Source organism: Petromyzon marinus, chromosome 39, assembly GCF_048934315.1.
Source record: "Petromyzon marinus isolate PM22_M1 ecotype Great Lakes invasive population chromosome 39, UKy_Petmar_22M1.pri1.0, whole genome shotgun sequence".
In the NCBI taxonomy this organism is placed as follows: Eukaryota; Metazoa; Chordata; class Hyperoartia; order Petromyzontiformes; family Petromyzontidae; genus Petromyzon; species Petromyzon marinus.
The window spans coordinates 1,108,313-1,252,491 of NC_133705.1; the positions used below are offsets into that span (position 1 = coordinate 1,108,313).

General features: G+C 45.8%; 3 protein-coding genes across 3 annotated transcripts in view; all 3 read right to left on the minus strand.

Annotated features, from left to right (window-relative positions):
- Positions 1 to 60,073: 60,073 nt before the first annotated feature.
- LOC142930436 (fructosamine-3-kinase-like) lies at positions 60,074 to 85,724 on the minus strand. The gene is made up of 6 exons (XM_076072784.1): positions 85,701 to 85,724; positions 76,667 to 76,814; positions 66,218 to 66,309; positions 62,986 to 63,108; positions 61,970 to 62,127; positions 60,074 to 61,218 (listed from the first exon to the last, which is right to left on the minus strand). Exons 1-6 carry the CDS (start codon positions 85,722 to 85,724, stop codon positions 61,200 to 61,202), a joined length of 564 nt encoding a protein of 187 aa, XP_075928899.1. The 3' UTR covers positions 60,074 to 61,199.
- Positions 85,725 to 99,594: 13,870 nt separating this feature from the next.
- Positions 99,595 to 115,865, minus strand: LOC142930448 (fructosamine-3-kinase-like). Its single transcript, XM_076072805.1, has 4 exons — positions 115,727 to 115,865; positions 102,031 to 102,153; positions 101,020 to 101,177; positions 99,595 to 100,266 (listed from the first exon to the last, which is right to left on the minus strand). The coding sequence occupies exons 1-4, from the start codon at positions 115,802 to 115,804 to the stop codon at positions 100,248 to 100,250; spliced, it is 378 nt and encodes a 125-aa protein (XP_075928920.1). The 5' UTR covers positions 115,805 to 115,865; the 3' UTR covers positions 99,595 to 100,247.
- A 22,840-nt stretch (positions 115,866 to 138,705) lies between these two features.
- The window catches only part of LOC142930449 (fructosamine-3-kinase-like), a 16,415-nt gene continuing 10,941 nt past the window's right edge, over positions 138,706 to 144,179 (minus strand). Inside the window, exons 2-4 of the mRNA XM_076072806.1 lie at positions 141,142 to 141,264; positions 140,131 to 140,288; positions 138,706 to 139,377 (exon numbers count right to left, since the gene is read on the minus strand). Coding sequence (XP_075928921.1) covers positions 139,359 to 139,377; positions 140,131 to 140,288; positions 141,142 to 141,264 — 300 coding nt within the window. The 3' untranslated portion in view covers positions 138,706 to 139,358. The remainder of the gene's footprint in view (positions 139,378 to 140,130; positions 140,289 to 141,141; positions 141,265 to 144,179) is intronic.

Consider the following 144,179-nt stretch of genomic DNA (forward strand, 5'->3'; position numbering starts at 1 on the left):
ATATGTGAATGGTTAAGCTATGGGATATGAAATGGACGAGCGACCAATAAAACAGCATGTATTATGGGGTTGAATGCTTTTTGCTATTCACAAAATAAAACAACAGCAGTCATGCAAATATCTGAATTTTCACAGCACAGCAAAATCAGTTGCACAATTCAATTCCGCTCGTCCAGACGGGGACAATTCAATCACATTCATTCGATGCGACGTTTCTTATGGGATTTAATGAGCGATAACATTTTGACCCCAAACCGAGAGGATTCTGGGATGTTTGTGTTTTTTTGGTAATAATTCTGGAAGGAAACGTCGCAGACCCATCAAGGTGGTAATCGTACTGCTCGCCTCGTCGAGAGGAATCCAAATATGTGAATGGTTAAGCTATGGGATATGAAATGGACGAGCGACCAATAAAACAGCATGTATTATGGGGTTGAATGCTTTTTGCTATTCACAAAATAAAACAACAGCAGTCATGCAAATATCTGAATTTTCACAGCACAGCAAAATCAGTTGCACCATTCAATTCCGCTTGTCCAGACGGGGACAATTCAATCACATTCATTCGATGCGACGTTTCTTATGGGATTTAATGAGCGACAACATTTTGACCAAAAACCGAGAGGATTCTGGGATGTTTGTGGTTTTTTGGTAATAACTCTGGAAGGAAACGTCGCAGACCCATCAAGGTGGTACTCGTACTGCTCGCCTCGTCGAGAAGAATCCAAATATATGATTTCTTACGGGATTTAATAAGCGACAACATTAGACCCCAAACCGAGAGGATTCTGGGATGTTTGTGTTTTTTTGGTAATAACTCTGGAAGGAAACGTCGCAGACCCATCAAGGTGGTAATCGTACTGCTCGCCTCGTCGAGAGGAATCCAAATATGTGAATGGTTAAGCTATGGGATATGAAATGGACGAGCGACCAATAAAACAGCATGTATTATGGGGTTGAATGCTTTTTGCTATTCACAAAATAAAACAACAGCAGTCATGCAAATATCTGAATTTTCACAGCACAGCAAAATCAGTTGCACAATTCAATTCCGATCGTCCAGACGGGGACAATTCAATCACATACATTCGATGCGACGTTTCTTATGGGATTTAATGAGCGACAACATTTTGACCCCAAACCGAGAGGATTCTGGGATGTTTGTGTTTTTTTGGTAATAATTCTGGAAGGAAACGTCGCAGACCCAACAAGGTGGTAATCGTACTGCTCGCCTCGTCGAGAGGAATCCAAATATGTGAATGGTTAAGCTATGGGATATGAAATGGACGAGCGACCAATAAAACAGCATGTATTATGGGGTTGAATGCTTTTTGCTATTCACAAAATAAAACAACAGCAGTCATGCAAATATCTGAATTTTCACAGCACAGCAAAATCAGTTGCACCATTCAATTCCGCTCGTCCAGACGGGGACAATTTAATCACATTCATTCGATGCGACGTTTCTTATGGGATTTAATGAGCGACAACATTTTGACGCCAAACCTAGAGGATTCTGGGATGTTTGTGTTTTTTTGGTAATAACTCTGGAAGGAAACGTCGCAGACCCATCAAGGTGGTACTCGTACTGCTCGCCTCGTCGAGAGGAATCCAAATATATGAATGGTTAAGCTATGGGATATGAAATGGACGAGCGACGAATAAAACAGCATGTATTATGGGGTTGAATGCTTTTTGCTATTCACAAAATAAAACAAAAGCAGTCATGCAAATATCTGAATTTTCACAGCACAGCAAAATCAGTTGCACCATTCAATTCCGCTCGTCCAGACGGGGAGAATTCAATCACATTCATTTGATGCGACGTTTCTTATGGGATTTAATGAGCGACAACATTTTGACCCCAAACCGAGAGGATTCTGGGATGTTTGTGTTTTTTTGGTAATAACTCTGGAAGGAAACGTCGCAGACCCATCAAGGTGGTAATCGTACTGCTCGCCTCGTCGAGAGGAATCCAAATATGTGAATGGTTAAGCTATGGGATATGAAATGGACGAGCGATCAATAAAACAGCATGTATTATGGGGTTGAATGCTTTTTGCTATTCACAAAATAAAACAACAGCAGTCATGCAAATATCTGAATTTTCACAGCACAGCAAAATCAGTTGCACAATTCAATTCCGCTCGTCCAGACGGGGACAATTCAATCACATTCATTCGATGCGACGTTTCTTATGGGATTTAATGAGCGACAACATTTTGACCCCAAACCGAGAGGATTCTGGGATGTTTGTGTTTTTTTGGTAATAATTCTGGAAGGAAACGTCGCAGACCCATCAAGGTGGTAATCGTACTGCTCGCCTCGTCGAGAGGAATCCAAATATGTGAATGGTTAAGCTATCGGATATGAAATGGACGAGCGACCAATAAAACAGCATGTATTATGGGGTTGAATGCTTTTTGCTATTCACAAAATAAAACAACAGCAGTCATGCAAATATCTGAATTTTCACATCACAGCAAAATCAGTTGCACTATTCAATTCCGCTCGTCCAGACGGGGACAATTCAATCACATTCATTCGATGCAACGTTTCTTATGGGATTTAATGAGCGACAACATTTTGACCCCAAACCTAGAGGATTCTGGGATGTTTGTGTCTTTTTGGTAATAACTCTGGAAGGAAACGTCGCAGACCCATCAAGGTGGTACTCGTACTGCTCGCCTCGTGGAGAGGAATCCAAATATATGAATGATTAAGCGATGGGATATGAAATGGACGAGCGACGAATAAAACAGCATGTATTATGGGGTTGAATGCTTTTTGCTATTCACAAAATAAAACAAAAGCAGTCATGCAAATATCTGAATTTTCACAGCACAGCAAAATCAGTTGCACCATTCAATTACGCTCGTCCAGACGGGGAGAATTCAATCACATTCATTTGATGCGACGTTTCTTATGGGATTTAATGAGCGACAACATTTTGACCAAAAACCGAGAGGATTCTGGGATGTTTGTGTTTTTTTGGTAATAACTCATGAAGGAAACGTCGCAGACCCATCAAGGTGGTACTCGTACTGGTCGCCTCGTCGAGAAGAATCCAAATATATGATTTCTTATGGGATTTAATAAGCGACAACATTAGACCCCAAACCGAGAGGATTCTGGGATGTTTGTGGTTTTGTGTTAATAACTCTGGAAGGAAACGTCGCAGACCCATCAAGGTGGTAATCGTACTGCTCGCCTCGTCGAGAGGAATCCAAATATGTGAATGGTTAAGCTATGGGATATGAAATGGACGAGCGACCAATAAAACAGCATGTATTATGGGGTTGAATGCGTTTTGCTATTCACAAAATTAAACAACAGCAGTCATGCAAATATCTGAATTTTCACAGCACAGCAAAATCAGTTGCACCATTCAATTCCGCTCGTCCAGACGGGGACAATTCAATCACATTCATTCGATGCGACGTTTCTTATGGGATTTAATGAGCGACAACATTTTGACCCCAAACCTAGAGGATTCTGGGATGTTTGTGTTTTTTTGGTAATAACTCTGGAAGGAAACGTCGCAGACCCATTAAGGTGGTACTCGTACTGCTCGCCTCGTCGAGAGGAATCCAAATATATGAATGGTTAAGCTATGGGATATGAAATGGACGAGCGACGAATAAAACAGCATGTATTATGGGGTTGAATGCTTTTTGCTATTCACAAAATAAAACAAAAGCAGTCATGCAAATATCTGAATTTTCACAGCACAGCAAAATCAGTTGCACCATTCAATTCCGCTCGTCCAGACGGGGAGAATTCAATCACATTCATTTGATGCGACGTTTCTTATGGGATTTAATGAGCGACAACATTTTGACCCCAAACCGAGAGGATTCTGGGATGTTTGTGGTTTTTTGGTAATAACTCTGGAAGAAAACGTCGCAGACCCATCAAGGTGGTACTCGTACTGCTCGCCTCGTCGAGAAGAATCCAAATATATGATTTCTTATGGGATTTAATGAGCGACAACATTTTGACCCCAAACCGAGAGGATTCTGGGATGTTTGTGTTTTTTTTGGTAATAACTCTGGAAGGAAACGTCGCAGACCCATCAAGGTGGTAATCGTACTGCTCGACTCGTCGAGAGGAATCCAAATATGTGAATGGTTAAGCTATGGGATATGAAATGGACGAGCGACCAATAAAACAGCATGTATTATGGGGTTGAATGCTTTTTGCCATTCACAAAATAAAACAACAGCAGTCATGCAAATATCTGAATTTTCACAGCACAGCAAAATCAGTTGCACAATTCAATTCCACTCGTCCAGACGGGGACAATTCAATCACATTCATTCGATGCGACGTTTCTTATGGGATTTAATGAGCGACAACATTTTGACCCCAAACCGAGAGGATTCTGGGATGTTTGTGTTTTTTTGGTAATAATTCTGGAAGGAAACGTCGCAGACCCATCAAGGTGGTAATCGTACTGCTCGCCTCGTCGAGAGGAATCCAAATATGTGAATGGTTAAGCTATGGGATATGAAATGGACGAGCGACCAACAAACAGCATGTATTATGGGGTTGAATGCTTTTTGCTATTCACAAAATAAAACAACAGCAGTCATGCAAATATCTGAATTTTCACAGCACAGCAAAATCAGTTGCACCATTCAATTCCGCTCGTCAAGACGGGGAGAATTCAATCACATTCATTCGATGCGACGTTTCTTATGGGATTTAATGAGCGACAACATTTTGACCCCAAACCGAGAGGATTCTGTGATGTTTGTGGTTTTTTGGTAATAACTCTGGAAGGAAACGTCGAAGACCCATCAAGGTGGTACTCGTACTGCTCGCCTCGTCGGGAGGAATCCAAATATATGAATGGTTAAGCTATGGGATATGAAATGGACGAGCGACCAATAAAACAACATGTATTATGGGGTTGAATGCTTTTTGCTATTCACAAAATAAAACAACAGCAGTCATGCAAATATCTGAATTTTCACAGTACAGCAAAATCAGTTGCACCATTCAATTCCGCTCGTCCAGACGAAGACAATTCAATCACATTCATTCGATGCGACGTTTCTTATGGGATTTAATGAGCGACAACATTTTGACCCCAAACCGAGAGGATTCTGGGATGTTTGTGTTTTTTTGGTAATAACTCTGGAAGGAAACGTCGCAGACCCATCAAGGTGGTAATCGTACTGCTCGCCTCGTCGAGAGGAATCCAAATATGTGAATGGTTAAGCTATGGGATATGAAATGGACGAGCGACCAATAAAACAGCATGTATTATGGGGTTGAATGCTTTTTGCTATTCACAAAATAAAACAACAGCAGTCATGCAAATATCTGAATTTTCACAGCACAGCAAAATCAGTTGCACAATTCAATTCCGCTCGTCCAGACGGAGACAATTCAATCACATTCATTCGATGCGACGTTTCTTATGGGATTTAATGAGCGACAACATTTTGACCCCAAACCGAGAGGATTCTGGGATGTTTGTGTTTTTTTGGTAATAATTCTGGAAGCAAACGTCGCAGACCCAACAAGGTGGTAATCGTACTGCTCGCCTCGTCGAGAGGAATCCAAATATGTGAATGGTTAAGCTATGGGATATGAAATGGACGAGCGACCAATAAAACAGCATGTATTATGGGGTTGAATGCTTTTTGCTATTCACAAAATAAAACAACAGCAGTCATGCAAATATCTGAATTTTCACAGCACAGCAAAATCAGTTGCACCATTCAATTCCGCTCGTCCAGACGGGGACAATTCAATCACATTCATTCGATGCGACGTTTCTTATGGGATTTAATGAGCGACAACATTTTGACCCCAAACCTAGAGGATTCTGGGATGTTTGTGTTTTTTTGGTAATAACTCTGGAAGGAAACGTCGCAGACCCATCAAGGTGGTACTCGTAATGCTCGCCTCGTCGAGAAGAATCCAAATATATGATTTCTTATGGGATTTAATGAGCGACAACATTTTGACCCCAAACCGAGAGGATTCTGGGATGTTTGTGTTTTTTTGGTAATAATTCTGGAAGGAAACGTCGCAGACCCATCAAGGTGGTAATCGTACTGCTCGCCTCGTCGAGAGGAATCCAAATATGTGAATGGTTAAGCTATGGGATATGAAATGGACGAGCGACCAATAAAACAGCATGTATTATGGGGTTGAATGCTTTTTGCTATTCACAAAATAAAACAACAGCAGTCATGCAAATATCTGAATTTTCACAGCACAGCAAAATCAGTTGCACAATTCAATTCCGCTCGTCCAGACGGGGACAATTCAATCACATTCATTCGATGCGACGTTTCTTATGGGATTTAATGAGCGACAACATTTTGACCCCAAACCGAGAGGATTCTGGGATGTTTGTGTTTTTTTGGTAATAATTCTGGAAGGAAACGTCGCAGACCCATCAAGGTGGTAATCGTACTCCTCGCCTCGTCGAGAGGAATCCAAATATGTGATTGGTTAAGCTATGGGATATGAAATGGACGAGCGACCAATAAAACAGCATGTATTATGGGGTTGAATGCTTTTTGCTATTCACAAAATAAAACAACAGCAGTCATGCAAATATCTGAATTTTCACAGCACAGCAAAATCAGTTGCACCATTCAATTCCGCTCGTCCAGACGGGGACAATTCAATCACATTCATTCGATGCAACGTTTCTTATGGGATTTAATGAGCGACAACATTTTGACCCCAAACCTAGAGGATTCTGGGATGTTTGTGTTTTTTTGGTAATAACTCTGGAAGGAAACGTCGCAGACCAATCAAGGTGGTACTCGTACTGCTCGCCTCGTCGAGGGGAATCCAAATATATGAATGGTTAAGCTATGGGATATGAAATGGACGAGCGACCAATAAAACACAATGCATTATGGGGTTGAATGCTTTTTGCTATTCACAAAATAAAACAAAAGCAGTCATGCAAATACCTGAATTTTCACAGCACAGCAAAATCAGTTGCACCATTCAATTCCGCTCGTCCAGACGGGGAGAATTCAATCACATTCATTTGATGCGACGTTTCTTATGGGATTTAATGAGCGACAACATTTTGACCAAAAACCGAGAGGATTCTGGGATGTTTGTGGTTTTTTGGTAATAACTCTGGAAGGAAACGTCGCAGACCCATCAAGGTGGTACTCGAACTGCTCGCCTCGTCGAGAAGAATCCAAATATATGATTTCTTATGGGATTTAATAAGCGACAACATTAGACCCCAAACCGAGAGGATTCTGGGATGTTTGTGGTTTTTTGTTAATAACTCTGGAAGGAAACGTCGCAGACCCATCAAGGTGGTAATCGTACTGCTCGCCTCGTCGAGAGGAATCCAAATATGTGAATGGTTAAGCTATGGGATATGAAATGGACGAGCGACCAATAAAACAGCATGTATTATGGGGTTGAATGCTTTTTGCTATTCACAAAATAAAACAACAGCAGTCATGCAAATATCTGAATTTTCACAGCACAGCAAAATCAGTTGCACAATTCAATTCCGCTCGTCCAGACGGGGACAATTCAATCACATTCATTCGATGCGACGTTTCTTATGGGATTTAATGAGCGACAACATTTTGACCCCAAACCGAGAGGATTCTGGGATGTTTGTGTTTTTTTGGTAATAACTCTGGAAGGAAACGTCGCAGACCCATCAAGGTGGTAATCGTACTGCTCGCCTCGTCGAGAGGAATCCAAATATGTGAATGGTTAAGCTATGGGATATGAAATGGACGAGCGACCAATAAAACAGCATGTATTATGGGGTTGAATGCTTTTTGCTATTCACAAAATAAAACAACAGCAGTCATGCAAATATCTGAATTTTCACAGCACAGCAAAATCAGTTGCACAATTCAATTCCGCTCGTCCAGACGGGGACAATTCAATCACATTCATTCGATGCGACGTTTCTTATGGGATTTAATGAGCGACAACATTTTGACCCCAAACCGAGAGGATTCTGGGATGTTTGTGTTTTTTTGGTAATAATTCTGGAAGGAAACGTCGCAGACCCATCAAGGTGGTAATCGTACTGCTCGCCTCGTCAAGAGGAATCCAAATATGTGAATGGTTAAGCTATGCGATATGAAATGGACGAGCGACCAATAAAACAGCATGTATTATGGGGTTGAATGCTTTTTGCTATTCACAAAATAAAACAACAGCAGTCATGCAAATATCTGAATTTTCACAGCACAGCAAAATCAGTTGCACCATTCAATTCCGCTCGTCCAGACGGGGACAATTCAATCACATTCATTCGATGCGACGTTTCTTATGGGATTTAATGAGCGACAACACTTTGACCCCAAACCTAGAGGATTCTGGGATGTTTGTGTTTTTTTGGTAATAACTCTGGAAGGAAACGTCGCAGACCCATCAAGTTGGTACTCGTACTGCTCGCCTCGTCGAGGGGAATCCAAATATATGAATGGTTAAGCTATGGGATATGAAATGGACGAGCGACCAATAAAACAGCATGTATTATGGGGTTGAATGCTTTTTGCTATTCACAAAATAAAACAAAAGCAGTCATGCAAATATCTGAATTTTCACAGCACAGTAAAATCAGTTGCACCATTCAATTCCGCTCGTCCAGACGGGGAGAATTCAATCACATTCATTTGATGCGACGTTTCTTATGGGATTTAATGAGCGACAACATTTTGACCAAAAACCGAGAGGATTCTGGGATGTTTGTGGTTTTTTGGTAATAACTCTGGAAGGAAACGTCGCAGACCCAACAAGGTGGTACTCGTACTGCTCGCCTCGTCGAGAAGAATCCAAATATATGATTTCTTATGGGATTTAATAAGCGACAACATTAGACCCCAAACCGAGAGGATTCTGGGATGTTTGTGGGTTTTTGTTAATAACTCTGGAAGGAAATGTCGCAGACCCATCAAGGTGGTACTCGTACTGCTCGCCTCGTCGAGAGGAATCCAAATATGTGAATAGTTAAGCTATGGGATATGAAATGGACGAGCGACCAATAAAACAGCATGTATTATGGGGTTGAATGCGTTTTGCTATTCACAAAATAAAACAACAGCAGTCATGCAAATATCTGAATTTTCACAGCACAGCAAAATCAGTTGCACCATTCAATTCCGCTCGTCAAGACGGGGAGAATTCAATCACATTCATTCGATGCGACGTTTCCTATGGGATTTAATGAGCGACAACATTTTGACCCCAAACCAAGAGGATTCTGTGATGTTTGTGGTTTTTTGGTAATAACTCTGGAAGGAAACGTCGAAGACCCATCAAGGTGGTACTCGTACTGCTCGCCTCGTCGAGAGGAATCCAAATATATGAATGGTTAAGCTATGGGATATGAAATGGACGAGCGACCAATAAAACAACATGTATTATGGGGTTGAATGCTTTTTGCTATTCACAAAATAAAACAACAGCAGTCATGCAAATATCTGAATTTTCACAGTACATCAAAATCAGTTGCACCATTCAATTCCGCTCGTCCAGACGGGGACAATTCAATCACATTCATTCGATGCGACGTTTCTTATGGGATTTGATGAGCGACAACATTTTGACCCCAAACCGAGAGGATTCTGGGATGTTTGTGTTTTTTTGGTAATAACTCTGGAAGGAAACGTCGCAGACCCATCAAGGTGGTAATCCTACTGCTCGCCTCGTCGAGAGGAATCCAAATATGTGAATGGTTAAGCTATGGGATATGAAATGGACGAGCGACCAATAAAACAGCATGTATTATGGGGTTGAATGCTTTTTGCTATTCACAAAATAAAACAACAGCAGTCATGCAAATATCTGAATTTTCACAGCACAGCAAAATCAGTTGCACAATTCAATTCCGCTCGTCCAGACGGGGACAATTCAATCACATTCATTCGATGCGACGTTTCTTATGGGATTTAATGATCGACAACACTTTGACCCCAAACCGAGAGGATTCTGGGATGTTTGTGTTTTTTTGGTAATAATTCTGGAAGGAAACGTCGCAGACCCATCAAGGTGGTAATCGTACTGCTCGCCTCGTCGAGAGGAATCCAAATATGTGAATGGTTAAGCTATGGGATATGAAATGGACGAGCGACCAATAAAACAGCATGTATTATGGGGTTGAATGCTTTTTGCTATTCACAAAATAAAACAACAGCAGTCATTCAAATATCTGAATTTTCACAGCACAGCAAAATCAGTTGCACAATTCAATTCCGCTCGTCCAGACGGGGACAATTCAATCACATTCATTCCATGCGACGTTTCTTATGGGATTTAATGAGCGACAACATTTTGACCCCAAACCGAGAGGATTCTGGGATGTTTGTGTTTTTTTGGTAATAACTCTGGAAGGAAACGTCGCAGACCCATCAAGGTGGTACTCGTACTGCTCGCCTCGTCGAGAGGAATCCAAACATATGAATGGTTAAGCTATGGGATATGAAATGGACGAGCGACCAATAAAACAGCATGTATTATGGGGTTGAATGCGTTTTGCTATTCACAAAATTAAACAACAGCAGTAATGCAAATATCTGAATTTTCACAGCACAGCAAAATCAGTTGCACCATTCAATTCCGCTCGTCAAGACGGGGAGAATTCAATCACATTCATTCGATGCGACGTTTCTTATGGGATTTAATGAGCGACAACATTTTGACCCCAAACCGAGAGGATTCTGTGATGTTTGTGGTTTTTTGGTAATAACTCTGGAAGGAAACGTCGAAGACCCATCAAGGTGGTACTCGTACTGCTCGCCTCGTCGAGAGGAATCCAAATATGTGAATGGTTAAGCTATGGGATATGAAATGGACGAGCGACCAATAAAACAGCATGTATTATGGGGTTGAATGCTTTTTGCTATTCACAAAATAAAACAACAGCAGTCATGCAAATATCTGAATTTTCACAGCACAGCAAAATCAGTTGCACAATTCAATTCCGCTCGTCCAGACGGGGAGAATTCAATCACATTCATTTGATGCGACGTTTCTTATGGGATTTAATGAGCGACAACATTTTGACCAAAAACCGAAAGGATTCTGGGATGTTTGTGGTTTTTTGGTAATAACTCTGGAAGGAAACGTCGCAGACCCAACAAGGTGGTACTCGTACTGCTCGCCTCGTCGAGAAGAATCCAAATATATGATTTCTTATGGGATTTAATAAGCGACAACATTAGACCCCAAACCGAGAGGATTCTGGGATGTTTGTGGGTTTTTGTTAATAACTCTGGAAGGAAATGTCGCAGACCCATCAAGGTGGTACTCGTACTGCTCGCCTCGTCGAGAGGAATCCAAATATGTGAATAGTTAAGCTATGGGATATGAAATGGACGAGCGACCAATAAAACAGCATGTATTATGGGGTTGAATGCGTTTTGCTATTCACAAAATAAAACAACAGCAGTCATGCAAATATCTGAATTTTCACAGCACAGCAAAATCAGTTGCACCATTCAATTCCGCTCGTCAAGACGGGGAGAATTCAATCACATTCATTCCATGCGACGTTTCTTATGGGATTTAATGAGCGACAACATTTTGACCCCAAACCGAGAGGATTCTGGGATGTTTGTGTTTTTTTGGTAATAACTCTGGAAGGAAACGTCGCAGACCCATCAAGGTGGTACTCGTACTGCTCGCCTCGTCGAGAGGAATCCAAACATATGAATGGTTAAGCTATGGGATATGAAATGGACGAGCGACCAATAAAACAGCATGTATTATGGGGTTGAATGCGTTTTGCTATTCACAAAATTAAACAACAGCAGTAATGCAAATATCTGAATTTTCACAGCACAGCAAAATCAGTTGCACCATTCAATTCCGCTCGTCAAGACGGGGAGAATTCAATCACATTCATTTGATGCGACGTTTCTTATGGGATTTAATGAGCGACAACATTTTGACCAAAAACCGAGAGGATTCTGGGATGTTTGTGGTTTTTTGGTAATAACTCTGGAAGGAAACGTCGCAGACCCATCAAGGTGGTACTCGAACTGCTCGCCTCGTCGAGAAGAATCCAAATATATGATTTCTTATGGGATTTAATAAGCGACAACATTAGACCCCAAACCGAGAGGATTCTGGGATGTTTGTGGTTTTTTGTTAATAACTCTGGAAGGAAACGTCGCAGACCCATCAAGGTGGTAATCGTACTGCTCGCCTCGTCGAGAGGAATCCAAATATGTGAATGGTTAAGCTATGGGATATGAAATGGACGAGCGACCAATAAAACAGCATGTATTATGGGGTTGAATGCTTTTTGCTATTCACAAAATAAAACAACAGCAGTCATGCAAATATCTGAATTTTCACAGCACAGCAAAATCAGTTGCACAATTCAATTCCGCTCGTCCAGACGGGGACAATTCAATCACATTCATTCGATGCGACGTTTCTTATGGGATTTAATGAGCGACAACATTTTGACCAAAAACCGAAAGGATTCTGGGATGTTTGTGGTTTTTTGGTAATAACTCTGGAAGGAAACGTCGCAGACCCAACAAGGTGGTACTCGTACTGCTCGCCTCGTCGAGAAGAATCCAAATATATGATTTCTTATGGGATTTAATAAGCGACAACATTAGACCCCAAACCGAGAGGATTCTGGGATGTTTGTGGGTTTTTGTTAATAACTCTGGAAGGAAATGTCGCAGACCCATCAAGGTGGTACTCGTACTGCTCGCCTCGTCGAGAGGAATCCAAATATGTGAATAGTTAAGCTATGGGATATGAAATGGACGAGCGACCAATAAAACAGCATGTATTATGGGGTTGAATGCGTTTTGCTATTCACAAAATAAAACAACAGCAGTCATGCAAATATCTGAATTTTCACAGCACAGCAAAATCAGTTGCACCATTCAATTCCGCTCGTCAAGACGGGGAGAATTCAATCACATTCATTCCATGCGACGTTTCTTATGGGATTTAATGAGCGACAACATTTTGACCCCAAACCGAGAGGATTCTGGGATGTTTGTGTTTTTTTGGTAATAACTCTGGAAGGAAACGTCGCAGACCCATCAAGGTGGTACTCGTACTGCTCGCCTCGTCGAGAGGAATCCAAACATATGAATGGTTAAGCTATGGGATATGAAATGGACGAGCGACCAATAAAACAGCATGTATTATGGGGTTGAATGCGTTTTGCTATTCACAAAATTAAACAACAGCAGTAATGCAAATATCTGAATTTTCACAGCACAGCAAAATCAGTTGCACCATTCAATTCCGCTCGTCAAGACGGGGAGAATTCAATCACATTCATTTGATGCGACGTTTCTTATGGGATTTAATGAGCGACAACATTTTGACCAAAAACCGAGAGGATTCTGGGATGTTTGTGGTTTTTTGGTAATAACTCTGGAAGGAAACGTCGCAGACCCATCAAGGTGGTACTCGAACTGCTCGCCTCGTCGAGAAGAATCCAAATATATGATTTCTTATGGGATTTAATAAGCGACAACATTAGACCCCAAACCGAGAGGATTCTGGGATGTTTGTGGTTTTTTGTTAATAACTCTGGAAGGAAACGTCGCAGACCCATCAAGGTGGTAATCGTACTGCTCGCCTCGTCGAGAGGAATCCAAATATGTGAATGGTTAAGCTATGGGATATGAAATGGACGAGCGACCAATAAAACAGCATGTATTATGGGGTTGAATGCTTTTTGCTATTCACAAAATAAAACAACAGCAGTCATGCAAATATCTGAATTTTCACAGCACAGCAAAATCAGTTGCACAATTCAATTCCGCTCGTCCAGACGGGGACAATTCAATCACATTCATTCGATGCGACGTTTCTTATGGGATTTAATGAGCGACAACATTTTGACCCCAAACCGAGAGGATTCTGGGATGTTTGTGTTTTTTTGGTAATAACTCTGGAAGGAAACGTCGCAGACCCATCAAGGTGGTAATCGTACTGCTCGCCTCGTCGAGAGGAATCCAAATATGTGAATGGTTAAGCTATGGGATATGAAATGGACGAGCGACCAATAAAACAGCATGTATTATGGGGTTGAATGCTTTTTGCTATTCACAAAATAAAACAACAGCAGTCATGCAAATATCTGAATTTTCACAGCACAGCAAAATCAGTTGCACAATTCAATTCCGCTCGTCCAGACGGGGACAATTCAATCACATTCATTCGATGCGACGTTTCTTATGGGATTTAATGAGCGACAACATTTTGACCCCAAACCGAGAGGATTCTGGGATGTTTGTGTTTTTTTGGTAATAATTCTGGAAGGAAACGTCGCAGACCCATCAAGGTGGTAATCGTACTGCTCGCCTCGTCAAGAGGAATCCAAATATGTGAATGGTTAAGCTATGCGATATGAAATGGACGAGCGACCAATAAAACAGCATGTATTATGGGGTTGAATGCTTTTTGCTATTCACAAAATAAAACAACAGCAGTCATGCAAATATCTGAATTTTCACAGCACAGCAAAATCAGTTGCACCATTCAATTCCGCTCGTCCAGACGGGGACAATTCAATCACATTCATTCGATGCGACGTTTCTTATGGGATTTAATGAGCGACAACACTTTGACCCCAAACCTAGAGGATTCTGGGATGTTTGTGTTTTTTTGGTAATAACTCTGGAAGGAAACGTCGCAGACCCATCAAGTTGGTACTCGTACTGCTCGCCTCGTCGAGGGGAATCCAAATATATGAATGGTTAAGCTATGGGATATGAAATGGACGAGCGACCAATAAAACAGCATGTATTATGGGGTTGAATGCTTTTTGCTATTCACAAAATAAAACAAAAGCAGTCATGCAAATATCTGAATTTTCACAGCACAGTAAAATCAGTTGCACCATTCAATTCCGCTCGTCCAGACGGGGAGAATTCAATCACATTCATTTGATGCGACGTTTCTTATGGGATTTAATGAGCGACAACATTTTGACCAAAAACCGAGAGGATTCTGGGATGTTTGTGGTTTTTTGGTAATAACTCTGGAAGGAAACGTCGCAGACCCAACAAGGTGGTACTCGTACTGCTCGCCTCGTCGAGAAGAATCCAAATATATGATTTCTTATGGGATTTAATAAGCGACAACATTAGACCCCAAACCGAGAGGATTCTGGGATGTTTGTGGGTTTTTGTTAATAACTCTGGAAGGAAATGTCGCAGACCCATCAAGGTGGTACTCGTACTGCTCGCCTCGTCGAGAGGAATCCAAATATGTGAATAGTTAAGCTATGGGATATGAAATGGACGAGCGACCAATAAAACAGCATGTATTATGGGGTTGAATGCGTTTTGCTATTCACAAAATAAAACAACAGCAGTCATGCAAATATCTGAATTTTCACAGCACAGCAAAATCAGTTGCACCATTCAATTCCGCTCGTCAAGACGGGGAGAATTCAATCACATTCATTCGATGCGACGTTTCCTATGGGATTTAATGAGCGACAACATTTTGACCCCAAACCAAGAGGATTCTGTGATGTTTGTGGTTTTTTGGTAATAACTCTGGAAGGAAACGTCGAAGACCCATCAAGGTGGTACTCGTACTGCTCGCCTCGTCGAGAGGAATCCAAATATATGAATGGTTAAGCTATGGGATATGAAATGGACGAGCGACCAATAAAACAACATGTATTATGGGGTTGAATGCTTTTTGCTATTCACAAAATAAAACAACAGCAGTCATGCAAATATCTGAATTTTCACAGTACATCAAAATCAGTTGCACCATTCAATTCCGCTCGTCCAGACGGGGACAATTCAATCACATTCATTCGATGCGACGTTTCTTATGGGATTTGATGAGCGACAACATTTTGACCCCAAACCGAGAGGATTCTGGGATGTTTGTGTTTTTTTGGTAATAACTCTGGAAGGAAACGTCGCAGACCCATCAAGGTGGTAATCCTACTGCTCGCCTCGTCGAGAGGAATCCAAATATGTGAATGGTTAAGCTATGGGATATGAAATGGACGAGCGACCAATAAAACAGCATGTATTATGGGGTTGAATGCTTTTTGCTATTCACAAAATAAAACAACAGCAGTCATGCAAATATCTGAATTTTCACAGCACAGCAAAATCAGTTGCACAATTCAATTCCGCTCGTCCAGACGGGGACAATTCAATCACATTCATTCGATGCGACGTTTCTTATGGGATTTAATGATCGACAACACTTTGACCCCAAACCGAGAGGATTCTGGGATGTTTGTGTTTTTTTGGTAATAATTCTGGAAGGAAACGTCGCAGACCCATCAAGGTGGTAATCGTACTGCTCGCCTCGTCGAGAGGAATCCAAATATGTGAATGGTTAAGCTATGGGATATGAAATGGACGAGCGACCAATAAAACAGCATGTATTATGGGGTTGAATGCTTTTTGCTATTCACAAAATAAAACAACAGCAGTCATTCAAATATCTGAATTTTCACAGCACAGCAAAATCAGTTGCACAATTCAATTCCGCTCGTCCAGACGGGGACAATTCAATCACATTCATTCCATGCGACGTTTCTTATGGGATTTAATGAGCGACAACATTTTGACCCCAAACCGAGAGGATTCTGGGATGTTTGTGTTTTTTTGGTAATAACTCTGGAAGGAAACGTCGCAGACCCATCAAGGTGGTACTCGTACTGCTCGCCTCGTCGAGAGGAATCCAAACATATGAATGGTTAAGCTATGGGATATGAAATGGACGAGCGACCAATAAAACAGCATGTATTATGGGGTTGAATGCGTTTTGCTATTCACAAAATTAAACAACAGCAGTAATGCAAATATCTGAATTTTCACAGCACAGCAAAATCAGTTGCACCATTCAATTCCGCTCGTCAAGACGGGGAGAATTCAATCACATTCATTCGATGCGACGTTTCTTATGGGATTTAATGAGCGACAACATTTTGACCCCAAACCGAGAGGATTCTGTGATGTTTGTGGTTTTTTGGTAATAACTCTGGAAGGAAACGTCGAAGACCCATCAAGGTGGTACTCGTACTGCTCGCCTCGTCGAGAGGAATCCAAATATGTGAATGGTTAAGCTATGGGATATGAAATGGACGAGCGACCAATAAAACAGCATGTATTATGGGGTTGAATGCTTTTTGCTATTCACAAAATAAAACAACAGCAGTCATGCAAATATCTGAATTTTCACAGCACAGCAAAATCAGTTGCACAATTCAATTCCGCTCGTCCAGACGGGGAGAATTCAATCACATTCATTTGATGCGACGTTTCTTATGGGATTTAATGAGCGACAACATTTTGACCAAAAACCGAAAGGATTCTGGGATGTTTGTGGTTTTTTGGTAATAACTCTGGAAGGAAACGTCGCAGACCCAACAAGGTGGTACTCGTACTGCTCGCCTCGTCGAGAAGAATCCAAATATATGATTTCTTATGGGATTTAATAAGCGACAACATTAGACCCCAAACCGAGAGGATTCTGGGATGTTTGTGGGTTTTTGTTAATAACTCTGGAAGGAAATGTCGCAGACCCATCAAGGTGGTACTCGTACTGCTCGCCTCGTCGAGAGGAATCCAAATATGTGAATAGTTAAGCTATGGGATATGAAATGGACGAGCGACCAATAAAACAGCATGTATTATGGGGTTGAATGCGTTTTGCTATTCACAAAATAAAACAACAGCAGTCATGCAAATATCTGAATTTTCACAGCACAGCAAAATCAGTTGCACCATTCAATTCCGCTCGTCAAGACGGGGAGAATTCAATCACATTCATTCCATGCGACGTTTCTTATGGGATTTAATGAGCGACAACATTTTGACCCCAAACCGAGAGGATTCTGGGATGTTTGTGTTTTTTTGGTAATAACTCTGGAAGGAAACGTCGCAGACCCATCAAGGTGGTACTCGTACTGCTCGCCTCGTCGAGAGGAATCCAAACATATGAATGGTTAAGCTATGGGATATGAAATGGACGAGCGACCAATAAAACAGCATGTATTATGGGGTTGAATGCGTTTTGCTATTCACAAAATTAAACAACAGCAGTAATGCAAATATCTGAATTTTCACAGCACAGCAAAATCAGTTGCACCATTCAATTCCGCTCGTCAAGACGGGGAGAATTCAATCACATTCATTCGATGCGACGTTTCTTATGGGATTTAATGAGCGACAACATTTTGACCCCAAACCGAGAGGATTCTGTGATGTTTGTGGTTTTTTGGTAATAACTCTGGAAGGAAACGTCGAAGACCCATCAAGGTGGTACTCGTACTACTCGCCTCGTCGAGAGGAATCCAAATATGTGAATGGTTAAGCTATGGGATATGAAATGGACGAGCGACCAATAAAACAGCATGTATTATGGGGTTGAATGCTTTTTGCTATTCACAAAATAAAACAACAGCAGTCATGCAAATATCTGAATTTTCACAGCACAGCAAAATCAGTTGCACAATTCAATTCCGCTCGTCCAGACGGGGAGAATTCAATCACATTCATTTGATGCGACGTTTCTTTTGGGATTTAATGAGCGACAACATTTTGACCAAAAACCGAGAGGATTCTGGGATGTTTGTGGTTTTTTGGTAATAACTCTGGAAGGAAACGTCGCAGACCCAACAAGGTGGTACTCGTACTGCTCGCCTCGTCGAGAAGAATCCAAATATATGATTTCTTATGGGATTTAATAAGCGACAACATTAGACCCCAAACCGAGAGGATTCTGGGATGTTTGTGGGTTTTTGTTAATAACTCTGGAAGGAAATGTCGCAGACCCATCAAGGTGGTACTCGTACTGTTCGCCTCGTCGAGAGGAATCCAAATATGTGAATAGTTAAGCTATGGGATATGAAATGGACGAGCGACCAATAAAACACCATGTATTATGGGGTTGAATGCGTTTTGCTATTCACAAAATAAAACAACAGCAGTCATGCAAATATCTGAATTTTCACAGCACAGCAAAATCAGTTGCACCATTCAATTCCGCTCGTCAAGACGGGGAGAATTCAATCACATTCAGTCGATGCGACGTTTCTTATGGGATTTAATGAGCGACAACATTTTGACCCCAAACCGAGAGGATTCTGGGATGTTTGTGGTTTTTTGTTAATAACTCTGGAAGGAAATGTCGCAGACCCATCAAGGTGGTACTCGTACTGCTCGCCTCGTCGAGAGGAATCCAAATATGTGAATGGTTAAGCTATGGGATATGAAATGGACGAGCGACCAATAAAACAGCATGTATTATGGGGTTGAATGCTTTTTGCTATTCACAAAATAAAACAACAGCAGTCATGCAAATATCTGAATTTTCACAGCACAGCAAAATCAGTTGCACAATTCAATTCCGCTCGTCCAGACGGGGACAATTCAATCACATTCATTCGATGCGACGTTTCTTATGGGATTTAATGAGCGACAACATTTTGACCCCAAACCGAGAGGATTCTGGGATGTTTGTGTTTTTTTGGTAATAATTCTGGAAGGAAACGTCGCAGACCCATCAAGGTGGTAATCGTACTGCTCGCCTCGTCGAGAGGAATCCAAACATATGAATGGTTAAGCTATGGGATATGAAATGGACGAGCGACCAATAAAACAGCATGTATTATGGGGTTGAATGCGTTTTGCTATTCACAAAATTAAACAACAGCAGTAATGCAAATATCTGAATTTTCACAGCACAGCAAAATCAGTTGCACCATTCAATTCCGCTCGTCAAGACGGGGAGAATTCAATCACATTCATTCGATGCGACGTTTCTTATGGGATTTAATGAGCGACAACATTTTGACCCCAAACCGAGAGGATTCTGTGATGTTTGTGGTTTTTTGGTAATAACTCTGGAAGGAAACGTCGAAGACCCATCAAGGTGGTACTCGTACTGCTCGCCTCGTCGAGAGGAATCCAAATATATGAATGGTTAAGCTATGGGATATGAAATGGACGAGCGACCAATAAAACAACATGTATTATGGGGTTGAATGCTTTTTGCTATTCACAAAATAAAACAACAGCAGTCATGCAAATATCTGAATTTTCACAGCACAGCAAAATCAGTTGCACAATTCAATTCCGCTCGTCCAGACGGGGACAATTCAATCACATTCATTCGATGCGACGTTTCTTATGGGATTTAATGAGCGACAACATTTTGACCCCAAACCGAGAGGATTCTGGGATGTTTGTGGTTTTTTGTTAATAACTCTGGAAGGAAATGTCGCAGACCCATCAAGGTGGTACTCGTACTGCTCGCCTCGTCGAGAGGAATCCAAATATGTGAATGGTTAAGCTATGGGATATGAAATGGACGAGCGACCAATAAAACAGCATGTATTATGGGGTTGAATGCTTTTTGCTATTCACAAAATAAAACAACAGCAGTCATGCAAATATCTGAATTTTCACAGCACAGCAAAATCAGTTGCACAATTCAATTCCGCTCGTCCAGACGGGGACAATTCAATCACATTCATTCGATGCGACGTTTCTTATGGGATTTAATGAGCGACAACATTTTGACCCCAAACCGAGAGGATTCTGGGATGTTTGTGTTTTTTTGGTAATAATTCTGGAAGGAAACGTCGCAGACCCATCAAGGTGGTAATCGTACTGCTCGCCTCGTCGAGAGGAATCCAAACATATGAATGGTTAAGCTATGGGATATGAAATGGACGAGCGACCAATAAAACAGCATGTATTATGGGGTTGAATGCGTTTTGCTATTCACAAAATTAAACAACAGCAGTAATGCAAATATCTGAATTTTCACAGCACAGCAAAATCAGTTGCACCATTCAATTCCGCTCGTCAAGACGGGGAGAATTCAATCACATTCATTCGATGCGACGTTTCTTATGGGATTTAATGAGCGACAACATTTTGACCCCAAACCGAGAGGATTCTGTGATGTTTGTGGTTTTTTGGTAATAACTCTGGAAGGAAACGTCGAAGACCCATCAAGGTGGTACTCGTACTGCTCGCCTCGTCGAGAGGAATCCAAATATATGAATGGTTAAGCTATGGGATATGAAATGGACGAGCGACCAATAAAACAACATGTATTATGGGGTTGAATGCTTTTTGCTATTCACAAAATAAAACAACAGCAGTCATGCAAATATCTGAATTTTCACAGTACAGCAAAATCAGTTGCACCATTCAATTCCGCTCGTCCAGACGGGGACAATTCAATCACATTCATTCGATGCGACGTTTCTTATGGGATTTAATGAGCGACAACATTTTGACCCCAAACCGAGAGGATTCTGGGATGTTTGTGTTTTTTTGGTAATAACTCTGGAAGGAAACGTCGCAGACCCATCAAGGTGGTACTCGTACTGCTCGCCTCGTCGAGAGGAATCCAAATATGTGAATGGTTAAGCTATGGGATATGAAATGGACGAGCGACCAATAAAACAGCATGTATTATGGGGTTGAATGCTTTTTGCTATTCACAAAATAAAACAACAGCAGTCATGCAAATATCTGAATTTTCACAGAACAGCAAAATCAGTTGCACACTTCAATTCCGCTCGTCCAGACAGGGACAATTCAATCACATTCATTCGATGCGACTTTTCTTATGGGATTTAATGAGCGACAACATTTTGACCCCAAACCGAGAGGATTCTGGGATGTTTGTGTTTTTTTGGTAATAATTCTGGAAGGAAACGTCGCAGACCCAACAAGGTGGTAATCGTACTGCTCGCCTCGTCGAGAGGAATCCAAATATGTGAATGGTTAAGCTATGGGATATGAAATGGACGAGCGACCAATAAAACAGCATGTATTATGGGGTTGAATGCTTTTTGCTATTCACAAAATAAAACAACAGCAGTCATGCAAATATCTGAATTTTCACAGCACAGCAAAATCAGTTGCACCATTCAATTCCGCTCGTCCAGACGGGGACAATTCAATCACATTCATTCGATGCGACGTTTCTTATGGGATTTAATGAGCGACAACATTTTGACCCCAAACCTAGAGGATTCTGGGATGTTTGTGTTTTTTTGGTAATAACTCTGGAAGGAAACGTCGCAGACCCATCAAGGTGGTAATCGTACTGCTCGCCCCGTCGAGAGGAATCCAAATATGTGAATGGTTAAGCTATGGGATATGAAATGGACGAGCGACCAATAAAACAGCATGTGTTATGGGGTTGAATGCTTTTTGCTATTCACAAAATAAAACAACAGCAGTCATGCAAATATCTGAATTTTCACAGCACAGCAAAATCAGTTGCACAATTCAATTCCGCTCGTCCAGACGGGGACAATTCAATCACATTCATTCGATGCGACGTTTCTTATGGGATTTAATGAGCGACAACATTTTGACCCCAAACCGAGAGGATTCTGGGATGTTTGTGTTTTTTTGGTAATAATTCTGGAAGGAAACGTCGCAGACCCATCAAGGTGGTAATCGTACTGCTCGCCTCGTCGAGAGGAATCCAAATATGTGAATGGTTAAGCTATGGGATATGAAATGGACGAGCGACCAATAAAACAGCATGTATTATGGGGTTGAATGCTTTTTGCTATTCACAAAATAAAACAACAGCAGTCATGCAAATATCTGAATTTTCACAGCACAGCAAAATCAGTTGCACCATTCAATTCCGCTTGTCCAGACGGGGACAATTCAATCACATTCATTCGATGCGACGTTTCTTATGGGATTTAATGAGCGACAACATTTTGACCCCAAACCTAGAGGATTCTGGGATGTTTGTGTTTTTTTGGTAATAATTCTGGAAGGAAACGTCGCAGACCCAACAAGGTGGTAATCGTACTGCTCGCCTCGTCGAGAGGAATCCAAATATGTGAATGGTTAAGCTATGGAATATGAAATGGACGAGCGACCAATAAAACAGCATGTATTATGGGGTTGAATGCTTTTTGCTATTCACAAAATAAAACAACAGCAGTCATGCAAATATCTGAATTTTCACAGCACAGCAAAATCAGTTGCACCATTCAATTCCGCTCGTCCAGACGGGGACAATTCAATCACATTCATTCGATGCGACGTTTCTTATGGGATTTAATGAGCGACAACATTTTGACCCCAAACCTAGAGGATTCTGGGATGTTTGTGTTTTTTTGGTAATAACTCTGGAAGGAAACGTCGCAGACCCATCAAGGTGGTAATCGTACTGCTCGCCCCGTCGAGAGGAATCCAAATATGTGAATGGTTAAGCTATGGGATATGAAATGGACGAGCGACCAATAAAACAGCATGTGTTATGGGGTTGAATGCTTTTTGCTATTCACAAAATAAAACAACAGCAGTCATGCAAATATCTGAATTTTCACAGCACAGCAAAATCAGTTGCACAATTCAATTCCGCTCGTCCAGACGGGGACAATTCAATCACATTCATTCGATGCGACGTTTCTTATGGGATTTAATGAGCGACAACATTTTGACCCCAAACCGAGAGGATTCTGGGATGTTTGTGTTTTTTTGGTAATAATTCTGGAAGGAAACGTCACAGACCCATCAAGGTGGTAATCGTACTGCTCGTCTCGTCGAGAGGAATCCAAATATGTGAATGGTTAAGCTATGGGATATGAAATGGACGAGCGACCAATAAAACAGCATGTATTATGGGGTTGAATGCTTTTTGCTATTCACAAAATAAAACAACAGCAGTCATGCAAATATCTGAATTTTCACAGCACAGCAAAATCAGTTGCACCATTCAATTCCGCTTGTCCAGACGGGGACAATTCAATCACATTCATTCGATGCGACGTTTCTTATGGGATTTAATGAGCGACAACATTTTGACCCCAAACCTAGAGGATTCTGGGATGTTTGTGTTTTTTTGGTAATAACTCTGGAAGGAAACGTCGCAGACCCATCAAGGTGGTAATCGTACTGCTCGCCTCGTCGAGAGGAATCCAAATATGTGAATGGTTAAGCTATGGGATATGAAATGGACGAGCGACCAATAAAACAGCATGTATTATGGGGTTGAATGCTTTTTGCTATTCACAAAATAAAACAACAGCAGTCATGCAAATATCTGAATTTTCACAGCACAGCAAAATCAGTTGCACAATTCAATTCCGCTCGTCCAGACGGGGACAATTCAATCACATTCATTCGATGCGACGTTTCTTATGGGATTTAATGAGCGACAACATTTTGACCCCAAACCGAGAGGATTCTGGGATGTTTGTGTTTTTTTGGTAATAATTCTGGAAGGAAACGTCGCAGACCCATCAAGGTGGTAATCGTACTGCTCGCCTTGTCGAGAGGAATCCAAATATGTGAATGGTTAAGCTATGGGATATGAAATGAACGAGCGACCAATAAAACAGCATGTATTATGGGGTTGAATGCTTTTTGCTATTCACAAAATAAAACAACAGCAGTCATGCAAATATCTGAATTTTCACAGCACAGCAAAATCAGTTGCACCATTCAATTCCGCTCGTCCAGACGGGGACAATTCAATCACATTCATTCGATGCGACATTTCTTATGGGATTGAATGAGCGACAACATTTTGACCCCAAACCTAGAGGATTCTGGGATGTTTGTGTTTTTTTGGTAATAATTCTGGAAGGAAACGTCGCAGACCCAACAAGGTGGTAATCGTACTGGTCGCCTCGTCGAGAGGAATCCAAATATGTGAATGGTTAAGCTATGGGATATGAAATGGACGAGCGACCAATAAAACAGCATGTATTATGGGGTTGAATGCTTTTTGCTATTCACAAAATAAAACAACAGCAGTCATGCAAATATCTGAATTTTCACAGCACAGCAAAATCAGTTGCACCATTCAATTCCGCTCGTCCAGACGGGGACAATTCAATCACATTCATTCGATGCGACGTTTCTTATGGGATTTAATGAGCGACAACATTTTGACCCCAAACCTAGAGGATTCTGGGATGTTTGTGTTTTTTTGGTAATAACTCTGGAAGGAAACGTCGCAGACCCATCAAGCTGGTAATCGTACTGCTCGCCCCGTCGAGAGGAATCCAAATATGTGAATGGTTAAGCTATGGGATATGAAATGGACGAGCGACCAATAAAACAGCATGTATTATGGGGTTGAATGCTTTTTGCTATTCACAAAATAAAACAACAGCAGTCATGCAAATATCTGAATTTTCACAGCACAGCAAAATCAGTTGCACAATTCAATTCCGCTCGTCCAGACGGGGACAATTCAATCACATTCATTCGATGCGACGTTTCTTATGGGATTTAATGAGCGACAACATTTTGACCCCAAACCGAGAGGATTCTGGGATGTTTGTGTTTTTTTGGTAATAATTCTGGAAGGAAACGTCGCAGACCCATCAAGGTGGTAATCGTACTGCTCGCCTCGTCGAGAGGAATCCAAATATGTGAATGGTTAAGCTATGGGATATGAAATGGACGAGCGACCAATAAAACAGCATGTATTATGGGGTTGAATGCTTTTTGCTATTCACAAAATAAAACAACAGCAGTCATGCAAATATCTGAATTTTCACAGCACAGCAAAATCAGTTGCACCATTCAATTCTGCTTGTCCAGACGGGGACAATTCAATCACATTCATTCGATTCGACGTTTCTTATGGGATTTAATGAGCGACAACATTTTGACCCCAAACCTAGAGGATTCTGGGATGTTTGTGTTTTTTTGGTAATAACTCTGGAAGGAAACGTCGCAGACCCATCAAGGTGGTAATCGTACTGCTCGCCTTGTCGAGAGGAATCCAAATATGTGAATGGTTAAGCTATGGGATATGAAATGGACGAGCGACCAATAAAACAGCATGTATTATGGGGTTGAATGCTTTTTGCTATTCACAAAATAAAACAACAGCAGTCATGCAAATATCTGAATTTTCACAGCACAGCAAAATCAGTTGCACAATTCAATTCCGCTCGTCCAGACGGGGACAATTCAATCACATTCATTCGATGCGACGTTTCTTATGGGATTTAATGAGCGACAACATTTTGACCCCAAACCTAGAGGATTCTGGGATGTTTGTGTTTTTTTGGTAATAATTCTGGAAGGAAACGTCGCAGACCCAACAAGGTGGTAATCGTACTGCTCGCCTCGTCGAGAGGAATCCAAATATGTGAATGGTTAAGCTATGGAATATGAAATGGACGAGCGACCAATAAAACAGCATGTATTATGGGGTTGAATGCTTTTTGCTATTCACAAAATAAAACAACAGCAGTCATGCAAATATCTGAATTTTCACAGCACAGCAAAATCAGTTGCACCATTCAATTCCGCTCGTCCAGACGGGGACAATTCAATCACATTCATTCGATGCGACGTTTCTTATGGGATTTAATGAGCGACAACATTTTGAACCCAAACCTAGAGGATTCTGGGATGTTTGTGTTTTTTTGGTAATAATTCTGGAAGGAAACGTCGCAGACCCAACAAGGTGGTAATCGTACTGCTCGCCTCGTCGAGAGGAATCCAAATATGTGAATGGTTAAGCTATGGAATATGAAATGGACGAGCGACCAATAAAACAGCATGTATTATGGGGTTGAATGCTTTTTGCTATTCACAAAATAAAACAACAGCAGTCATGCAAATATCTGAATTTTCACAGCACAGCAAAATCAGTTGCACCATTCAATTCCGCTCGTCCAGACGGGGACAATTCAATCACATTCATTCGATGCGACGTTTCTTATGGGATTTAATGAGCGACAACATTTTGACCCCAAACCTAGAGGATTCTGGGATGTTTGTGTTTTTTTGGTAATAACTCTGGAAGGAAACGTCGCAGACCCATCAAGGTGGTAATCGTACTGCTCGCCCCGTCGAGAGGAATCCAAATATGTGAATGGTTAAGCTATGGGATATGAAATGGACGAGCGACCAATAAAACAGCATGTGTTATGGGGTTGAATGCTTTTTGCTATTCACAAAATAAAACAACAGCAGTCATGCAAATATCTGAATTTTCACAGCACAGCAAAATCAGTTGCACAATTCAATTCCGCTCGTCCAGACGGGGACAATTCAATCACATTCATTCGATGCGACGTTTCTTATGGGATTTAATGAGCGACAACATTTTGACCCCAAACCGAGAGGATTCTGGGATGTTTGTGTTTTTTTGGTAATAATTCTGGAAGGAAACGTCACAGACCCATCAAGGTGGTAATCGTACTGCTCGTCTCGTCGAGAGGAATCCAAATATGTGAATGGTTAAGCTATGGGATATGAAATGGACGAGCGACCAATAAAACAGCATGTATTATGGGGTTGAATGCTTTTTGCTATTCACAAAATAAAACAACAGCAGTCATGCAAATATCTGAATTTTCACAGCACAGCAAAATCAGTTGCACCATTCAATTCCGCTTGTCCAGACGGGGACAATTCAATCACATTCATTCGATGCGACGTTTCTTATGGGATTTAATGAGCGACAACATTTTGACCCCAAACCTAGAGGATTCTGGGATGTTTGTGTTTTTTTGGTAATAACTCTGGAAGGAAACGTCGCAGACCCATCAAGGTGGTAATCGTACTGCTCGCCTCGTCGAGAGGAATCCAAATATGTGAATGGTTAAGCTATGGGATATGAAATGGACGAGCGACCAATAAAACAGCATGTATTATGGGGTTGAATGCTTTTTGCTATTCACAAAATAAAACAACAGCAGTCATGCAAATATCTGAATTTTCACAGCACAGCAAAATCAGTTGCACAATTCAATTCCGCTCGTCCAGACGGGGACAATTCAATCACATTCATTCGATGCGACGTTTCTTATGGGATTTAATGAGCGACAACATTTTGACCCCAAACCGAGAGGATTCTGGGATGTTTGTGTTTTTTTGGTAATAATTCTGGAAGGAAACGTCGCAGACCCATCAAGGTGGTAATCGTACTGCTCGCCTTGTCGAGAGGAATCCAAATATGTGAATGGTTAAGCTATGGGATATGAAATGAACGAGCGACCAATAAAACAGCATGTATTATGGGGTTGAATGCTTTTTGCTATTCACAATATAAAACAACAGCAGTCATGCAAATATCTGAATTTTCACAGCACAGCAAAATCAGTTGCACCATTCAATTCCGCTCGTCCAGACGGGGACAATTCAATCACATTCATTCGATGCGACATTTCTTATGGGATTGAATGAGCGACAACATTTTGACCCCAAACCTAGAGGATTCTGGGATGTTTGTGTTTTTTTGGTAATAATTCTGGAAGGAAACGTCGCAGACCCAACAAGGTGGTAATCGTACTGGTCGCCTCGTCGAGAGGAATCCAAATATGTGAATGGTTAAGCTATGGGATATGAAATGGACGAGCGACCAATAAAACAGCATGTATTATGGGGTTGAATGCTTTTTGCTATTCACAAAATAAAACAACAGCAGTCATGCAAATATCTGAATTTTCACAGCACAGCAAAATCAGTTGCACCATTCAATTCCGCTCGTCCAGACGGGGACAATTCAATCACATTCATTCGATGCGACGTTTCTTATGGGATTTAATGAGCGACAACATTTTGACCCCAAACCTAGAGGATTCTGGGATGTTTGTGTTTTTTTGGTAATAACTCTGGAAGGAAACGTCGCAGACCCATCAAGCTGGTAATCGTACTGCTCGCCCCGTCGAGAGGAATCCAAATATGTGAATGGTTAAGCTATGGGATATGAAATGGACGAGCGACCAATAAAACAGCATGTATTATGGGGTTGAATGCTTTTTGCTATTCACAAAATAAAACAACAGCAGTCATGCAAATATCTGAATTTTCACAGCACAGCAAAATCAGTTGCACAATTCAATTCCGCTCGTCCAGACGGGGACAATTCAATCACATTCATTCGATGCGACGTTTCTTATGGGATTTAATGAGCGACAACATTTTGACCCCAAACCGAGAGGATTCTGGGATGTTTGTGTTTTTTTGGTAATAATTCTGGAAGGAAACGTCGCAGACCCATCAAGGTGGTAATCGTACTGCTCGCCTCGTCGAGAGGAATCCAAATATGTGAATGGTTAAGCTATGGGATATGAAATGGACGAGCGACCAATAAAACAGCATGTATTATGGGGTTGAATGCTTTTTGCTATTCACAAAATAAAACAACAGCAGTCATGCAAATATCTGAATTTTCACAGCACAGCAAAATCAGTTGCACCATTCAATTCTGCTTGTCCAGACGGGGACAATTCAATCACATTCATTCGATTCGACGTTTCTTATGGGATTTAATGAGCGACAACATTTTGACCCCAAACCTAGAGGATTCTGGGATGTTTGTGTTTTTTTGGTAATAACTCTGGAAGGAAACGTCGCAGACCCATCAAGGTGGTAATCGTACTGCTCGCCTTGTCGAGAGGAATCCAAATATGTGAATGGTTAAGCTATGGGATATGAAATGGACGAGCGACCAATAAAACAGCATGTATTATGGGGTTGAATGCTTTTTGCTATTCACAAAATAAAACAACAGCAGTCATGCAAATATCTGAATTTTCACAGCACAGCAAAATCAGTTGCACAATTCAATTCCGCTCGTCCAGACGGGGACAATTCAATCACATTCATTCGATGCGATGTTTCTTATGGGATTTAATGAGCGACAACATTTTGACCCCAAACCGAGAGGATTCTGGGATGTTTGTGTTTTTTTGGTAATAATTCTGGAAGGAAACGTCGCAGACCCATCAAGGTGGTAATCGTACTGCTCGCCTCGTCGAGAGGAATCCAAAATGTGAATGGTTAAGCTATGGGATATGAAATGAACGAGCGACCAATAAAACAGCATGTATTATGGGGTTGAATGCTTTTTGCTATTCACAAAATAAAACAACAGCAGTCATGCAAATATCTGAATTTTCACAGCACAGCAAAATCAGTTGCACCATTCAATTCCGCTCGTCCAGACGGGGACAATTCAATCACATTCATTCGATGCGACATTTCTTATGGGATTGAATGAGCGACAACATTTTGACCCCAAACCTAGAGGATTCTGGGATGTTTGTGTTTTTTTGGTAATAACTCTGGAAGGAAACGTCGCAGACCCATCAAGGTGGTACTCGTACTGCTCGCCTCGTCGAGAGGAATCCAAATATATGAATGGTTAAGCTATGGGATATGAAATGGACGAGCGACCAATAAAACAGCATGTATTATGGGGTTGAATGCTTTTTGCTATTCACAAAATAAAACAAAAGCAGTCATGCAAATATCTGAATTTTCACAGCACAGCAAAATCAGTTGCACCATTCAATTCCGCTCGTCCAGACGGGGAGAATTCAATCACATTCATTCGATGCGACGTTTCTTATGGGATTTAATGAGCGACAACATTTTGACCCCAAACCGAGAGGATTCTGGGATGTTTGTGTTTTTTTGGTAATAATTCTGGAAGGAAACGTCACAGACCCATCAAGGTGGTAATCGTACTGCTCGTCTCGTCGAGAGGAATCCAAATATGTGAATGGTTAAGCTATGGGATATGAAATGGACGAGCGACCAATAAAACAGCATGTATTATGGGGTTGAATGCTTTTTGCTATTCACAAAATAAAACAACAGCAGTCATGCAAATATCTGAATTTTCACAGCACAGCAAAATCAGTTGCACCATTCAATTCCGCTTGTCCAGACGGGGACAATTCAATCACATTCATTCGATGCGACGTTTCTTATGGGATTTAATGAGCGACAACATTTTGACCCCAAACCTAGAGGATTCTGGGATGTTTGTGTTTTTTTGGTAATAACTCTGGAAGGAAACGTCGCAGACCCATCAAGGTGGTAATCGTACTGCTCGCCTCGTCGAGAGGAATCCAAATATGTGAATGGTTAAGCTATGGGATATGAAATGGACGAGCGACCAATAAAACAGCATGTATTATGGGGTTGAATGCTTTTTGCTATTCACAAAATAAAACAACAGCAGTCATGCAAATATCTGAATTTTCACAGCACAGCAAAATCAGTTGCACAATTCAATTCCGCTCGTCCAGACGGGGACAATTCAATCACATTCATTCGATGCGACGTTTCTTATGGGATTTAATGAGCGACAACATTTTGACCCCAAACCGAGAGGATTCTGGGATGTTTGTGTTTTTTTGGTAATAATTCTGGAAGGAAACGTCGCAGACCCATCAAGGTGGTAATCGTACTGCTCGCCTTGTCGAGAGGAATCCAAATATGTGAATGGTTAAGCTATGGGATATGAAATGAACGAGCGACCAATAAAACAGCATGTATTATGGGGTTGAATGCTTTTTGCTATTCACAAAATAAAACAACAGCAGTCATGCAAATATCTGAATTTTCACAGCACAGCAAAATCAGTTGCACCATTCAATTCCGCTCGTCCAGACGGGGACAATTCAATCACATTCATTCGATGCGACATTTCTTATGGGATTGAATGAGCGACAACATTTTGACCCCAAACCTAGAGGATTCTGGGATGTTTGTGTTTTTTTGGTAATAATTCTGGAAGGAAACGTCGCAGACCCAACAAGGTGGTAATCGTACTGGTCGCCTCGTCGAGAGGAATCCAAATATGTGAATGGTTAAGCTATGGGATATGAAATGGACGAGCGACCAATAAAACAGCATGTATTATGGGGTTGAATGCTTTTTGCTATTCACAAAATAAAACAACAGCAGTCATGCAAATATCTGAATTTTCACAGCACAGCAAAATCAGTTGCACCATTCAATTCCGCTCGTCCAGACGGGGACAATTCAATCACATTCATTCGATGCGACGTTTCTTATGGGATTTAATGAGCGACAACATTTTGACCCCAAACCTAGAGGATTCTGGGATGTTTGTGTTTTTTTGGTAATAACTCTGGAAGGAAACGTCGCAGACCCATCAAGCTGGTAATCGTACTGCTCGCCCCGTCGAGAGGAATCCAAATATGTGAATGGTTAAGCTATGGGATATGAAATGGACGAGCGACCAATAAAACAGCATGTATTATGGGGTTGAATGCTTTTTGCTATTCACAAAATAAAACAACAGCAGTCATGCAAATATCTGAATTTTCACAGCACAGCAAAATCAGTTGCACAATTCAATTCCGCTCGTCCAGACGGGGACAATTCAATCACATTCATTCGATGCGACGTTTCTTATGGGATTTAATGAGCGACAACATTTTGACCCCAAACCGAGAGGATTCTGGGATGTTTGTGTTTTTTTGGTAATAATTCTGGAAGGAAACGTCGCAGACCCATCAAGGTGGTAATCGTACTGCTCGCCTCGTCGAGAGGAATCCAAATATGTGAATGGTTAAGCTATGGGATATGAAATGGACGAGCGACCAATAAAACAGCATGTATTATGGGGTTGAATGCTTTTTGCTATTCACAAAATAAAACAACAGCAGTCATGCAAATATCTGAATTTTCACAGCACAGCAAAATCAGTTGCACCATTCAATTCTGCTTGTCCAGACGGGGACAATTCAATCACATTCATTCGATTCGACGTTTCTTATGGGATTTAATGAGCGACAACATTTTGACCCCAAACCTAGAGGATTCTGGGATGTTTGTGTTTTTTTGGTAATAACTCTGGAAGGAAACGTCGCAGACCCATCAAGGTGGTAATCGTACTGCTCGCCTTGTCGAGAGGAATCCAAATATGTGAATGGTTAAGCTATGGGATATGAAATGGACGAGCGACCAATAAAACAGCATGTATTATGGGGTTGAATGCTTTTTGCTATTCACAAAATAAAACAACAGCAGTCATGCAAATATCTGAATTTTCACAGCACAGCAAAATCAGTTGCACAATTCAATTCCGCTCGTCCAGACGGGGACAATTCAATCACATTCATTCGATGCGATGTTTCTTATGGGATTTAATGAGCGACAACATTTTGACCCCAAACCGAGAGGATTCTGGGATGTTTGTGTTTTTTTGGTAATAATTCTGGAAGGAAACGTCGCAGACCCATCAAGGTGGTAATCGTACTGCTCGCCTCGTCGAGAGGAATCCAAAAATGTGAATGGTTAAGCTATGGGATATGAAATGAACGAGCGACCAATAAAACAGCATGTATTATGGGGTTGAATGCTTTTTGCTATTCACAAAATAAAACAACAGCAGTCATGCAAATATCTGAATTTTCACAGCACAGCAAAATCAGTTGCACCATTCAATTCCGCTCGTCCAGACGGGGACAATTCAATCACATTCATTCGATGCGACATTTCTTATGGGATTGAATGAGCGACAACATTTTGACCCCAAACCTAGAGGATTCTGGGATGTTTGTGTTTTTTTGGTAATAACTCTGGAAGGAAACGTCGCAGACCCATCAAGGTGGTACTCGTACTGCTCGCCTCGTCGAGAGGAATCCAAATATATGAATGGTTAAGCTATGGGATATGAAATGGACGAGCGACCAATAAAACAGCATGTATTATGGGGTTGAATGCTTTTTGCTATTCACAAAATAAAACAAAAGCAGTCATGCAAATATCTGAATTTTCACAGCACAGCAAAATCAGTTGCACCATTCAATTCCGCTCGTCCAGACGGGGAGAATTCAATCACATTCATTTGATGCGACGTTTCTTATGGGATTTAATGAGCGACAACATTTTGACCAAAAACCGAGAGGATTCTGGGATGGTTGTGGTTTTTTGGTAATAACTCTGGAAGGAAACGTCGCAGACCCATCAAGGTGGTACTCGTACTGCTCGCCTCGTCGAGAAGAATCCAAATATATGATTTCTTATGGGATTTAATAAGCGACAACATTAGACCCCAAACCGAGAGGATTCTGGGATGTTTGTGGTTTTTTGTTAATAACTCTGGAAGGAAATGTCGCAGACCCATCAAGGTGGTACTCGTACTGCTCGCCTCGTCGATAGGAATCCAAATATGTGAATGGTTAAGCTATGGGATATGAAATGGACGAGCGACCAATAAAACAGCATGTATTATGGGGTTGAATGCTTTTTGCTATTCACAAAATAAAACAACAGCAGTCATGCAAATATCTGAATTTTCACAGCACAGCAAAATCAGTTGCACAATTCAATTCCGCTCGTCCAGACGGGGACAATTCAATCACATTCATTCGATGCGACGTTTCTTATGGGATTTAATGAGCGACAACATTTTGACCCCAAACCGAGAGGATTCTGGGATGTTTGTGGTTTTTTGGTAATAACTCTGGAAGGAAACGTCGCAGACCCATCAAGGTGGTACTCATACTGCTCGCCTCGTCGAGAGGAATCCAAATATGTGAATGGTTAAGCTATGGGATATGAAATGGACGAACGACCAATAAAACAACATGTATTATGGGGTTGAATGCTTTTTGCTATTCACAAAATAAAACAAAAGCAGTCATGCAAATATCTGAATTTTCACAGCACAGCAAAATCAGTTGCACCATTCAATTCCGCTCGTCCAGACGGGGAGAATTCAATCACATTCATTTGATGCGACGTTTCTTATGGGATTTAATGAGCAACAACATTTTGACCAAAAACCGAGAGGATTCTGGGATGTTTGTGGTTTTTTGGTAATAACTCTGGAAGGAAACGTCGCAGACCCATCAAGGTGGTACTCGTACTGCTCGCCTCGTCGAGAAGAATCCAAATATATGATTTCTTATGGGATTTAATAAGCGACAACATTAGACCCCAAACCGAGAGGATTCTGGGATGTTTGTGGTTTTTTGTTAATAACTCTGGAAGGAAATGTCGCAGACCCATCAAGGTGGTACTCGTACTGCTCGCCTCGTCGAGAGGAATCCAAATATGTAAATAGTTAAGCTATGGGATATGAAATGGACGAGCGACCAATAAAACAGCATGTATTATGGGTTGAATGCGTTTTGCTATTCACAAAATAAAACAACAGCAGTCATGCAAATATCTGAATTTTCACAGTACAGCAAAATCAGTTGCACCATTCAATTCCGCTCGTCCAGACGGGGACAATTCAATCACATTCATTCGATGCGACGTTTTTTATGGGATTTAATGAGCGACAACATTTTGACCCCAAACCGAGAGGATTATGTGATGTTTGTGGTTTTTTGGTAATAACTCTGGAAGGAAACGTCGCAGACCCATCAAGGTGGTAATCGTACTGCTCGCCTCGTCGAGAGGAATCCAAATATGTGAATGGTTAAGCTATGGGATATGAAATGGACGAGCGACCAATAAAAAAGCATGTATTATGGGGTTGAATGCTTTTTGCTATTCACAAAATAAAACAACAGCAGTCATGCAAATATCTGAATTTTCACAGCACAGCAAAATCAGTTGCACCATTCAATTCCGCTCGTCCAGACGGGGACAATTCAATCACATTCATTCGATGCGACGTTTCTTATGGGATTTAATGAGCGACAACATTTTGACCCCAAACCTAGAGGATTCTGGGATGTTTGTGTTTTTTGGTAATAACTCTGGAAGGAAACGTCGCAGACCCATCAAGGTGGTAATCGTACTGCTCGCCTCGTCGAGAGGAATCCAAATATGTGAATGGTTAAGCTATGGGATATGAAATGGACAAGCGACCAATAAAACAGCATGTATTATGGGGTTGAATGCTTTTTGCTATTCACAAAATAAAACAACAGCAGTCATGCAAATATCTGAATTTTCACAGCACAGCAAAATCAGTTGCACCATTCAATTCCGCTCGTCCAGACGGGGAGAATTCAATCACATTCATTTGATGCGACGTTTCTTATGGGATTTAATGAGCGACAACATTTTGACCAAAAACCGAGAGGATTCTGGGATGGTTGTGGTTTTTTGGTAATTACTCTGGAAGGAAACGTCGCAGACCCATCAAGGTGGTACTCGTACTGCTCGCCTCGTCGAGAAGAATCCAAATATATGATTTCTTATGGGATTTAATAAGCGACAACATTAGACCCCAAACCGAGAGGATTCTGGGATGTTTGTGGTTTTTTGTTAATAACTCTGGAAGGAAATGTCGCAGACCCATCAAGGTGGTACTCGTACTGCTCGCCTCGTCGAGAGGAATCCAAATATGTGAATGGTTAAGCTATGGGATATGAAATGGACGAGCGACCAATAAAACAGCATGTATTATGGGGTTGAATGCTTTTTGCTATTCACAAAATAAAACAACAGCAGTCATGCAAATATCTGAATTTTCACAGCACAGCAAAATCAGTTGCACCATTCAATTCCGCTCGTCCAGACGGGGAGAATTCAATCACATTCATTTGATGCGACGTTTCTTATGGGATTTAATGAGCGACAACATTTTGACCCCAAACCGAGAGGATTCTGGGATGTTTGTGGTTTTTTGGTAATAACTCTGGAAGGAAACGTTGCAGACCCATCAAGGTGGTACTCGTACTGCTCGCCTCGTCCAGAGGAATCAAAATATGTGAATGGTTAAGCTATGGGATATGAAATGGACGAACGACCAATAAAACAACATGTATTATGGGGTTGAATGCTTTTTGCTATTCACAAAATAAAACAAAAGCAGTCATGCAAATATCTGAATTTTCACAGCACAGCAAAATCAGTTGCACCATTCAATTCCGCTCGTCCAGACGGGGAGAATTCAATCACATTCATTTGATGCGACGTTTCTTATGGGATTTAATGAGCAACAACATTTTGACCAAAAACCGAGAGGATTCTGGGATGTTTGTGGTTTTTTGGTAATAACTCTGGAAGGAAACGTCGCAGACCCATCAAGGTGGTACTCGTACTGCTCGCCTCGTCGAGAAGAATCCAAATATATGATTTCTTATGGGATTTAATAAGCGACAACATTTGACCCCAAACCCAGAGGATTCTGGGATGTTTGTGTTTTTTTGTTAATAACTCTGGAAGGAAATGTCGCAGACCAATCAAGGTGGTACTCGTACTGCTCGCCTCGTCGAGAGGAATCCAAATATATGAGTAGTTAAGCTATGGGATATGAAACGGATGGTCGACCAATAACACAACATGTATTATGGGGTTGAATGCTTTTTGCTATTCACAAAATAAAACAAACGCAGTCATGCAAATATCTGATTTAACACAGCACAGCAAAATCAGTTGCACCAATTCCGCTCGTCCAGATGGGGAGAATTCAATCACATTTATTCGATGCGACGTTTCTAATGTGTTTTAATAAGCGACAACATTTTGACCCCAAACTGAGAGGATTCTGGGATGTTTGTCGTTTTTTGGTAATAACTCTGGAAGGAAACGTCGCAGCCGACGAGAGGATTCATAGGTGCTCGCGGAAAGCACTTGCCCCAACAGTCTGTTAAGGCTATACGGGGGATCTTTGTCTTTGTTCGTGGTGTTAATTGTGGTGTTAGTAGTGGTGTTCGTAGTAGTGGTGTTCGTAGTGGTGGTCGTAGTGGTTTTGTTCGTAGTGGTGGTGTTCGTAGTAGTTGTTTTGGTGGTGTTAGGAGTAGTGTTAGTAGTGGTGTCCGAACAGAAGAGCAACACTCACGACAACAACCTTTGAGCCGGGCATCTAAAATGCAGCAAGTTGGCACAGTCATCTCAGTCAGACAACTCATGGCACCTGGGTCTGACCTGTGACCGTCTGTCAGTGAGCCTTCGGCACTTCACGTGGTCTCAAAGTGCACCTGGCCTGGCACAGGCGCCGTGGTCACATCACCGCTACTTAATGGCGAATGGCAGTTGTTGTTTTTTGTGTTTTTCGTATTGTGGGTGACTGGTGAGGATGTGAGTCCGTGTTGATGATGAGAGTCCGCATTGTGACGTGACGTGCGTTTAGACGTGGGTGTGTCATGCCCCTTCAACTCTGCGTGTCCCTCGCCTCTGTCTGCCGCTCTCCACGCAGCGACCCTGGCCGCGCGAGAGACACCGTGAGCTTTGAGCACCCTCGTCTGCAAGTTGCTACCATGGAGGTACATGTGGCTCCTCGACTCGTGTGGTGAAGTATGGGTGGACGTGTGTTCTCCCCTCTGCGTGTGCCTACCTGTCACCTGTATACCTGGGTGTGCTTCTCCTTGCCCGCCTAAGTGTGTGCGCGTCTATCAGAGTGTCTCTCTGAGATCCTGTTGGTGTACGTGCCCGTCTAAGCGTGAGCATCTACAGCGCTGTTATCTATCCACTGATGTATGAACGACTCCCTCCCTGAGACCCTGCTACCCCTCACATCCTGTGATGGAATAATCCGCCAAGCGCCGATTTCGTCGCACCATCTCTCTGGCGTCTCTCCTCTCTGATGTGCTCCGTTCCTTGGTTGTCGCTCCGTTATTATTCTTGACCGTGAGCCATTGTTGTCCATGCTAGCCATGGCTCGTCCGGCCCGAGTCCCACTCACTCCTCTTAACAGTTTGAACGATCCCATTGACCTGCGTGTGACCTCGAAAATCCACACGTCTTTCATTGTAAATCCAAGCATGGCAACTGCTATTGGCCAAATATCCCAACGCTGAGAACTGGCAACATCTCGGCAGGACCCTCCTGAAAGTGGAGCCCAGGATGTCACAGATGCTGGTTCAGTGCTCGCCCACTGCACTTGCTCCAACATCTTAATCAAGCCCATGTGGTGGACCTTTGTCTTTGCGTGTGTAGATCAGCCGAGCTGGAGAGGCTCGGAGTAACGGCGAGTCTTGCACCACGTGGAGTGCGCTGTCCTCAGCGCGCACCGGCTCCATCCGCAGCAAATCGCCACAAGGTAAGAACAGAAATGAGTGACGTCAAGATGGCCACGCTGAATGGTGGGACATCACGACAGTCATGTTTCAAGGGGGACGTCACAGTGACCATGATGCATGGGGGACTTCATGGTGGCCATGTTGCATGGGTGATGTACCGTTCGAATTTTGCCGTTCTCTCGTCTAACACCGGCGAGACACGGTCATAAAGAAGGCTGTCTCTGGTGCAGGCCAGTCACTTTCAAAGACAATGCCCATATAATATCGGAGCATGTTTGTTTGCATATTTTTCCCCAAGTACGTATGGTAAATGCAGACTTGATGCCTTGCAAAAGGTATCTATTTGGTGTTTGAACATATTAACACCTGTTTTTGTGCCAGAAAGGGTAAAAGCTATTCTTATTATTTATAAAATCCTTCTTGCATATCTGTGTTATATTTATCTAATTCATTAACCCCGTTGTCAAACCCAAGCAACCTAAGATGTCCTCAGAGCTGCATATAGCTGGACATCGAACAAAGATGGTCACTGCATGGCACGCTTTCAGATGTGCTTCTGCAGCCATCTGGAATGCTCTTCTGAGATTAGGCAGCCACTGGAGCGATGCACTTTTAAATCAATAATTTTTGCGAACTTGTTAGTTTGTTGTCTGTCCCCCTCACTTCTGATTAGCAGGGCTGCCGAAGCACGGTTTAACATACGGACATAACTGGTATTGGCCAAAACATCCAAATCCCCTGCAAATTTCTCAAATTGGGATCACACAGCAGACATAATGTCAGCAGCGTCACCCCCATTCTCTGTAAATCATCTGCAGGAACCTCCTGAAAAGGAATCTTGAGACTTTTTGAAGCTGTGCTGCGTAAACGAAAGAGAACCGACAGCTGTTGTTATTCTCTTGCCTGTAGCAATCCTGGCTCTCTTTGGCCCACAAATGACCCACCGGGAGAAGCTGGAGCTTGTCGCCATACAGAAAGTATGGTACTTTGCGCTCAGCAACAGATCCCGGGGACACAACAACGATGGATACGACGACCACGAACATCATTACATTCCGGTGAGACTCGCCACAAAGCCCCCGCCGTGGGGGCGGTCACAGGGCGCAGCGGTCGCGGGGTTCGTGGCTTCTTGTCATTGCAACTTAAGCACCAACCAACCAGAGAAAGCACACGTGCACTCTCCCACACACTTCACAATCAGAAGTTTATTTCCCAAGTTAAGCTCATTGAGCTAAAGAGCTTTTTTTAGGGTGACTCGGCCAGCAGACATCAGAGCATTCCACAATTACAGATTTAAGAAAGCCAAACACTTAATAAAAGCAATTATTTTGTAAAATAATGCTCACATGTTGTGATTTTCAAAATATAGTCAGTCTAAATTTGTGTAATTTTGTGCAGGTCCACCATGAGCACCTTCACTACCGCTATGAGGTGCTGAAGAAGATTGGGGATGGAGGTCAAGGCCAGGTGATCCGGTGCCTTGACCACAAGATGAACACCCTGGTGGCCGTGAAGATCTTGATATCACCATTGAGGTAAGAATTCAGAGTGGTGTCGTCACAAGGACGACGTTGTTGTTACGTCCAGTGCTGTGGGCGGCCGTGTGATGAGGTGGTGACAACTCGTGCCTCACGTAGAGGGTCCCCGGTTCGACTCCTGACTCGGGTGCCCTCCTGTGTGGAGTTTGTATGTTCTCCCCCTGTTCTGGATCAGTTCACTCTTACATTACATTAAGTCTTCATTTAACCTAGTAGAGGCATTCCTGAAAAGTGCCACGTTAAGGGAAAGCACATTAAGCAAACATAATATCCCCATATATAATGTAACGATAAAGTTTTGCAAGATATAATACATGCACACAGTGATGTGAAGAGACCAATAACGGAGGGCATGCTGTCACGTCACGTGATCATTCCGCATTCCGCCTACTGTGTCATACCGCTCAGCTGTGCAATTTTATAGCGGGCACATTCCACGTCATAATGGGCGCTTTCCTGCATTAGAACAGAAGCATTCCGGATTATAATGGGTGCGGTCCGCGTTATAACGGGAGCCTTCCACGTTATCATGGGCACGTTCCACGCTATAAAAGGCGTGTTCCACACTGTAATGGAGTTGTCCCATGTCATAACGGGCGCGTTCCGTGTTATAACGTGTGCGTTCTGCGTTATAGCAGCTACATCATGGGACCTCCTTTGCCAGTACCAAAATATACTCCCAAAGGAGGTCCCATGATGTAGCCATTCACCCCGAGCTCTCATTACTCTGAAAACGCTTGTCTTTGTGCTGTACGCCTTTTGGCGTCCCCTGGTCTAACACTGTTTTTGAGACGAGGCTCAAAAGAAAGCTGTTTCTGGTGTGGACCAATCAATTTCAAAGACAATGCATATATTATCAGAGTATGTTTTTTGTTTGCATTCTGACCACAAGTATTGTGGTTAATGCAGACATTATTCCTTGTAAAAGGTTTCAGTTTGGTGTTTTAACATCTTAACACGAGTTTTCTTGCTAGAAAAAAGGAGAAAATATATTCTGATATTTTGGTACTGGCCAAGAAGGTCCCATGATATTCCACGTTATAATGCCTTGCTCTGTGAGAGCCACATTCAGTCACGACTCAGCTGTGGCTCAGTCTCTAAAACTCAGGCTCAGCTCTAGCTCAGCCGTGGTTTGGCCCAGGCTTGAGCCGCTCAGCTGCTGTTAAAGATACATGAGTGGCTCAGCCGTGGCTTGGCTCAGCTCCTGGAAATCCTGAGTGTGGCTGGGGCCATGCTCGGAGTCGGTTCAATTCACACATTAGGGAATCACTACGTTCAGGCAGCACCCCAAGCCCCCTTCTATCCCTTGCTTATTTGATCCTCTTCCCGATCCTTTCTGGAACCTTCCATGAGCGCACTACCGGAACTCACAATGCCATTACTCTTGGGGAACTAATATTTATTTATTAATTCTGAATAGAATTTGTTTCTGGTCATTCCTTAAGCAAGTCTAAGTCATGATTCATTTGTGGATTTTCTCTGCACAGCTCCAAGCATGATAAATTTCAGAGAAAGGAGCTCCAGATGGCTCTGGAACTTCAGGGCGAGGGCAGTGATGAGGACTACAACATCATCAAAGTCCTGAACCATTTTGACTTCAGAGGACACCACTGCATTGTCCTGGAGCTGTTGAAGTACGTACCATGTGTTCCCACCGCCCCCCCCCCCCCCAATAGCGTGGTTAACTTCATTAGCTAAACTAAAACTTTTATTTAACAGGTAAAGCCCACTGCCCTATCAGGTATTTTTCACAAGCGGCCTGGCTACAAATGATAGCTAAAAAAAGTGGCTGATGTGGAAATGTATAGCAGCCAAATACTCTAAACGCAAGTTTCTAAATGTGGAGGGACAAACCAGAGAACCCGGAGAAAAATCCATGTGACCAGGGGTAGAACATGCAAACTCAAAATATACATGCGTCACGGTCGGGATCAAAGCCCCGATCTCTTCCACACCAGGGGAGGGTGATAACGTCACACCACCGGGGCTAGATGTTACTTTTGGGATTCCTGTGCCACCCACGCATTGTGATACTGTGGAGCTGTCATGTGTCCCGGGTGCACGAGGCCACGCCTCTTTTCTCAATCAGCCCCGCCCACTTTTATATAGCCACGCCTCCACTCGATCAGCGCAGTGGTAATGCTTGAGCCCCTCGGTGAAAATCCCTGAGTTCGATTCTCAACTCGGACGCCTTTCTCTGTGGAGTTTGTATCTCCTAATGGATAATTACACCACCCGGAAACAGAGCCAATGAAAGCAAGTGGACAAATGTGCTAACTAATTTGGTTTATCAGCAAACCGATGACCTAAACCCACACTGAGCTATGAATCATATTAGTCGTGAATGTGCAAATAGAATATTAATATTGTCGTTATCAGAATCCACGCAGTATTGCAGGGTATGACACTGACGCTGCTTCGTTGTTGTCATTGTTGTTGCTGCTGCTGCCTCTTTCACAGGGAGAGCCTCTATGATGTGATTACGGAAGGGAGGCTCCGGAAATTGCACATGGGGATGGTGAAAACTTACACCAGGGGCATCCTCAAGTTCCTTTGCCACACCAAGGCCAGGAGCATCATCCATGCAGACATCAAGCCAGTGAGTGGACACAGCATTCAGCGCGACTTTGTTCCGGAGTTGTGTCATTATTGGGGACTCGGTCCATAGAGAAAACTAACCACGTTGGTCACAGGGTCGATGTGTTAGCTCTGTCCGTCTATCTGGAAGGAAGCAGGGTCACGTTACCTCTGGTGATGATCTGGTATGAATTCAACTGTCGTGTAGAGTCGTGTCGCTATTGCGGGACTCACCACAGATAAAACCAGCAATGTAGATCACAGCGTTGCCCCAAACTTTGGGAAACACAAACCGGAGCTGAAAAGAATGATTTTCAAAACGTGCCAAACACGTGTTTGAACTGACAGCTGCCCGTTGTCAGCTTCCATGCTGTGAATGGAAAACTTCCCAAGACAAACGCGCGGTGGAAAGCGTCACGAAATCCGTGCGCCCTTGAGTGTGGTTTTTTGGTCCGTAACTCGTTATCGGGCAGCTGTGAGCATCTATGATAAGTTGTCTATAGAGCTGCACCCTTTTACTTAGATGGTGCTTCAGAGAGCTTTAAATGTGATGAGCCTCGACTAACATCGCTCATCTTGACGCATTTGAAAGGGGCACCCCCAGTCGCAGCTGTCAGAAAACAGCGAATGTTGCACTTGACTCAAGGTTGATGACGGCGCTACGCCTCACCTAGTTCCCCTGTTTAGCTTGTACCGTGGTACGTGATTGATCCACTGCTGGCTGAATGCTATCGGCGTAACCTCCGAGTGTGAATTCCTTCTGCCTTTCTTCCTTTAGGAAAATGTTCTACTCAAGGATACCGTGACTGGCACCGTCAGGGTCACGGACTTCGGCACCAGCTTTTTTGTGAAAAGGCAACGTGAGTAACCTCACCTGGGTGTGAGTTTCTGCGTGTGGGTGTGAGTTTCTGCGTGTGGGTGTGTCTGTGTTCCTCCTCGCGGTGCCGGACGGGCAACTCTGTCGTGGACAGCGCTGTGGGGGGAGATCCAATTTTGATTGGCTCCTCCCCTCATGGCATATGTATCCACCACAGGGGCTAAACGGGGGCTCTGGACGGGTGCGAGGGGCTGGTAACCCCTCCACCTTCAATTAATTACCACGAAACTACGAATTAAACTTAAATATGTAACAACTAAGCTTGTGCCGGAGGCCCCGGGGGGCCAGGCGTCTATGACGTCTCCTGGCCAAACCCCAATTGGCGGAGCCAGGAGATTGAATACCTACCCTCGGGGCTACTCCAGAAACAACGAAAAGCCACTACGGTTGGCCACGTGGAATGTTCGAACGCTCACTGCAGAGGAGAGGCTGCCACTCCTCTGTCGGGAGCTGGACCGGTACCGCCTGGATCTATGCGGCATTCAGGAGGTCCGGTGGACCGGCTCTGGCTCCTGCCACCATGAGGGGTGGACAGTCCTCTACTCGGGGCAGCAGACTGCCAAACAACAGGGTGTGGGTCTTCTTTTGAACAAAAGAATGAAGGGGGCGTGGGAGCGTGGCGGTGAGGTGTGGGAAGCTGTAAGCCCCAGGCTACTTTGGGCTCGCCTTCCCATCAACCGGAGGCGAGGAATGGTGGTCGTGGTTACTTATGCCCCCACCGAAGATGAACATCCGTGGAGGGATGCAGGCAAAGCCGATGAGTCAGATGCCTTCTATGACCTCCTGTCACAGGTGCTGGCTAAAGTGGCCCCTCGGGATAGAGTCATCATGTTGGGTGACTTCAATGCCCGAGTTGGTCATGATACTGGCACCTGGCCTGGAGTGATTGGAGGGCATGGGCCAGATCAGCTCAATAACAACGGTAGGAGGCTGCTAGATTTTTGTGCAGCCCATGGGCTTGTAATTACCAACACGCTGTTCCGGCATCGGCGCATCCACACAACATCATGGATGCATGCCGGGTCCAAGCAAGAACATCTGCTGGACTACATAGTGACGGACCAGCGAATGCGAGCCCATGTCCTTGACACCAGGACCTACCGTGGAGCTGATCTGCCCTCTGACCATCGACTAGTCATCTGTAAGATGCGCCTGCCATTCTTCCACTCCGGTGGTGGGTGTACACCCAGGACCCCATTCCAACCTAAAGTGGCCTGGTCTCAGTTATCTGATGAAAGTTGCAAGCGAGAATTTCATCATCGCTTGCGGCTGGGATTGGCATCGTCCCCGACTCCTCCTGATGTCGAGGGTAAATGGGCGAGGTTTAGGACTGTGACTCATGCAGCTGCAATGGCTGCTTTGGGTACGCGGTCCAGACCTCCCCAGACACCCTGGATGACAGAGGAGTTGTTCACGATGGTTGAGAAAAAGCGACAGGCCCACTGTCATCGGCTACAGAGTCCCACGTCAGAGAATGAGGAGGCTTACCGCAGCCTTCGCTCGGAGGTTCGGAGAGCCGTGAGGCGCTGCAAGGATGGGTGGTGGTCGCGGGTTGCTGAGGAGATGGAGTCTGCCTCAGTGGCCCGTGATCACAAATCTCTATTTAACTCCATCAAAAAAGTAACCTGCAGCGCCACACCTATTACCATCATTAGGGGAAAAAACGGCGATCCAATTTCCGACCCCCAGGAACAGGTTCGCAGATATGCTGAGCATTTCGGTGAGGTCCTGGGGGAGGGAAAATCCCTCAGCCAGGAAAACATCGTGGCACAAAGTGAGGATGACCCTGCTGAGGCTGCGGTGCCTCAAATATTGGATGAAGTCACCCCCTGTGAGTGGCTGGCTGAGGTGCCATCTGCTGAGGAAGTATTGAAGGCGATCCGGAGTCTGAGACCAGGAAAGGCAGCGGGCAGAGATGATCTTCCAAGCGAAATGCTGAGGGAGGGTGGCGTTTGTGCACAGACTGCCCTATATGACATCATAACAACAGTCTGGACCACTGGACGGGTTCCGCAGGATTGGAAGGATGCCCTGGTGGTCCCCCTTTTTAAGAAGGGGGACCGCACAGACTGTAACAACTACAGGGGCATCTCACTCCTCAGTGTGCCGGGAAAGGTCCTGGCAAGGATTATTCAGCATCGCCTTGCCAGGCACGCTGAGGAGAGGCTTGCGGAGCCCCAATGCGGTTTCAGGAAAGGGCGGTCCTGCACAGATGCCATATTTTCTGTCCGTCTGCTACAGCAGAGGTGTAGGGAATTCCAACAAGACCTACATCTCTGCTTTATTGACCTGGTCAAGGCCTATGATACCATCAGTAGGCCGGGGCTCTGGGTCGTTCTTCGTGCTTTTGGAGTACCTGACCCTCTGCTCACGATCATTAAGGACCTTCATAATGGTGAGCGGGCCCGGGTAAAACTACGTGGCCGGGAGTCAGAGCCATTCCCTGTACACCTTGGGGTGCGACAGGGATGTCCTCTGGCTCCCACATTATTTAACATCTATTTTGACCACGTAGTTCGTGAAGCCTTCAATAGCTGTACCGGGGGAATCTCCATATGGTACAGATATAATGGGAGGCTAATCGATGCCCGGGTGCGGTCAAGGGATGGCTCCCTATTGCTCAACCACGTTATGTATGCTGATGACTTGGTAATAGCTGCTCAGTCAGAGGAGGAGTTGGAGACGCTGCTGCTGAGACTGGAGCGTGCCACTAAGAGGTGGGGCCTTACCATCAGCCCCACCAAAACCAAGCACCTGCCTGGGTATTTTGTACCATCGGACACTCCACCCCCACAACTCCCAATCGGTGATGGGGCAGTTGTGGAGAGAGTGGAGAGTTTCCCATACCTGGGCAGTGTGCTTATGACTGGCACCAGTTTAACAGCAGAGGTCTCACTCCGAATCAGTCGAGCGGCAATATCTTTTCATCGGTTGCGTAACGCTGTGTGGAAGCTACCTGGTCTGTCGCTCCGCACTAAGCTTCAGGTCTTCTCGGCCACGGTCATTCCCTCCCTTCTCTACGCTTGCGAAACGTGGACCCCCCTAATGGAACATCTTCGCCGGTTAGAAACATTTAGGCTGGCCTGCCTACGATCCATCCTGGGTTTAACCAGACTGGATTGTGTGAGGAGCTCACAAATCCTTGAAAGATCTGGGCAGGGTCCCATCGGTGAGCTCCTCCGGCAGGCAAGGCTGCGATGGCTGGGTCATGTAGCCCGCATGCCCAGCCACCGCATGCCGAAACAGCTTTTGTTTGGCCGGATTGAGGGGGCTAAGCGGGCGCGGCACGGGCTAGAGAAGAGATGGAGTGATGTGGTACAGGAGGACGTGGAGCTGAGTGGACTTGCCGATGACTGGTACCAGCGGTGTCAAGATCGGCCTCTGTGGAGGAGGCTCGTGAAGGATGCTACTGGGCAGTTGGAGGCAGTCGCCCTCCAACAACAACGGAGGGCGGAGGAGCGACGCTCACAACAGCGAGCGGAGCGCCGGGTGGCTAAAGCACAGCAGGTTGGCAGAGTAGGGGGCACAGGTGGTGCATCAGCCAGTCATCTCAGTCAGTCGACCCGTGGCACCTGGGTCTGCCCCGTGACCTCCTGCCAGCGGGCGTTCGACACTTCACGTGGCCTCAGGGTGCACATAGCCTGGCACAAGCGTCGTGGTGACGTCACCGCCACTTAGTGGCGAATGGCGGTTGTTGTTGTTGTGTGTGTGTGCAAGTCTCTTAGTGTCTGTACATGTGACAGTGTGTGATAACGATGCTGTTCATGACACAGTGAGTATACACACACGTACATATATATTTGTTGTTGTTGTGCAGCTCTGCATGTTGGTGGGACCCTGCCATACATATCTCCGGAGGTATTGCTGGGCTACAGATTAACGTGTGCAGTGGACATGTGGGCACTGGGCTGCGGCGGAGTTGGCGACCGGCAGGGAATTATTCCATTCGGACAGCCGCGACGACCACCTCCCGTGCTGCATGGAGGTATTTCCAACTGGGCGTTCACCCGCTCGTGATTCCCCCCTCCTTCCTTGAAGTTGTAGGCTATGGGGGGGGGGGGGGGGGCAGGGAGCCAGGAGAGGGGGGGCGATTGGCTACTTGGTGATCTGGCGAATGGCAGCCATCGTATGTTGTATGTGTGTACACGTGTGTGTCTTGTACGTGTGGGGGGAGCAGTGGTGTAGCGGTTAGCGTGCTCAGCTACAAACCCGGTAATGCGAGTTTGATTCCAATTCACGGCCAACATCAGTGATGATTATCTGAACCGGTACTGGGCATCCCCTAGTACAAATCAGCCTCAAATGAGTACCTGGTGCCGTGTGTACCTGCTTCAATATGGCCAACCATCCCCTCTCTGTGTGTGCCACAGTCCTGGCCCTCAACAGGTGCCGCTACTGTTGCTGCTGCTGTTTCTACTCGCTACTAAAAGCACTTGCCCCTACAGTCTGCTGCGGCTACACGGGTGACTTTTGCTTTATCTCAACCATGTGCAGATCCTCGGGTTGTCTCCAAGATGCATGATGGATGCAGCTCCTGACGGAATGCACTACTTTGGTGAGTTGAAGGGTGGGGCGAGCAACCGGCCGGATTCAGTGTTAGGGTGTGGCCTGGAGCTGTTGTAGTTTTTTGGGGGGGGGGCCTCTTTGTATTTTCAATTCCTTGGGTGAGTGGGTGGGTAAATGGGCGCGTGGGCAAGTGGGTAGGTGGGCAAAGTGGTGGTTGGTGACTGTGTGTCTCTCCTGCTGTGCATGTCTCCTGCAGATCGTTTGGGCATGATGTTCTCCCCAGTCAAGAAAAGGGTGCCAGGGAGCTTGTCACTTCACGGGGCACTCAAAAGCCACGACCCGGAGTTTGTTGACTTTGTCAGCTCCTGCCTGCGGTAAGAATCATCCCCCACCACCTCCCCCCTCCCCATGAGGATTTCTCCCACCAAGGTGATCAACGATCGCCCTCCACCGATCACCAGGAAGATGTGAAGCTGAGTGAACCTGCCGATAACCAGTACCACCGGTGTTAAGATCTCCCTCTTTGGAGGTCCGTTAAAGATGATCCTCGGCAGTGCGAGGCTCAGGGCATTTTTAGAGTACTGCGTATTGAAGGATTGCCGCTGCTACCGCGACTACCGCTGATGCCGTGCAATCCTGGACCTCGTGGGAGAAGGGAAGAAACGTCAATCCTCTCACCACGCCTCTCTCACCACGTGCGCCGCGTGTGACCCCGGTGCGTCTCTCAACAGATGGGATCCGGATTGTCGCATGACGCCAGCGCAGGCGCTGGGTCACAGCTGGCTCCGGACCGTGGCCACCAGCACCACCAGCAACGCCACCGCCACCACCATTGCTGCTCCTGGCAGTGTACAGTGTTTTGGAGCTGCTGAGCGACGGTAAGCCATGAGCTGCTTGTCCAATGTTCAAGGCAGTCCATAGGGAGGTGTGGGGCCCGGGGCAAGTCACAATTAAATCGGAAGTATTACCAATACAGAGGTTTTTTCGGTTAGATCGCATAGATATACATGTGTTGTTAAACTCACCACCACCCAACACAGCCAATTAGTAAGGTGTATCATGTAAACAAAATGTGCCAATTAGTTACTAGATCAGCACACCAGTGTGTTGGAAAGTAAACCCACCACATTTACAATTCGAATACGACATTTTGCCGGGGATTGCAACCAGCCTCATAAGGTGACGGCCAGAATTGTGGAGAAATACTCCTGTTTCGGTCTTAAATAGTGATACATGTGAATGTGATGTCATCATTTGTGAGCCAATCTGGTGCGAAAGCCTACGTGTTAAAAAGACATTTTACGTCTGACACCGTAACATCGAAGCACAGGGCCGCCAAAAGCACGGTGCCTGGGGCGGTTTCCCCAGTACACCGCACCCGGGGGACGGCTCTGCTCCTGTTAATGTATTTACATTTATTACTACTACCCTTATTTAGCCAGCATGAGCCTCACTCATTCTCAAGACTCTTTTTCAGTAGAGTCCTGCCAAGTTGTTTGCAGTACAGAACAAATTTGCTTTTGCTACTGCTGCTATGCGATCCCAATTGAGTGATTTGGAGGTTCAATTTCTAACACTGGCGAGGATGTCCATCCAACACTGGTTGCGTTGCGTGTGTCAGGGTTCAGTTACGTGGAGGAAAATGCCAAACCCAAAGGAATGAAAGTTACATTTTAATGTACAATTTTATTGAGGGACTGTGTGTTGTCTTGGTGGGGTCTGGGGCTGTTTTGTTGATGTTTTGCTGCCTTGCCCAAGTTTACATTTAGTGTTGAAAATCTGGCAGGATTTTACGTACTTTGTGCTTATGTGCTCAATTTTTTGTGACTTGCTTACATTTTTACACGTTGCACTCCTTTTGTTTGTTGTTGTAACTTGCTGACCCTGTGCCTCGACTGCATATCTGTGAAGGAAGAGCTTCATAGCTTATCGGATTCCTCTTCATCCAGTCTAAATAATGTATTCTGATTTTGGAAACCAATGCAGGACAAAACGGGGGGGGGGGGGTAGAACACACTCCACATTCCACACGGAGAAGTGGCCCAAGTATGGGAATCAAACCCAGGTCCCTCTTTGACTGAGTTCCAGCCCTGCTGCCTGCAAACGAACACATGTACAGTTCAAACCCCACGTATACATTCAGTTATATACGGATGTATTTTTATAATTGGTTCCTGGGTGAGGACAAATAATGAGGCAGCCATATCTTTGCCATGTAGCCCTTCATCCAGTGTGATATCGCAAGACTAATGCCCATTCTGTAACCAGACCCACGATGGGCATGGTATGCTGCATTATTGCAGCGTTATTAACCTGGTTAATCTATCTCCGCACACAGTTAGTCCGTACGCGGATGATGGTGGGGTGGGGGAGGGGACTGCGATCTCTGCTGTAGCAGGAAGTTGGAACGGTGTCGTGCGCATCTCTTCACAGAGCAGAGCCGGCGCTGCCCCCATCCTCCGCGCTTGCCCTGGCCTCTAAATGTAAGCTGACGGTTGTGGTGGAAGAGGAGACCCTGGTGGAGGAGCTCGTGGTGCAGGGATAGGAGACCCTGGTGGAGGAGCTGGTGGTGCAGGAGGAGACCCTGGTGGAGGAGCTGGTGGTACAGGAGGAGGAGGAGACTCTGCTGGAGGAGCTGGTGGTGCAGGAGGAGACCTGGGTGGAGGAGCTGATGGTGCAGGAGGAGACCTGGGTGGAGGAGCTGGTGGTGCAGGAGGAGACCCGGGTGGAGGAGCTGGTGGTGCAGGATGAGGAGGAGATGGGGGGGGAGACAGAGGAGGTGAAGACGAAGAAGGAGCAGGAGGAGGAGATGGTGGTGCAGGAGATGGTGGTGGAGGAGAATGAGATGACAAGGAAAGAGGATCAGGCGATGGTGATGCAGGAGGAGAAGAGGAAGCGAGGGGGCCTGGCCCGCATAGGGAGAACCATCCGTGCACTCCTCATGACGCGCGCTGCTGTGTGGTGGCCGGTCCACCACACAGCAGAGGTGGTGGTCATGGATAGTTGTGAACCACGACCACTATCACCACACCCACCACGCACACTCCACACATACACCCCCCTGTGATACCCACCACCCACCACACACACCCTGCACCCACCCACCCCGTGACACCCACCACACACTACACAAAGAGCTAGGGGTTTAGAGGGTTAGGGGTTTATAAAGTTATGGGTTTAGAGGGTTTGGGGTAATTTGGGGATATGGGGTTTATATGTTTAGGTATTTTGAGGGTTATAGGGTTTAAGGGTTGAGAGTGTTAGGGGTTTAGGGGATTCTAGAGTTAGGGGTTTAGAGGGTTAGGGTTTTAAGGGTAGAGGGGTTTAAAGGGCTAGGTGTTTAGAGGATTATGCTATTAGGGGTATAGGGGTTTAAAGAGTTAGGGGTTTAGGGGTTCAGAGGGTTATGGTTTTAAGGGTAGAGGGCTTAAGAGGGTTAGGGATTTAGAGGGTTTTGGGTTTAAAGATTTTGTGTTTAAGGGTTTAGGTTAGGGGTTCAGTGGGTTAGAGGTTTGTGGGTTTATGGGTTAGGATTTTAGAGGGTGATGGGTTTAGACTGTTATGGTTTTAAGGGTAAAGGGGTTTTGAGGGTTGAGTTCTAGAGGGTTACAGTTTAGAAGGTTGTGGTTTTAGAGGGTTCTCGATTCAGAGAATTAGGGGTTTATGGGGTTTGATTGTTAAAGGGTTAGTGGTTTAGAGGGTTAGGAGTTTATAAGGTTATGGACTTAGGGGTTTAGAGGTTTTGGGGCTTTTAGGGGGTAAGCAGTTTAGAGGTTTGGGTGGTTTTAAGGGTTATGATGTTTAAGGGTTGAGCATATTAGGGGTTTTGAGGGTTAGGGTTTTAGTGGGTTAAGGGTGTAGAGGTTTAGGGGATTAGAGGGTGAGGGGTTTAGAGGGTTGGGGTTTTCGGGGTATTTGGGTTAGGATTTCAAAGGGTGAGGAGTTTAGACGGATAGGGTTTTAAGGGTGAAGGGGTTGAGGTTACTATTTAGTAGAGTTTAGAAGGTTATGGGTTTAGAGGGTTAAGGGTTTAGAGTTACTGTCAGTGTTTAGAGGTTTAGGGGGTTTATGGGTTTTGATTGCTCGGTGTTGTGGTTTACAAGGTTACGAGTTTTAGAAGGTTTTGGGTTTAGAGGTTTCGGTGTTTCGGGGATTAGAGGTTTATAAGGTGAGAGGTTTAAAGGGTTATGGTTTTACAGGTTTAGGGGTCTAGACAGTTTGGGGTTTAAGGGTTTAGAACAGGGGTGGGCAAATTTTTTGACTCGCGGGCCACAATGGGTTCTAAAATTTGACAGAGGGGCCGGGCCAGATGGATGGAGTGTTTGTGTGAACTAATATAAATGTCGTGTAAAAATAACATGAAAGGATTTGGCCTTTAACAGGTAGCAAAACATTTATTTGCAAGGCAATTTAAAAAATTGCATGAACATGAACAATACAAAAACATTGTCGTAACTCCCGGTCAAAGTGCGCCATCTAATGGGGAAATGAGGGCATTACAGGAGAAAGGTAAAATTTAATTTAATAATAATAATTGTACAAGTTCGGCGGGCCGGATTAAAAATCCCAACGGGGCCGTATACGGCCCGGGGGCCGTACTTTGCCCATGTCTGGTTTAGAAGGTTAAGGGTTTAGACAGTTAAGAGTTTTTGGGGTTTATGGGTTAGGGTTCTAAAGGGTGAGGTGTTTAGACGGTTGGAGTCTTCAGGGCAAAGTCCTTTATAGGATTTGGTGTTTAGAGGGTTAGAGTTTAGAACGTTTTGAGTTTAGAGGGTTTAGAGAGTTACGTGTTTAGAGGTTTATGGGTTTCGATTGTTAGAGGTTGAATGGTTTAGATGGTTAGGAGTTGAGGAGGTTATAAGGGTATGTGTTTCGGGGTATAGAGGTATAGGGGTTTCAAGGGTTAGGGATTTAGAGTGTTAGGGGTTTAGTGGTTAGAGAGTTTAGAGGGTTTAACACCTAGACTTTCACAACTAATATTGGGTTAGTCTCCAACACTAAATGGCACTTTTTGTTGATGTGACAAATTTTCCTAATTGGCTGTGTCGGGTGGTGGCTGGTTTAACGACACATTTATATTTACACAATCTAACCCTAAAAAAAACATTTATGGGTTTAGAGAGTTAGGGGTTTAGTGGGTTATGTGTTTAGAGGGTTAACATTTTAGGGGTATGGGTGTTTTAAGGGTTAAGCATCTAGAGGGTTAGTTCTTTAGAGGTTTGGGGTTTAAATGTGTTGGGATTAGATTAGGGATTTAGGGTTTTAGAACGTTAGGGTTTTGAGGGTTAGGGTTTTAGAAGTTGAGGATTTAGAAGGTTATGAGTTCAGAGGGTTAGGGGTCTAGAGGGTTAGTTCATTAGAGGGTTGTGGTTTAGATTGGTTGGTATTTAGAATATTAAGGATTTAGGGTTTTAGAAGGATAGAGTTTCAAGGTTTAGAGGGTTAGGGATTCAGAGGGTTGAGGGTTTGGTATTTAATGGCTTTGAAGATTAGGGTTAAAAGACTAAGGGGTTTGGAGAGTGAGGGGTTTTTGGTGGGTTAGGGTTTTAAGGGTAAAGGGTTTGAGAGGGTTAGCGGTTTAGATGGTTATGGGTTTAAATGGTTAGTTACGGGGTTTAGAGGTTTAGATGGTTTTATTTGTTCGAGGTTTAGTGGTTAAGGTCTCTGTGCGAGTCCAACAGGTTTATTTTAGTCTATGGTAAGATAAAAACAGTTCAGTTTAATTTGTTTATATTTAAACAATTTGTTTATCTTTCCTGTCGTGTTTTTGTATTGTATTTTTGTTATGTTCTGACCCGCCCGATTGGACGTCTGTGAAAACAGATCGTCATATCTCATCAGATTCATCCAGTATAAATAAATATTCAGATTAAAATTCTATTGACCTCTGTGCGAATCTATGGATTTCTGTGTGAATTTTTGGGTCTCTTGAGTGTATGGATCTCTGTGTGAGGCTATTGGTCTCTGTGCATGTCAAAAGGACTCTGAGTGAGTCTATGGGGTTGCCGTGTGAGTCTGAGTGTCTGTAGGAATGCATGGGTCTCTGTTGGAGTCTATGGGTTTCTGGGTATGGTTGTTTGTGCGAGTTTTACATGCATAAATGGAACTTAAAAAGGCCATTGAGGGTTGCAGAATCCAAATTGAATATTAAGTTCCCCGCAGTGCAAGCCAGCTCCCTAGTCGTGTCATCAAACAGCCCCTGTAATTCTTTATAATAATAAAAGACTTACTCCAAGAAATCCACACAGTAAGGTCCTGAATTGGGGTTCTTTTATAATCTTTGGTTTTATTCGGTTAAGTCACGTAGGTAAAAAATAAATTAAAATTAAATAAAAGAAAAAATTAAAACACGACGTTTCGAAGGCAACACAAGCTTCCGTCTTCAGGTGGAAACAGTCACAGCAAAAAATCGCTGCACCAAGTGGCGAGGCTCTGGAAACCTCTGGCTTAAATACAGGTAACGGGAGGGGGGGGGAGGAGCCATGTAGGGGGACCTTGGTGGGGTGAGGGGCTGAGTTAATCCGTATTTTGTTGTGTAGAGGGTGCGGGGGATGGGTCACTGTGTGTGTGCAATAGAAACGGAAAAAAAAGAAAAATTAAAGATCGGCAAGAATGTGCTGTAAGGGGGAAGTAGAAAAAAGGGAAATAGAAAGTTCGGAAGGAATATGCTTGGTATACCACTACTTGAAATTGCTGTTAGAAATTAGTTGACGTTTGGTATGATTTAAAACGTCCTTCCAGTGGTTGCTTAATTTGAAACTATCCTCTCGGTTGAAGGTATGCCTGTATTTGTATATCTGAATGGCTTGGTGAACACATCTCTGGTGATAACCTATAGGTTTACAGAGAACCTTGGTATCGGAGAAGACAATCTCATGATCACCCATAGCGTTGTGACAATGATCAGCCACAGCAGAAGAATTCGTTCTGCCGTGTTTCAAATCTGATTTGTGCTCGCGAATTCGGTCAGAGACATGTCGCTTTGTCTCCCCGATATAGCAATCACCACAGGTACAACTCAATTTGTAAACCCCGGGGTACTGTAAGTCAGGAATGACATCCTTCACGGATGGGATCAGATCACGAATTTTGTGTACTGTATTGAACCGGACCTGGATCTTGTGATTGTTTAGAATTTTGGAAATATTTTAGTAACGCCTGCTATATATGGTAGTGTGATGGTTTTGACCGGAGTATCAAGTGGTTGTTTCTGTATGGAGGGAGAAACAGCTTGGCGGATGGTACGGTCAGAGTATCCATTCCTTTTGAGGGCCAGGTGTACATGTTTTAATTCACTGGTCAGGTGGTGTTGGTCCGAAATGCAATGAACCCAATGGTATAAAGTTTTGATGAGATAATTCTTTTGGGCTGGGTGGTGGTGGGAATCAGGTTTCAAGTAGGAATCTGTGTGGGTGGGTTTCCTGTAGACAGAATGCCCCAATGAGCCATCAGGTCTCCTCTCAAACAGAACATCTAAGAATGGTAGCTTGCCATCTTTCTCCACTTCCATGGTGAATTTGATGGCGGGATGTCTGGCATTGATGTGGTGTAGGAAAAGGTTCAAAGCTGGGAGGCTATGTGGCCAAATGACGAAAGTGTCATCCACATATCTCTTCCCCTGGGAAGGTCTGAGGGTGGAAGTCTGGATGGTGTCTGATTCAAATTTTTCCATGAAAATATTGGCTATCACTGGTGACAAGGGGGAACGCATGGGGGTACCCTCATTTTGTTTGTAGAAGGAGCCATTCCAAGTAAAGTAGGTATTGTTGAGGCAGTGCCTAACCAGTGCAGGTGTATCGGCGTCTAGTCCATGTTGGACCAAATTTTCAATTATTTCAATGGTATCAGGTACTGGGACCTTGGTGAACAAAGAGACCACATCGAAGCTGACAAGGATATCGTCAGGGGACAGTACAACGTCTTTGACCATAGAGACCAATTGGGCTGAGTTAAGTACTGCTGAGGTGGTCTTGTCAGTGAAAGGCAGCAAGGAATATGACAGAAAACGGGCTAGTCTATAGGTAGGGGAGTTGATCGTAGATACGATGGGTCGTAGTAGGAGCCTTCTTTATGGATCTTGGGAAGACCATAGAATCTAGGGGTTCTTGCAGCAGAAGGTTTTAGGGAGGGACGTTTAGTTGGGTCGATTAGGGAGGTCGAACTTGTGATGATCTTGTTGGTTTTTATCACTAGGCTATTGGTAGGGTCATTTTTTTCTTTTTGAGTAACTTCCATCGTTGAGCAGATTCTGGATTTTGTTGTTGTATGAATCTTTATCCATAATTACAGTAGCGTTGCCTTTATCGGCTGAGAGGATGACTATATCACTTCTGTTTTTTTTTTAATTCGCGAGTTCAGAGCGTTCATTTTTGCTGATGTTACTAATAGGTTTCTTAGCATTCTTAAGAATAGGGGCTATTTCAGCTCTCGCAACGTCTGCTTGGATGTGTCCCACGCCTTTGAGGGCTACATCGACCTGAGAGATGATATCATCTACTGGTATGTGTTTTGGGGTGACAGCAAAATTCAGTCCCCTAGCCAGTACTGTTTTCAGATTGTCCGAAATCGGCGTGCTACTCTGATTAATGACGATTTTGTTGACGTCGAGTTTTGTTATACGTGGAACTGGGTTCTTCTTTAATAGCTGGTTGAATTTAGAAATCAGGTTAGCTTTACATTTGACTGACAGTGAATCAGCAGAAGAAGCAGTCATGTTGTCTATGTGATTCCAATCCGCACCAACCGGCATGTGCACCCGCATGTACACCACCTCTACACCGTTCATCATGCTAGGTCAGCCAATCAAATCCTAATTTTTATGCTAATTCCTTTGTCAAGGCACCTTGTTTCCTCGCACACAGCTTAACGGTCGCGGTCTGAGCATGGCTGTGTTTCACTCCAGCGCTGTCCTCGAGACAGCCTGGTTCCTTCACCTGATGAAGGCCGATTGTGTTGTGGCTGAAACGTCGTGATTTTTGTTGTTTTATTATTTACCTACGTGACTTTACCGAATAGAACCAAAGAGTATGGATCCTTGCAGTCACGAAAGCTTTAAATCTAGAATTGATCACCTTTACGGGGAGGGCTTTCACCTATCTGTTAGAGCTTTTAACAGACAACGGGACAATAAGTCACAGCTCATCGAGACGCTGACCTTCCTCAAAAGATGCCGCGATCACAAGGTAATACCCATCGCTTTCACACTCATTTCTTCTGCTGTATCTTCTCCAAATTCTAAACAGATTCTGTTTAAGGCCAGCCTATCTTAAATCTCAGAGAGGATAAGGCTACTCCGATTTGAACTCGATACTTTAGACAGGACTCTCCTACAAGCTCATTTAATGTTAACACAAAAAATGTCACCTTCTGATTGGAATCACATAGACAACATGACTGCTTCTTCTGCTGATTCACTGTCAGTCAAATGTAAAGCTAACCTAATTTCTTTCTGATTGAGAGGGGGTCAAATATATAACATTTTTGACATGCGTTTTTTTCTGGATTTTGTTGTTGTTATTCTGTCTCTCACTGTTCAAATAAACCTACCATTAAAATTATAGACTGATAATTTCTTTATCAGTGGGCAAACGTACAAATTCAGCAGGGGATCAAATACTTTTTTCCCTCACTGTATATATAAATAAATAGTGAATATTTAGTGTATTATTGAGTGCATGTTTACGTGCTCTAACCCAAAAATCTCGATTATGGACTCAAAAAACCGCTGGGAGACTTCTCACTCAGACCCGTAGCAAGACGATATCGCCCCAATATTCAAAGTGTTCAAATATCCCCCGAACGAGTCCAGGATCAATTTAAAGATCATACTCGGCATTCTGAAGGTCCTCCGTGGTCTGACAATGATCACGTTGCCATGTTTACGCTTCTTACAAATATTTTTGCCCCGTTGAATCGATCACCAAACCCAAGTGACGGTAATGTTACGGTAAAACAAATCTCAGTGGGTGACCTCTGGGCAGAGCATGACCTTTCAAACAGACGACCAATCGAGTGAAATAAACATGGGAAACGCACCTCGATGAACAGGCTGACTTCCCTGTGTGTTTGGACAAACTCATTCATCACAGGCAAAACGAACATGTCCCGAATGCCCACGTCCTTCAGGAACTGCATCTGGAGGTGTTGGCACACCAATTGCATCACCTAACAAAAAGAGGAAAACAGCAGGAACGACGTGAATACATCATCGCCATGCAGCAGTCTACGCCCGTCAATTTCTCACAGCGGTAGTAAGGTCCTTAGGTGTCTGGGAGCACAAGGCAGGTGCAGGTGGGTGAGTCATAATTTCCATCCCTGACGCCAAAACTTATTTCAGGCTGTGCAAGAGATAATGACATGGGTTAATTGTCACACAAGCCAATTAGAAAGCTGCCATGCTGTTAATGGTTAGTAAACTGAACTCACAGACCAGAGGTCGCTAAATGGGCACACCACAGTTAGCTGATCGGCAAGTCACGTGTGATGCAGCAAAGTGTGGCTTTCAGCCGGCTCTTCCAACACATCTGGTCAACGTGGAAAAGTAGAATATGGGACCTTCCTGGTGTGGACTAATCAGTTTCAAAGACAATGCATATATTATCAGAGCATGTTTGCATGTTCACCACAAGTACGTGTGGTTAATGCAGACAGGATTCCTTGAATGAGGATTCTGTTTGGTGTTTTAACATCTTGACACCTGTTGTATTGCCAGAAAGGGTAAAACCTATTGTTATATGGAAAAGTAGACCAAATACTCGGAAAGAGTTCGAACTCATGAAAGTCTTTTCACCAGCGGTGGTGTGACCAAGCAATTGCAGAGCTGCACTTTTATATAAGTCAGGTCAGAGCCAGATACACATTGGAGGATAAACATCCCACGGTGGCTGGGCAATTGTTGTGCAATAATGTCAGGTCAAACTTACTTAGGATATTTACAGGTGCGTTTAATTCATGCCATATATATTAATGCACACATTGTGTAGTAGTGGTATTATTATTAAACTCACCTTTAATGACGATGACCATAAACATGATTAAGAGTGTGACTATTAATGAATGTGCGACTGTACGATGTGGACGTAGCGGAGGGGCCCCCCACGGTGAGCGGTGACGCAACGCGCGCAGTGGCCCGCGTCACGTGGTTGACACCTCACGTGCACAGAGCGAGGCAGGCAGAGCCAGAGGGGGGGGAGGGGCGGCGTTGCCTAGGCGACGCTGGCGTCCTCGCGGTCTACTCCACGGTTAAGCTGCGTGTCACTTGGTGACCCCCCCACCGCCTCTTACTGGACACCTGTGAGTGAGAGCTTGATAGCGCTTCGGATTTTGATTCCGAGTACAGTGTGCACAGCACCTGTACGGCGAGTCCTCGTTTAACGCAGTAGATGCGTTCCTGAAAAGTGCCGCGTTAAGCGAAAACTATTTCCCCCGTAATGAATGTCCAATTGCAGTCAGAATTGGGTTACAAACAACTTGAGGGGACGCCGCCGCGTTACCGTCTCGTCTCGCTCAACCGCGCAGCTCAAGAAAGTAGTTCGGCGTCGACCGCTCACAAGTCGCCTTATGGCGGTGCGCGTTCCCTAAATGAAGGCAACCGCGTTATAGCGTGAACACGCGGGACAGACCCAGTTGTCGTGTGCGGGTCAACTCCCTGAGATAAACTTGCTGCCGACTTCATGCGTTGTATACGCCCAGTGCTCAGCCAATTGTTGTGAGCGTCGCTCCTCTGCCCTCTGTTGTTAATGGAGGGAGACTGCACCCAACTGCCAAGTATCATCCTTCGCGAGCCTCTTCAAAATGCTCATCTTGACACCGCTGGAAGCAGTCATCGGCCTTGACCTCACCCCGCTTGCACCAATCGCACATCACAGCGTTGACTCTCAACTGTTACTTGTGTAGAGGGGGTCAGATTGTCCAGACATTCGGTTGATACTAATAGGGTTTATTTGCCAGTATTGTAGATTATTTGAATTACATTTGTTTGGGCGTCAGGGTGGTGCAGTGGTCACGCCCATGCATGGCATCTTCTGAAGGAGTGCCTGGTTTCGCTTTCCTAATTCTGGTCCCTTTCTCTGCAAGGGTTTACTCCCATAGCAAAACAACAACAAACACATACAATGTAACTGGTACTAGCCAAACATCTGGGATTGTTTTTGTTATGCTGCCTTGCCCAAAATGGCATTTGGTGATAAAAAAATTTGGCAGGAATTGATGCACTAATGCAATTTGAACTCTTATATATTTTTATTTCATGACTTGCTTAGCGTTCATATTCTTGGTTCTTTCCGTAAAGTCACGTAAATAGAAAACAAGAAATAAAATTAAAATTAAATAAAAAAATAACAAATAAAAAATAAATTTAAAATAAAAGCAAAAAACCCAGGACGTTTCAATCGCAACACAAGCGGTCTTTATTTTATTGTTTTTTATTTTCTATTTACGTGACTTTACCGAAAGAACCAAGAATATAAATTCCTGCAGTCACGAAAGTTAAGTCAAAATTTGCTTCGCGTTCCTTTACTTTGCCCTCCCATCTGTTTGTACTGTTGTTTGTTGTTGTAACTTTCTGACTCGCCCCGACTGGACATCTGTGAAAAAAAGAGCTTCATAGCTCATCAGATTCGTCCAGCCTAATTAAAGATTCTGATTCGGACATTAACTGACCCAGTTTTCGCGTGGAGATCACAGCCAGGATGTGGAACAAAGGGACCACCGGTCACACTCACGTGGAATGCCTAGGGCATTGCACAGCATTTAAATGGACTAGTTTCGTGAGATTTAGTGGTGGCTTAGGGAAGGCCTTTATTCAACAATGTATATCATGTATATCATGGCCGATAAGAATTTTTATAGTCATACACCATAGCCCACGATTTCCTGCACCGTTCATTCACTTGAGGAGACTGCGCATGGTGGAGATGGATGACCCTCGGTATCCTGTCCCAAAGTGATTCCAGTGGTTCAGGTAGTGGAAGAGTTGCTAGAGCTTCTGGCTCTTGCCGAAGCCTGCGACTTTGGGATGAGAGCGTGGTAGGATGAGTGAAGCGTGGAGCTAAAGCTCCTGGAACATCCTGTACCCAAACAACACCAAACATTCAAAATCTTACAATGCTGCTGTTCCAGCACGAACAACATAACAATGAACAACATTTTCACAAATTCAACGTAATGCAGGAAATTGAGTGGCTTGAGGTTAATTTCAATGTCAGAGCACCGAGCCAATGCCATTGAGGTCCTCCGTTCAAAATTCAGTGAGCAATCTATCAACAAACGTTCCTGCGAATTGAGGGCAGGATTGCTGTGGTCTCAACTTGGTCACCAATGGCTGCACAGTAAACATCATGTCAAATGTGTTTTTGTTCACTGAAGCATATCCCAGCTCTGAGGGTTTGAATTCCATTTGACGTGTAATGAATTATCTTCAGCTTGGATTTCTGGTAAAGCACATCAGTGGCAACTTGTCTCTGAACCAGGGGTTCCTTGTTCGACAAACTGTGTTTCTGGAACATTCAAGCATCCTCAAGTGCCGTGGATAAGTAAGAGTTTTATCGTTCCACTATTGTTTTGTGCACCGTATCAGCTTTAACAGGATTTGCCCAAAAAGCCTTAGCAATGAAGGATGAGTCTTTGTAAGTTAGCAAATAGAGAGGGTGGAGACCTCAGCATGTAGACATCTCAACCACAACTCTACCTGGTCTCTGTTATTTATTTAATGAGCCAGCCCTTGCCACAGAGGTTATACGAATGAACCTTGCATGCCACAGACAGGGCTGTGAACGGCAGTTGCTGCTATTGTTTTGGTTGTTTGTAGTTTTTTCTTACCCAGCGATGGCAAGCTCGTACTCCGAGTGCCCATAGAAGGAGGCTGGGTCAAAGATGACGGGCCCTTCATTTATCTCTGCAGCATTCCCAGTCCATAGGTCACCGTGGAGCAATGCCGGAACCACCTCTACGACCCGGAAAAAATCCCACAACCGAAGCTGCACACCACGCAAAAAACAACACCACTTTATTCATGATAACGTTGTTTTCGAGTTAGATCGCATAAATGTACATGCGTCGTACACCCACTCCAATTGCCATTAGGCAATTGCCAGAAGTCAGAACGCTTCTGGCAATTGCTTGATGATGCTGGTTGTAATCACCAGCGAAAGGTCGTACTCGTTTGAAAATGTTCTGCGTTTCCTCTCTAACACACCAGAGTGCTGAGCAATAACATAAATGGCACGTTCTGTTCATGTCAGAAACATTACTAATGGGCTGTGTTGGGTGGATGTGGGTGTACGACGCATTTACACTTACGCGATCTAAGCCAAAAAAAACTTTATCATGAATAATATTGGTCGCGAAAGCCTGCGTGTGAAACACCACTTTACCTTTAAAGTCACCTCGAAAACCCACTGCGATCAAATGGGTTTCCCATATGGCTGTGCGCATGATGAGCTACACTGCTGCATGTATTAACTCTTTCCTGCTCCGAGATGACTGCAAGTTGCGGGGTGCATCCCGTTCACCGCTGAATCTCGTGTACGTCATCGGAACGTAATAGGAAGTAAATATTAAATAACTTTATCGGTACCGAGGATCCCACAAGGCCGTGCGGGGAAGGTGTGTAGCACAGTTTGGTACCAGCTATAATAGAGTGCTGTCCTGTCGCTACGGTGCTCTGCGGCGAGTACAATGTCTTTAAAAACAACGGCGCTATGCCTCTCTAAATAAAATTACCGCTGAACCGCTTGCGCGTTCCGAGATTCGGTGGTGAACGAGACCCATCCTGAAATGAGCAGTCGTCTAGGAACAGGAAAGGGTTAAGGGCGAGAGTGAAACAGCTTACGAACCTGAAGTCGAGACCAGAGCTCGCGGGTTTCCCGTTCACCGTAGTCCTTCTCTATCATGTCCAGCTGAAGCTGCAGTCGCTGCCGTGAGAAGAACGTCACCCAGTCCTCCTGCCACTCATTCAGCTGGTGGCATTAATATAGTTTTATTACGGACATTTAGAAACATAAGCAAATAATACCTACTTTATTTGGCCAATCCTTGACCTAAAACAGTGATATTCACTCATTTTCGGAGGGGGGCCACTTTCGCGAATAAGACATTATCAGTGAAAGAGCCATCTCACATTTGAAACCATTGGGGGGTTTGACAGCATGATGGGGTGTTTTCACTTGTGTGTTGTCGGGGACTGCACGTCAGGGGTCGCAGTAAAAAGAACACCAGGGACTGCCACCGGCCCGCGGGCCTTGCAATGAAGAACACGGACTTAAGATGTCACCCAAAAACGTTGAATTTTACGTACAAATGGCTGGGTAATTCTTAAGACATAATTCGACACTCATGTTATGTACCGATTATCATGCTGTAGTCTTTGAACATCTCATTTTAGCCACCAATTGATATCCTCATAAAAAATTACAACAGCATTGATCCTAACAATAGGTTCTGCGCTTAATTCCCGCACCTCCGTTTAGCACGGTTGGCTATGTACGGTGGAAAGGAAGTTCAACATACATTCATACAAGTCTGTCAAACCCGGCTGAGTGTAATTGGTAATTAGCGAAAACATAACTGATTATGTGAACACTGGTTATGCGAGATCGATCTCTGCGGGAACTTGAGTGACATCTGGTGATGTCAGTTGTAACTGTGTGCCCTGTTATCAATGGTACAACTGTGTGCAATGGAAGAAAATATATGCATTTTTTAATCAAATATATTGTTTTATAAATTTGTGTACTTATGCAAGATAAAATGTACATCAATCTAGTTCTTCTTAAAATGTAACCTTAAACCAATGTTACCATCATCAGTGGTTAATAGACTATTACACAAAGGACTCTCATATTTCTACGATGTAATACTAATTAGACTGACATCTGAACAACAGCTGATTTCACCGCTCCATGATAAAACTAATTTAATCAAGTAAACATTATTGCCGCTCCTATAAAACTTTGGTCACCCAGGCTGTCCTTCAACAAAAGGGTATATTAAATCTATAATATGCTTTTTTCTGGGTTAGATCGCATAAAAATAAATGAGCCGTTAAACCTACCACCACCTAACAGCCAATTAGTAAGGTTGTCACGTAAACGGAACATGCCAATCCGCTACTAGTACAGCAAACTGAAGTGTTGGAGAGAAAATCCACAACATTTAGAATCTGAGTATGACGTTTCGCCAGTATTTACAACTATCATCATTAGGTGGACAGCCAAATTCGTAGAGAAATCCTCCTGTTTCATTCCTTGGAGGGATAGATGTAATGACGTCACTTGTGAGCCCTTCACGAATTGGAATGTTCTGTTTATGTGACAAACCTTACGAATTGGCTGTGTCGGTGGCGGGTATAACGACAAATTTATATTTCAACGATCCAACCCAAAAAAAACGATATTATGGATATTGGCCGCGAAAGCCTACGTGTTAAACGGGTATATTAAAATGTAAATGGGCTACAACCAGTTTCATGACTTTAAAGCGGAGATCACATGTGGGATGTAACCACAGCATATAGCCGTATGAAACCCACATACTCTACATCCTCCTGCCCAGGGTCCATACCTGTTGGGAGAAATTCAAGACTGAAATTTGTATCAAAATCTGTAAAGCACATGAGAACCTTAATTTAGCAGTCTCAAACTGACTGGGACCCCTGTCGTGACGGAGCAGCTGAACATTGCATAAAATCATCAACGCATATACAGATATATACCAAGGGTGACCAACTTTCCTGACCCTACCAGCAGCATACCATAATCTTCAGATGGCCGCGGGAGCCACAAGAGATAAAGATTAGCCATACAGAAGTTGACTCGTGTTGACTGGCTGTGGAATTTTGAGTTTAGAAATCTCAGTGCCCTGGGAGTACTCATGGCCTGCCTCCGATACCAGATTGTTCTCACTTCATATAAAGTTAAATTGAAGAGTTACAAATTAGCAGCGCCTCTGCAGAGCCACACTTGAACTGCCCAGGAGCCACATGCAGATGCCGAGCGATGGTCTGGCCAACCATGGTATTTTCTGTACATTATAGACTTGGAAATCTAGCGTATATAAAAAAATTAGCTGGAAACATTTATTTTAGAATTTACTCTATTGCCCTTTAATGAATGAATAGCAAAACTACATGAACTCTCTCCTAAAGCCTTCTTTTGGCTAGCAGACCTTGACATTTATCTCCTGAACATATTGAGATTATATTCTTGGTTCTTTCGGCAAAGTCACGTAGAAGGGAAATAATACAAATAAAACATAATATAATAAAATTCTCACGACATTTCGGCCACAACGCAAGCAGCCGTCCTCAGGTGAAGAAACAGAGCTGTCGGAAAGACAGCGTCTTAATGAACACTGCCCAGTGTTCACTGCCCAGTGTTCATTAAGACGCTGTCTTTCCGACAGCTCTGTTTCTTCATCTGAGGACGTCTGCTTGCGTTGTGGCCGAAACTTCGTGAAAATTTTATTATATAATGTTTTATTTGTATTATTTTATTATTTCCCTTCCACGTGACTTTACCGAAAGAACCAAGAATATGAATCCCTGCAGTCATGAAAGCTTTAAATCGAAAAATATTGCGATTAGCAAAAATATAAAGGGACGCAATGTTGAATGCTCTAAGTCTCCTTTGCAGAAGAGTGTGCCCTGATGGACTTAAATACAGATACTTTTAATAGCCATAATTCATATATTACCCAACATAATTCATATTCTGAAAAGTACATTGCACACACATGAACAATACAGTTCCCTTCATCACAAAGATGGCTAAAACAAAGAGATGAATGTGATTAGGTGTGGAAAATCATGACCACTGGCTGGCTGGTTGTGTTCATGTATGAAATAATGACAGCATGTGTCTATCTCATTCACCAGCTCAATCGCTTGATTTTTACGATTAATAAACAGCTGTATGAAATGTGTGTTTGTTTACACATATTCATTAGATCCGATTAGCATGCCTACTCTCAGTGCGAAGGAATGTCAACATAATACATAGTTGACATGATGCTAGGGTTGGATCAGTGGGCCTAGTTTTACACATGTTTTACATTTTCATGATTCAATACCGATAGTTTTCTCTTCCTTGTGAAGCCTCTCTCCAATCTTCCTGTTGTGAAGGTGCATTTCAGCCAGATGCTGCCCCAACAAGCCTGAGCCCCTGTCAGAGTGTACAACACAATAGACCTGTCAAAGAAAACATTAACTTTATCATGTCAACAAACCCCAAGTAATAATTCATATGCAAACTAAACTACATCATATTTGTCCAGGTGGTCTGTGGCCGAGAACCTCGCTGGAAATACGAATATATCAGTTCACATTCTGGTTTGGGTGACTCAAAACAATATTCTTCTGGGGTTTATACAATGTGTGTTACTTCCTGGGAAGTCAATCCTATGTAGACTATAAATGAAACCATTTTTTATTTTACAAGAGCTATTTTTCAGAACCGACCTGGCCACAAATGATAGCCTAACGAAGTGGCTTATCACATGGAAATTTATAGCAGCCAAATGCTCAAAATACTCATGTTTCTAAATGTGCAGGGAAAAACTGGAGAAACTGGAGAAAAACCTGCACGACCACGGGGAAAACATGCAAACTTCAAATATACAGCAGGCGTCAAGGTCGGGATCAAACCTACGAAGTTCAATATACCAGGCGAGGTAGTTAACATCTCCTAGCCACCATGGCGCCCCATTCTCTGACTTATCCACCCACCCACCCACTCGTAAAGCCACCCACCCACTCACTCACCCTGCCACGTACTGAATCTCTAAACCAACAACTCAACCACCCACCCACTCACTCACCCTGCCACGTACTGAATCTCTAAACCAACAACTCAACCACCCACCCACTCATCCAACCTCTCACTTACTAAACCAGCCACTCACCAACCCACCGACCCACTCATCCACCTATTCACTTAAAATAGTTCAACTACAATTGAATTATTTTAAATTCACCAGGTAAGGCCCACTGAGCTATACAGATCCTTGTCGGAAACGACGTGGCAAACAAATGATAGCTCAAAGAAGTGGCTTATCACGTGGACATTTATAGCAGCCAAAGCCTCTAAATGTATATTTCTAAATATGCATGAAAAACTCGGAGGTCCCAGAGAAAAATCCATGCAACCACAGGGAGAACATGCAAACTCCAAATATACAGGCGTCACGATCGGGATCGAACCCACGATGTCCTATACAAATGGCGAGGGAGTTAACATTCCGCTACCCTGGCGCTCCACTCTGACTCAGCCTCCCACCCACCCACTCAAACACCCAGCCAAGCACTCATGAACCCAATCACCCTGGCACCCACTCAATCGCGAAACCCACTCACTCATCAACACACCCAGCCACTCACTTAAGCACTTACCTACGAACCCACCTGCATACCCCCCACTCACTAACTCAACGACCCACTTCACTCAACACTCCACTAACCCACCCACCTCACCTATTCACGCCCCAAATCACACACTGACCCATCCACCCACTTAATCTATAACTCACGCACTCACCCACCCACATGCTCACCAGCCACTTATCTACTCACCCACCCACTCATCCTGCCACCTACTCAACCTCTAACCCACCCACGCACCGAACTACCCACCTACCCAATCACCCATCCAATAAACTACAACTAAACTATTTTGTCATTTACCAGGTAAGCCCCACAGAGCTATATAAACCATTTTAGAAGTGATCTGGTTACAACTGATACGTGAACGAAGTGGCTGATCACGCTGACATTCATTGCAGCCAAATCTTCTAAACAAATCTTGACTCTAAATGCGGAGGGATAAATCTGGAGGACCGGGAGAAAGATCCACGAGGACACAGGCAAAAACATTAAAACTCATAATATACAGGCAGCAGGGTCAGAATCGAATACACGATTTCCTGTATACTCAGTGAGGTAGTTAATATCTCACCATAGTGGCACCCCGCTCTCTGACCCACTCACCCAATTACACACTAACTCACCCACTCAACCTCCCACATTAACTTACCCACCCACCAGTCACTCCCCCATTCACCCAACCACCCCCTCACTCACCCAACCACGCACCAACTCACCTACCCACTAACTCACCCACCCATCTTCTCCCGCACTCAGCCAGCCACCCGCTCAATCACGTGCCGACTAACTTACTCACACACTCACCGACCAATACACCCATTCACCCACTCACTTACCCACCCACAATCTCACTACCCAAGCCAACCACCCAGCCCCTCACTCACCCACTTATTCAATCACTCACTACCCCACACACTCACCCAACCACTTGCTCACCTACCCATACGCTAACCCAACCACTCACTCACCGACTCACCCACCCACTAACTCATCAAAATTAATTCTCAACCACTCACCCAACCACCCACGCAATCTCATACCCACTAACTCACTCACCTACCCATTTATGCACTCACGCACCCACTTACTCACTCACTCACGCACCCACCAACCAACCCACCTACCCATCTCTTCACTCACTCACCCATCCACACAGTCAATCACTCACCTACATACCTACCCACTAATACTCACCCACTCATCCAACAACGAACTCACCAACCCACCCGCCGACTCACTCACTAGGTACTAACCCACTCAACTTCTAACCCACACACTAACCACCTAACCACCTACCCACACACTCACTCACTCACCCACACACTCACTCACTCATCCACCCACCCAAACATCCACTCACCCACCCACTAATTCACCCACCCACTCACTCCCTCATCCATCCACTCACCTACTCGCCCATCCACTCACTTACTCAATGAGCCACTCACCTTCTCACCCAGTACTTACACATCAACTGACCCTGCCACCCACTCAATTTCTAACCCACCCACTAACCCAACCAGCTGCCCACTCCCTCAGCCACTCACCTACTTACCCACCCCACTTACACATCCACTTACCCTGCAAATCCACTCAATTTCTAATCCCCCACTCACCCAACCACCCGCCCACTCACTTACTCACCCATTACCACGGAATTATTCACCCACCCATCAGTCAACCACCCAATAATTCAACCACTCACAAACTAAATCACCTATTAATTAAACCACCCACTACCTCAACCACCCACTAACTTAACCACCGAGCCACTCACCCACTCAGCAAGCCACCCACTACTATATCTCTAACCCAATATCTCACTCACCCACCGCCCACTCACCTACACACTAAATTATGTTTATTTTACCAGGTGAGGCCCAATGAGCTACATAGCTCGTTTTCAAAACAACCTTCACCACAAATAAACCGACCATTAAAATTATAGACTGATCATTTCTTTGTCAGTGGGCAAACGTACAAAATCAGCAGAGGATCAAATACTTTTTTCCCTCACTGTACATTGCGGGGGTCACAAAAATATCTCCAAAATCCTGAATAAACACAAGATCCAGGTCCGATTCAACACAGTACAAAAAATCCGTGATCTGGTTCCATCTGTAAAGGATGTGGTTCCAGACATACAGTACCCGGGCGTTTACAAACTAAAGTGCCTCTGTGGTAGCAGCTACATCGAAGAAACCATACGACATATATGGGACCCCATCCGCGAACATAAAGCAGACTTGAAACACGGTAGGACGAACTCCTCTGCCGTGGCAGATCACTGTTATAATTCAGTGGGCTCACATGACATTGACTTCTCCAAGACAGAGGTTCTTTGCAAGCCAACCGGCTACCATGAGAGATTCGTTAATGAGGCCATCCACATATACAAGCACAGAGACAATTTCAATCGAGAAGATGGATTCTGGCTTAGTAACCATTGGAAAGATGTTTTAAACCATTTCGGTTCTTAATTGATTTATTTTATGGTGATTTTCAGACCACAGCCCTTTCGCTGGCACTGCCTCTTAATACTTCTCACACCACGGTCAATGGTATGGTTTACAACATGTAGTATAACATTGTAATGTTTAACATAACTCATAAGGCAATATATAGCATCGTAATTGCATAATGAATATACATCAGTGTGGTATATAGTTGGGTTCATAGAATAAGACATAGTGTAATATCACAAGTCTAATAGTTTATAATCTAAAGTATAGGGTAGTGTAAAGTAACGCATTGTATAATTCAAAAGTGGAATTTGTCTATGATATGATGTTATACCATGTAGTTTAGATTGGAAGGTATACTATTGTATTATATAGTAGTCCAGTTTACAGCATAGTCATAAGGCAACTCAGGACACAACAGCGCACCTTGGCTGTTGCACTTGCCCCTTTTCTTGTTTCCTCTCTGCCTGTGTTCCCAGCCCCCTCCCTCCTCCTCTCCGGAGGTGATGCAGGTAACATGCAAATTCATATTTTAACTCCGCCCACACAGCTTAATAGACGCGGTCCTTGCATGTCAGCGTTCATTCAAGCTCTGTCTTCCGGACAGACCTGTCTCTTCACTTGAAGAAGGCCACTTGTGTTGTGGCCAAAACGTCGTGAGAATTTTATTGTCTTATTTTATTTTATTATTTTATTCCCATTCTACGTGACTTTACCGAAAGAACCAAGAAGATGAATCCTTGCAGTCATGAAAGCTTTAAACTGAAATTTACTTTTTATTTCACCAGGCAAGGCCCATTAAGCTATATAGATCCTTTTCAGAATAGACCTGGCTACAAATGATAGATATACGAGTGGCTTATCACAGATACATTTATTGCAGCCAAATCCTCTAAACGCGTGTTGCTTCTAAATGCAGAGGGAAAAACCTGAGGTTCTAGAACAAAATCCAGGCGACCACGGGTGAGAACTTGCAAACTCCAAATATACAGGCGACAGGGTCGGGATCGAATCTACCACCTCCTGTATACTAGGCAAAATAGTGAACATCTCACCACCTTGGCGCCTCACTCTCTGACTCAACCATCCACTCACTTACACGCTAACTTACCCACTCAACTTCCCATGTTAAATTACCCACCCAGCCGTCACTCACCCATTCACTCACTCACCCAACCCGTCACTCACCCCTCCGCTTACCCACCCACTCACTCATTAACGTGCCCACCTATCTTCCCAACCACTCACCCAGCATCCCACTCAATCTCATACCAAACTAATCTACACACACCCACTCACTTATGCACTCGCCCAACCACCCACTTACTCCCTCATGCACTCACCAACCCACCCACCCATCTGCTCACTCACACACCCACCCCATCAATCACCCACCCACTAACTAACACCCACACACTCACCTACTCACCCACTCACCGACCCAGCACTCACTCACCGAGCCACTCAATTGCTAACCCACCCACTTACCCACCCGCCTGCCCACTCACTCACCCACCCACCTGCCCACTCACTCACCCAGTCACTAACGCACTCACTCAATGTATAACCCACCCACTACCCACCTAACCTCCCTCCCACACACTCATTCACCCAACCACATACCCACCCACACTCACCCATACACTCACCTACTCGCCCAGCTGCTCAATAATTTACCGAGCCACTCACCTAATTACCCAGCCATGCACCTACTCACTCACCCACTTACACATCCACTCACCCTGCCACCCACTCCATTTCTAACCCACACACTCACCCAACCACCTCCCACTCCCTCAGCCACTCACCGACTCACCAAATCACCCACTACCCAAATAACTAATCATCCACCCACCCATCACTCAACAAAACAATAATAAAGCCACCCAATAATTAAACCACCCATTAACTCAACCACCCACTAACTCAACCAGGTTTATTTTACCAGGTCAGGCCCACCGAGCTATAAATATCGTTTTCAGAAGCACCATCGCCAAAAATTATAGCTCAAAAAAGTGGCTTATCATGTATACATTTATAGCAACCAACTCCTCTAAATACATGTTTCTAAATGTGGAGGGAAATATACAGGCATTAGGGTCAGGATCGAACCCACAACCTTCTGTATACGAGGCGAGGTAGTTAACATATCGCCACTGTGGCCCCCCACTATATGACTCTCCCACCCACTAACCCACACAGTCACCCACTCACTTAAACACCCACCGTCACATGCATCCAGGCACTGACTCACCCAGCCACTCAGTACCCATAAACCCACCCATGCACTTGCCCACTCATCCACCCACCCAATGATCCACACACTAAACTAAATTTTGAATATTTTTTTTTATATTTTACCAGGTCAGGCCCACAGCAAAATAGATATTTTTCAGAAGCCACGTGACGACAAATAACAGTTCAATGAAGTGGCTTTTCACGTAGAACGTTATAGCAGTCACATTCTATAAATGTATGTTTCTAAATACGGAGGGACAACCCGGAGAACCCGGAGAAAATTCCACCCGACCATGGGGAGAAGATGCAAACTCCAAATGTATACAGGCTTTAGGGTTGGGGGGAACCTACGAACTCCAATATACCGGGCGAGGGAGTTAACATCTCGCCACTGTGGCGCCTCATTATCTGACTCACCCACCAACTCAACTACTAAAGCCACCCACACACTCACTCACCCACTCACAAACCCACTCACTCACTAACCCACTGACTCATCAACACACCAAGCCACTCACTCAAGAACTTACCTATGCACCCACCTACACACCCACTCACTCTAAATATACAGACATCAGGGTCGGGATCGAACCCATGACCTAGTTTATAAAAGACGAGGCAGTTAACAACTCGCCACCATGGCACTCCACTCTCCGGCTCAGCCACCTACTCACCCACCCACTCACAAACCCACCCACTGGATCTCAAACACACTCACTCACTCACCAATTTACCCACCCACTCACCCTGACACCCACTCAATCTCCAACTGACCCACCCACGCACTCAAAATCCCACCTACCCACTCAACCATCCAATAAACTGAAACTAAACAAAATTTTTTTTTTATTTTACCAGGTAAGGCCCACAGAGGTATATCAAGTGACCTGATTACAAATAATAGGTCGACGAAGTGGCTTATCACGTAAACATTTATTGCATTCAAATCCTTTAAACGCATGTTGATTTGAAATGCGGAGGAAAAACCCGGCTATTCTAATGCACACAATGGACCGGAAGGACAAGCGCAAAGGGTTCGCATAATGCGCATGCATAATGTACGTTGACTCATTAATCTCCCCCCCCTCCCCACTTTGCATCAAGAGCGCCAAAGTGTGGTCACCACATCTATGCCTCTTTATAAGGAACGAAACAGACTAACTTCTCCACAAATCTGGCTGTCGCCTGATGAAGCTAGTTGTAATTACTGGCGAAAAGTTAGTACTCAGATTGTAAATGTTGTGGCTTGACTCTCCAACACACCGGTGTGCTGTACTAGTTACAAATTGGAATGTTCTGATTACGTGACAACCCTTACTAGTTGGCTGTGTCGAGTGGTGGTGGGTTTTAACGACACATTTATATATTTACGCGATTTAACCCAAAAAAAAACCTCTATTATGGATAATATTGGTCGCGAAAGCCTACGTGTAAAACAAACCCCAAGGAATCAAAAAAATCGACGCGACCACGGAAGAAGATGAAAACTCCAAATATACAGGCTTCAGGGTCGGAATCGAATTGATTACATCCTGTATTCTGGGCGAGGGAGTTAACATCTCGCCACTGCGGCGCCTCATTATCTGACTCACCCACCCGCTCAACTACTAAAGCCACCCACACACTCACTCACCCACTCACAAACCCACTCACCCTGCCACCCACCCACTCATACAAATCGGGCATCAATACCGTTCGTTTGAATGATCTGTGAAACGCAGAATATTGCAGATAAAATCGGACATTTTGAGCTTGCTGCCGGATCGATTGAGTGGAATCAATACAATTAGTCTCGATTCACGATCAACAAAGACCATATATAGGAAAATCTCTGATCGGTGATTTTGATTGCATCATATTGCAGCGCCCCTTTGATGATGTTATAAAGCACTTGCCCCAACAGTCTGTTAAAGGCTACACGGGGGATCTTTGTGTGCGAGTAGCTCACAGATCCTTGAGAGATCTGGACACTGTCCGATCATCAGCGAGCTCCTCCGGCAGGCAAGAATGAGTTGGCTGTTGTCTGTGCATTAAGAGGTGTTAAATATCCCACGCAGAGGAGTCTGCTTACAGGACAGATAAAAGGTTCTTCACGTACCGTGCCCCGTGTCACCTGAACGTTAAATGGGGCCCCGGTAATTGAGTGTCCACCGCTGAATCATCTTTCACCATCACCACTCGTCCATGAAGGTCAATGCGACGAGGCCATAGATAGACGGCGCGTTATAACGGAGGGGGGGGGGGGACCAGGAGAAACGTCGTACTACGTGACATCACAACACCCTGCACACAACCGTAGTGGCAGATTAGGGTGCGCATCGTTAACGAATATGTGGTTTAAGTGGTTGAGAGTAGATGGGCGGGCACGCCATGGGCTGGAGTGGAGGTGGACTGATGCGGTACGGGAGAATGTGGAGCTGAGTGGGCTTTGCCGACGACTGGTACCAGCGGTGTCGGGATCGGCCTCTGCGAGGGAGGCTCGTGAAGGACGCTTCTACTGGGCAGTTGGAGACAGTCGCCCTCCACCAACAACAGAGGAGTGACGCTCACAACAACGCGCAGAACACCGGATGATGAATATGCAGCAATTTGGCACAGTACAGGGAACAGGTGGTGCATCTGCCAGTCATCTCAGTCAGCCAACCCATGGCACCTGGGTCTGTTCCAGGACCTCCGGTCAGCGAGCCTTCGACACTTCACGTGGCTTCAAAGTGCACCTGGCCTGGCACAGGCGCCGTGGTGACGTCACTGTCACTTATTGGCGAATGGCGACGGTCGATAACGCAGCGGTGGTTGTGAGAAATGCCATTTTGGGGGGGGGGGGGGCGCCAAACCTGACCAGCTGTAAACCTCACGTCGCCTCGCAGCCACACAGTGGCAACAGGGAGTTCTGGATGGGTGCAAGGGGTTGGTAATCCCCCTCCACCTTCAACTAAATAACCACACACGCGAGCCCTTGGGTCTCTCTGTGAGTCGATGGATCTGTGTGTGGTGAGTCTATGGGTTTCTGTGAGAGTCCGTGGGTCTCTGTGTGGTGAGTTTATGTGTCTCTGTTTTATGAGTCTATAGGGCTCTGTGCGAGTCTGTTTGATTCGGTGGTTCTCTGTGTGATGAGTCTATGCGTTTTTGTATGACTCTATGGGTCTCTATGTGGTGATTCTATGGGTCTGTTTGGCGAGTCTATGGGTCTCTGTGGTGAGTCTATGGGTCTCTGTGTGAGTATGGGTACGATTGAGTCTATGGGTATCTGTCTGGTGAGTCTATGTCTCTGTTTGGTGAGTCTATAGGACTCTGTGCGAGTCTGTGGATCTGTTTGAGTCTGTGGTTCTCTGTCTGATGAGTCTATGGGTCTCTGTGGTGAGTCTATGGTTCTCTGTGCAAGTCTGAGGGTATGTGCGTGGTGAGTGTATAGGTCTATGTGTGATGACTCTATGGGTCTCTAAGTGATGGATATCTGTGGTGCACATATCCTGGCACAAGCGCCGTGGTGTCGTCACCACCACTAAGTGGAGAATGCTCCTACCCCTGCTCCTGCTTGTTGTTGTGCTCGGGAAGGAGAGAGAAAACTAGACTAAGGTCCACTGAGCTAAACATCTCTTCTTCAGAAGCGACTTGGCACCAATGATAGCTCAACGAAGTGGCTCATCATCACAGTCACTAAAGTTTTAAGTCAAAACTTTAAACGAATGTTTCTAAATGTGGAGGGAAAAACCGGAGGACCCGGAGAAAAAGTCCACACGACCACGGGGAGAGACAGAGACACGCAAACTCCAAATATACAGCAGGCATCAGGGTCGGGGTCGAACCCACAACCTCCTGTACACCAGGCAGGTAGTTAGGGGGGAAAGCAGAGACAGCGAGAGGGAGGAGAATTAGTCAAACTCACACTCAGTATTACTAACTAACCATGATACACTCACCATGATACTTACCATCATACTCAAGCATTCACCATCATACTCACACACAAGCCCACACACATCAACAGTCGCCATTCACCACTACGTGGCGGTGATGTTCCCACAATAACTCAGGTGCCAAGGTTTGACGGCTGTGCCAGGCTAAGTTCAGGAGGAGGTCACGGGCCAGACTCAGGTGCCATGGGTTGACTGCTCTGCCTGGCTAGGTACAAGAGGAGGGCTAGACCCTGGTGCTATAGGTTAACTCGTGTGCCACCACCTGCACAACCACCACAATAACAACCACACAACAATAACCACGACCAACAACTGTAACCACAACTATAATTTAACCACAACTATAATTCCCATCAGCCACACGGCCCTCTGGGAGTGCCTCTCAACAGCAGCAGCAGGGCCGAGCTCTGCTTGAAGCAGCGCCGTGAACTCAGCAGAACGTGACGGCTGTGGGCCAGGCGCCTCCTCTGTCTCCCCCCACCGTCGCCACTGCTGATGTGGACACACCGCGCGAGGTTCTCACCTTCAGGCTGAGTCGACGTAGAGGAGGCCCAGCGAGCCGCCGCTTCAGAAGCTTTCGCGAGCCACTGACGGTGGCCGTGAGCGGGAATCCAAATCAGCCGCTCGCCACCCACAATCCACAGCGCGCGCCGCCTCCACTCGGCCCCGGCCTAAGCGGAAGTAGCAGCGGGGGAGGGGGGCGGGGCATGGGGGGTGAGGGGGCGGGTCAAGAGGGGGAGGGCAGGGGGGGCAAGGGGGGGGCATAGAGGGGGTTCGTTAGGTGGAGAAAAAGGGGGGGCATGGGGGGTTGTGAGGGGGCATGGGGGGTTGCGAATGTGGAGGGGCGGCGGGGGGAAGGGGGGTCACGAGGAGGGGCAGGGGGGGCAGGGGGCTAGTGAGGGGGAGGGAAATGGCGGACCATGGGGCGTGGTCGCGAGGGGGGGGGCAGGGGGGGAGGAGCTCAGGTGTGAGGGGGAGGAGCTCATGGCTCTGACGTCACGGGGGGCGTGGTTATTTTGGACCACCCCCGCGTCTCGCGCCACGTGCTTCCCACTGGCAGTTTGGCCGTTAGAGAGACGCGGACCGACCCCAGAGCAGGAGTGGAACCGAGCTTTGGGTGAGTGGTGGCGGTGGTGGTGTGAGTCTCTCTGTGCGAGTCTGTGTGTGTGTGAGGCTATCTATATGAGTCTGTGTGTGTGTGACTCTCTGTGTGTGTGTGAGTCTCTGTGTGTGTGTGTGAGTCTCTCTGTGTGAGTCTGTGTGAGACTCTGTGTGTGTGACTCTCTGTATGTGTGTGAGTCTCTGTGTGAGTCTGTGTGTGTGTGAAACTCTCTGTGTGTGTGTGACTCTCTGTGTGAGTCTCTGTGTGTGTGTGACTCTCTGTATGTGTAAGTCTGTGTGTGTGTGTGACTATCTGTATGTGTGAGTCTCTCTGTGTGTGTGTGTGAGTCTCTGTGTGTGTGTGAGACTCTCTGTGTGAGTCTCTCTGTGTGTGTGAGTCTCTGTGTGAGTCTGTGTGTGTGTGGAACGATCGTAGAGCTGACAGCGCGCCGCGCTATGAACCCGGCGACCCCGAGTTGGATTCCCTCTAAAGGCCAACAGCAGTAACGATTATCTGAACCGGTGCTGGGCCTCCCCTAGGTTGACTCAACCTCGAATGAGTACCTGGTGTGGTGTGTAAAGATCGCCACTGGGGAGACAAAGGCGGCCGGGCGTGGTGCTGGCAATCCAACCCCCTCGTGTGTTGTGCCGGCCTTCATACGTACTGCTGGCTAACAGCACTTGCCCCTACAGCCTGTTAAGTCTCTACGGGGATCTTTGTCTTTGGTGTCCCATACTGGCAGGGGGAGGAGTGGTGATGTTAATGTTGGTGGTATTAGTGGTGGGGGTGCTCGTGATGGTGGTGGTGTTAGTTGTGTTAGTGATGGTGGTGTTAGTGATTGTGGTTGTTAGTAGTGGTGATAGTGGTAGTGTTACTGGTGTTAGTGATGGTGGTGTTGGTGTTGGTGGTATTAGTGATGGTGGTGTAAGTGAGGTGATCGGATGCCATGGTGGTCCCCATCTTTAAGAAGGGAGACCGCACAGACTGTAACAACTACAGGGACATCTCACTCCTCAGTGTGCCGGGAAAGGTCCTGGCAAGGATTATTCAACACTGCCTTACCAGGCATGCTGAGGAGAGGCTTGTGGAGCCCCAATGTGGTTTCAGGAAAGGGTGGTCCTGCACAGATGCCATATTTTCTGTCCGTTTGCTAAAGCAGCGGTGTAGGGAATTCCAACAAGACCTACATCTCTGCTTTATTGACCTGGTAAAGGCCTATGACACCATCAGTAGGCCTGGGCTCTGGGTTCTTCGTGCTTTCGGAGTCCCTGACCCGCTGCTCACGATCTTTAAGGACCTTCATTATGGTGAGCGGACCCGGGTAAAACTACATTGCCGGGAGTCGGAGCCATTCCCTGTTCACCTTGGGGTCCGACAGGGATGTCCTCTGGTTCCAACATTATTTAACATCTATTTCGACCACGTAGTTCGTGAGGCCTTCAGTAGCTGTACCGGAGGAATTTCCATCTGGTACAGATACAGTGGGAGGCTGATCAATGCCCGGATGCCGTTAAGGGATGGCTCCCTATTGGTCAACCACGTTATGTATGCCGATGACGTGATAATTGCGGCTCACTCAGAGGAGGAGTTGGAGGCGCTGCTGCTAAAACTGGAGTGTGCCACTAAGAGGTGGGGCCTTACGATCAGCCCCACCAAAACGAAGCACCTGCCTGGGTATTTTGTACCATCGGGCACTCCACCTCCACAACTCCCAATCGGTGATGGGGCAGTTGTGGAGAGAGTGGAAAGTTTCCCATACCTGGGCAGTGTGCTCATGACCGTCTCCGGTTTAACAGCAGAGGTCTCACTCCGAATCAGTCGAGCGGCATTATCTTTTCAGCAGTTGCGTAACGCTGTGTGGAAGCTACCTGGTCTGTCGCTCCACACGAAGCTTCGGGTCTTCTCAGCCACAGTCATTCCCTCCCTTCTCTACGCTTGTGAAACGTGGACCCCCCTAATGGAACATCTTTGCCGGTTAGAAACGTTGAGACTGGCCTGCCTCCGATCAATCCTGGGTTTAACCAGGCTGGATTGTGTGAGGAGCTCACAAATCCTCGAAAGATCTGGACAAAGCCCCATCAGTGAGCTCCTCCGGCAGGCAAGGCTGCGTTGGCTGGGCCAGGTAGCCCGCATGCCCAATCACCGCATGCCCAAGCAGCTTTTATTTGGCCGGATCGAGGGGGCTTAATGGACGCAGCACGGGCTAGAGAAGAGATGGAATGATGTGGTACAGCAGGATGTGGAGCTGAGTGGACTTGCCGATAACTGGTACCAGCTGTGTCAAGATCGGCCTCTGTGGAAGAGGCTCGTGAAGGACGCTACTGGGCAGTTGGAGGCAGTTGCCCTCCAACAACAACGGAGAGCGCAGGAACGACGCTCACAACAACGAGCAGAGCGCCGGATGGCTAAAGCACAGCAAGTTGGCACAGTAAGGGGCACAGGTGGTGCATCAGCCAGTCATCTCAGTCAGTCGACCTGTGGCACCTGGGTCTGCCCCGTGACCTCCTGCCAGCGGGCGTTCGACACTTCACGTGGCCTCAAGGTGCACATGGCCTGGCACAAGCGTCGTGGTGACATCACCGCCACTTAGTGGCGAATGGCGATTGTTGTTGTTGGTGTTAGTGATGGTGGAATTTTTGTTGCTGGTGTTAGTCGTGGTGGTGGTAGTGATGGTGGTATTATTGGTGCTGGTAGTGGTGTTCGTGGTGGTCTTAGTGGTGGTGTTAGTGTTGGTGGTATTATTGGTGGTGGTGTTAGTAGTGGTGTTAGTGATGGTGTTAGTGGGGTAGTGTAGCGGTTAGCGCGCTGCGCTAAGAACCTGGCGACCTGGGTTTGATTCCCGCTCACAGCCAACATTGGTGACGATTATCTGAACTGGTCCTGGGACTCACCCTAGATCGACTCAGCCTTAAATGAGTACCTGGTGCGAGGTGCAAACATTGCCACTGGGGAGACAAAGGCGGCCGGGCGTGGTGTTGTCTTTGTTCGTGGTGTTAATTGTGGTGTTAGTAGTGGTGTTCGTAGTAGTGGTGTTCGTAGTGGTGGTGTTCGTAGTGGTGGTGTTCGTAGTGGTGGTGTTGGTGGTGTTAGGAGTAGTGTTAGTAGTGGTGTCCGAACAGAGGAGCAACGCTCACGACAACAACCTTTGAGCCGGGCATCTAAAATGCAGCAAGTTGGCACAGTCATCTCAGTCAGACAACTCATGGCACCTGGGTCTGACCTGTGACCACCTGTCAGTGAGCCTTCGGCACTTCACGTGGTCTCAAAGTGCACCTGGCCTGGTACAGGCGCCGTGGTCACATCACCACTACTTAGTGGCGAATGGCAGTTGTTGTTTTTTGTGTTTTTCGTATTGTGTGTGACTGGTGAGAATGTGAGTCCGTGTTGATGAGAGTCCCCATTGTGACGTGACGTGGGTTTAGACGTGGGTGTGTCATGCCCCTTCAACTCTGCATGTCCCTCGCCTCTGTCTGCCGCTCTCCACGCAGAGACCCGGACCGCGCGAGAGACACCGTGAGCTCTGAGCACCCTCGTCTGAAAGTTGCTACCATGGAGGTACATGTGGCTCCTCGACTCGTGTGGTGAAGTATGGGTGGACGTGTGTTCTCCCCTCTGCGTGTGCCTACCTGTCATCTGTATACCTGGGTGTGCTTCTCCTTGCCCGCCTAAGTGTGTGCGCGTCTATCAGAGTGTCTCTCCGCGATCCTGTTGGTGTACGTGCCCGTCTACGCGTGAGCATCTACACCGCTGTTATCTATCCACTGATGGATGAACGCCTCCCTCCCTGAGACCCTACTACCCCTCACATCCTGTGATGGAATAATCCGCCAAGCGCCGATTTCGTCGCACCATCTCTCTGGCGGCTCTCCTCTCTGATGTGTTCTGTTCCTTGGTTGTCGCTCCATTATTATTCTTAACCATGAGCCATTGTTGTCCCTCCTAGCCATGGCTCGTCCGGCCCGAGTCCCACTCACTCCTCTTAACAGTTTGAACGATCCCATTGACCTGCGTGTGACCTCGAAATCCACGCGTCTTTCATTGTAAATCCAAGCATGGCAACTGATATTGGCCAAATATCCCAACGCTGAGAACTGGCAACATCTCGGCAGGACCCTCCTGAATGTGGAGCCCAGGATGTCAGAGATGCTGGCTCAGTGCTCGGCCACTGCACTTGCTCCAACATCTTAATCAAGCCCATGTGGTGGACCTTTGTCTTTGCGTGTGTAGATCAGCCGAGCTGGAGAGGCTCGGAGTAACGGCGAGTCTTGCACCACGTGGAGTGCGCTGTCCTCAGCGCGCACCGGCTCCATCCGCAGCAAATCGCCACAAGGTAAGAACAGAAATGAGTGACGTCAAGATGGCCACGCTGAATGGTGGGACATCACGACGGTCATGTTTCAAGGGGGACGTCACAGTGACCATGATGCATGGGGGACTTCACGGTGGCCATGTTGCATGGGTGATGTCCCGTTCGAATTTTGCCGTTCTCTCGTCTAACACCGGCGAGACACGGTCATAAAGAAGGCTGTCTCTGGTGCAGGCCAGTCAGTTTCAAAGACAATGCCTATATATTATCGGAGCATGTTTGTTTGCATATTTTTCCACAAGTACGTGTGGTAAATGCAGACTTGATGCCTTGCAAAAGGTATCTATTTGGTGTTTGAACATATTAACACCTGTTTTTGTGCCAGAAAGGGTAAAAGCTATTCTTATTTTTTATAAAATCCTTCTTGCATATCTGTGTTATATTTATCTAATTCATTAACCCCGTTTTCAAACCCAAGCAACCTAAGATGTCCTCAGAGCTGCATATAGCTGGACATCGAACAAAGATGGTCACTGCATGGCACGCTTTCAGATGTGCTTCTGCAGTCATCTGGATCACCGACAGCTGTTTTTATTCTCTTGCCTGCAGCAATCCTGGCTCTCTTTGGCCCACAAATGACCCACCGGGAGAAGCTGGAGCTTGTCGCCATACAGAAAGTATGGTACTTTGCACTCAGCAACAGATCCCGGGGACACAACAACGATGGATACGACGACCACGAACATCATTACATTCCGGTGAGACTCGCCACAAAGCCCCCGCCGTGGGGGCGGTCACAGGGCGCAGCAGTCGCGGGGTTCGTGGCTTCTTGTCATTGCAACTTAAGCACCAACCAACTAGAGAAAGCACACGTGCACTCTCCCACACACTTCACAATCAGAAGTTTATTTCCCAAGTTAAGCCCATTGAGCTAAAGAGCTTTTTTTAGGGTGACTCGGCCAGCAGACATCAGAGCATTCGACAATTACAGATTTAAGAAAGCCAAACACTTAATAAAAGCAATTATTTCGTAAAATAATGCTCACATGTTGTGATTTTCAAAATATAGTCAGTCTAAATTTGTGTAATTTTGTGCAGGTCCACCATGAGCACCTTCACTACCGCTATGAGGTGCTGAAGAAGATTGGGCGCGGAGGTCAAGGCCAGGTGATCCGGTGCCTTGACCACAAGATGAACACCCTGGTGGCCGTGAAGATCTTGGTATCACCATTGAGGTAAGAATTCATAGTGGTGTCGTCACAAGGACGACGTTGTTGTTACGTCCAGTGCTGTGGGCGGCCGTGTGATGAGGTGGTGACAACTCGTGCCTCACGTAGAGGGTCCCCGGTTCGACTCCTGACTCGGGTGCCCTCCTGTGTGGAGTTTGTATGTTCTCCCCCTGTTCTGGATCAGTTCACTCTTACATTACATTAAGTCTTCATTTAACCTAGTAGAGGCATTCCTGAAAAGTGCCACGTTAAGGGAAAGCACATTAAGCAAACATAATATCCCCATATATAATGTAACGATAAAGTTTTGCAAGATATAATACATGCACACAGTGATGTGAAGAGACCAATAACGGAGGGCATGCTGTCACGTCACGTGATCATTCCGCATTCCGCCTACTGTGTCATACCGCTCAGCTGTGCAATTTTATAGCGGGCACATTCCACGTTATAATGGGCGCTTTCCTGCATTAGAACAGAAGCATTCCGGATTATAATGGGTGCGGTCCGCGTTATAACGGGAGCCTTCCACGTTATCATGGGCACGTTCCACGCTATAAAAGGCGTGTTCCACACTGTAATGGAGTTGTCCCATGTCATAACGGGCGCGTTCCGTGTTATAACGTGTGCGTTCTGCGTTATAGCAGCTACATCATGGGACCTCCTTTGCCAGTACCAAAATATACTCCCAAAGGAGGTCCCATGATGTAGCCATTCACCCCGAGCTCTCATTACTCTGAAAACGCTTGTCTTTGTGCTGTACGCCTTTTGGCGTCGCCTGGTCTAACACCGTTTTTGAGACGAGGCTCAAAAGAAAGGTGTTTCTGGTGTGGACCAATCAATTTCAAAGACAATGCATATATTATCAGAGTATGTTTTTTGTTTGCATTCTGACCACAAGTATTGTGGTTAATGCAGACATTATTCCTTGTAAAAGGTTTCAGTTTGGTGTTTTAACATCTTAACACCTGTTTTCTTGCTAGAAAAAAGGAGAAAATATATTCTGATATTTTGGTACTGGCAAAGGAGGTCCCATGATATTCCACGTTATAATGCCTTGCTCTGTGAGAGCCACATTCAGTCACGACTCAGCTGTGGCTCAGTCTCTAAAACTCAGGCTCAGCTCTAGCTCAGCCGTGGTTTGGCCCAGGCTTGAGCCGCTCAGCTGCTGTTAAAGATACACGAGTGGCTCAGCCGTGGCTTGGCTCAGCTCCTGGGAATCCTGAGTGTGGCTGGGGCCATGCTCGGAGTCGGTTCAATTCACACATTAGGGAATCACTACGTTCAGGCAGCACCCCAAACCCCCTTCTATCCCTTGCTTATTTGATCCTCTTCCCGATCCTTTCTGGAACCTTCCATGAGCGCACTACCGGAACTCACAATGCCATTACACTTGGGGAACTAATATTTATTTATTAATTCTGAATAGAATTTGTTTCTGGTCATTCCTTAAGCAAGTCTAAGTCATGATTCATTTGTGGATTTTCTCTGCACAGCTCCAAGCATGATAAATTTCAGAGAAAGGAGCTCCAGATGGCTCTGGAACTTCAGGGCGAGGGCAGTGATGAGGAGTACAACGTCATCAAAGTCCTGAACCATTTTGACTTCAGAGGACACCACTGCATTGTCCTGGAGCTGTTGAAGTACGTACCATGTGTTCCCACCGCCCCCCCCCCCCCCCCCATAGCGTGGTTAACTTCATTAGCTAAACTAAAACTTTTATTTAACAGGTAAAGACCAGTGCCCTATCAGTTATTTTTCACAAGTGGCCTGGCTACAAATGATAGCTAAAAAAAGTGGCTGATGTGGAAATGTATAGTAGCCAAATACTCTAAAAGCAAGTTTCTAAATGTGGAGGGACAAACCAGAGAACCCGGAGAAAAATCCACGTGACCAGGGGTAGAACATGCAAACTCAAAATATACATGCGTCACGGTCGGGATCAAAGCCCCGATCTCTTCCACACCAGGGGAGGGTGATAACGTCACACCACCGGGGCTAGATGTTACTTTTGGGATTCCTGTGCCACCCACGCATTGTGATACTGTGGAGCTGTCATGTGTCCCGGGTGCACGAGGCAACGCCTCTTTTCTCAATCAGCCCCGCCCACTTTTATATAGCCACGCCTCCACTCGATCAGTGCAGTGGTAATGCTTGAGCCCCTCGGTGAAAATCCCTGAGTTCGATTCTCAACTCGGACGCCTTTCTCTGTGGAGTTTGTATCTCCTAATGGATAATTCCACCACCCGGAAACAGAGCCAATGAAAGCAAGTGGACAAATGTGCTAACTGATTTGGTTTATCAGCAAACCGATGACCTAAACCCACACTGAGCTATGAATCATATTAGTCGTGAATGTGCAAATAGAATATTAATATTGTCGTTATCAGAATCCACGCAGTATTGCAGGGTATGACACTGACGCTGCTTCGTTGTTGTCATTGTTGTTGCTGCTGCTGCCTCTTTCACAGGGAGAGCCTCTATGATGTGATTACGGAAGGGAGGCTCCGGAAATTGCACATGGGGATGGTGAAAACTTACACCAGGGGCATCCTCAAGTTCCTTTGCCACACCAAGGCCAGGAGCATCATCCATGCAGACATCAAGCCAGTGAGTGGACACAGCATTCAGCGCGACTTTGTTCCGGAGTTGTGTCATTATTGGGGACTCGGTCCATAGAGAAAACTAACCACGTTGGTCACAGGGTCGATGTGTTAGCTCTGTCCGTCTATCTGGAAGGAAGCAGGGTCACGTTACCTCTGGTGATGATCTGGTATGAATTCAACTGTCGTGTAGAGTCGTGTCGCTATTGCGGGACTCACCACAGATAAAACCAGCAATGTAGATCACAGCGTTGCCCCAAACTTTGGGAAATACAAACCGGAGCTGAAAAGAATGAATTTCAAAACGTGCCAAATACGCGTTTGAACAGACAGCTGCTCATTGTCAGCTTCCCAAGACAAACGCGCGGTGGAAAGCGTCACGAAATCCGTGCGCCCTTGAGTGTGGTTTTTGGTCCGTAACTCGTTATCGGGCAGCTGTGAGCATCTATGATAAGTTGTCTATAGAGCTGCACCCTTTTACTTAGATGGTGCTTCAGAGAGCTTTAAATGTGATGAGCCTCGACTAACATCGCTCATCTTGACGCATTTGAAAGGGGCACCCCCAGTGGCAGCTGTCAGAAAACAGCGAATGTTGCACTTGACTCAAGGTTGATGACGGTGCTACGCCTCACCTAGTTCCCCTGTTTAGCTTGTACCGTGGTACGTAATTGATCCACTGCTGGCTGAATGCTATCGGCGTAACCTCCGAGTGTGAATTCCTTCTGCCTTTCTTCCTTTAGGAAAATGTTCTACTCAAGGATACCGTGACTGGCACCGTCAGGGTCACGGACTTCGGCACCAGCTTTTTTGTGAAAAGGCAACGTGAGTAACCTCACCTGGGTGTGAGTTTCTGCGTGTGGGTGTGAGTTTCTGCGTGTGGGTGTGTCTGTGTTCCAGTGTGTGTGTGTGTGTGCAAGTCTCTTAGTGTCTGTACATGTGACAGTGTGTGATAACGATGCTGTTCATGACACAGTGAGTATACACACACACGTACATATATATATATTTGTTGTTGTTGTGCAGCTCTGCATGTTGGTGGGACCCTGCCATACCTATCTCCGGAGGTATTGCTGGGCTACAGATTAACGTGTGCAGTGGACATGTGGGCACTGGGCTGCACAGTGGCGGAGTTGGCGACCGGCAGGGAATTATTCCATTCGGACAGCCGCGACGACCACCTCCCGTGCTGCATGGAGGTATTTCCAACTGGGCGTTCACCCGCTCGTGATTCCCCCCTCCTTCCTTGAAGTTGTAGGCTATGGGGGGGGGGGAGCCAGGAGAGGGGGGGCGATTGGCTACTTGGTGATCTGGCGAATGGCAGCCATCGTATGTTTTATGTGTGTACACGTGTGTGTCTGTACGTGTGGGGGGAGCAGTGGTGTAGCGGTTAGCGTGCTCAGCTACAAACCCGGTAATGCGAGTTTGATTCCAATTCACGGCCAACATCAGTGATGATTATCTGAACCGGTACTGGGCATCCCCTAGTACAAATCAGCCTCAAATGAGTACCTGGTGCCGTGTGTACCTGCTTCAATATGGCCAACCATCCCCTCTCTGTGTGTGCCACAGTCCTGGCCCTCAACAGGTGCCGCTACTGTTGCTGCTGCTGTTTCTACTCACTACTAAAAGCACTTGCCCCTACAGTCTGCTGCGGCTACACGGGTGACTTTTGCCTTTATCTCAACCATGTGCAGATCCTCGGGTTGCCTCCAAGATGCATGATGGATGCAGCTCCTGACGGAATGCACTACTTTGGTGAGTTGAAGGGTGGGGCGAGCAACCGGCCGGATTCAGTGTTAGGGTGTGGCCTGGAGCTGTTGTAGTTCTTTTTGGGGGGGTAACCATGGGGGGGGGGGGCCTCTTTGTATTTTCAATTCCTTGGGTGAGTGGGTGGGTAAATGGGCGCGTGGGCAAGTGGGTAGATGGGCAAAGTGGTGGTTGGTGACTGTGTGTCTCTCCTGCTGTGCATGTCTCCTGCAGATCGTTTGGGCATGATGTTCTCCCCAGTCAAGAGAAGGGTGCCAGGGAGCTTGTCACTTCACGGGGCACTCAAAAGCCACGACCCGGAGTTTGTTGACTTTGTCAGCTCCTGCCTGCGGTAAGAATCATCCCCCACCACCTCCCCCCTCCCCATGAGGATTTCTCCCACCAAGGTGATCAACGAACGCCCTCCACCGATCACCAGGAAGATGTGGAGCTGAGTGAACCTGCCGATAACCAGTACCACCGGTGTTAAGATCGCCCTCTTTGGAGGTCCGTTAAAGATGATCCTCGGCAGTGCGAGGCTCAGGGCATTTTTAGAGTACTGCGTATTGAAGGATTGCCGCTGCTACCGCGACTACCGCTGATGCCGTGCGATCCTGGACCTCGTGGGAGAAGGGAAGGAACGTCAATCCTCTCACCACGCCTCTCTCACCACGTGCGCTGCGTGTGACCCCGGTGCGTCTCTCAACAGATGGGATCCGGATTGTCGCATGACGCCAGCGCAGGCGCTGGGTCACAGCTGGCTCCGGACCGTGGCCACCAGCACCACCAGCAACGCCACCGCCATCACCATTGCTGCTCCTGGCAGTGTACAGTGTTTTGGAGCTGCTGAGCGACGGTAAGCCATGAGCTGCTTGTCCAATGTTCAAGGCAGTCCATAGGGAGGTGTGGGGCCCGGGGCAAGTCACAATTAAATCGGAAGTATTACCAACAATACAGGGGTTGTTTCGGTTAGATCGCATAGATATACATGTGTTGTTAAACTCACCACCACCCAACACAGCCAATTAGTAAGGTGTATCATGTAAACAAAATGTGCCAATTAGTTACTAGATCAGCACACCAGTGTGTTGGAAAGTAAACCCACCACATTTACTATTCGAATACGACATTTTGCCGGGGATTGCAACCAGCCTCATAAGGTGACGGCCAGAATTGTGGAGAAATACTCCTGTTTCGGTCTTAAATAGTGATAAATGTGAATGTGATGTCATCATTTGTGAGCCAATCTGGTGCGAAAGCCTACGTGTTAAAAAGACATTTTACGTCTGACACCGTAACATCGAAGCACAGGGCCGCCAAAAGCACGGTGCCTGGGGCGGTTTCCCCAGTACACCGTACCCGGGGGACGGCTCTGCTCCTGTTAATGTATTTACATTTATTACTACTACCCTTATTTAGCCAGCATGAGCCTCACTCAGTCTCAAGACTCTTTTTCAGTAGAGTCCTGCCAAGTTGTTTGCAGTACAGAACAAATTTGCTTTTGCTACTGCTGCTATGCGATCCCAATTGAGTGATTTGGAGGTTCAATTTCTAACACTGGCGAGGATGTCCATCCAACACTGGTTGCGTTGCGTGTGTCAGGGTTCAGTTACGTGGAGGAAAATGCCAAACCCAAAGGAATGAAAGTTACATTTTAATGTACAATTTTATTGAGGGACTGTGTGTTGTCTTGGTGGGGTCTGGGGCTGTTTTGTTGATGTTTTGCTGCCTTGCCCAAGTTTACATTTAGTGTTGAAAATCTGGCCGGATTTTATGTACTTTGTGCTTATGTGCTCAATTTTTTGTGACTTGCTTACATTTTTACACGTTGCACTCCTTTTGTTTGTTGTTGTAACTTGCTGACCCTGTGCCTCGACTGCATATCTGTGAAGGAAGAGCTTCATAGCTTATCGGATTCCTCTTCATCCAGTCTAAATAATGTATTCTGATTTTGGAAACCAATGCAGGACAAAACGGGGGGGGGGGGTAGAACACACTCCACATTCCACACGGAGAAGTGGCCCAAGTATGGGAATCAAACCCAGGTCCCTCTTTGACCGAGTTCCAGCCCTGCTGCCTGCAAACGAACACATGTACAGTTCAAACCCCACGTATACATTCAGTTATATACGGATGTATTTTTATAATTGGTTCCTGGGTGAGGACAAATAATGAGGCAGCCATATCTTTGCCATGTTGGCCTTCATCCAGTGTGATATCGCAAGACTAATGCCCATTCTGTAACCAGACCCACGATGGGCATGGTATGCTGCATTATTGCAGCGTTATTAACCTGGTTAATCTATCTCCGCACACAGTTAGTCCGTACGCGGATGATGGTGGGGGGGGGGGGGGGGGGACTGCGATCTCTGCTGTAGCAGGAAGTTGGAACGGTGTCGTGCGCATCTCTTCACAGAGCGGAGCCGGCGCTGCCCCCATCCTCCGCGTTTGCCCTGGCCTCTAAATGTAAGCTGACGGTTGTGGTGGAAGAGGAGACCCTGGTGGAGGAGCTCGTGGTGCAGGGAGAGGAGACCCTGGTGGAGGAGCTGGTGGTGCAGGAGGAGACCCTGGTGGAGGAGCTGGTGGTACAGGAGGAGGAGACTCTGCTGGAGGAGCTGGTGGTGCAGGAGGAGACCTGGGTGGAGGAGCTGGTGGTGCAGGAGGAGACCCGGGTGGAGGAGCTGGTGGTGCAGGAGGAGACCCGGGTGGAGGAGCTGGTGGTGCAGGAGGAGACCTGGGTGGAGGAGCTGGTGGTGCAGGAGGAGACCCGGGTGGAGGAGCTGGTGATGCAGGAGGAGGAAACCCGAGTGGAGGAGCTGGTGGTGCAGGACGAAGAGGAGATGGGGGGGGAGACAGAGGAGGTGGAGACGAAGAAGGAGCAGGAGATGGTGGTGCAGGAGATGGTGGTGGAGGAGGAGATGACAAGGAAAGAGGATCAGGCGATGGTGATGCAGGAGGAGAAGAGGAAGCGAGGGGGCCTGGCCCGCATAGGGAGAACCATCCGTGCACTCCTCCGACGCGCGCTGCTGTGTGGTGGCCGGTCCACCACACAGTAGAGGTGGTGGTCATGGATAGTTGTGAACCACGACCACTATCACCACACCCACCACGCACACTCCACACATACACCCCCCTGTGATACCCACCACCCACCACACACACCCTGCACCCACCCACCCCGTGACACCCACCACACACTACACAAAGAGCTAGGGGTTTAGAGGGTTAGGGGTTTATAAAGTTATGGGTTTAGAGGTTTTGGGGTATTTTGGGGATACGGGGTTTATATGTTTAGGTATTTTGAGGGTTATAGGGTTTAGGGGTTGAGAGTGTTAGGGGTTTAGGGGATTCTAGAGTTAGGGGTTTAGAGGGTTAGGGTTTTAAGGGTAAAGGGGTTTAAAGGGCTAGGTGTTTAGAGGATTAGGCTATTAGGGGTATAGGGGTTTAAAGAGTTAGGGGTTTAGGGGTTCAGAGGGTTATGGTTTTAAGGGTAGAGGGGTTAAGAGGGTTAGGGATTTAGAGGGTTTTGGGTTTAAAGATTTTGTGTTTAAGGGTTTAGGTTAGGGGTTCAGTGGGTTAGAGGTTTGGGGGTTTATGGGTTAGGATTTTAGAGGGTGATGGGTTTAGACTGTTATGGTTTTAAGGGTAAAGGGGTTTTGAGGGTTGAGTTCTAGAGGGTTACAGTTTAGAAGGTTGTGGTTTTATAGGGTTCTCGATTTAGAGAATTAGGGGTTTATGGGGTTTGATTGTTAAAGGGTTAGTGGTTTAGAGGGTTAGGAGTTTATAAGGTTATGGACTTAGGGGTTTAGAGGTTTTGGGGCTTTTAGGGGGTAAGCAGTTTAGAGGTTTGGGTGGTTTTAAGGGTTATGATGTTTAGGGGTTGATCATATTAGGGGTTTTGAGGGTTAGGGTTTTAGTGGGTTAAGGGTGTAGAGGGTTAGGGGATTAGAGGGTGAGGGGTTTAGAGGGTTGGGGTTTTCGGGGTATTTGGGTTAGGATTTCAAAGGGTGAGGAGTTTAGACGGATAGGGTTTTAAGGGTGAAGGGGTTGAGGTTTTTATTTAGTAGAGTTTAGAAGGTTATGGGTTTAGAGGGTTAAGGGTTTAGAGTTACTGTCGGTGTTTAGAGGTTTAGGGGGTTTATGGGTTTTGATTGCTCGGTGTTGTGGTTTACAAGGTTACGAGTTTTAGAAGGTTTTGGGTTTAGAGGTTTCAGTGTTTCGGGGATTAGAGGTTTATAAGGTGAGGGGTTTAAAGGGTTATGGTTTTACAGGTTTAGGGGTCTAGACAGTTTGGGGTTTAAGGGTTTAGAACAGGGGTGGGCAAATTTTTTGACTCGCGGGCCACAATGGGTTCTAAAATTTGACAGAGGGGCCGGGCCAGGAACAGATGGATGGAGTGTTTGTGTGAACTAATATAAATGTCGTGTAAAAATAATAACATGAAAGGATTTGGCCTTTAACAGGTAGCAAAGCATTTATTTGCAAGGCAATTTAACAAATTGCATGAACATGAACTATACAAAAACATGTCGTAACTCCCGGTCAAAGTGCGCCATCTAATGGGGAAATGGGGGCATTACAGGAGAAAGGTAAAATTTAATTTAATAATAATTGTACAAGTTCGGCGGGCCGGATTAAAAATCCCAACGGGGCCGTATACGGCCCGGGGGCCGTACTTTGCCCATGTCTGGTTTAGAAGGTTAAGGGTTTAGACAGTTAAGAGTTTTTGGGGTTTATGGGTTAGGGTTCTAAAGGGTGAGGTGTTTAGACGGTTGGAGTCTTCAGGGTAAAGTCCTTTATAGGATTTGGTGTTTAGAGGGTTAGAGTTTAGAACGTTTTGAGTTTAGAGGGTTTAGAGGTTTATGGGTTTCGATTGTTAGAGGTTGAATGGTTTAGATGGTTAGGAGTTGAGGAGGTTATAAGGGTATGTGTTTAGGGGTTTAGAGGTATAGGGGTTTCAAGGGTTAGGGATTTAGAGTGTTAGGGGTTTAGTGGTTAGAGAGTTTAGAGGGTTTAACACCTAGACTTTCACAACTAATATTGGGTTAGTCTCCAACACTAAATGGCACTTTTTGTTGATGTGACAAATTTTCCTAATTGGCTGTGTCGGGTGGTGGCTGGTTTAATGACACATTTATATTTACACAATCTAACCCCAAAAAAACATTTATGGGTTTAGAGAGTTAGGGGTTTAGTGGGTTATGTGTTTAGAGGGTTAGCATTTTAGGGGTATGGGTGTTTTAAGGGTTAGGCATCTAGAGGGTTAGTTCTTTAGAGGGTTGGGGTTTAAATGTGTTGGGATTAGATTAGGGATTTAGGGTTTTAGAACGTTAGGGTTTTGAGGGTTAGGGTTTTAGAAGTTGAGGATTTAGAAGGATATGAGTTCAGAGGGTTAGGGGTCTAGAGGGTTAGTTCATTAGAGGGTTGTGGTTTAGATTGGTTGGTATTTAGAATATTAGGGATTTAGGGTTTTAGAAGGATAGAGTTTCAAGGTTAAGAGGGTTAGGGATTCAGAGGGTTGAGGGTTTGGTTTTTAATGGCTTCGAAGGTTAGGGTTAAAAGACTAAGGGGTTTGGAGAGTGAGGGGTTTTTGGTGGGTTAGGGTTTTAAGGGTAAAGGGTTTGAGAGGGTTAGCGGTTTAGATGGTTATGGGTTTAAATGGTTAGGGATTTAGATAGTTACGGGGTTTAGAGGTTTAGAGGGTTTTATTTGTTCGAGGTTTAGTGGTTAAGGTCTCTGTGCGAGTCCAACAGGTTTATTTTAGTCTATGGTAAGATAAAAACAGTTCAGTTTAATTTGTATATATTTAAACAATTTGTTTACCTTTCCTGTCGTGTTTTTGTATTGTATTTTTGTTATGTTCTGACCCGCCCGATTGGACGTCTGTGAAAACAGATCGTCATAGCTCATCAGATTCATCCAGTATAAATAAATATTCAGATTAAAATTCTATTGACCTCTGTGCGAATCTATGGATTTCTGTGTGAGTTTTTGGGTCTCTTGAGTGTATGGATCTCTGTGTGAGGCTATTGGTCTCTGTGCATGTCAAAAGGACTCTGAGTGAGTCTATGGGGTTGCCGTGTGAGTCTGAGTGTCTGTAGGAATGCATGGGTCTCTGTTGGAGTCTATGGGTTTCTGGGTATGGTTGTTTGTGCGAGTTTTACATGCATAAATGGAACTTAAAAAGGCCATTGAGGGTTGCAGAATCCAAATTGAATATTAAGTTCCCCGCAGTGCAAGCCAGCTCGCTAGTCGTGTCATCAAACAGCCCCTGTAATTCTTTATAATAATAAAAGACTTACTCCAAGAAATCCACACAGTAAGGTCCTGAATTGGGGTTTTATTTTATAATCTTTGGTTTTATTCGGTTAAGTCACGTAGGTAAAAAATAAATTAAAATTAAATAAAAGAAAAAATTAAAACACGACGTTTCGAAGGCAACACAGGCTTCCGTCTTCAGGTGGAAACAGTCACAGCAAAAAATCGCTGCACCAAGTGGCGAGGCTCTGGGAACCTCTGGCTTATATTCAGGTTAAGGGAGGGGGGGGGGAGGAGCCATGTAGGGGGACCTTAGTGGGGTGCGGGGCTGAGTTAATCCGTCTTTTGTTGTGTAGAGGGTGCGGGGGATGGGCCACTGTGTGTGTGCAATAGAAACGGAAAAAAATAGAAAAATTAAAGATCGGCAAGAATGTGCTGTAAGGGGGAAGTAGAAAAAAGGGAAATAGAAAGTTCGGAAGGAATATGCTTGGTATACCACTACTTGAAATTGCTGTTAGAAATTAGTTGACGTTTGGTATGATTTAAAACGTCCTTCCAGTGGTTGCTTAATTTGAAACTATCCTCTCGGTTGAAGGTATGCCTGTATTTGTATATCTGAATGGCTTGGTGAACACATCTCTGGTGATAACCTATAGGTTTACAGAGAACCTTGGTATCGGAGAAGACAATCTCATGATCACCCATAGCGTTGTGACAATGATCAGCCACAGCAGAAGAATTCGTTCTGCCGTGTTTCAAATCTGATTTGTGCTCGCGAATTCGGTCAGAGACATGTCGCTTTGTCTCCCCGATATAGCAATCACCACATGTACAACTCAATTTGTAAACCCCGGGGTACTGTAAGTCAGGAATGACATCCTTCACGGATGGGATAAGATCACGAATTTTGTGTACTGTATTGAACCGGACCTGGATCTTGTGTTTGTTTAGAATTTTGGAAATCTTTTTAGTAACGCCTGCTATATATGGTAGTGTGATGGTTTTGACCAGAGTATCAAGTGGTTGTTTCTGTATGGAGGGAGAAACAGCTTGGCGGATGGTACGGTCAGAATATCCGTTCCTTTTGAGGGCCAGGTGCACATGTTTTAATTCACTGGTCAGGTGGTGTTGGTCCGAAATGCAATGAACCCAATGGTATACAGTTTTGATGAGATCATTCTTTTGGGCTGGGTGGTGGTGGGAATCAGGCTTCAAGTAGGAATCTGTGTGGGTGGGTTTCCTGCAGACAGAATGCCCCAATGAGCCATCAGGTCTCCTCTGAAACAGAACATCTAAGAATGGTAGCTTGCCATCTTTCTCCACTTCCATGGTGAATTTGATGGCGGGATTGTCTGGAATTGATGTGGTGTAGGAAAAGGTTCAAAGCTGGGAGGCTATGTGGCCAAATGACGAAAGTGTCATCCACATATCTCTTCCCCTGGGAAGGTCTGAGGGTGGAAGTCTGGATGGCGTCTGATTCAAATTTCTCCATGAAAATATTGGCTATCACTGGTGACAAGGGGGAACCCATGGGGGTACCCTCATTTTGTTTGTAGAAGGAGCCATTCCAAGTAAAGTAGGTATTGTTGAGGCAGTGCCTAACCAGTGCAGGTGTATCGGCGTCTAGTCCATGTTGGACCAAATTTTCAATTATTTCAATGGTATCAGGTACTGGGACCTTGGTGAACAAAGAGACCACATCGAAGCTGACAAGGATATCGTCAGGGGACAGTACAAGATCTTTGACCATAGAGACAAATTGGGCTGAGTTAAGTACTGCTGAGGCGGTCTTGCCAGTGAAAGGCAGCAAGGAATATGACAGAAAACGGGCTAGTCTATAGGTAGGGGAGTTGATTGTGGATACGATGGGTCGTAGTGGGGTGCCTTCTTTATGGATCTTGAGAAGACCATAGAATCTAGGGAGTCTTGCAGCAGAAGGTTTTAGGGAGGGACGTTTAGTTGGGTCGATTAGGGAGGTCGAACTTGTGATGATCTTGTTGGTTTTTATCGCTAGGCTATTGGTAGGGTCATTTTTAATTTTTGAGTAACTTCCATCGTTGAGCAGATTCTGGATTTTGTTGTTGTATGAATCTTTATCCATAATTACAGTACCGTTGCCTTTATCGGCTGAGAAGATGACTATATCACTTCTGTGTTTTTAAATTCGCGAGTTCAGAGCGTTCATTTTTGCTGATGTTACTAATGGGTTTCTTAGCATTCTTAAGAATAGTGGCTATTTCAGCTCTCGCAACGTCTGCTTGGATGTGTCCCACGCCTTTGAGGGCTACATCGACCTGAGAGATGATATCATCTACTGGTATGTGTTTTGGGGTGACAGCAAAATTCAGTCCCCTAGCCAGTACTGTTTTCAGATTGTCCGAAATCGGCGTGCTACTCTGATTAATGACGATTTTGTTGACGTCGAGTTTTGTTACACGTGGAACTGGGTTCTTCTTTAATAGCTGGTTGAATTTAGAAATCAGGTTAGCTTTACATTTGATTGACAGTGAATCAGCAGAAGAAGCAGTCATGTTGTCTATGTGATTCCAATCCGCACCAACCGGCATGTGCACCCACATGTATACCACCTCTACACCGTTCATCATGCTAGGTCAGCCAATCAAATGCTAATTTTTATGCTAATTCCTTTGTCAAGGCACCTTGTTTCCTCGCACACAGCTTAACGGTCACGGTCTGAGCGTGGCTGTGTTTCACTCCAGCGCTGTCCTCGAGACAGCCTGGTTCCTTCACCTGATGAAGGCCGCTTGTGTTGTGGCCGAAACGTCGTGATTTTTGTTGTTTTATTATTTACCTACGTGACTTTACCGAATAGAACCAAAGAGTATGGATCCTTGCAGTCACGAAAGCTTTAAATCTAGAATTGATCACCTCTACGGGGAGGGCTTTCACCTATCTGTTAGAGCTTTTAACAGACAACGGGACAAGAAGTCACAGCTCATCGAGACGCTGACCTTCCTCAAAAGATGCCGCGATCACAAGGTAATACCCATCGCTTTCACACTCATTTCTTCTGCTGTATCTTCTCCGAATTCTAAACAGATTCTGTTTAAGGCCAGCCTATCTTAAATCTCAGAGAGGATAAGGCTACTCCGATTTGAACTCGATACTTTAGACAGGACTCTCCTACAAGCTCATTTAATGTTAACACAAAAAATGTCACCTTCTGATTGGAATCACATAGACAACATGACTGCTTCTTCTGCTGATTCACTGTCAGTCAAATGTAAAGCTAACCTAATTTCTTTCTGATTGGGAGGGGGTCAAATATATAACATTTTTGACATGCTTTTTTTCTGGATTTTGTTGTTGTTATTCTGTCTCTCACTGTTCAAATAAACCTACCATTAAAATTATAGACTGATAATTTCTTTGTCAGTGGGCAAACGTACAAAATCAGCAGGGGATCAAATACTTTTTTCCCTCACTGTATATATAAATAAATAGTGCATATTTAGTGTATTATTGAGTGCATGTTTACGTGCTCTAACCCAAAAATCTCGATTATGGACTCAAAAAACCGCTGGGAGACTTCTCACTCAGACCCGTAGCAAGACGATATCGCCCCAATATTCAAATTGTTCAAATATCCCCCGAACGAGTCCAGGATCAATTTAAAGATCATACTCGGCATTCTGAAGGTCCTCCGTGGTCTGACAATGATCACGTTGCCATGTTTACGCTTCTTACAAATATTTTTGCCCCGTTGAATCGATCACCAAACCCAAGTGACGGTAATGTTACGGTAAAAAAAATCTCAGTGGGTGACCTCTGGGCAGAGCATGACCTTGCAAACAGACGACCAATCGAGTGAAATAAACATGGGAAACGCACCTCGATGAACAGGCTGACTTCCCTGTGTGTTTGGACAAACTCATTCATCACAGGCAAAACGAACATGTCCCGAATGCCCACGTCCTTCAGGAACTGCATCTGGAGGTGTTGGCACACCAATTGCATCACCTAGCAAAAGAGGAAAACAGCAGGAACGACGTGAATACATCATCGCCATGCAGCAGTCTACGCCCGTCAATTTCTCACAGCGGTAGTAAGGTCCTTAGGTGTCTGGGAGCACAAGGCAGGTGCAGGTGGGTGAGTCATAATTTCCATCCCTGACGCCAAAACTTATTTCAGGTTGTGCAAGAGATAATGACATGGGTTAATTGTCACACAAGCCAATTAGAAAGCTGCCATGCTGTTAATGGTTAGTAAACTGAACTCACAGACCAGAGGTCGCTAAATGGGCACACCACAGTTAGCTGATCGGCAAGTCACGTGTGATGCAGCAAAGTGTGGCTTTCAGCCGGCTCTTCCAACACATCTGGTCAACGTGGAAAAGTAGAATATGGGACCTTCCTGGTGTGGACTAATCAGTTTCAAAGACAATGCATATATTATCAGAGCATGTTTGCATGTTCACCACAAGTACGTGTGGTTAATGCAGACAGTATTCCTTGAATGAGGATTCTGTTTGGTGTTTTAACATCTTGACACCAGTTGTATTGCCAGAAAGGGTAAAACCTATTGTTATATGGAAAAGTAGACCAAATACTCGTAAAGAGTTCGCTCTCATGAAAGTCTTTTCACCAGCGGTGGTGTGACCAAGCAATTGCAGAGCTGCACTTTTATATAAGTCAGGTCAGAGCCAGATACACATTGGAGGATAAACATCCCACGGTGGCTGGGCAATTGTTGTGCAATAATGTCAGGTCAAACTTACTTAGGATATTTACAGGTGCGTTTTATTCATGTCGTATATATTAATGCACACATTGTGTAGTAGTGGTATTATTATTAAACTCACCTTTAATGACGATGACCATAAACATGATTAAGAGTGTGACTATTAATGAATGTGCGACTGTACGATGTGGACGTAGCGGAGGGGCCCCCCACGGTGAGCGGTGACGCAACGCGCGCAGTGGCCCGCGTCACGTGGTTGACACCTCACGTGCACAGAGCGAGGCAGGCAGAGCCAGAGGGGGGCGGCGTTGCCTAGGCGACGTTGGCGTCCTCGCGGTCTACTCCACGGTCAAGCTGCGTGTCACTTGGTGACCCCCCCACCGCCTCTTACTGGACACCTGTGAGTGAGAGCTTGATAGCGCTTCGGATTTTGATTCCGAGTACAGTGTGCACAGCACCTGTACGGCGAGTCCTCGTTTAACGCAGTAGATGCGTTCCTGAAAAGTGCCGTGCTAAGCGAAAACTATTTCCCCCGTAATGAATGTCCAAGCGCAGTCAGAATTGGGTTACAAACAACTTGAGGGGACGCCGCCGCGTTACCGTCTCGTCTCGCTCAACCGCGCAGCTCAAGAAAGTAGTTCGGCGTCGACCGCTCACAAGTCGCCTTATGGCGGTGCGCGTTCCCTAAATGAAGGCAACCGCGTTATAGCGTGAACACGCGGGACAGACCCAGTTGTCGTGTGCGGGTCAACTCCCTGAGATAAACTTGCTGCCGACTTCATGCGTTGTATACACCCAGTGCTCAGCCAATTGTTGTGAGCGTCGCTCCTCTGCCCTCTGTTGTTAATGGAGGGAGACTGCACCCAACTGCCAAGTATCATCCTTCGCGAGCCTCTTCAAAATGCTCATCTTGACACCGCTGGAAGCAGTCATCGACCTTGACCTCACCCCGCTTGCACCAATCGCACAACATCACAGCGTTGACTCTCAACTGTTGCTTGTGTAGAGGGGGTCAGATTGTCCAGACATTCGGTTGATACTAATAGGGTTTATTTGCCAGTATTGTAGATTATTTGAATTACATTTGCTTGGGCGTCAGGGTGGTGCAGTGGTCACGCCCGTGCATGGGATCTTCTGAAGGAGTGCCTGGTTTCGCTTTCCTAATTCTGGTCCCTTTCTCTGCAAGGGTTTACTCCCATAGCAAAACAACAACAAACACATACAATGTAACTGGTACTAGCCAAACATCTGGGATTATTTTTGTTATGCTGCCTTGCCCAAAATGGCATTTGGTGATAAAAAAAATTTGCAGGAATTGATGCACTAATGCAATTTGAACTCTTATATATTTTTATTTCATGACTTGCTTAGCGTTCATATTCTTGGTTCTTTCCGTAAAGTCACGTAAATAGAAAACAAGAAAAAATTCAAATTAAATAAAAAAAATTTTTTAAAAAAATAACAAATAAAAAATAAATTTAAAATAAAAGCAAAAAACCCAGGAAGTTTCAATCGCAACACAAGCGGTCTTTATTTTATTGTTTTTTGTTTTCTATTTACGTGACTTTACCGAAAGAACAAGAATATGAATTCCTGCAGTCACGAAAGTTAAGTCAAAATTTGCTTCGCGTTCCTTTACTTTGCCCTCCCATCTGTTTGTACTGTTGTTTGTTGTTGTAACTTTCTGACTCGCCCCGACTGGACATCTGTGAAAAAAAGAGCTTCATAGCTCATCAGATTCGTCCAGCCTAATTAAAGACATTAACTGACCCAGTTTTCGCGTGGAGATCACGGCCAGGATGCAGAACAAAGGGACCACCGGTCACACTCACGTGGAATGCCTAGGGCATTGCACAGCATTTAAATGGACTAGTTTCGTGAGATTTAGTGGTGGCTTAGGGAAGGCCTTTATTCAACAATGTATATCATGTATATCATGGCCGATAAGAATTTTTATAGTCATACACCATAGCCCACGATTTCCTGCACCGTTCATTCACTTGAGGAGACTGCGCATGGTGGAGATGGATGACCCTCGGTATCCTGTCCCAAAGTGATTCCAGTGGTTCAGGTAGTGGAAGAGTTGCTAGAGCTTCTGGCTCTTGCCGAAGCCTTGTGACTTTGGGATGAGAGCGTGGTAGGATGAGTGAAGCGTGGAGCTAAAGCTCCTGGAACATCCTGTACCCAAACAACACCAAACATTCAAAATCTTACAATGTTGCTGTTCCAGCACGAACAACATAACAATGAACAACATTTTCACAAATTCAACGTAATGCAGGAAATTGAGTGGCTTGAGGTTAATTTCAATGTCAGAGCACCGAGCCAATGCCATTGAGGTCCTCCGTTCAAAATTCAGTGAGCCATCTATCAACAAACGTTCCTGCGAATTGAGGGCAGGAATGCTGTGGTCTCAACTTGGTCACCAATGGCTGCACAGTAAACATCATGTCAAATGTGTTTTTGTTCACTGAAGCATATCCCAGCTCTGAGGGTTTGAATTCCATTTGACGTGTAATGAATTATCTTCAGCTTGGATTTCTGGTAAAGCACATCAGTGGCAACTTGTCTCTGAACCAGGGGTTCCTTGTTCGACAAACTGTGTTTCTGGAACATTCAAGCATCCTCAAGTGCCGTGGATAAGTAAGAGTTCTATCGTTCCACTATTGTTTTGTGCACCGTATCAGCTTTAACAGGATTTGCCCAAAAAGCCTTAGCAAGGAAGGATGAGTCTTTGTAAGTTAGCAAATAGAGAGGGTGGAGACCTCAGCATGTAGACATCTCAACCACAACTCTACCTGGTCTCTGTTATTTATTTAATGAGCCAGCCCTTGCCACACTGAGGTTATACGAATGAACCTTGCATGCCACAGACAGGGCAGTGAACGGCAGTTGCTGCTATTGTTTTGGTTGTTTGTAGTTTTTTCTTACCCAGCGATGGCAAGCTCGTACTCCAAGTGCCCATAGAAGGAGGCTGGGTCAAAGATGACGGGCCCTTCATTTATCTCTGCAGCGTTCCCAGTCCATAGGTCACCGTGGAGCAGTGCCGGAACCACCTCTACGTCCCGGAAAAAATCCCCCAACCGAAGCTGCACACCACGCAAAAAACAACACCACTTTATTCATGATAACGTTTTTTTCGAGTTAGATCGCATAAATTTACATGCGTCGTACACCCACTCCAATTGCCATTAGGCAATTGCCAGAAGTCAGAACGCTTCTGGCAATTGCTTGATGATGCTGGTTGTAATCACCAGCGAAAGGTCGTACTCGTTTGAAAATGTTCTGCGTTTCCTCTCTAACACACAAGAGTGCCGAGCAATAACATAAATGGCACGTTCTGTTCATGTCAGAAACATTACTAATGGGCTGTGTTGGGTGGATGTGGGTGTACGACGCATTTACACTTACGCTAAGCCAAAAAAAACTTTATCATGAATAATATTGGTCGCGAAAGCCTGCGTGTGAAACACCACTTTACCTTTAAAGTCACCTCGAAAACCCACTGCGATCAAATGGGTTTCCTATATGGCTGTGCACATGATGAGCTACACTGCTGCATGTATTAACTCTTTCCTGCTCCGAGATGACTGCAAGTTGCGGGGTGCATCCCGTTCACAGCTGAATCTCGTGTACATCATCGGAACGTAATAGGAAGTAAATATTAAATAACTTTATCGGTACCGAGGATCCCACAAGGCCGTGCGGGAAGGTGTGTAGCACAGTTTGGTACCAGCTATAATAGAGTGCTGTCCTGTCGCTACGGTGCTCTGCGGCGAGTACAATGTCTTTAAAAACAACGGCGCTATGCCTCTCTAAATAAAATTACCGCTGAACCACTTGTGCGTTCCGAGATTCGGTGGTGAACGAGACCCATCCTGAAATGAGCAGTCATCTCGGAACAGGAAAGGGTTAAGGGCGAGAGTGAAATGGCTTACGAACCTGAAGCCGAGACCAGAGCTCGCGGGTTTCCCGTTCACCGTAGTCCTTCTCTATCATGTCCAGCTGAAGCTGCAGTCGCTGCCGTGAGAAGAACGTCACCCAGTCCTCCTGCCACTCATTCAGCTGGTGGCATAAATATAGTTTTATTACAGACATTTAAAAACATAAGCAAATAATACCTACTTTATTTAGCCAATCCTTGACCTAAAACAGTGATATTCACTCATTTTCGGAGGGGGGCCACTTTCGCGGATAAGACATTATCAGTGAAAGAGCCATCTCACATTTGAAACCATTGGGGGGTTTGACAGCATGATGGGGTGTTTTCACTTGTGTGTATTGTCGGGGACTGCACGTCAGGGGTCGCAGTAAAAAGGACACCAGGGACTGCCACCGGCCGCGGGCCTTGCAATGAAGAACACGGTCACCCAGAAACGTTGAATTTTATGTAAAAATGGCTGGGTAATTCTTAAGACATAATTCGACACTCATGTTATGTACCGATTATCATGCTGTAGTCTTTGAACATCTCATTTTAGCCACCAATTGATATCCTCATAAAAAATTACAACAGCATTGATCCTAACGATAGGTTCTGCGCTTAATTCCCGCACCTCCGTTTAGCACGGTTGGCTATGTACGGTGGAAAGGAAGTTCAACATACATTCATACAAGTCTGTCAAACCCGGCTGAGTGTAATTGGTAATTAGCGAAAACATAACTGATTATGTGAACACTGGTTATGCGAGATCGATCTCTGCGGGAACTTGAGTGACATCTGGTGATGTCAGTTGTAACTGTGTGCCCTGTTATCAATGGTACAACTGTGTGCAATGGAAGAAAATATATGCATTTTTTAATCAAATATATTGTTTTATAAATTTGTGTACTTATGCAACATAAAATGTACGTCAATCTAGTTCTTCTTAAAATGTAACCTTAAACCAATGTTACCATCATCAGTGGTTAATAGACTATTACACAAAGGACTCTCATATTTCTACGATGTAATACTAATTAGACTGACATCTGAACAACAGCTGATTTCACCGCTCCATGATAAAACTAATTTAATCAAGTAAACATTATTTCCGCTCCTATAAAACTTTGGTCACCCAGGCTGTCCTTCAACAAAAGGGTATATTAAATCTATAATATGCTTTTTTCTGGGTTAGATCGCATAAAAATAAATGAGCCGTTAAACCTACCACCACCTAACAGCCAATTAGTAAGGTTGTCACGTAAACGGAACATGCCAATCCGCTACTAGTACAGCAAACCGAAGTGTTGGAGAGAAAATCCACAACATTTACAATCTGAGTATGACGTTTCGCCAGTATTTACAACTACCATCATTAGGTGGACAGCCAAATTCGTAGAGAAATCCTCCTGTTTCATTCCTTGGAGGGATAGATGTGATGACGTCACTTGTGAGCCCTTCACGAATTGGAATGTTCTGTTTATGTGACAAACCTTACGAATTGGCTGTGTCGGTGGCGGGTATAACGACAAATTTATATTTCAACGATCCAACCCAAAAAAACGATATTATGGATATTGGCCGCGAAAGCCTACGTGTTAAACGGGTATATTAAAATTTAAATGGGCTACAACCAGTTTCATGACTTTAAAGCGGAGATCACATGTGGGATGTAACCACAGCATATAGCCGTATGAAACCCACATACTCTACATCCTCCTGCCCAGGGTCCATACCTGTTGGGAGAAATTCAAGACTGAAATTTGTATCAAAATCTGTAAAGCACATGAGAACCTTAATTTAGCAGTCTCAAACTGACTGGGACCCCTGTCGTGACGGAGCAGCTGAACATTGCACAAAATCATCAATGCATATACAGATATATACCAAGGGTGACCAACTTTCCTGACCCTACCAGCAGCATACCATAATCTTCAGATGGCCGCGGGAGCCACAAGAGATAAAGAGTAGCCATACAGAAGTTGACTCGTGTTGACTGGCTGTGGAATTTTGAGTTTAGAAATCTCAGTGCCCTGGGAGTACTCATGGCCTGCCTCCGATACCAGATTGTTCTCACTTCATATAAAGTTAAATTGAAGAGTTACAAATTAGCAGCGCCTCTGCAGAGCCACACTTGAACTGCCCAGGAGCCACATGCAAATGACGAGCGATGGTCTGGCCAACCATGGTATTTTCTGTACATTATAGACTTGTAAATCTAGCGTATATAAAAAATTAGCTGGAAACATTTATTTTAGCATTTACTCTATTGCCCTTTAATGAATGAATAGCAAAACTACATGAACTCTCTCCTAAAGCCTTCTTTTGGCTAGCAGACCTTACATTTATCTCCTGAACATATTGCGATTATATTCTTGGTTCTTTCGGCAAAGTCACGTAGAAGGGAAATGATACAAATAAAACATAATATAATAAAATTATCACGACATTTCGGCCACAACGCAAGCAGCCATCCTCAGGTGAAGAAACAGAGCTGTTGGAAAGACAGCGTCTTAATGAACACTGCCCAGTGTTCACTGCCCAGTGTTCATTAAGACGCTGTCTTTCCGACAGCTCTGTTTCTTCATCTGAGGACGTCTGCTTGCGTTGTGGTCGAAACTTCGTGAAAATTTTATTATATCATGTTTTATTTGTATTATTTTATTATTTCCCTTCCACGTGACTTTACCGAAAGAACCAAGAATATGAATCCCTGCAGTCACGAAAGTTTTATATCGAAAAATATTGCGATTAGCAAAAATATAAAGGGACGCAATGTTAAATGCTCTAAGTCTCCTTTGCAGAAGAGTTTGCCCTGATGGACTTAAATACAGATACTTTTAATAGCCATAATTCATATATTACCCAACATAATTCATATTCTGAAAAGTACATTGCACACACATGAACAATACAGTTCCCTTCATCACAAAGATGGCTAAAACAAAGAGATGAATGTGATTAGGTGTGGAAAAGCATGACCGCTGGCTGGCTAGTTGTGTTCATGTATGAAATAATGACAGCATGTGTCTATCTCATTCACTAGCTCAATCGCTTGATTTTTACGATTAATAAACAGCTGTATGAAATAATGTTTGTTTACACACAAATCGCCTGTTTACACATATTCATTAGATCCGATTAGCATGCCTACTCTCAGTGCGAAGGAATGTCAACAATACATAGTTGACATGATGCTAGGGTTAGATCGGTGGGCCTAGTTTTCCACATGTTTTACATTTTCATGATTCAATACCGATAGTTTTCTCTTCCTTGTGAAGCCTCTCTACAATCTTCCTGTTGTGAAGGTGCATTTCAGCCAGATGCTGCCCCAACAAGCCTGAGCCCCTGTCAGAGTGTACAACACAATAGACCTGTCAAAGAAAACATTAACTTTATCATGTCCACAAACCCCTAGTAATAATTCATATGCAAACTAAACTACATCATATTGGTCCAGGTGGTCTGTGGCCGAGAACCTCGCTTGAAAATATGAATATATCAGTTCACATTCTGGTTTGGGTGACTCAAAACAATATTCTTCTGGGGTTTATACAATGAGTGTTACTTCCTGGGAAGTCAATCCTATGTAGACTATAAATGAAACCATTTTTTTATTTTACAAGAGCTATTTTTCAGAACCGACCTGGCCACAAATGATAGCCTAACGAAGTGGCTTATCACATGGAAATTTATAGCAGCCAAATGCTCAAAATACTCATGTTTCTAAATGTGCAGGGAAAAACTGGAGAAAAACCTGCACGACCACGGGGAAAACATGCAAACTTCAAATATACAGCAGGCGTCAAGGTCGGGATCGAACCTACGAAGTTCAATATACCAGGCGAGGTAGTTAACATCTCCTAGCCACCATGGCGCCCCATTCTCTGACTTATCCACCCACCCACCCACTCGTAAAGCCACCCACCCACTCACTCACCCTGCCACGTACCGAATCTCTAAACCAACAACTCAACCACCCACCCACTCATCCAACCTCTCACTTACTAAACCAGCCACTCACCAACCCACCGACCCACTCATCCACCTATTCACTTAAAATAGTTCAACTACAATTGAATTATTTTAAATTCACCAGGTAACGCCCACTGAGCTATACAGATCCTTGTCGGAAACGACGTGGCAAACAAATGATAGCTCAAAGAAGTCGCTTATCACGTGGACATTTATAGCAGCCAAAGCCTCTAAATGTATATTTCTAAATATGCATGAAAAACTCGGAGGTCCCAGAGAAAAATCCATGCAACCACAGGGAGAACATGCAAACTCCAAATATACAGGCGTCACGATCGCGACCGAACCCACGATGTCCTATACAAATGGCGAGGGAGTTAACATTCCGCTACCCTGGCGCTCCACTCTGACTCAGCCTCCCACCCACCCACTCAAACACCCAGCCAAGCACTCATGAACCCAATCACCCTGGCACCCACTCAATCGCGAAACCCACTCACTCATCCACACACCCAGCCACTCACTTAACCACTTACCTACGAACCCACCTGCATACCCCCCACTCACTAACTCAACGACCCACTCACTCAACACTCCACTAACCCACCCACTCACCTATTCATGCCCCAAATCACACACTGACCCATCCACCCACTTAATCTATAACTCATGCACTCACCCACCCACCTGCTCACCAGCCACTTATCTACTCACCCACCCACTCATCCTGCCACCTACTCAACCTCTAAACCACCCACGCACCGAACTACCCACCTACCCAATCACCCATCCAATAAACTACAACTAAACTATTTTGTATTTTGCCAGGTAAGCCCCACAGAGCTATATAAAACATTTTAGAAGTGATATGGTTACAACTGATACGTGAACGAAGTGGCTTATCAAGCTGGCATTTAGTGCAGCCAAATCTTCTAAACAAATCTTGACTCTAAATGCGGAGAGATAAATCTGGAGGACCGGGAGAAAGATCCACGAGGACACAGGCAAAACATTAAAACTCATAATATACAGGCAGCAGGGTCAGAATCGAATACACGATTTCCTGTATACTCAGTGAGGTAGTTAATATCTCACCATAGTGGCACACCGCTCTCTGACCCACTCACCCAATTACACACTAACTCACCCACTCAACCTCCCACATTAACTTACCCACCCACCAGTCACTCCCCCATTCACCCAACCACCCCCTCACTCACCCAACCACGCACCAACTCACCTACCCACTAACTCACCCACCCATCTTCTCCCGCACTCAGCCAGCCACCCGCTCAATCACGTGCCGACTAACTTACTCACACACTCACCGACCAATACACCCATTCACCCACTCATTTACCCACCCACAATCTCACTACCCAAGCCAACCACCCAGCCTCTCACTCACCCACTTATTCAATCACTCACTACCCCACACACTCACCCAACCACTTGCTCACTTACCCATACGCTAACCCAACCACTCACTCACCGACTCACCCACCCACTAACTCATCAAAATTAATTCTCAACCACTCACCCAACCACCCACGCAATCTCATACCCACTAACTCACTCACCTACCCATTTATGCACTCACGCACCCACTTACTCACTCACTCACGCACCCAACAACCAACCCACCCACCCATCTCTTCACTCACTCACCCACCCACACAGTCAATCACTCACCTACATACCTACCCACTAATACTCACCCACTCAACCAACAACGAACTCACCAACCCACCCGTCGACTCACTCACTCAGGTACTAACCCACTCAACTTCTAACCCACACACTAACCACCTAACCACCTACCCACACGCTCACTCACTCACCCACACACTCACTCACTCATCCACCCACCCAAACATCCACTCACCCACCAACTAATTCACCCACCCACTCACTCCCTCATCCATCCACTCACCTACTCGCCCATCCACTCACTTACTCAATGAGCCACTCACCTTCTCACCCAGTACTTACACATCAACTGACCCTGCCACCCACTCAATTTCTAACCCACCCACTCACTCAACCAGCTGCCCACTCCCTCAGCCACTCACCTACTTACCCACCCCACTTACACATCCACTTACCCTGCAATCCACTCAATTTCTAATCCCCCACTCACCCAACCACCCGCCCACTCATCTACTCACCCATTACCACGGAATTATTCACCCACCCATCAGTCAACCACCCAATAATTCAACCACTCACAAACTAAATCACCTATTAATTAAACCACCCACTACCTCAACCACCACTAACTTAACCACCGAGCCACTCACCCACTCAGCAAGCCACCCACTACTATATCTCTAACCCAATATCTCACTCACCCACCGCCCACTCACCTACACACGTATGCACTCACTCACACACCGCTCACTCACCTACACACTAAATTATGTTTATTTTACCAGGTGAGGCCCAATGAGCTACATAGCTCGTTTTCAAAACAACCTTCACCACAAATAAACCGACCATTAAAATTATAGACTGATCATTTCTTTGTCAGTGGGCAAACGTACAAAATCAGCAGAGGATCAAATACTTTTTTCCCTCACTGTACATTGCGGGGGTCACAAAAATATCTCCAAAATCCTGAATAAACACAAGATCCAGGTCCGATTCAACACAGTACAAAAAAATCCGTGATCTGGTTCCATCTGTAAAGGATGTGGTTCCAGACATACAGTACCCGGGCCTTTACAAACTAAAGTGCCTCTGTGGTAGCAGCTACATTGGAGAAACCATACGACATATATCGGACCCCATCCGCGAACATAAAGCAGACTTGAAACACGGTAGGACGAACTCCTCTGCCGTGGCAGATCACTGTTATAATTCAGTGGGCTCACATGACATTGACTTCTCCAAGACAGAGGTTCTTTGCAAGCCAACCGGCTACCATGAGAGATTCGTTCATGAGGACATCCACATATACAAGCACAGAGACAATTTCAACCGAGGTGATGGATTCTGGCTTAGTAACCATTGGAAAGATGTTTTAAACCATTTTGGTTCTTAATTGATTGTATTTTATGGTGATTTTCAAACCGCAGCCCTTTCGCTGGCACTGCCTCTTAATACTTCTCACACCACGGTCAATGCTATGGTTTACAACAAGTAGTATAATAATTAATAGTATAACATTGTAATGTTTAACATAACTCATAAGGCAATATATAGCATCGTAATTGCATAATGAATATACATCAGTGTGGTATATAGTTGGGTTCATAGAATAAGACATAGTGTAATATCACAAGTCAAATAGTTTATAATCTAAAGTATAGGGTAGTGTAAAGTAACGCATTGTATAATTCAAAAGTGGAATTTGTCTATGATATGATGTTATACCATGTAGTTTAGATTGGAAGGTATAATATTGTATTATATAGTAGTCCAGTTTACAGCATAGTCATAAGGCAACTCAGGACACAACAGCGCACCTTGGCTGTTGCACTTGCCCCTTTTCTTGTTTCCTCTCTGCCTGTGTTCCCAGCCCCCTCCCTCCTCCTCTCCGGAGGTGATGCTGGTAACATGCAAATTCATATTTTAACTCTGCCCACAGCTTAATAGACGCGGTCCTTGCATGTCAGCGTTCATTCAAGCTCTGTCTTCCGGACAGACCTGTCTCTTCACTTGAAGAAGGCCACTTGTGTTGTGGCCAAAACGTCGTGAGAATTTGATTGTCTTATTTTATTTTATTATTTTATTCCCATTCTACGTGACTTTACCGAAAGAACCAAAAAGACGAATCCTTGCAGTTATGAAAGCTTTAAACCGAAATTTACTTTTTATGTCACCAGGCAAGGCCCACTGAGCTATATAGATCCTTTTCAGAATAGACCTGGCTACAAATGATAGATATACGAGTGGCTTATCACAGATACATTTATTGCAGCCAAATCCTCTAAACGCATGTTGCTTCTAAATGCGGAGGGAAAACCCTGAGGATCTAGAACAAAATCCAGGCGACCACGGGTGAGAACTTACAAACTCCAAATATACAGGCGACAGAGTCGGGATCAAATCCACCACCTCCTGTATACTAGCCAAAATAGTGAACATCTCACCACCTTGGCGCCTCACTCTCTGACTCAACCATCCACTCACTTACACGCTAACTTACCCACTCAACTTCCCATGTTAAATTACCCACCCAGTCGTCACTCACCCATTCACTTACTCACCCAACCCGTCACTCACCCCTCCGCTCACCCACCCACTCACTCATTAACTTGCCCACCTATCTTCTCAACCACTCACCCAGCATCCCACTCAATCTCATACCAAACTAATCTACACACACCCACACACCCACTCACTGACCCACTCACTTATGCACTTGCCCAGCCACCCACTTACTCCCTCATGCACTCACCAACCCTCCCACCCATCTCTTCACTCACACACCCACCCCATCAATCACCCACCCACTAACTAGCACCCACACACTCCCCTACTCACCCACTCACCGACCCAGCACTCACTCACCGAGCCACTCAATCGCTAACCCACCCACTCACCCACCCACCTGCCCACTCACTCACCCAGTCACTAACGCACTCACTCAATGTATAACCCACCCACTACCCACCTAACCTCCTTCCCACACACTCATTCACCCAACCACATACCCACCCACACTCACCCATACACTTACCTACTCGCCCAGCTGCTCAATTATTTACCGAGCCACTCACCTAATTACCCAGCCACTCACCTACTCACTCACCCACTTACACATCCACTCACCCTGCCACCCAGTCTATTTCTAACCCACACACTCACCCAACCACCTCCCACTCCCTCGGCCACTCACCGACTCACCAAATCACCCACTACCCAAATAACTAATCATCCACCCACCCATCACTCAACCAAACAATAATAAAGCCACCCAGTAATTAAACTACCCATTAACTCAACCACCCACTAACTCAACCACCCACTAACTCAACCAGGTTTATTTTACCAGGTAAGGCCCACTGAGCTATAAATATTGTTTTCAGAAGCACCATCGCCAAAAATTATAGCTCAAAAAAGTGGCTTATCATGTATACATTTATAGCAACCAACTCCTCTATATACATGTTTCTAAATGTGGAGGGAAATATACAGGCATTAGGGTCAGGATCGAACCCACAACCTTCTGTATACGATGCGAGGTAGTTAACATATCGCCACTGTGGCCCCCCACTATATGATTCTCCCACCCACTAACCCACACAGTCACCCACTCACTTAAACACCCACCGTCACATGCATCCAGGCACTGACTCACCCAGCCACTCAGTACCCATAAACCCACCCAAGGCACTCACCCATGCACTTGCCCACTCATCCACCCACCCAATTATCCACACACTAAACTAAATTTTGAATATTTTTTTTTATATTTTACCAGGTCAGGCCCACAGCAAAATAGATATTTTTCAGAAGTCACGTGACGACAAATAACAGTTCAATGAAGTGGCTTTTCACGTAGAACGTTATAGCAGCCACATTCTATAAATGCATGTTTCTAAATATGGAGGGACAACCCGGAGAACCCGGAGAAAATTCCACCCGACCATGGGGAGAAGATGCAAACTCCAAATGTATACAGGCTTTAGGGTTGGGGGGAACCTACGAACTCCAATATACCGGGCGAGGGAGTTAACATCTCGCCACTGTGGCGCCTCATTATCTGACTCACCCACCAACTCAACTACTAAAGCCACCCACACACTCACTCACCCACTCACACACTCACTCACCCACTCACAAACCCACTCACTCACTAACCCACTGACTCATCAACACACCAAGCCACTCACTCAAGAACTTACCTATGCACCCACCTACACACCCACTCACTCTAAATGTACAGACATCAGGGTCGGGATCGAACCCATGACCTAGTTTATAAAAGACGAGGCAGTTAACAACTCGCCACCATGGCACTCCACTCTCCGGCTCAGCCACCTACTCACCCACCCACTCACAAACCCACCCACTGGATCTCAAACACACTCACTCACTCACCAATTTACCCACCCACTCACCCTGACACCCACTCAATCTCCAACTGACCCACCCACGCACTCAAAATCCCACCTACCCACTCAACCATCCAATAAACTGAAACTAAACAATTTTTTTTATTTTACCAGGTAAGGCCCACAGAGGTATATCAAGTGACCTGATTACAAATAATAGGTCGACGAAGTGGCTTATCACGTAAACATTTATTGCATTCAAATCCTTTAAACGCATGTTGATTTGAAATGCGGAGGGAAAACCCGGCTATTTTAATGCACACAATGGACCGGAAGGACAAGCGCAAAGGGTTCGCATAATGCGCATGCATAATGTACGTTGACTCATTAATCTCCCCCCCCCTCCCCACTTTGCATCAAGAGCGCCAAAGTGTGGTCACCACATCTATGCCTCTTTATAAGGAACGAAACAGACTAACTTCTCCACAAATCTGGCTGTTGCCTGATGAAGCTAGTTGTAATTACTGGCGAAACGTTGTACTCAGATTGTAAATGTTGTGGCTTGACTCTCCAACACACCGGTGTGCTGTACTAGTGATAAATTGGCATGTTCTGATTACGTGACAACCCTTACTAGTTGGCTGTGTCGGGTGATGGTGGGTTTTAACGACACATTTATATATTTATGCGATCTAACCCAAAAAAAACCTCTATTATGGATAATATTGGTCGCGAAAACCTACGTGTAAAACAAATCCCAAGGAATCAAAAAAATCGACGCGACCACGGAAGAAGATGAAAACTCCAAATATACAAGCTTCAGGGTCGGGATCGAATTGATTACATCCTGTATTCTGGGCGAGGGTGTTAAGATCTCGCCACTGCGGCGCCTCATTATCTGACTCACCCACCCGCTCAACTACTAAAGCCACCCACACACTCACTCACCCACTCACAAACCCACTCACCCTGCCACTCACCCACTCATACAAATCGGGCATCAATACCGTTGCTTTGTATGATCTGTGAAACGCAGAATATTGCAGATAAAATCGGACATTTTGAGGTTGCTGCCGGATCGATTGAGTGGAATCAATACAATTAGTCTCGATTCACGATCAACAAAGACCATATATAGGAAAATCTCTGATCTGTGATTTTGATTGCATCATATTGCAGCGCCCCTTTGATGATGTTATAAAGCACTTGCCCCAACAGTCTGTTAAAGGCTACACGGGGGATCTTTGTGTGCGAGTAGCTCACAGCTCCTTGAGAGATCTGGACACTGTCCGATCATCAGCGAGCTCCTCCGGCAGGCAAGGCTGAGTTGGCTGTTGTCTGTGCATTAAGAGGTGTTAAATATCCCACGTAGAGGAGTCTGCTTACAGGACAGATAAGAGGTTCTTCACGTACCGTGCCCCGTGTCACCTGAACGTTAAATGGGGCCCCGGTAATTCAGTGTCCACCGCTGAATCATCTTTCACCATCACCACTCGTCCATGAAGGCCAATGCGACGAGGCCATAGATAGACGGCGCGTTATAACGGAGGGGGGGGGGACCAGGAGAAACGTCGTGCTACGTGACATCACAACACCCTGCACACAACCGTAGTGGCAGATTAGGGTGCGCATCGTTAACGAATATGTGGTGTAAGTGGTTGAGAGTAGATGGGCGGGCACGCCATGGGCTGGAGTGGAGGTGGACTGATGCGGTACGGGAGAATGTGGAGCTGAGTGGGCTTTGCCGACGACTGGTACCAGCGGTGTCGGGATCGGCCTCTGCGAGGGAGGCTCGTGAAGGACGCTTCTACTGGGCAGTTGGAGACAGTCGCCCTCCACCAACAACAGAGGAGTGACGCTCACAACAACGCGCGGAACACCGGATGATGAATATGCAGCAATTTGGCACAGTACAGGGAACAGGTGGTGCATCTGCCAGTCATCTCAGTCAGCCAACCCATGGCACCTGGGTCTGTTCCAGGACCTCCGGTCAGCGAGCCTTCGACACTTCACGTGGCTTCAAAGTGCACCTGGCCTGGCACAGGCGCCGTGGTGACGTCACTGTCACTTATTGGCGAATGGCAACGGTCGATAAGGCGGCGGTGGTTGTGAGAAATGCCATTTTGGGGGGGGGGGGGGCGCCAAACCTGACCAGCTGTAAACCTCACGTCGCCTCGCAGCCACACAGTGGCAACAGGGAGTTCTGGATGGGTGCAAGGGGTTGGTAATCCCCCTCCACCTTCAACTAAATAACCACACACGCGAGCCCTTGGGTCTCTCTGTGAGTCGATGGATCTGTGTGTGGTGAGTCTATGGGTTTCTGTGAGAGTCCGTGGGTCTCTGTGTGGTGAGTTTATGTGTCTCTGTTTTATGAGTCTATAGGGCTCTGTGCGAGTCTGTTTGATTCGGTGGTTCTCTGTGTGATGAGTCTATGCGTTTTTGTATGACTCTATGGGTCTCTATGTGGTGATTCTATGGGTCTGTTTGGTGAGTCTATGGGTCTCTGTGGTGAGTCTATGGGTCTCTGTGTGAGTATGGGTACGATTGAGTCTATGGGTATCTGTCTGGTGAGTCTATGTCTCTGTTTGGTGAGTCTATAGGGCTCTGTGAGAGTCTGTGGATCTGTTTGAGTCTGTGGTTCTCTGTCTGATGAGTCTATGGTTCTCTGTGCAAGTCTGAGGGTATGTGCGTGGTGAGTGTATAGGTCTATGTGTGATGACTCTATGGGTCTCTAAGTGATGGATATCTGTGGTGCACATTTCCTGGCACAAGCGCCGTGGTGTCGTCACCACCACTAAGTGGAGAATGCTCCTACCCCTGCTCCTGCTTGTTTTTGTGCTCGGGAAGGAGAGAGAAAACTAGACTAAGGTCCACTGAGCTAAACATCTCTTCTTCAGGAGCGACTTGGCACCAATGATAGCTCAACGAAGTGGCTCATCATCACAGTCACTAAAGTTTTAAGTCAAAACTTTAAACGAATGTTTCTAAATGTGGAGGGAAAAACCGGAGGACCCGGAGAAAAAGTCCACACGACCACGGGGAGAGACAGAGACACGCAAACTCCAAATATACAGCAGGCATCAGGGTCGGGGTCGAACCCACAACCTCCTGTACACCAGGCGAGGTAGTTAGGGGGGAAAGCAGAGACAGCGAGAGGGAGGAGAATTAGTCAAACTCACACTCAGTATTACTAACTAACCATGATACACTCACCATGATACTTACCATCATACTCACGCATTCACCATCATACTCACACACAAGCCCACACACATCAACAGTCGCCATTCACCACTACGTGGCGGTGATGTTCCCACAATAACTCAGGTGCCAAGGTTTGACGGCTGTGCCAGGCTAAGTTCAGGAGGAGGTCACGGGCCAGACTCAGGTGCCATGGGTTGACTGCTCTGCCTGGCTAGGTACAAGAGGAGGGCTAGACCCTGGTGCTATAGGTTAACTCGTGTGCCACCACCTGCACAACCACCACAATAACAAACACACAACAATAACCACGACCAACAACTGTAACCACAACTATAATTTAACCACAACTATAATTCCCATCAGCCACACGGCCCTCTGGGAGTGCCTCTCAACAGCAGCAGCAGGGCCGAGCTCTGCTTGAAGCAGCGCCGTGAACTCAGCAGAACGTGACGGCTGTGGGCCAGGCGCCTCCTCTGTCTCCCCCCACCGCCGCCGACGCCACTGCTGATGTGGACACACCGCGCGAGGTTCTCACCTTCAGGCTGAGTCGACGTAGAGGAGGCCCAGCGAGCCGCCGCTTCAGAAGCTTTCGCGAGCCACTGACGGTGGCCATGAGCGGGAAACCAAATCAGCCGCTCGCCACCCACAATCCACAGCGCGCACCGCCTCCACTCGGCCCCGGCCTAAGCGGAAGTAGCAGCGGGGGAGGGGGGCGGGGCATGGGGGGCGGGTCACGAGGGGGAGGGCAGGGGGGGCAAGGGGGGGGCATAGAGGGGGTTCGTTAGGTGGAGAAAAAGGGGGGGCATGGGGGGTTGTGAGGGGGCATGGGGGGTTGCGAATGTGGAGGGGCGGGGGGGGGAAGGGGGGTCACGAGGAGGGGCAGGGGGGGCAGGGGGGTAGTGAGGGGGAGGGAAATGGCGGACCATGGGGCGTGGTCGCGAGGGGGGGGGGGCAGGGGGGGAGGAGCTCAGGTGTGAGGGGGAGGAGCTCATGGCTCTGACGTCACGGGGGGCGTGGTTACCTTGGACCACCCCCGCGTCTCGCGCCACGTGCTTCCCACTGGCAGTTTGGCCGTTAGAGAGACGCGGACCGACCCCAGAGCAGGAGTGGAACCGAGCTGTGGGTGAGTGGTGGCGGTGGTGGTGTGAGTCTCTCTGTGCGAGTCTGTGTGTGTGTGAGGCTATCTATATGAGTCTGTGTGTGTGTGACTCTCTGTGTGTGTGTGAGTCTCTCTGTGTGAGTCTGTGTGAGTCTCTGTGTGTGTGACTCTCTGTATGTGTGTGAGTCTCTGTGTGAGTCTGTGTGTGTGTGTGTGAGACTCTCTGTGTGTGTGTGACTCTCTGTGTGAGTCTCTGTGTGTGTGTGACTCTCTGTATGTGTAAGTCTGTGTGTGTGTGTGACTCTCTGTATGTGAGTCTCTGTGTGTGATTCTCTGTGTGAGTCTCTCTGTGTGTGTGAGTCTCTGTGTGAGTCTCTGTGTCTGTGTGTGTGTGTGAGTCTCTGTGTGAGTCTCTGTGTGTGTGTGAGACTCTCTGTGTGAGTCTCTCTGTGTGTGTGAGTCTCTGTGTGAGTCTGTGTGTGTGTGGAACGATCGTAGAGCTGACAGCGCGCCGCGCTATGAACCCGGCGACCCCGAGTTGGATTCCCTCTAAAGGCCAACAGCAGTAACGATTATCTGAACCGGTGCTGGGCCTCCCCTAGGTTGACTCAACCTCGAATGAGTACCTGGTGTGGTGTGTAAAGATCGCAACTGGGGAGACAAAGGCGGCCGGGCGTGGTGCTGGCAATCCAACCCCCTCGTGTGTCGTGCCGGCCTTCATACGTACTGCTGGCTAACAGCACTTGCCCCTACAGCCTGTTAAGTCTCTACGGGGATCTTTGTCTTTGGTGTCCCATACTGGCAGGGGGAGGAGTGGTGGTGTTAATGTTGGTGGTATTAGTGGTGGGGGTGCTCGTGATGGTGGTGGTGTTAGTTGTGTTAGTGATGGTGGTGTTAGTGATTGTGGTTGTTAGTAGTGGTGATAGTGGTGGTGTTACTGGTGTTAGTGATGGTGGTGTTGGTGTTGGTGGTATTTGTGATGGTGGTGTAAGTGAGGTGATCGGATGCCATGGTGGTCCCCATCTTTAAGAAGGGAGACCGCACAGACTGTAACAACTACAGGGGCATCTCACTCCTCAGTGTGCCGGGAAAGGTCCTGGCAAGGATTATTCAACACTGCCTTACCAGGCATGCTGAGGAGAGGCTTGTGGAGCCCCAATGTGGTTTCAGGAAAGGGTGGTCCTGCACAGATGCCATATTTTCTGTCCGTTTGCTAAAGCAGCGGTGTAGGGAATTCCAACAAGACCTACATCTCTGCTTTATTGACCTGGTAAAGGCCTATGACACCATCAGTAGGCCTGGGCTCTGGGTTCTTCGTGCTTTCGGAGTCCCTGACCCGCTGCTCACGATCTTTAAGGACCTTCATTATGGTGAGCGGACCCGGGTAAAACTACATTGCCGGGAGTCGGAGCCATTCCCTGTTCACCTTGGGGTCCGACAGGGATGTCCTCTGGTTCCAACATTATTTAACATCTATTTCGACCACGTAGTTCGTGAGGCCTTCAGTAGCTGTACCGGAGGAATTTCCATCTGGTACAGATACAGTGGGAGGCTGATCAATGCCCGGATGCCGTTAAGGGATGGCTCCCTATTGGTCAACCACGTTATGTATGCCGATGACGTGATAATTGCGGCTCACTCAGAGGAGGAGTTGGAGGCGCTGCTGCTAAAACTGGAGTGTGCCACTAAGAGGTGGGGCCTTACGATCAGCCCCACCAAAACGAAGCACCTGCCTGGGTATTTTGTACCATCGGGCACTCCACCTCCACAACTCCCAATCGGTGATGGGGCAGTTGTGGAGAGAGTGGAAAGTTTCCCATACCTGGGCAGTGTGCTCATGACCGTCTCCGGTTTAACAGCAGAGGTCTCACTCCGAATCAGTCGAGCGGCATTATCTTTTCAGCAGTTGCGTAACGCTGTGTGGAAGCTACCTGGTCTGTCGCTCCACACGAAGCTTCGGGTCTTCTCAGCCACAGTCATTCCCTCCCTTCTCTACGCTTGTGAAACGTGGACCCCCCTAATGGAACATCTTTGCCGGTTAGAAACGTTGAGACTGGCCTGCCTCCGATCAATCCTGGGTTTAACCAGGCTGGATTGTGTGAGGAGCTCACAAATCCTCGAAAGATCTGGACAAAGCCCCATCAGTGAGCTCCTCCGGCAGGCAAGGCTGCGTTGGCTGGGCCAGGTAGCCCGCATGCCCAATCACCGCATGCCCAAGCAGCTTTTATTTGGCCGGATCGAGGGGGCTTAATGGACGCAGCACGGGCTAGAGAAGAGATGGAATGATGTGGTACAGCAGGATGTGGAGCTGAGTGGACTTGCCGATAACTGGTACCAGCTGTGTCAAGATCGGCCTCTGTGGAAGAGGCTCGTGAAGGACGCTACTGGGCAGTTGGAGGCAGTTGCCCTCCAACAACAACGGAGAGCGCAGGAACGACGCTCACAACAACGAGCAGAGCGCCGGATGGCTAAAGCACAGCAAGTTGGCACAGTAAGGGGCACAGGTGGTGCATCAGCCAGTCATCTCAGTCAGTCGACCTGTGGCACCTGGGTCTGCCCCGTGACCTCCTGCCAGCGGGCGTTCGACACTTCACGTGGCCTCAAGGTGCACATGGCCTGGCACAAGCGTCGTGGTGACATCACCGCCACTTAGTGGCGAATGGCGATTGTTGTTGTTGGTGTTAGTGATGGTGGAATTTTTGTTGCTGGTGTTAGTCGTGGTGGTGGTAGTGATGGTGGTATTATTGGTGCTGGTAGTGGTGTTCGTGGTGGTCTTAGTGGTGGTGTTAGTGTTGGTGGTATTATTGGTGGTGGTGTTAGTAGTGGTGTTAGTGATGGTGTTAGTGGGGTAGTGTAGCGGTTAGCGCGCTGCGCTAAGAACCTGGCGACCTGGGTTTGATTCCCGCTCACAGCCAACATTGGTGACGATTATCTGAACTGGTCCTGGGACTCACCCTAGATCGACTCAGCCTTAAATGAGTACCTGGTGCGAGGTGCAAACATTGCCACTGGGGAGACAAAGGCGGCCGGGCGTGGTGTTGTCTTTGTTCGTGGTGTTAATTGTGGTGTTAGTAGTGGTGTTCGTAGTAGTGGTGTTCGTAGTGGTGGTGTTCGTAGTGGTGGTGTTCGTAGTGGTGGTGTTGGTGGTGTTAGGAGTAGTGTTAGTAGTGGTGTCCGAACAGAGGAGCAACGCTCACGACAACAACCTTTGAGCCGGGCATCTAAAATGCAGCAAGTTGGCACAGTCATCTCAGTCAGACAACTCATGGCACCTGGGTCTGACCTGTGACCACCTGTCAGTGAGCCTTCGGCACTTCACGTGGTCTCAAAGTGCACCTGGCCTGGTACAGGCGCCGTGGTCACATCACCACTACTTAGTGGCGAATGGCAGTTGTTGTTTTTTGTGTTTTTCGTATTGTGTGTGACTGGTGAGAATGTGAGTCCGTGTTGATGAGAGTCCCCATTGTGACGTGACGTGGGTTTAGACGTGGGTGTGTCATGCCCCTTCAACTCTGCATGTCCCTCGCCTCTGTCTGCCGCTCTCCACGCAGAGACCCGGACCGCGCGAGAGACACCGTGAGCTCTGAGCACCCTCGTCTGAAAGTTGCTACCATGGAGGTACATGTGGCTCCTCGACTCGTGTGGTGAAGTATGGGTGGACGTGTGTTCTCCCCTCTGCGTGTGCCTACCTGTCATCTGTATACCTGGGTGTGCTTCTCCTTGCCCGCCTAAGTGTGTGCGCGTCTATCAGAGTGTCTCTCCGCGATCCTGTTGGTGTACGTGCCCGTCTACGCGTGAGCATCTACACCGCTGTTATCTATCCACTGATGGATGAACGCCTCCCTCCCTGAGACCCTACTACCCCTCACATCCTGTGATGGAATAATCCGCCAAGCGCCGATTTCGTCGCACCATCTCTCTGGCGGCTCTCCTCTCTGATGTGTTCTGTTCCTTGGTTGTCGCTCCATTATTATTCTTAACCATGAGCCATTGTTGTCCCTCCTAGCCATGGCTCGTCCGGCCCGAGTCCCACTCACTCCTCTTAACAGTTTGAACGATCCCATTGACCTGCGTGTGACCTCGAAATCCACGCGTCTTTCATTGTAAATCCAAGCATGGCAACTGATATTGGCCAAATATCCCAACGCTGAGAACTGGCAACATCTCGGCAGGACCCTCCTGAATGTGGAGCCCAGGATGTCAGAGATGCTGGCTCAGTGCTCGGCCACTGCACTTGCTCCAACATCTTAATCAAGCCCATGTGGTGGACCTTTGTCTTTGCGTGTGTAGATCAGCCGAGCTGGAGAGGCTCGGAGTAACGGCGAGTCTTGCACCACGTGGAGTGCGCTGTCCTCAGCGCGCACCGGCTCCATCCGCAGCAAATCGCCACAAGGTAAGAACAGAAATGAGTGACGTCAAGATGGCCACGCTGAATGGTGGGACATCACGACGGTCATGTTTCAAGGGGGACGTCACAGTGACCATGATGCATGGGGGACTTCACGGTGGCCATGTTGCATGGGTGATGTCCCGTTCGAATTTTGCCGTTCTCTCGTCTAACACCGGCGAGACACGGTCATAAAGAAGGCTGTCTCTGGTGCAGGCCAGTCAGTTTCAAAGACAATGCCTATATATTATCGGAGCATGTTTGTTTGCATATTTTTCCACAAGTACGTGTGGTAAATGCAGACTTGATGCCTTGCAAAAGGTATCTATTTGGTGTTTGAACATATTAACACCTGTTTTTGTGCCAGAAAGGGTAAAAGCTATTCTTATTTTTTATAAAATCCTTCTTGCATATCTGTGTTATATTTATCTAATTCATTAACCCCGTTTTCAAACCCAAGCAACCTAAGATGTCCTCAGAGCTGCATATAGCTGGACATCGAACAAAGATGGTCACTGCATGGCACGCTTTCAGATGTGCTTCTGCAGTCATCTGGATCACCGACAGCTGTTTTTATTCTCTTGCCTGCAGCAATCCTGGCTCTCTTTGGCCCACAAATGACCCACCGGGAGAAGCTGGAGCTTGTCGCCATACAGAAAGTATGGTACTTTGCACTCAGCAACAGATCCCGGGGACACAACAACGATGGATACGACGACCACGAACATCATTACATTCCGGTGAGACTCGCCACAAAGCCCCCGCCGTGGGGGCGGTCACAGGGCGCAGCAGTCGCGGGGTTCGTGGCTTCTTGTCATTGCAACTTAAGCACCAACCAACTAGAGAAAGCACACGTGCACTCTCCCACACACTTCACAATCAGAAGTTTATTTCCCAAGTTAAGCCCATTGAGCTAAAGAGCTTTTTTTAGGGTGACTCGGCCAGCAGACATCAGAGCATTCCACAATTACAGATTTAAGAAAGCCAAACACTTAATAAAAGCAATTATTTCGTAAAATAATGCTCACATGTTGTGATTTTCAAAATATAGTCAGTCTAAATTTGTGTAATTTTGTGCAGGTCCACCATGAGCACCTTCACTACCGCTATGAGGTGCTGAAGAAGATTGGGCGCGGAGGTCAAGGCCAGGTGATCCGGTGCCTTGACCACAAGATGAACACCCTGGTGGCCGTGAAGATCTTGGTATCACCATTGAGGTAAGAATTCATAGTGGTGTCGTCACAAGGACGACGTTGTTGTTACGTCCAGTGCTGTGGGCGGCCGTGTGATGAGGTGGTGACAACTCGTGCCTCACGTAGAGGGTCCCCGGTTCGACTCCTGACTCGGGTGCCCTCCTGTGTGGAGTTTGTATGTTCTCCCCCTGTTCTGGATCAGTTCACTCTTACATTACATTAAGTCTTCATTTAACCTAGTAGAGGCATTCCTGAAAAGTGCCACGTTAAGGGAAAGCACATTAAGCAAACATAATATCCCCATATATAATGTAACGATAAAGTTTTGCAAGATATAATACATGCACACAGTGATGTGAAGAGACCAATAACGGAGGGCATGCTGTCACGTCACGTGATCATTCCGCATTCCGCCTACTGTGTCATACCGCTCAGCTGTGCAATTTTATAGCGGGCACATTCCACGTTATAATGGGCGCTTTCCTGCATTAGAACAGAAGCATTCCGGATTATAATGGGTGCGGTCCGCGTTATAACGGGAGCCTTCCACGTTATCATGGGCACGTTCCACGCTATAAAAGGCGTGTTCCACACTGTAATGGAGTTGTCCCATGTCATAACGGGCGCGTTCCGTGTTATAACGTGTGCGTTCTGCGTTATAGCAGCTACATCATGGGACCTCCTTTGCCAGTACCAAAATATACTCCCAAAGGAGGTCCCATGATGTAGCCATTCACCCCGAGCTCTCATTACTCTGAAAACGCTTGTCTTTGTGCTGTACGCCTTTTGGCGTCGCATGGTCTAACACCGTTTTTGAGACGAGGCTCAAAAGAAAGGTGTTTCTGGTGTGGACCAATCAATTTCAAAGACAATGCATATATTATCAGAGTATGTTTTTTGTTTGCATTCTGACCACAAGTATTGTGGTTAATGCAGACATTATTCCTTGTAAAAGGTTTCAGTTTGGTGTTTTAACATCTTAACACCTGTTTTCTTGCTAGAAAAAAGGAGAAAATATATTCTGATATTTTGGTACTGGCAAAGGAGGTCCCATGATATTCCACGTTATAATGCCTTGCTCTGTGAGAGCCACATTCAGTCACGACTCAGCTGTGGCTCAGTCTCTAAAACTCAGGCTCAGCTCTAGCTCAGCCGTGGTTTGGCCCAGGCTTGAGCCGCTCAGCTGCTGTTAAAGATACACGAGTGGCTCAGCCGTGGCTTGGCTCAGCTCCTGGGAATCCTGAGTGTGGCTGGGGCCATGCTCGGAGTCGGTTCAATTCACACATTAGGGAATCACTACGTTCAGGCAGCACCCCAAACCCCCTTCTATCCCTTGCTTATTTGATCCTCTTCCCGATCCTTTCTGGAACCTTCCATGAGCGCACTACCGGAACTCACAATGCCATTACACTTGGGGAACTAATATTTATTTATTAATTCTGAATAGAATTTGTTTCTGGTCATTCCTTAAGCAAGTCTAAGTCATGATTCATTTGTGGATTTTCTCTGCACAGCTCCAAGCATGATAAATTTCAGAGAAAGGAGCTCCAGATGGCTCTGGAACTTCAGGGCGAGGGCAGTGATGAGGAGTACAACGTCATCAAAGTCCTGAACCATTTTGACTTCAGAGGACACCACTGCATTGTCCTGGAGCTGTTGAAGTACGTACCATGTGTTCCCACCGCCCCCCCCCCCCCCCCCCCCCATAGCGTGGTTAACTTCATTAGCTAAACTAAAACTTTTATTTAACAGGTAAAGCCCAGTGCCCTATCAGTTATTTTTCACAAGTGGCCTGGCTACAAATGATAGCTAAAAAAAGTGGCTGATGTGGAAATGTATAGTAGCCAAATACTCTAAAAGCAAGTTTCTAAATGTGGAGGGACAAACCAGAGAACCCGGAGAAAAATCCACGTGACCAGGGGTAGAACATGCAAACTCAAAATATACATGCGTCACGGTCGGGATCAAAGCCCCGATCTCTTCCACACCAGGGGAGGGTGATAACGTCACACCACCGGGGCTAGATGTTACTTTTGGGATTCCTGTGCCACCCACGCATTGTGATACTGTGGAGCTGTCATGTGTCCCGGGTGCACGAGGCAACGCCTCTTTTCTCAATCAGCCCCGCCCACTTTTATATAGCCACGCCTCCACTCGATCAGTGCAGTGGTAATGCTTGAGCCCCTCGGTGAAAATCCCTGAGTTCGATTCTCAACTCGGACGCCTTTCTCTGTGGAGTTTGTATCTCCTAATGGATAATTCCACCACCCGGAAACAGAGCCAATGAAAGCAAGTGGACAAATGTGCTAACTGATTTGGTTTATCAGCAAACCGATGACCTAAACCCACACTGAGCTATGAATCATATTAGTCGTGAATGTGCAAATAGAATATTAATATTGTCGTTATCAGAATCCACGCAGTATTGCAGGGTATGACACTGACGCTGCTTCGTTGTTGTCATTGTTGTTGCTGCTGCTGCCTCTTTCACAGGGAGAGCCTCTATGATGTGATTACGGAAGGGAGGCTCCGGAAATTGCACATGGGGATGGTGAAAACTTACACCAGGGGCATCCTCAAGTTCCTTTGCCACACCAAGGCCAGGAGCATCATCCATGCAGACATCAAGCCAGTGAGTGGACACAGCATTCAGCGCGACTTTGTTCCGGAGTTGTGTCATTATTGGGGACTCGGTCCATAGAGAAAACTAACCACGTTAGTCACAGGGTCGATGTGTTAGCTCTGTCCGTCTATCTGGAAGGAAGCAGGGTCACGTTACCTCTGGTGATGATCTGGTATGAATTCAACTGTCGTGTAGAGTCGTGTCGCTATTGCGGGACTCACCACAGATAAAACCAGCAATGTAGATCACAGCGTTGCCCCAAACTTTGGGAAATACAAACCGGAGCTGAAAAGAATGAATTTCAAAACGTGCCAAATACGCGTTTGAACAGACAGCTGCTCATTGTCAGCTTCCCAAGACAAACGCGCGGTGGAAAGCGTCACGAAATCCGTGCGCCCTTGAGTGTGGTTTTTGGTCCGTAACTCGTTATCGGGCAGCTGTGAGCATCTATGATAAGTTGTCTATAGAGCTGCACCCTTTTACTTAGATGGTGCTTCAGAGAGCTTTAAATGTGATGAGCCTCGACTAACATCGCTCATCTTGACGCATTTGAAAGGGGCACCCCCAGTGGCAGCTGTCAGAAAACAGCGAATGTTGCACTTGACTCAAGGTTGATGACGGTGCTACGCCTCACCTAGTTCCCCTGTTTAGCTTGTACCGTGGTACGTAATTGATCCACTGCTGGCTGAATGCTATCGGCGTAACCTCCGAGTGTGAATTCCTTCTGCCTTTCTTCCTTTAGGAAAATGTTCTACTCAAGGATACCGTGACTGGCACCGTCAGGGTCACGGACTTCGGCACCAGCTTTTTTGTGAAAAGGCAACGTGAGTAACCTCACCTGGGTGTGAGTTTCTGCGTGTGGGTGTGAGTTTCTGCGTGTGGGTGTGTCTGTGTTCCAGTGTGTGTGTGTGTGTGCAAGTCTCTTAGTGTCTGTACATGTGACAGTGTGTGATAACGATGCTGTTCATGACACAGTGAGTATACACACACACGTACATATATATATTTGTTGTTGTTGTGCAGCTCTGCATGTTGGTGGGACCCTGCCATACCTATCTCCGGAGGTATTGCTGGGCTACAGATTAACGTGTGCAGTGGACATGTGGGCACTGGGCTGCACAGTGGCGGAGTTGGCGACCGGCAGGGAATTATTCCATTCGGACAGCCGCGACGACCACCTCCCGTGCTGCATGGAGGTATTTCCAACTGGGCGTTCACCCGCTCGTGATTCCCCCCTCCTTCCTTGAAGTTGTAGGCTATGGGGGGGGGGGAGCCAGGAGAGGGGGGGCGATTGGCTACTTGGTGATCTGGCGAATGGCAGCCATCGTATGTTTTATGTGTGTACACGTGTGTGTCTGTACGTGTGGGGGGAGCAGTGGTGTAGCGGTTAGCGTGCTCAGCTACAAACCCGGTAATGTGAGTTTGATTCCAATTCACGGCCAACATCAGTGATGATTATCTGAACCGGTACTGGGCATCCCCTAGTACAAATCAGCCTCAAATGAGTACCTGGTGCCGTGTGTACCTGCTTCAATATGGCCAACCATCCCCTCTCTGTGTGTGCCACAGTCCTGGCCCTCAACAGGTGCCGCTACTGTTGCTGCTGCTGTTTCTACTCACTACTAAAAGCACTTGCCCCTACAGTCTGCTGCGGCTACACGGGTGACTTTTGCCTTTATCTCAACCATGTGCAGATCCTCGGGTTGCCTCCAAGATGCATGATGGATGCAGCTCCTGACGGAATGCACTACTTTGGTGAGTTGAAGGGTGGGGCGAGCAACCGGCCGGATTCAGTGTTAGGGTGTGGCCTGGAGCTGTTGTAGTTCTTTTTGGGGGGGTAACCATGGGGGGGGGGGCCTCTTTGTATTTTCAATTCCTTGGGTGAGTGGGTGGGTAAATGGGCGCGTGGGCAAGTGGGTAGATGGGCAAAGTGGTGGTTGGTGACTGTGTGTCTCTCCTGCTGTGCATGTCTCCTGCAGATCGTTTGGGCATGATGTTCTCCCCAGTCAAGAGAAGGGTGCCAGGGAGCTTGTCACTTCACGGGGCACTCAAAAGCCACGACCCGGAGTTTGTTGACTTTGTCAGCTCCTGCCTGCGGTAAGAATCATCCCCCACCACCTCCCCCCTCCCCATGAGGATTTCTCCCACCAAGGTGATCAACGAACGCCCTCCACCGATCACCAGGAAGATGTGGAGCTGAGTGAACCTGCCGATAACCAGTACCACCGGTGTTAAGATCGCCCTCTTTGGAGGTCCGTTAAAGATGATCCTCGGCAGTGCGAGGCTCAGGGCATTTTTAGAGTACTGCGTATTGAAGGATTGCCGCTGCTACCGCGACTACCGCTGATGCCGTGCGATCCTGGACCTCGTGGGAGAAGGGAAGGAACGTCAATCCTCTCACCACGCCTCTCTCACCACGTGCGCTGCGTGTGACCCCGGTGCGTCTCTCAACAGATGGGATCCGGATTGTCGCATGACGCCAGCGCAGGCGCTGGGTCACAGCTGGCTCCGGACCGTGGCCACCAGCACCACCAGCAACGCCACCGCCATCACCATTGCTGCTCCTGGCAGTGTACAGTGTTTTGGAGCTGCTGAGCGACGGTAAGCCATGAGCTGCTTGTCCAATGTTCAAGGCAGTCCATAGGGAGGTGTGGGGCCCGGGGCAAGTCACAATTAAATCGGAAGTATTACCAACAATACAGGGGTTGTTTCGGTTAGATCGCATAGATATACATGTGTTGTTAAACTCACCACCACCCAACACAGCCAATTAGTAAGGTGTATCATGTAAACAAAATGTGCCAATTAGTTACTAGATCAGCACACCAGTGTGTTGGAAAGTAAACCCACCACATTTACTATTCGAATACGACATTTTGCCGGGGATTGCAACCAGCCTCATAAGGTGACGGCCAGAATTGTGGAGAAATACTCCTGTTTCGGTCTTAAATAGTGATAAATGTGAATGTGATGTCATCATTTGTGAGCCAATCTGGTGCGAAAGCCTACGTGTTAAAAAGACATTTTACGTCTGACACCGTAACATCGAAGCACAGGGCCGCCAAAAGCACGGTGCCTGTGGCGGTTTCCCCAGTACACCGTACCCGGGGGACGGCTCTGCTCCTGTTAATGTATTTACATTTATTACTACTACCCTTATTTAGCCAGCATGAGCCTCACTCAGTCTCAAGACTCTTTTTCAGTAGAGTCCTGCCAAGTTGTTTGCAGTACAGAACAAATTTGCTTTTGCTACTGCTGCTATGCGATCCCAATTGAGTGATTTGGAGGTTCAATTTCTAACACTGGCGAGGATGTCCATCCAACACTGGTTGCGTTGCGTGTGTCAGGGTTCAGTTACGTGGAGGAAAATGCCAAACCCAAAGGAATGAAAGTTACATTTTAATGTACAATTTTATTGAGGGACTGTGTGTTGTCTTGGTGGGGTCTGGGGCTGTTTTGTTGATGTTTTGCTGCCTTGCCCAAGTTTACATTTAGTGTTGAAAATCTGGCCGGATTTTATGTACTTTGTGCTTATGTGCTCAATTTTTTGTGACTTGCTTACATTTTTACACGTTGCACTCCTTTTGTTTGTTGTTGTAACTTGCTGACCCTGTGCCTCGACTGCATATCTGTGAAGGAAGAGCTTCATAGCTTATCGGATTCCTCTTCATCCAGTCTAAATAATGTATTCTGATTTTGGAAACCAATGCAGGACAAAACGGGGGGGGGGGGGGTAGAACACACTCCACATTCCACACGGAGAAGTGGCCCAAGTATGGGAATCAAACCCAGGTCCCTCTTTGACCGAGTTCCAGCCCTGCTGCCTGCAAACGAACACATGTACAGTTCAAACCCCACGTATACATTCAGTTATATACGGATGTATTTTTATAATTGGTTCCTGGGTGAGGACAAATAATGAGGCAGCCATATCTTTGCCATGTTGGCCTTCATCCAGTGTGATATCGCAAGACTAATGCCCATTCTGTAACCAGACCCACGATGGGCATGGTATGCTGCATTATTGCAGCGTTATTAACCTGGTTAATCTATCTCCGCACACAGTTAGTCCGTACGCGGATGATGGTGGGGGGGGGGGGGGGGGGACTGCGATCTCTGCTGTAGCAGGAAGTTGGAACGGTGTCGTGCGCATCTCTTCACAGAGCGGAGCCGGCGCTGCCCCCATCCTCCGCGTTTGCCCTGGCCTCTAAATGTAAGCTGACGGTTGTGGTGGAAGAGGAGACCCTGGTGGAGGAGCTCGTGGTGCAGGGAGAGGAGACCCTGGTGGAGGAGCTGGTGGTGCAGGAGGAGACCCTGGTGGAGGAGCTGGTGGTACAGGAGGAGGAGACTCTGCTGGAGGAGCTGGTGGTGCAGGAGGAGACCTGGGTGGAGGAGCTGGTGGTGCAGGAGGAGACCCGGGTGGAGGAGCTGGTGGTGCAGGAGGAGACCCGGGTGGAGGAGCTGGTGGTGCAGGAGGAGACCTGGGTGGAGGAGCTGGTGGTGCAGGAGGAGACCCGGGTGGAGGAGCTGGTGATGCAGGAGGAGGAAACCCGAGTGGAGGAGCTGGTGGTGCAGGACGAAGAGGAGATGGGGGGGGAGACAGAGGAGGTGGAGACGAAGAAGGAGCAGGAGATGGTGGTGCAGGAGATGGTGGTGGAGGAGGAGATGACAAGGAAAGAGGATCAGGCGATGGTGATGCAGGAGGAGAAGAGGAAGCGAGGGGGCCTGGCCCGCATAGGGAGAACCATCCGTGCACTCCTCCGACGCGCGCTGCTGTGTGGTGGCCGGTCCACCACACAGTAGAGGTGGTGGTCATGGATAGTTGTGAACCACGACCACTATCACCACACCCACCACGCACACTCCACACATACACCCCCCTGTGATACCCACCACCCACCACACACACCCTGCACCCACCCACCCCGTGACACCCACCACACACTACACAAAGAGCTAGGGGTTTAGAGGGTTAGGGGTTTATAAAGTTATGGGTTTAGAGGTTTTGGGGTATTTTGGGGATACGGGGTTTATATGTTTAGGTATTTTGAGGGTTATAGGGTTTAGGGGTTGAGAGTGTTAGGGGTTTAGGGGATTCTAGAGTTAGGGGTTTAGAGGGTTAGGGTTTTAAGGGTAAAGGGGTTTAAAGGGCTAGGTGTTTAGAGGATTAGGCTATTAGGGGTATAGGGGTTTAAAGAGTTAGGGGTTTAGGGGTTCAGAGGGTTATGGTTTTAAGGGTAGAGGGGTTAAGAGGGTTAGGGATTTAGAGGGTTTTGGGTTTAAAGATTTTGTGTTTAAGGGTTTAGGTTAGGGGTTCAGTGGGTTAGAGGTTTGGGGGTTTATGGGTTAGGATTTTAGAGGGTGATGGGTTTAGACTGTTATGGTTTTAAGGGTAAAGGGGTTTTGAGGGTTGAGTTCTAGAGGGTTACAGTTTAGAAGGTTGTGGTTTTATAGGGTTCTCGATTTAGAGAATTAGGGGTTTATGGGGTTTGATTGTTAAAGGGTTAGTGGTTTAGAGGGTTAGGAGTTTATAAGGTTATGGACTTAGGGGTTTAGAGGTTTTGGGGCTTTTAGGGGGTAAGCAGTTTAGAGGTTTGGGTGGTTTTAAGGGTTATGATGTTTAGGGGTTGATCATATTAGGGGTTTTGAGGGTTAGGGTTTTAGTGGGTTAAGGGTGTAGAGGGTTAGGGGATTAGAGGGTGAGGGGTTTAGAGGGTTGGGGTTTTCGGGGTATTTGGGTTAGGATTTCAAAGGGTGAGGAGTTTAGACGGATAGGGTTTTAAGGGTGAAGGGGTTGAGGTTTTTATTTAGTAGAGTTTAGAAGGTTATGGGTTTAGAGGGTTAAGGGTTTAGAGTTACTGTCGGTGTTTAGAGGTTTAGGGGGTTTATGGGTTTTGATTGCTCGGTGTTGTGGTTTACAAGGTTACGAGTTTTAGAAGGTTTTGGGTTTAGAGGTTTCAGTGTTTCGGGGATTAGAGGTTTATAAGGTGAGGGGTTTAAAGGGTTATGGTTTTACAGGTTTAGGGGTCTAGACAGTTTGGGGTTTAAGGGTTTAGAACAGGGGTGGGCAAATTTTTTGACTCGCGGGCCACAATGGGTTCTAAAATTTGACAGAGGGGCCGGGCCAGGAACAGATGGATGGAGTGTTTGTGTGAACTAATATAAATGTCGTGTAAAAATAATAACATGAAAGGATTTGGCCTTTAACAGGTAGCAAAGCATTTATTTGCAAGGCAATTTAACAAATTGCATGAACATGAACTATACAAAAACATGTCGTAACTCCCGGTCAAAGTGCGCCATCTAATGGGGAAATGGGGGCATTACAGGAGAAAGGTAAAATTTAATTTAATAATAATTGTACAAGTTCGGCGGGCCGGATTAAAAATCCCAACGGGGCCGTATACGGCCCGGGGGCCGTACTTTGCCCATGTCTGGTTTAGAAGGTTAAGGGTTTAGACAGTTAAGAGTTTTTGGGGTTTATGGGTTAGGGTTCTAAAGGGTGAGGTGTTTAGACGGTTGGAGTCTTCAGGGTAAAGTCCTTTATAGGATTTGGTGTTTAGAGGGTTAGAGTTTAGAACGTTTTGAGTTTAGAGGGTTTAGAGGTTTATGGGTTTCGATTGTTAGAGGTTGAATGGTTTAGATGGTTAGGAGTTGAGGAGGTTATAAGGGTATGTGTTTAGGGGTTTAGAGGTATAGGGGTTTCAAGGGTTAGGGATTTAGAGTGTTAGGGGTTTAGTGGTTAGAGAGTTTAGAGGGTTTAACACCTAGACTTTCACAACTAATATTGGGTTAGTCTCCAACACTAAATGGCACTTTTTGTTGATGTGACAAATTTTCCTAATTGGCTGTGTCGGGTGGTGGCTGGTTTAATGACACATTTATATTTACACAATCTAACCCCAAAAAAACATTTATGGGTTTAGAGAGTTAGGGGTTTAGTGGGTTATGTGTTTAGAGGGTTAGCATTTTAGGGGTATGGGTGTTTTAAGGGTTAGGCATCTAGAGGGTTAGTTCTTTAGAGGGTTGGGGTTTAAATGTGTTGGGATTAGATTAGGGATTTAGGGTTTTAGAACGTTAGGGTTTTGAGGGTTAGGGTTTTAGAAGTTGAGGATTTAGAAGGTTATGAGTTCAGAGGGTTAGGGGTCTAGAGGGTTAGTTCATTAGAGGGTTGTGGTTTAGATTGGTTGGTATTTAGAATATTAGGGATTTAGGGTTTTAGAAGGATAGAGTTTCAAGGTTAAGAGGGTTAGGGATTCAGAGGGTTGAGGGTTTGGTTTTTAATGGCTTCGAAGGTTAGGGTTAAAAGACTAAGGGGTTTGGAGAGTGAGGGGTTTTTGGTGGGTTAGGGTTTTAAGGGTAAAGGGTTTGAGAGGGTTAGCGGTTTAGATGGTTATGGGTTTAAATGGTTAGGGATTTAGATAGTTACGGGGTTTAGAGGTTTAGAGGGTTTTATTTGTTCGAGGTTTAGTGGTTAAGGTCTCTGTGCGAGTCCAACAGGTTTATTTTAGTCTATGGTAAGATAAAAACAGTTCAGTTTAATTTGTATATATTTAAACAATTTGTTTACCTTTCCTGTCGTGTTTTTGTATTGTATTTTTGTTATGTTCTGACCCGCCCGATTGGACGTCTGTGAAAACAGATCGTCATAGCTCATCAGATTCATCCAGTATAAATAAATATTCAGATTAAAATTCTATTGACCTCTGTGCGAATCTATGGATTTCTGTGTGAGTTTTTGGGTCTCTTGAGTGTATGGATCTCTGTGTGAGGCTATTGGTCTCTGTGCATGTCAAAAGGACTCTGAGTGAGTCTATGGGGTTGCCGTGTGAGTCTGAGTGTCTGTAGGAATGCATGGGTCTCTGTTGGAGTCTATGGGTTTCTGGGTATGGTTGTTTGTGCGAGTTTTACATGCATAAATGGAACTTAAAAAGGCCATTGAGGGTTGCAGAATCCAAATTGAATATTAAGTTCCCCGCAGTGCAAGCCAGCTCGCTAGTCGTGTCATCAAACAGCCCCTGTAATTCTTTATAATAATAAAAGACTTACTCCAAGAAATCCACACAGTAAGGTCCTGAATTGGGGTTTTATTTTATAATCTTTGGTTTTATTCGGTTAAGTCACGTAGGTAAAAAATAAATTAAAATTAAATAAAAGAAAAAATTAAAACACGACGTTTCGAAGGCAACACAGGCTTCCGTCTTCAGGTGGAAACAGTCACAGCAAAAAATCGCTGCACCAAGTGGCGAGGCTCTGGGAACCTCTGGCTTATATTCAGGTTAAGGGAGGGGGGGGGGAGGAGCCATGTAGGGGGACCTTAGTGGGGTGCGGGGCTGAGTTAATCCGTCTTTTGTTGTGTAGAGGGTGCGGGGGATGGGCCACTGTGTGTGTGCAATAGAAACGGAAAAAAATAGAAAAATTAAAGATCGGCAAGAATGTGCTGTAAGGGGGAAGTAGAAAAAAGGGAAATAGAAAGTTCGGAAGGAATATGCTTGGTATACCACTACTTGAAATTGCTGTTAGAAATTAGTTGACGTTTGGTATGATTTAAAACGTCCTTCCAGTGGTTGCTTAATTTGAAACTATCCTCTCGGTTGAAGGTATGCCTGTATTTGTATATCTGAATGGCTTGGTGAACACATCTCTGGTGATAACCTATAGGTTTACAGAGAACCTTGGTATCGGAGAAGACAATCTCATGATCACCCATAGCGTTGTGACAATGATCAGCCACAGCAGAAGAATTCGTTCTGCCGTGTTTCAAATCTGATTTGTGCTCGCGAATTCGGTCAGAGACATGTCGCTTTGTCTCCCCGATATAGCAATCACCACATGTACAACTCAATTTGTAAACCCCGGGGTACTGTAAGTCAGGAATGACATCCTTCACGGATGGGATAAGATCACGAATTTTGTGTACTGTATTGAACCGGACCTGGATCTTGTGTTTGTTTAGAATTTTGGAAATCTTTTTAGTAACGCCTGCTATATATGGTAGTGTGATGGTTTTGACCAGAGTATCAAGTGGTTGTTTCTGTATGGAGGGAGAAACAGCTTGGCGGATGGTACGGTCAGAATATCCGTTCCTTTTGAGGGCCAGGTGCACATGTTTTAATTCACTGGTCAGGTGGTGTTGGTCCGAAATGCAATGAACCCAATGGTATACAGTTTTGATGAGATCATTCTTTTGGGCTGGGTGGTGGTGGGAATCAGGCTTCAAGTAGGAATCTGTGTGGGTGGGTTTCCTGCAGACAGAATGCCCCAATGAGCCATCAGGTCTCCTCTGAAACAGAACATCTAAGAATGGTAGCTTGCCATCTTTCTCCACTTCCATGGTGAATTTGATGGCGGGATTGTCTGGAATTGATGTGGTGTAGGAAAAGGTTCAAAGCTGGGAGGCTATGTGGCCAAATGACGAAAGTGTCATCCACATATCTCTTCCCCTGGGAAGGTCTGAGGGTGGAAGTCTGGATGGCGTCTGATTCAAATTTCTCCATGAAAATATTGGCTATCACTGGTGACAAGGGGGAACCCATGGGGGTACCCTCATTTTGTTTGTAGAAGGAGCCATTCCAAGTAAAGTAGGTATTGTTGAGGCAGTGCCTAACCAGTGCAGGTGTATCGGCGTCTAGTCCATGTTGGACCAAATTTTCAATTATTTCAATGGTATCAGGTACTGGGACCTTGGTGAACAAAGAGACCACATCGAAGCTGACAAGGATATCGTCAGGGGACAGTACAAGATCTTTGACCATAGAGACAAATTGGGCTGAGTTAAGTACTGCTGAGGCGGTCTTGCCAGTGAAAGGCAGCAAGGAATATGACAGAAAACGGGCTAGTCTATAGGTAGGGGAGTTGATTGTGGATACGATGGGTCGTAGTGGGGTGCCTTCTTTATGGATCTTGAGAAGACCATAGAATCTAGGGAGTCTTGCAGCAGAAGGTTTTAGGGAGGGACGTTTAGTTGGGTCGATTAGGGAGGTCGAACTTGTGATGATCTTGTTGGTTTTTATCGCTAGGCTATTGGTAGGGTCATTTTTAATTTTTGAGTAACTTCCATCGTTGAGCAGATTCTGGATTTTGTTGTTGTATGAATCTTTATCCATAATTACAGTACCGTTGCCTTTATCGGCTGAGAAGATGACTATATCACTTCTGTGTTTTTAAATTCGCGAGTTCAGAGCGTTCATTTTTGCTGATGTTACTAATGGGTTTCTTAGCATTCTTAAGAATAGTGGCTATTTCAGCTCTCGCAACGTCTGCTTGGATGTGTCCCACGCCTTTGAGGGCTACATCGACCTGAGAGATGATATCATCTACTGGTATGTGTTTTGGGGTGACAGCAAAATTCAGTCCCCTAGCCAGTACTGTTTTCAGATTGTCCGAAATCGGCGTGCTACTCTGATTAATGACGATTTTGTTGACGTCGAGTTTTGTTACACGTGGAACTGGGTTCTTCTTTAATAGCTGGTTGAATTTAGAAATCAGGTTAGCTTTACATTTGATTGACAGTGAATCAGCAGAAGAAGCAGTCATGTTGTCTATGTGATTCCAATCCGCACCAACCGGCATGTGCACCCACATGTATACCACCTCTACACCGTTCATCATGCTAGGTCAGCCAATCAAATGCTAATTTTTATGCTAATTCCTTTGTCAAGGCACCTTGTTTCCTCGCACACAGCTTAACGGTCACGGTCTGAGCGTGGCTGTGTTTCACTCCAGCGCTGTCCTCGAGACAGCCTGGTTCCTTCACCTGATGAAGGCCGCTTGTGTTGTGGCCGAAACGTCGTGATTTTTGTTGTTTTATTATTTACCTACGTGACTTTACCGAATAGAACCAAAGAGTATGGATCCTTGCAGTCACGAAAGCTTTAAATCTAGAATTGATCACCTCTACGGGGAGGGCTTTCACCTATCTGTTAGAGCTTTTAACAGACAACGGGACAAGAAGTCACAGCTCATCGAGACGCTGACCTTCCTCAAAAGATGCCGCGATCACAAGGTAATACCCATCGCTTTCACACTCATTTCTTCTGCTGTATCTTCTCCGAATTCTAAACAGATTCTGTTTAAGGCCAGCCTATCTTAAATCTCAGAGAGGATAAGGCTACTCCGATTTGAACTCGATACTTTAGACAGGACTCTCCTACAAGCTCATTTAATGTTAACACAAAAAATGTCACCTTCTGATTGGAATCACATAGACAACATGACTGCTTCTTCTGCTGATTCACTGTCAGTCAAATGTAAAGCTAACCTAATTTCTTTCTGATTGGGAGGGGGTCAAATATATAACATTTTTGACATGCTTTTTTTCTGGATTTTGTTGTTGTTATTCTGTCTCTCACTGTTCAAATAAACCTACCATTAAAATTATAGACTGATAATTTCTTTGTCAGTGGGCAAACGTACAAAATCAGCAGGGGATCAAATACTTTTTTCCCTCACTGTATATATAAATAAATAGTGCATATTTAGTGTATTATTGAGTGCATGTTTACGTGCTCTAACCCAAAAATCTCGATTATGGACTCAAAAAACCGCTGGGAGACTTCTCACTCAGACCCGTAGCAAGACGATATCGCCCCAATATTCAAATTGTTCAAATATCCCCCGAACGAGTCCAGGATCAATTTAAAGATCATACTCGGCATTCTGAAGGTCCTCCGTGGTCTGACAATGATCACGTTGCCATGTTTACGCTTCTTACAAATATTTTTGCCCCGTTGAATCGATCACCAAACCCAAGTGACGGTAATGTTACGGTAAAAAAAATCTCAGTGGGTGACCTCTGGGCAGAGCATGACCTTGCAAACAGACGACCAATCGAGTGAAATAAACATGGGAAACGCACCTCGATGAACAGGCTGACTTCCCTGTGTGTTTGGACAAACTCATTCATCACAGGCAAAACGAACATGTCCCGAATGCCCACGTCCTTCAGGAACTGCATCTGGAGGTGTTGGCACACCAATTGCATCACCTAGCAAAAGAGGAAAACAGCAGGAACGACGTGAATACATCATCGCCATGCAGCAGTCTACGCCCGTCAATTTCTCACAGCGGTAGTAAGGTCCTTAGGTGTCTGGGAGCACAAGGCAGGTGCAGGTGGGTGAGTCATAATTTCCATCCCTGACGCCAAAACTTATTTCAGGTTGTGCAAGAGATAATGACATGGGTTAATTGTCACACAAGCCAATTAGAAAGCTGCCATGCTGTTAATGGTTAGTAAACTGAACTCACAGACCAGAGGTCGCTAAATGGGCACACCACAGTTAGCTGATCGGCAAGTCACGTGTGATGCAGCAAAGTGTGGCTTTCAGCCGGCTCTTCCAACACATCTGGTCAACGTGGAAAAGTAGAATATGGGACCTTCCTGGTGTGGACTAATCAGTTTCAAAGACAATGCATATATTATCAGAGCATGTTTGCATGTTCACCACAAGTACGTGTGGTTAATGCAGACAGTATTCCTTGAATGAGGATTCTGTTTGGTGTTTTAACATCTTGACACCAGTTGTATTGCCAGAAAGGGTAAAACCTATTGTTATATGGAAAAGTAGACCAAATACTCGTAAAGAGTTCGCTCTCATGAAAGTCTTTTCACCAGCGGTGGTGTGACCAAGCAATTGCAGAGCTGCACTTTTATATAAGTCAGGTCAGAGCCAGATACACATTGGAGGATAAACATCCCACGGTGGCTGGGCAATTGTTGTGCAATAATGTCAGGTCAAACTTACTTAGGATATTTACAGGTGCGTTTTATTCATGTCGTATATATTAATGCACACATTGTGTAGTAGTGGTATTATTATTAAACTCACCTTTAATGACGATGACCATAAACATGATTAAGAGTGTGACTATTAATGAATGTGCGACTGTACGATGTGGACGTAGCGGAGGGGCCCCCCACGGTGAGCGGTGACGCAACGCGCGCAGTGGCCCGCGTCACGTGGTTGACACCTCACGTGCACAGAGCGAGGCAGGCAGAGCCAGAGGGGGGCGGCGTTGCCTAGGCGACGTTGGCGTCCTCGCGGTCTACTCCACGGTCAAGCTGCGTGTCACTTGGTGACCCCCCCACCGCCTCTTACTGGACACCTGTGAGTGAGAGCTTGATAGCGCTTCGGATTTTGATTCCGAGTACAGTGTGCACAGCACCTGTACGGCGAGTCCTCGTTTAACGCAGTAGATGCGTTCCTGAAAAGTGCCGTGCTAAGCGAAAACTATTTCCCCCGTAATGAATGTCCAAGCGCAGTCAGAATTGGGTTACAAACAACTTGAGGGGACGCCGCCGCGTTACCGTCTCGTCTCGCTCAACCGCGCAGCTCAAGAAAGTAGTTCGGCGTCGACCGCTCACAAGTCGCCTTATGGCGGTGCGCGTTCCCTAAATGAAGGCAACCGCGTTATAGCGTGAACACGCGGGACAGACCCAGTTGTCGTGTGCGGGTCAACTCCCTGAGATAAACTTGCTGCCGACTTCATGCGTTGTATACACCCAGTGCTCAGCCAATTGTTGTGAGCGTCGCTCCTCTGCCCTCTGTTGTTAATGGAGGGAGACTGCACCCAACTGCCAAGTATCATCCTTCGCGAGCCTCTTCAAAATGCTCATCTTGACACCGCTGGAAGCAGTCATCGACCTTGACCTCACCCCGCTTGCACCAATCGCACAACATCACAGCGTTGACTCTCAACTGTTGCTTGTGTAGAGGGGGTCAGATTGTCCAGACATTCGGTTGATACTAATAGGGTTTATTTGCCAGTATTGTAGATTATTTGAATTACATTTGCTTGGGCGTCAGGGTGGTGCAGTGGTCACGCCCGTGCATGGGATCTTCTGAAGGAGTGCCTGGTTTCGCTTTCCTAATTCTGGTCCCTTTCTCTGCAAGGGTTTACTCCCATAGCAAAACAACAACAAACACATACAATGTAACTGGTACTAGCCAAACATCTGGGATTATTTTTGTTATGCTGCCTTGCCCAAAATGGCATTTGGTGATAAAAAAAATTTGCAGGAATTGATGCACTAATGCAATTTGAACTCTTATATATTTTTATTTCATGACTTGCTTAGCGTTCATATTCTTGGTTCTTTCCGTAAAGTCACGTAAATAGAAAACAAGAAAAAATTCAAATTAAATAAAAAATTTTTTTTTAAAAAATAACAAATAAAAAATAAATTTAAAATAAAAGCAAAAAACCCAGGAAGTTTCAATCGCAACACAAGCGGTCTTTATTTTATTGTTTTTTGTTTTCTATTTACGTGACTTTACCGAAAGAACAAGAATATGAATTCCTGCAGTCACGAAAGTTAAGTCAAAATTTGCTTCGCGTTCCTTTACTTTGCCCTCCCATCTGTTTGTACTGTTGTTTGTTGTTGTAACTTTCTGACTCGCCCCGACTGGACATCTGTGAAAAAAAGAGCTTCATAGCTCATCAGATTCGTCCAGCCTAATTAAAGACATTAACTGACCCAGTTTTCGCGTGGAGATCACGGCCAGGATGCAGAACAAAGGGACCACCGGTCACACTCACGTGGAATGCCTAGGGCATTGCACAGCATTTAAATGGACTAGTTTCGTGAGATTTAGTGGTGGCTTAGGGAAGGCCTTTATTCAACAATGTATATCATGTATATCATGGCCGATAAGAATTTTTATAGTCATACACCATAGCCCACGATTTCCTGCACCGTTCATTCACTTGAGGAGACTGCGCATGGTGGAGATGGATGACCCTCGGTATCCTGTCCCAAAGTGATTCCAGTGGTTCAGGTAGTGGAAGAGTTGCTAGAGCTTCTGGCTCTTGCCGAAGCCTTGTGACTTTGGGATGAGAGCGTGGTAGGATGAGTGAAGCGTGGAGCTAAAGCTCCTGGAACATCCTGTACCCAAACAACACCAAACATTCAAAATCTTACAATGCTGCTGTTCCAGCACGAACAACATAACAATGAACAACATTTTCACAAATTCAACGTAATGCAGGAAATTGAGTGGCTTGAGGTTAATTTCAATGTCAGAGCACCGAGCCAATGCCATTGAGGTCCTCCGTTCAAAATTCAGTGAGCCATCTATCAACAAACGTTCCTGCGAATTGAGGGCAGGAATGCTGTGGTCTCAACTTGGTCACCAATGGCTGCACAGTAAACATCATGTCAAATGTGTTTTTGTTCACTGAAGCATATCCCAGCTCTGAGGGTTTGAATTCCATTTGACGTGTAATGAATTATCTTCAGCTTGGATTTCTGGTAAAGCACATCAGTGGCAACTTGTCTCTGAACCAGGGGTTCCTTGTTCGACAAACTGTGTTTCTGGAACATTCAAGCATCCTCAAGTGCCGTGGATAAGTAAGAGTTCTATCGTTCCACTATTGTTTTGTGCACCGTATCAGCTTTAACAGGATTTGCCCAAAAAGCCTTAGCAAGGAAGGATGAGTCTTTGTAAGTTAGCAAATAGAGAGGGTGGAGACCTCAGCATGTAGACATCTCAACCACAACTCTACCTGGTCTCTGTTATTTATTTAATGAGCCAGCCCTTGCCACACTGAGGTTATACGAATGAACCTTGCATGCCACAGACAGGGCAGTGAACGGCAGTTGCTGCTATTGTTTTGGTTGTTTGTAGTTTTTTCTTACCCAGCGATGGCAAGCTCGTACTCCAAGTGCCCATAGAAGGAGGCTGGGTCAAAGATGACGGGCCCTTCATTTATCTCTGCAGCGTTCCCAGTCCATAGGTCACCGTGGAGCAGTGCCGGAACCACCTCTACGTCCCGGAAAAAATCCCCCAACCGAAGCTGCACACCACGCAAAAAACAACACCACTTTATTCATGATAACGTTTTTTTCGAGTTAGATCGCATAAATTTACATGCGTCGTACACCCACTCCAATTGCCATTAGGCAATTGCCAGAAGTCAGAACGCTTCTGGCAATTGCTTGATGATGCTGGTTGTAATCACCAGCGAAAGGTCGTACTCGTTTGAAAATGTTCTGCGTTTCCTCTCTAACACACAAGAGTGCCGAGCAATAACATAAATGGCACGTTCTGTTCATGTCAGAAACATTACTAATGGGCTGTGTTGGGTGGATGTGGGTGTACGACGCATTTACACTTATGCTAAGCCAAAAAAAACTTTATCATGAATAATATTGGTCGCGAAAGCCTGCGTGTGAAACACCACTTTACCTTTAAAGTCACCTCGAAAACCCACTGCGATCAAATGGGTTTCCTATATGGCTGTGCACATGATGAGCTACACTGCTGCATGTATTAACTCTTTCCTGCTCCGAGATGACTGCAAGTTGCGGGGTGCATCCCGTTCACCGCTGAATCTCGTGTACATCATCGGAACGTAATAGGAAGTAAATATTAAATAACTTTATCGGTACCGAGGATCCCACAAGGCCGTGCGGGAAGGTGTGTAGCACAGTTTGGTACCAGCTATAATAGAGTGCTGTCCTGTCGCTATGGTGCTCTGCGGCGAGTACAATGTCTTTAAAAACAACGGCGCTATGCCTCTCTAAATAAAATTACCGCTGAACCACTTGTGCGTTCCGAGATTCGGTGGTGAACGAGACCCATCCTGAAATGAGCAGTCATCTCGGAACAGGAAAGGGTTAAGGGCGAGAGTGAAATGGCTTACGAACCTGAAGCCGAGACCAGAGCTCGCGGGTTTCCCGTTCACCGTAGTCCTTCTCTATCATGTCCAGCTGAAGCTGCAGTCGCTGCCGTGAGAAGAACGTCACCCAGTCCTCCTGCCACTCATTCAGCTGGTGGCATAAATATAGTTTTATTACAGACATTTAAAAACATAAGCAAATAATACCTACTTTATTTAGCCAATCCTTGACCTAAAACAGTGATATTCACTCATTTTCGGAGGGGGGCCACTTTCGCGGATAAGACATTATCAGTGAAAGAGCCATCTCACATTTGAAACCATTGGGGGGTTTGACAGCATGATGGGGTGTTTTCACTTGTGTGTATTGTCGGGGACTGCACGTCAGGGGTCGCAGTAAAAAGGACACCAGGGACTGCCACCGGCCGCGGGCCTTGCAATTAAGAACACGGTCACCCAGAAACGTTGAATTTTATGTAAAAATGGCTGGGTAATTCTTAAGACATAATTCGACACTCATGTTATGTACCGATTATCATGCTGTAGTCTTTGAACATCTCATTTTAGCCACCAATTGATATCCTCATAAAAAATTACAACAGCATTGATCCTAACGATAGGTTCTGCGCTTAATTCCCGCACCTCCGTTTAGCACGGTTGGCTATGTACGGTGGAAAGGAAGTTCAACATACATTCATACAAGTCTGTCAAACCCGGCTGAGTGTAATTGGTAATTAGCGAAAACATAACTGATTATGTGAACACTGGTTATGCGAGATCGATCTCTGCGGGAACTTGAGTGACATCTGGTGATGTCAGTTGTAACTGTGTGCCCTGTTATCAATGGTACAACTGTGTGCAATGGAAGAAAATATATGCATTTTTTAATCAAATATATTGTTTTATAAATTTGTGTACTTATGCAACATAAAATGTACGTCAATCTAGTTCTTCTTAAAATGTAACCTTAAACCAATGTTACCATCATCAGTGGTTAATAGACTATTACACAAAGGACTCTCATATTTCTACGATGTAATACTAATTAGACTGACATCTGAACAACAGCTGATTTCACCGCTCCATGATAAAACTAATTTAATCAAGTAAACATTATTGCCGCTCCTATAAAACTTTGGTCACCCAGGCTGTCCTTCAACAAAAGGGTATATTAAATCTATAATATGCTTTTTTCTGGGTTAGATCGCATAAAAATAAATGAGCCGTTAAACCTACCACCACCTAACAGCCAATTAGTAAGGTTGTCACGTAAACGGAACATGCCAATCCGCTACTAGTACAGCAAACCGAAGTGTTGGAGAGAAAATCCACAACATTTACAATCTGAGTATGATGTTTCGCCAGTATTTACAACTACCATCATTAGGTGGACAGCCAAATTCGTAGAGAAATCCTCCTGTTTCATTCCTTGGAGGGATAGATGTGATGATGTCACTTGTGAGCCCTTCACGAATTGGAATGTTCTGTTTATGTGACAAACCTTACGAATTGGCTGTGTCGGTGGCGGGTATAACGACAAATTTATATTTCAACGATCCAACCCAAAAAAACGATATTATGGATATTGGCCGCGAAAGCCTACGTGTTAAACGGGTATATTAAAATTTAAATGGGCTACAACCAGTTTCATGACTTTAAAGCGGAGATCACATGTGGGATGTAACCACAGCATATAGCCGTATGAAACCCACATACTCTACATCCTCCTGCCCAGGGTCCATACCTGTTGGGAGAAATTCAAGACTGAAATTTGTATCAAAATCTGTAAAGCACATGAGAACCTTAATTTAGCAGTCTCAAACTGACTGGGACCCCTGTCGTGACGGAGCAGCTGAACATTGCACAAAATCATCAATGCATATACAGATATATACCAAGGGTGACCAACTTTCCTGACCCTACCAGCAGCATACCATAATCTTCAGATGGCCGCGGGAGCCACAAGAGATAAAGAGTAGCCATACAGAAGTTGACTCGTGTTGACTGGCTGTGGAATTTTGAGTTTAGAAATCTCAGTGCCCTGGGAGTACTCATGGCCTGCCTCCGATACCAGATTGTTCTCACTTCATATAAAGTTAAATTGAAGAGTTACAAATTAGCAGCGCCTCTGCAGAGCCACACTTGAACTGCCCAGGAGCCACATGCAAATGACGAGCGATGGTCTGGCCAACCATGGTATTTTCTGTACATTATAGACTTGTAAATCTAGCGTATATAAAAAATTAGCTGGAAACATTTATTTTAGCATTTACTCTATTGCCCTTTAATGAATGAATAGCAAAACTACATGAACTCTCTCCTAAAGCCTTCTTTTGGCTAGCAGACCTTACATTTATCTCCTGAACATATTGCGATTATATTCTTGGTTCTTTCGGCAAAGTCACGTAGAAGGGAAATGATACAAATAAAACATAATATAATAAAATTATCACGACATTTCGGCCACAACGCAAGCAGCCATCCTCAGGTGAAGAAACAGAGCTGTTGGAAAGACAGCGTCTTAATGAACACTGCCCAGTGTTCACTGCCCAGTGTTCATTAAGACGCTGTCTTTCCGACAGCTCTGTTTCTTCATCTGAGGACGTCTGCTTGCGTTGTGGTCGAAACTTCGTGAAAATTTTATTATATAATGTTTTATTTGTATTATTTTATTATTTCCCTTCCACGTGACTTTACCGAAAGAACCAAGAATATGAATCCCTGCAGTCACGAAAGTTTTATATCGAAAAATATTGCGATTAGCAAAAATATAAAGGGACGCAATGTTAAATGCTCTAAGTCTCCTTTGCAGAAGAGTTTGCCCTGATGGACTTAAATACAGATACTTTTAATAGCCATAATTCATATATTACCCAACATAATTCATATTCTGAAAAGTACATTGCACACACATGAACAATACAGTTCCCTTCATCACAAAGATGGCTAAAACAAAGAGATGAATGTGATTAGGTGTGGAAAAGCACGACCGCTGGCTGGCTAGTTGTGTTCATGTATGAAATAATGACAGCATGTGTCTATCTCATTCACTAGCTCAATCGCTTG

Excerpts from the sequence above, each read along its gene's own strand:
- LOC142930448 (XM_076072805.1), bottom strand. The coding sequence starts at position 115,804 with ATGGCCACCGTCAGTGGCTCGCGAAAGCTTCTGAAGCGGCGGCTCGCT. Across the intron at positions 102,154-115,726 it reads TACGTCGACTCAGCCTGAAG|CTGAATGAGTGGCAGGAGGA; the intron begins GTGAGAACCTCG and ends TTATGCCACCAG. Across the intron at positions 101,178-102,030 it reads AGCTCTGGTCTCGGCTTCAG|CTTCGGTTGGGGGATTTTTT; the intron begins GTTCGTAAGCCA and ends CGTGGTGTGCAG.
- LOC142930436 (XM_076072784.1), bottom strand. The coding sequence starts at position 85,724 with ATGAGCAGCTGTCTGTTCAAACGC. Across the intron at positions 76,815-85,700 it reads GCAGCTGTCTGTTCAAACGC|GCCGGGGCCGAGTGGAGGCG; the intron begins GTATTTGGCACG and ends ACTTCCGCTTAG. Across the intron at positions 62,128-62,985 it reads AGCTCTGGTCTCGACTTCAG|CTTCGGTTGTGGGATTTTTT; the intron begins GTTCGTAAGCTG and ends CGTGGTGTGCAG.